At 42.8% G+C, this 144,179-nt stretch overlaps 4 protein-coding genes across 5 annotated transcripts; 1 reads left to right on the top strand and 3 right to left on the bottom strand.

Annotated features, from left to right (window-relative positions):
• Positions 1-2,992: 2,992 nt before the first annotated feature.
• On the bottom strand, positions 2,993-42,303 carry LOC308111692 (uncharacterized protein). The gene is made up of 2 exons (XM_080466685.1): positions 41,643-42,303; positions 2,993-3,659 (listed from the first exon to the last, which is right to left on the bottom strand). Exons 1-2 carry the CDS (start codon positions 41,929-41,931, stop codon positions 3,139-3,141), a joined length of 810 nt encoding a protein of 269 aa, XP_080322811.1. The 5' UTR covers positions 41,932-42,303; the 3' UTR covers positions 2,993-3,138.
• Positions 42,304-54,771: 12,468 nt separating this feature from the next.
• On the top strand, positions 54,772-58,554 carry LOC308107282 (E3 ubiquitin-protein ligase TRIM39-like). Its single transcript, XM_080459552.1, has 2 exons — positions 54,772-54,876; positions 55,106-58,554. The coding sequence occupies exon 2, from the start codon at positions 55,115-55,117 to the stop codon at positions 56,756-56,758; it is 1,644 nt and encodes a 547-aa protein (XP_080315678.1). The 5' UTR covers positions 54,772-54,876; positions 55,106-55,114; the 3' UTR covers positions 56,759-58,554.
• Positions 58,555-71,474: 12,920 nt separating this feature from the next.
• Positions 71,475-77,761, bottom strand: tmem70 (transmembrane protein 70). Of its 2 annotated transcripts, XM_080487970.1 has the most exons (4): positions 77,501-77,761; positions 76,015-76,111; positions 75,773-75,855; positions 71,711-72,909 (listed from the first exon to the last, which is right to left on the bottom strand). In XM_080487970.1, exons 3-4 carry the CDS (start codon positions 75,795-75,797, stop codon positions 72,455-72,457), a joined length of 480 nt encoding a protein of 159 aa, XP_080344096.1. In that variant the 5' UTR covers positions 75,798-75,855; positions 76,015-76,111; positions 77,501-77,761; the 3' UTR covers positions 71,711-72,454. The 2 variants fall into 2 exon arrangements, with proteins under 2 accessions (XP_080344095.1, XP_080344096.1); XM_080487969.1 differs by lacking the exon at positions 75,773-75,855 and having other exon boundaries at positions 71,475-72,909.
• Positions 77,762-86,980: 9,219 nt separating this feature from the next.
• LOC308109851 (voltage-gated inwardly rectifying potassium channel KCNH2-like) lies at positions 86,981-110,819 on the bottom strand (the record flags this gene model as incomplete). Its single annotated transcript, XM_080463662.1, has 16 exons — positions 86,981-87,150; positions 88,029-88,150; positions 88,825-88,989; positions 89,072-89,159; positions 89,272-89,471; positions 90,347-90,588; positions 91,544-91,698; positions 91,781-91,918; positions 92,725-92,863; positions 93,076-93,248; positions 94,064-94,183; positions 95,018-95,097; positions 97,214-97,576; positions 98,302-98,466; positions 107,859-108,089; positions 110,744-110,819. The coding sequence occupies 16 exons, from the start codon at positions 110,817-110,819 to the stop codon at positions 87,004-87,006; spliced, it is 2,604 nt and encodes an 867-aa protein (XP_080319788.1). The 3' UTR covers positions 86,981-87,003.
• Positions 110,820-144,179: the final 33,360 nt, after the last annotated feature.

The following is a 144,179-nucleotide window of genomic DNA, read 5'->3' on the forward strand; positions in this document are numbered from 1 at the left end:
AATCTGAAATATTGTGTTTTTATCTGTTCCGTAACACTGAACATTTAAAATTGATTAAATCTGTCAGACTGCCAGGTGATTTTATCTCCTCTCATCATTATCAGAGGAATGTTTAGAGCAATCTAAACAAAAGAAAACATTAAAACCGGTTCAAATTGTGCCACAGTTTGTTGCTCAGCTTTTAAAAGTAGATCTAACAGGTTTCAGATTGAATTTTAAGATCTGAATGATTACTTTTATTTTTTAAGATTAGGTCCTGTTTGAAAGTATTAAATCTTTCGAGTTTTTCGAATCGCTTTCCCCCACTCAGCGACACGCCCGCTGAGTAAAACACTCCATAGACCGAAACCTGAACTTACCAGGATCCATAGATCAGTGTGTCCCAGAGGCCCTGCTGGTGGTCCATGGTGGCGGTCATGACAACCAATTACGCCAATCAGAGGTCACAAACATTTCAGTTGCATCAGTGTGTGGCTTTGCAGCAGCTTTGTTGGACCCCATCATTGTTCACTGGCCCCTGACCTGAATTGATCAGTGAGACCAGGAAAGAGGAACGCTGCTTACTGAGAGCAGTCCGCAGAATCCCCGACCAACGCTGCTTCACGTTAATGTCGTGTTTTATTCATTTGCGTGAAAAGAAAAGTCTTGTGTGCGTCACGCTTAATGTCGGTCCACTGCTCCGTCCACATTCTGCACTGCAGATGGTTTAATTGTATGAAACATTTTAACAAGATGAGATGATGGATTCAGGTCGATTTAGAAAACCCTAATAATAATATCAAAAACATGATGAATGTGAACGAAATGATCTGTATAACTTGAAACTGGTTGTTAAAATTAGTTAATGAAGTTTAATCTGATGACTGGGTATACTTGATGATTGATTGATTAATAGTTTAAGATTAACATTTTCATTGTAATGTTATGTCACATTATCTAAAGTGGTGTACATGAGGAATTTTGGTGAACTGATTCAGACTGATTTAATTAACATTTTAACTTAAAGGTTGTCATCCTTTCATTTAGTTGTTTTTTTTCTCTGAAGTGGAACTGCTTCACTAAAGGGAAACCAGTGGAAAGAAACAGAGCTGTTGGGGTCGAGTTGGAGAAGCTGAAAACTGCAGAAATATAAGAAAAGGAGAAGGTTTCCTGTGAGGATGATGAGGACTGAGAATATGTGAAAGCCAAATGTCCGCACAGTTTCATCATCTCATCCCAGAAGTCTGAGGGAACGTTTTAAGTTTATGTAAAGCAGCTGAACATGAAATGTGACCGGAGGCCTGGACAGTCACATCCGACCTCTGTGCATCTCCACCGTGAGAGCGAGGGACGTTTTACTGACGGATCCGTCTATTATGTCATGAAACATTCTGAGAAAAGAACAAACCTGCTGAGTCACAAACTGAACTGTGTTGATTTAAGGGCCAATGAGGGCTTATTGACAGAATAGCTTTAACGATTGAGTTACAAACCGTCACATTTCAACCGTATGAATTCTTTCTAAACATTGTTATGCTGAAATTATTTTTAGACTGTACATACGGTTTGTCCTTTAAGTTCAGTAATGGAACAACCAAGTAATCAATGAACTACTAAACAAACAAACACAGCAAATCGCTTCAGGCCAACTCCAGTCTCTGTCCAGACCGAAGGCTCTGACTGACGTCTCTTGGAGGGTAGTGTCCGTCACCGCGGTGACACATCAGTCCCTAGGTTCGTGTTCCGTGTTGGTATGGCGTCCCGTATGAAATCAGTCTTTTACAGCCCCCCTGCAGCGACTGCGAAGGAACCGTTGAGTCACATCAGGTGAAGAAGCAGGTGTCCTCTGGAGGACGGAGGGAGCTTGACGTCTGCAGATGAGGGGAGAGAACCAGCTGGTTGCTGTGCATCTCCCGGGGATCCACAGGCGATCAAAAGAAGCACTCCAGGCAGGCGTGTCCAACAAGCGTGAAGCTGCAGCCGCGGTCGCCATGGATTCAAACGTTTGAATCTTGCCTCCTTTCGGTGTCTGCTGCTCAGAGCCGAGTCTCTCAACAGCTGGTCGCCTCCGAACGGTGTGGAGGAGCCGGCGTTCGCTTGTTTTAACTGTCAGGTTCTGGTCACTCACTGACCTATGGTTGGCGTGAGATTGAATCTAAGGCCCCGTTTACACCACAACGAATTCGAGTGTATCCGCAAAACTCCCAAGGTGAAAAGATTCTTTCACGGCCGCTAATCCCTCCTGCAGAGACTGATGGAGGCTACAGAGCCTGTTACTGCGCATGCACATCTCTCCCCCTCCCTCCTGCTCATCCAGTTGTAAACAAACATGGCGGCCACGTAGTGGTACGACTCGCGGTCTATATTCTAGTTTTATCGTCCAGATCAGTAGTTTAATAGTTGAGACTCACCCCTGATAGCATCCGATGTGTCATCAGTCCATGCGGATGTCGGGTGCTCTCCATTTTCCTCACGTTTATAGTGTATTGCTCTCTGCACACGTCTGTGTAGTTTCATTACAAAATCAAGCAACAGCGCCCACCAGTGGCCCGGCATACTAACTACATCGTTGTCTCTGTGTCCGCTGCTGCAGTGTAAACGCCCCCACTTTTTTTTGGTGGATTAGTTGTTGTCACGTGAAACGTTGTTGTGTAAACAGGGCTTAAGGTAGGTTTCGCACCCAGGTGCGAATAACGGACTTGCTTAGCAACATGAGGTCTGCAGGCCCTTCCAGGGTCCCAATCTTACAGCCTACGGCCTCAAGACTGTAGGCCGTACAGTTCAAGACTCTGCTGAGCTGCAGATTTGAAGATGTCTACTACTATTTCTTCACTTTGAAAGTCTCTATGTTTGAACTTGTTCCAGACTGTGTTCAAAAACAATGTGGAGTTTTTGCTGATTGTTAGATGTAACACATCCAAGCAGATCCCAAGAGGCTCCGCTCCTGTAAGTGGCTTTTATGTTGTGGCTGATAGTAGAAATAGCATTTTACTCCTTTTTTTTTTTTTTTATTAAATTTGAAGAGCAGAAGTTTGTTTGACACGTTCTAAAATATTAAATGCTGATGTAATCCAGGAACAATCGATATATAACTTTTCTTGGCTCATGTAAGAGTTTTGATTCATCCTCATTACACGTTCAATCTTAAATAAAGTTGTGTTAAAAACTTTTGTATGATTTATAGAATCTGAGCAATTTATGAAAACAATGTTCCAAAAAAAAAACCACTGACATGTCTGCACTGACATGTGAAACAGCAACCAGAGCAACTTCCAGCCTCACCTGCTCCTTCCTGTGGTCCTGGTGTCCCATGAGAAAAGCAGCATGTTGAGGGTATTTCTGCCTCAGGTGGTCAAGGAGCACCTCCTTCCTCCTCTCGACGTCACAGTGCTGCATCATCAGGCTGTCCAGCTGGCTGTCTCTGTCTCTGTCTCTGTCTCTGTCTCTGTCTCTGTCTCTGTCTCTGTCTCTGTCTCTGTCTCTGTCTCGGTCCCGGCCGCCGGCAGACGAGGCGCTGCTCCGAGGCAAGGTGCTGGCAGCGCGCGGTGACGGGAACTCAGGATTGCAGGCTGGGCTGCCGGTGGAGTGCTGCTGCTTCTGCAGGAGATGCTCTGTGCCGTTGTCCCCCGCAGTGGAAGAAGATGAAGAGGAAGAGACTCTGGATGGGGAGTTTCCAGGATCTGAGTGGGATGAAAGAGGCAGGAAAGGAATCAGGACACATGGCCAGAGAAATAAGCAGATACAGGACAGGACAGAAAACACTTCTGTTTGTAACTTTTCCCAAAGCTTGCTTTACCTACTTTTAAATGACTAATAATGACACCTCATCCAAAAAATTACTGTCTCTTAAAGAAGTCATCACCTTAAATTGTCTTTAAATCAATTTTTATAATTTATGAGAAGAAAAATAAATCAAACATAGAGCTGGTGAAACTACATGTGTGATTTTGGCAACCATGGATAGCGATAGCATAGCAATAGTCCTTTGCTCACATGAAAAATCAAAGTTAAAAACAATCGTGGAGCTTACAAACATTCACACTGCAGAGCAACGCACCCCGGAGATTTAAAATGAAACACTGGGTCATTTGTGAATCACAAGTGGTTCAAAATGTATACTAGTTCCGTTAGAGGCTAGTAGTTAGCCGTTAGCCGCGAACTGCCTAAACAGAGGTGGTCTATTATATTAGCCTCCTGTGTTGACAACAACACAGGAGCACAATCAAAATTTCCTATTTTCAGGTGCGCCCCTTGTGGGTAACTCTGGTTTGAACAAAGATCCCAAAAGAAAAAAATATTTTAATACTCAAACTCCAGATTTTCAGGCAAGTTTCAATGGAGGTCCAACACCAATGTACATGTGATTTTCTGGTGAAGGCTCCTTTAAGGGCAACTTCTTTTATGCTCATTAGAACCAAAAACACAAAAAAACCCTAATCTGCCTTCATATCACTCAACTCTGCCTTGCATGTTGCAGCATTGAAACACTCAGCCAGGGTGTTTTTAATAATCCTCACACTGGTTCAGGTATGTGGATGACACCGGTCCACAAAGACCAAGGCCCAGGAAATAAGAAGATATTAATGCGATGGGCAGTTACATCTAATGCTGAATGCTGGATATCGTTCAGATCGGGACATGCGATGGAGGCTTTCTCCACTAACAGCAGATCAAGCCTAGTCTGAGCATGAAGAGGAATGTGTGCAGGACAGCGAGGACTGGACCCCACAGGACGACTTAGAACAGTTTAGTGATAAAGACTTGATGACAGTAATCACAGATTGCTCTAACGCTTCCTCACTGGCAAGAACCCATTCAACACATCAAGCCGGTGCTCAATCGTCTCTCTCAAACTCTGCATCCTAATACAAATGTTCACCCTGTTTGGTTTTTCCCCTCCACCCGAGGCGTGGAGCTCAATGTGAAGAAGCAGACGTATGTAACGAGTACAGTTATGAAGAATCGGGTCAGTGCAGCCGTGCAGAAGCTACCAACGGACCAAACAAGAGAAACCTCAGCACAAGTCACTACTGAGGATGGAAATATTAGTGTGGTGAAGTGGTTGGAAAAACTGGAGTGCAGTGTGTCACGTGCAAGGTGTTCCTCAGCCTTTCACACATGCTGTCGGTGTAGACGTGTTCCCACGGGGAAAAAAACTTTGAGGTAGCAGTTCTGGAGTGTAAGTGAAATGTTCAGAAATAGAAATGAACACATCAGAAGAGGAGCAAAGTAAAATGTTTAGTGTTTTTGATTTTGTCAAATGAGCCATATTGCTCAAAGGGGCACAATTGTTGTTTCTCATTTTGTTTTTTCACACAGGAAATATGTTCAGGCACAAACTCAGTTGTGACTTTATTGTGTTCTATCGAAATTGAAAATGAATGTCCTCATATGTGGACATCATTTTCTCCGGTAACCACATCATGTAAAAAGATCGGTTCTTTGCTTTTACACTAACCAGGCCCCAATCAGCCCAAATGAGAAAGAGAAATTAAAAATGCCTGCCATGCAAGCGTCCGGGTCTTAGTAACGCTCCACCAGGCTGTAGTTCAGAGGTGGAATATTCCCGGGGCATCACATTAAACATCTCCTGACAAACTGGCTTCTACTCCCTCATTTCTTGCAGCGTGCAAACACAGAGACACACTGAGAGTCTTGACATTTCCAGCTGTCCTGAAGCTTTGCTGTCTGGAATGAGGACAATCTGTGAGCAGCTGGATGGAAACATACTTTAAACTGAGCTGGATTTCATTTTGACTTGTTTCTGCGAAAAAGCAAGAACAACAAAAGGTGAAGTGACTGACACCGACTGTATTTAATCATTGCACCACCAGTACTTTTACAGTATGCGACTTATTTATTTTAGTATTAACTTTTTCTTTTTTTTTTTACAAGAAATCACAATTAGAAAAAGAAAACAATGTGAATTTAATGGAAAAACTTGTGGAATTTGATGTAAATGTACAGAAAACACATAAAAATTTAAATAAACATCATTAGGAACACCTACATTAGGAAAGATTTGTGATGTATTTGTACCATACATGTGTTTCTGAGAGTTACACAGCATCTCTCCTTTTTTTTCGTGAAAATAATTCACCAAAAGGAGCTTGTGTTGATGTATTTATGACCAAAAATAGTCCAAATTGTACTTTAAAATCTGTAAATGGTGCTTTGTTGAATGTTACTGTGATAAAACATGAAGAAAAGCAGATATTTTCAATGTTCATGGACCAAAATTACAACTCATGAACTTAAGATATGAGGCAGAGGCTCTACAAACACCTCCATGCACTTTTTGCACCATTTTACCATGTATGATAGTTCTTTATCATGTATCTGCTTGCCAAAGGTGACAGCTTGATGCTTCATTGGATGTACTTCAGTCAATTTTTCATTTATAAATACTTTTACTCCCTAAACTTGTAGAAATTCTGTGTTTTCCACTTTTTAAAAAATTCTTCAAACTGCCTCATTCCTCGTTTTATATGAGGATGATAAAAAAAAACCTCATCAGAACCTGAAGTCAATCAGAAGCTGGGATGTCTCCCACAGCGTGTGGAATGTAAAGCGAAGGTGGATCTGGATTAAGGAGGACCAGCTCCGTCCTGAGTGGCGGATGGAGGCTGGAGCTGCATTCATCCTGCTGCACGGTGAAAGTCTGTAACCCAGTTCTGAATCTCGCTCCAATATTCTGTATCCGACTATTCCTGCTTAAGTTCGCTTCACTTTAAATTGCCTGGGATTCATTACTTTGCTCACAGTTACCCCCCACCCCCACCCCCATCCCCACCCTCCATCACCACCGCCACTGACATGCAGCCTCCAACTTAAGCTGGCAGACTGTGAACTTAATCCATTCAGAAGAGAGTCAACACTCGTCCTCCAACACTCCTCTCACCACTTCACGCGAGCTCAGGTTAGAGTCACATTACTGCCGCAGTTTCAACCCATTTATTGTGAATATTTTACATTTTAAATACAAATACCTTCAGTTCCTTCATTTAGAATGAACCCTCAGATGTTTGATTCATCAGCCTCTATAACTCATTACAGATTTCTTTTAAATGCTAGAATACCATTCTTTTCTCTTTATGCTGCATAAATCTATAACAAGCACATTTTGGGGATTTAAACATTTTTCCTTACTTGATTTTACTGTTAATTTTGCCAAAGAAATACAAAAATAATTCATGTTGTGAGATTTTGTTTTTTAAAGAAAAAATAAAAGAAATCTGTCAAATATTTACCAAAATATTGAATTTGATGTATTTTTTTTTGTGTGTGAAACATTACATTTCTAAAATACCTTATTATAAAATTGTGGAAGAATTAATTTTTGTTGTTTTTTTTCCTCCATGAACAAGAATAGCTGAGTCATTTTTGTGGTTTTGAAAAGGTTGTAATCCTGAAAATTGACAACATTTTTAGATTAGATTAGAGGAGATTAGATTAGATGAACCTTAATTAGTCCCACAAGTGAAAAATTGCAGTATAACGGCAGCATTGTGGACAGTCACAAACTAAGCATCATTAAAAAAAACAAAAAAAAACATATGAAGTTTAAAAGACATTTGTGCAGATAAACAGAAACGTGTTAAGTGGTTTTCTGTGTGTTATTGTCGTTTTGAGGTTTGAGCAGGGATTTTTCTACTTCATGACTGAAGAAAGTGTTAAATGTTGTAATATTTTCCTGGTATTTTCCTGATTTATTTGACAAACCAGAATTAAAATGATAAAAGTTAGTAGTTACAGGCTTCATGCACTAATGCAGCCAAAAGCATTGCAAGCTTCTATTCACATTTCTATGTAAATGCCTGTTTTATTTAAAGCCCAAAGTCCACGTTCTACTTGTGTTCCTGGTGTCGTATGACATGATATTCATGGAGAGAAAAATCACACGTGTCCTTTTCCCTTATTGGGTAACTTTCTATCATCGGCTGTGGTCAGTGGTCATCTCATCAGAAGGTATTCTGAGGTCACAGTCTTGGGGGTTTACGTTTCCCGTCTCAGTTTTTTAACTCATGTTTGAGTCGAAGACTAGAAGGAGTGTTTGGACGATCTTGCAGTGGTTGGGTGAAGGTTTCACGTTTGTTGCAGTGAAACAGGACGAGCTGCAAACCTCCGGCTCTCCTGACTTGAGGACATAGTGCTCAGTTTATGAAGTGAGGATGAGCTCATTTCATCTGATCTGACATGGCGGGAACTTTTCGCTCGTCACCGGGTGGATCCTCGACCCTCAATCGCTCTACTCCTTTTAAGAAACGCTGCCACTGGCCGCAGCAATTCAGATTCCAGGGGCCGAGACTACATCTCTGGATTTTCTCTTATCGAGATAACTTCAAGGATTAACTCTGGGTTTTCCGTATCATGATGCTCGTTCCCTTCTCACCAGGATTAATCACCTGGTCCCTTGCTCTGGGGGTCTAAGGTGCTCCGGAGCAGGTTACGTTCTCCATAAGATCACAGCGAGTGTAATAGCTCCGCCTCCTGACCAATCAGATCTCTTGGAAAATGCCTTGCCTGTTATTGGAAGAACGTCATTGGTGCACGGCTTCAGAGCAAAGAGGAGTTTTTAGAGCAATCCTTTTCACATAATAAAATAAATCCTGGTCTCTGAGGCTTTGAAGGATATTTTTGTTCTTGACTTGTTCCAAGTCTGTTTATCTCCACGAGGGTTGATCTGGAATAATGAGGTTAATAATCACACCCTTACACAACTACAGAGACATGAATTTATGGAACGCAGAACTACTCGAGCCGTCACGGTGATGAATTAATATTCCAACACGAAACACACTCGCACGGAGGAAACTCAGCCTCAAAACCACTGAATGGGAAATCTAAACTAAAAGAAGAAGAGTGAGGAAGTTCAGCCCGAAACGTTTCTGCTGGAATAAAGTGAAACAGTGATCACAGTGCCGTTCGTTTATATTGTCCCATGAATTCATATCGTATAATCTCACAGAGTCACACATCAACAAGTCAGGAATGTTCTGGATTTTGCTGCAGCAGCAGTCTTTTACTCTGGTGGATGTGTTTTTATTCTTCATTATCTCAGAGAATAACTGCTCCTTCAGTAATCTGTAAACTGCTCGGCAGAGTTTCTCCGCGTATGATTGGTCAGACGCTGCAACCTCCGCCCTTTTCACGTGAAGGTGCTCTGATCCTGAAGGGAAAACTCTGAGTTGAACTAGTTGTTAACCTGCTTCGTGTTAAAGCTTATCATTATCATGAATGTCTGGGTAAGTCAAGCCAGGAAACAGAGAGACATCCTGGGTATGTTTATCCAGAGTCGTAGTACAGGCCCCTGGAGTAGTTTGTGTCATCCGGGTTTGGTTCTGTTTTTGCGAAGGAACTCTGGTTTTCAGTTATAATAAAGAGCCTCTAGTGGTCAAAACTGGTTCCTGCATCCTCACTCTGAACAGTGGGTTAATGAACCTAACAAGGCTTTTTATACTGCCTGAAACTATCTCCTGAAAATATTAACAGAAAATGTCACCAAGAAACGGCTGGATGACCTGGTTCATAATGTCTCAGCTCCTACAAATATACGCTGTATCTAGGAATATGATAATGATTTAATAAATTTTAGACTTTGACAATAACTTGTCAAGAAGAGAAGGAAAACAGGTTAGCAGTCCTCTGATAAATCCTACAATCCAACCTCTGTTGCTTGTGTACGTGTGAGGGTTTAACTCTCCCTCAATGTACCGCCCACTCTGGAGGAGCATCTTCATTTCCTCACTGGGGGGATTAAAGTGAAGGTTCAGCACGGCACGCCATAATCACCCATCAGCCCCTGCTGCTGCCACGATGTGGGCTGTGTAAATAAAAGCCACAAGCACAGCGGTGATGTGTGCGCATGTTTGTTTTGCTTCCTGCACAGCAGCAGCAGCAGTTTGCATGGCGAGATCCGGTTAGTGTCACACAGCACCGAGGGAAGAAGCACAGGCCAGAGCACATCTTCATGGACAGGTCTGTTTCTGACAAGGCAGACAAACATGTTGGGCTTCTCAACATGGGGGTAAAGAGGCAAAATCCACATATTTGTAGACTAAAGTGCAGGACTCCGCCTGAGAGACGCTGCAGGATGAGTTCAGATGCCCGTTGGCCAAGACACTGGACCTCATGCTGGTGTGCAGCAGTGAGATGAAGCAGTTCAATATGATAAATCAGGGCGTGTTCACATCCCCCTGTTTGATCCGGACCAGACAGAGGCTCTCCGGGGAGAAACCATTTGGTTTGGGCGACGTAAAAACGCCCATGAACTCTGAAGCGCAGCTAAGAAGAGAACTCTGGTCCTCTTGAAATATCTGTTGGACAGACGTGGAGTAGTGAAGAAGAAGTAGTGAGGAAGACTCTCATTGATATCTGGTCTGAAGACTAAATATCGAGGTTGTTTGTTGCTATCCCTTAGCCACGAGCTAAGTAGCCGAGCCACCACTGGCTAACGCGACTGGACTTCTGGTTTCGTCCGGACCAATCAATGAGCCATGTTTCTTCTGTACTTCTTCTGTACTTATATATATATGCAGATGTTTGCAGATTAAAAAGCTAGTCCCATTTTCTAACACCACTTTGAACGTGTTCTCCGGGTTCTGTGTGGCTGTTCATTAGATTGGACACCTCGTTGGGTCACATTTAGCTGAAGCACGTCATTGGCAACAGCCTCATCAGTCTGAAGCGTTTTCTCAGAATATCAAAACCGAACTCTGGACCCTTGAGGGCGGCGGTGAACTTTGAGGAGGATCCACCTCCCCCTCCTGGCGCTCGGAGCAGATGAAACTCACTGGAGCTCTTGTGGACGTTACACTTTACATCCACGACTCCTCCGCTGAAAAGGTCAAACGCTGATCTGCACGTTCAGGAAAACGTTCCAGCTATAAAGTAACACAACACTGGTATGCAAACGGTTTAACTACTAAACATCAATATTCACATGTCACTTTATGATTCATCATTTGTTCAGAGATTTTTGTCACCATGACGTTTTGACCTATTAAGGGCTAAAAATAAATCAAATTAAAGGCCATTAAAGTATCAGTGGTTTTAAAGTGTTTACTTAACAAAAATCTAACTTATTTTAAAATCTATGGCTGAAATCAGTTCTGATCTCATAATTTCCAAGAGTATTTGATATTTTTCAATATTCTCCAAATAAGAGGTGAAGAAAACAACAGTGTCAAATACTTAAACCTCAAGAGATCTTATCTCAAAGCATAGAGAGACTATTTAATGGTGCATTTAGTGGCTGTTTTTTCACTTTCTGTTGGTTGTTTGGAAAAACTAGTTTTAAAATGAAAAGTTAGCTAAGATGGTGTCACATAGAAGTGATGTTAGATGTGAAGAGGACAATTATTAAGCTTTGAAATACATTATAAAAGCAAAGTGGAACAGAGGGGACAACTTTAGCTGAAAAAAACACAGCATTGCCAAGCCTTTCAAAGTAAAAGCCTCCTGTAAATGCTATTAGAGCGATTTCTTCAATAAATCAAACTTTTTACTTTGAAACACAGGAAGTTCAAGTGATTGTTTTTTGTGGTTAAATGATGTAATGAGCCAGTTTAGAGACTGTGCAGAGTAAAAAGTACAAAAATGTAAACTCAAATGAGGGGAGGAAAGAAAAGAATACAGTAAAAATTAAAGTTAATAAATTCACACCTCCATTCATCAGTTTTTTTCAAAGAACCTGTTGTTTTCCTGCTTTATTCCAGAACTACACAAGTAAAGACAGATCATTTCATCAGAAGTCTGTTTCTTCTCCTCCGGTCCTGATCCCAGCGGCTCATACAGTTTATCACCTGGCCCACATCCCTGGGACTGACTATTAATGTCCCGCATAACCAGGTCAGACTTGTTGGAAGTAATATTTACATTATACATTATACATACAGTATGAAAAGGAAACAGAATTCCTTTATACTCATTATTTAACATCTTTCACCTTAATCCTCCGCCCTTTTTTTCCTCCCTCTTTCTCTCCCGTTGACGAAGCCGATCTGATAGATCTGGTTCAGTGGAGGCCTGGAGGTGAATCCAGCTCTTTACTGTGTCGGGCAGCGCTGTGTTGGTATTTGGCTCCTGACGTGGACATTCATACATCCAGCCACTCAATTAGCCAGCTAGTTAACTATGAAACATTTGTTTACCCAGTCAACTAGTCCTAATTTGTACTGAGTACAGAGCGAACTGAAGAAGTTGGGTGAATCAAACTAGAGGAATCTTGGACCTCCAGCATGTCGTGGGGACAAGTACAGTATACCTATAAGTTCTTACTTCTCTAGAAATAAACAGGTTGACATGAATGACAAGTTATGACAAGGAAACTCATTAAATAACTTTTTTAGAAGTCTTTACGCCAATAATATCAATATCGGCTCCAATACTGCACGGAGTACTCGTATTTCCAAAAGATCCCTCATAAGATTCATTCATTCATTTTCTTCCGCTTATCCGTTTCCGGGTCTGGTCCGGTGACAGTCTGAGCACCGTCACCCAGATCACAATGCACCTATTAAGAACCTTCCTGCAGGTGGTGAGCCCACGGGAAGGTGACGCCCGGCGTGGGACACGAACCCACTACCCCTGAGATTGTGAGTCTCATGCTCTACCAACTGAGCTAGCCTCATAAGACCTTATGAATATTACGTGACGTCATCCATCAGCAACGTCAGCAGCAGGCAGACAAGGCAGGACAAGTGGCGGTTTGAAGATTCTTAAATATTAATGACAAAGAAAAAATTAAGATGGTAAATTGTGTTCTGACAAAATGTGAAGAGCAGGTGAAAGATAGTTGGTACAACACCAGCAACTTAATCACCGGAGGCATGTGGCCCAGCAGAGTTAGCCTGATAGCGTTCATTCGTTTAACTACTCAGCACATAACTCTGAGCTGTGTTACATGCTACATTCTACATGCTACATGCTTCATGCAAAATAATTTCAGGGCTCACACCTCAGAGCTAGTACATGCTAAACATGATTGTAAGAATGGTGATGGTGATGGTGGTGGTGGTAGTGGTGGTGTTGGTGATGGTGATGGTGATGGTGATGGTGGTGCTGGTGATGGTGTTGATGGTGGTGGTGATGGTGATGGTGATGGTGATGGTGGTGCTGGTGATGGTGTTGATGGTGGTGGTGATGGTGATGATGATGGTGGTGGTGGTGGTGATGGTGGTGGTGATGGTGGGGGTGGTGGTGATGGTGTTGATGGTGTTGATGGTGGGGGTGATGGTGATGGTGGTGCTGGTGATGGTGTTGATGGTGGTGGTGATGGTGATGATGATGGTGGTGGTGGTGGTGATGGTGGGGGTGGTGGTGGTGGTGGTGATGGTGATGATGATGGTGGTGGTGGTGGTGATGGTGATGATGATGGTGGTGGTGGTGGTGATGGTGGTGGTGATGGTGGGGGTGGTGGTGATGGTGTTGATGGTGTTGATGGTGGGGGTGATGGTGGTGGTGGTGATGGTGTTGATGGTGGGGGTGGGGGTGATGGTGGTGATGGTGATGGTGTTGATGGTGGTGGTGGTGTTGATTGTGATGATGATGTTGATGGTGGGGGTGGGGGTGATGATGGTGGTGGTGATGGTGTTGATGGTGTTGATGGTGTTGATGGTGGTGGTGGTGGTGATGGTGTGCACAACAGAGCCACAGAAGATCCTTCATTCCTGTGGCAATAAGACTCTATATCTCCTCTTTTTGTGTTGTATTTTTCTGTTTAGCGTTAACATTTAGTATTGGCCTACTTAAATTTACTCTGCTGCATTGATATTTTAACTTCTATTGTATTTATTTTGTGTTCTTAACTGTTTGGAGCTATTACAACACCCACAATGTTTAAACAATGGCATTACGGCTGTCACAAACCAAGATTTAAAAGGGAAAAATACTGCATCACCATTAAGATGACCCTCAGCTCTCCAAGTATCGCTTGACCCCCTCTTTGTAGCATTCACATGGTGATCAGCACTGTAACCTAAACTCAGTCAATACAGATTTTAATTGTCTTAAAACCAACAATGTGACTGACGCTCATTTGTAGGGATGAAACTATAGAAAATCAATGTGAGTAAAACTTGATCGAATGTGAGTGGCTGAGACGTCCTGTGGTCCGAGAGCAGAGGAGGATTTGGACTCTGAATTAAAGCCGACATGTTTGCATGTTGTCTAGAAAACTGTGTTCTCTCTTTGGCTTGTTGATCGTGACATAACTGTGCCATAAAGAACGTCTCTGGGACAAAGACGACTGTTGAAAGTGGAAAGTAGGACAACAAACACTGGTGAATGTTTCTTTCCACTGTTCACAATGATGTGTGATGGACGCTGCCCCAGGAGGAGGGAACTGGTACTGCGTGGTGGGAAATAAATTAATCACTAAGGTGTGTGCACATGTTGTTTCTTCCAGATGTTAAGGACCAGCCTCTAGTCACGCTGTTATATTCATGTCTGTTATTATGCTGTGTTACTTCCACACCAGAGGTGTCGCTGTGTGTGTGGGAGTTAAGAGAATGAGAGAAGAAGAGTGTGAGGCCTTAAAGAACAAGCGCTGTAAATAACGTGGTGGAAAGAAACTACGTCTCCTCCTTGACAGGAATAAAACACAAAACAAGCATCACCTTTGCTTTCTTGGAGCAAACGATTCTGGAATATAAAATCAGTTTGAGCTCAAATTAGAAAAGAAAAAAAAAACCCATCTTGTTGTTTGTTTAATTGAGTTGGAATTGTTGTTATTTATAGATTATCATGCCACGTTTTCACTCGTCCAACCGTTGGCCGCTCAACTCGAGGGAACGTGTTAAGACTGCTGTGATCGTTCGGTTTTCGTCCGGATTTGCAGGAGGGATGAAAACAGATTTCTCTCCGTGGTCATCAGCTCCAGATGCAGCGGGGAATGAGGCTGATGCTGATCGACAAGCGGCGCTGCTCATTGGTTGGCCGACACAGGCTGAAAGTGGATCCTTCGAGAAGAGACACGGCGTCTGAGCCACGACAGCGGAGCTGCACAAAGCTTCAGAAATATGAGGTTTTTGTAGGTACACAGTTAATCTTTAGAAGAAGTGTTTAGGGGATTTTGATAAGAATAATAACATCTGGAGCATCACGAACATTTTACATCTGCAGCTCTTTAATAGGTCCAGGAGAAGAACTGGGTCAGTACAGGGTTAATGAATGTGACAGCAGTGATAGAATGAGAGGTGAAAACCCTCCCACTTACATCACAATATCTGCACATTAGCTCTGATCACTAATTAGTTTCTATTAAAATCAGTGTCTTGCTTATCTGGGTGGAAATTAAACGAGCAACGGTGTAATCCACTTTATAGAACAAAGAATAAATGTTGACTGAAGTCAAATCCCTCACGAGAATTTCTTTGGTCATTCTTTTTGTTTATATTCATTTAATTAGAGCGTTTTCACACGTATTACTTCTGATTATTGAAGTTTTTCTCTGCAGACGTGCCAGAGGGCATTGTTTTTGGTGTTATATAAATAAAACTAAAATAGATTAAAACCTTGTAATTCAAGTGTTTATTCTCACAATCACTTCATTTGAACTGAACTCATTTATAGGGTCATAGTATCCAGCGTTTCAACACTTTCACATGGTCTCCTTGGTCCAAAATCCTTGTATTCAAAGTTTAGAGCCCCAAATCCAGCTTCTCATTGATTTTCCTCCATTTGAATGTTGGATCATAGGAGCTACATTTAGAATCTGCTGTGTCTGTGTGAGCTGGACTGGCTCCGCCCACACATGCCCACCTTGGAAAGAGGAGGAAGTACTTCCTCTGGTGGTGCCATGTGCCAGAGCAGAGCTGACTAATTGTGGGAGGAGTCAAAGGGAGGGCCTACCTTGACTGGGATTGGCTGAACCCCCGATGACACTATATAGGGTTTGATTTCTGATTGGTTGGTTGGAGCAACGCACTTTTTAAAAACTGAAACAAGCCAGAGAGAGAGAGGACAGACTGTCTTCACTTATGGTTCCAGGTAGGGGGACGATTATTTCTGTTGGAAAACCTTTAGAAAGTGACTTCTGCATAATATGACCCCTTCAAAAAGGAACCTGCATACAAAGTGACCAGTGTTGCCAAAGTGACCTTGAAAAAGTAATCCGATTACTGATTACTAGTTACTCCTTTAAAAAGCAACTTAGTCACTTTACTGACTACTTGTTTTTAAAAGTAACTAAATTACAATACAAGTAACGTTTAGTTACTTCTAGCAGCTGTCAACAACACCCCCACCGTCTCAACATAAAAAAGGAAACCGGTTTTGCTAAAATCTCTGAAAAAAGGGGCGGGGCTTCCTGCCAATATATCTTTTTACTCAGCAAAATTACAAAACTAGTGTAACGTCTCTGCTGTTGTGTTCTTGATGCAATGATATGGTTTTGTTATTATGTTTGTTAGTTCCTATTCTTTTGTGTGACCTGAACGCACCATTAGAGCGAGCTTGTCTGTGATTGGCTGAGAGTGGAGAGGGGGGCGGGTCAGCCCAGACTGCATGTGCTACTAATTAACACGTTACCGGCATCACTGAAAGGGACATGTTAATAAAATGTGATTGTTGTATAAAATGACAGACTGGCGCCCCGTCCTGGTGTATCCTGCCCTCGCTCGCAGTGCGCTGGGATTGGCTCCAGCGTCCCGCGACCCTGAACAGGATAAGCAGGATCAAAGATGGATGGATTGTTCAATAGTCATTCGATGTACACCCAATAAATGGCATTAAAAAGGCTGAGCACTGAGGAGAGCCTGCTGATTCTGGCTGAACTGTAACAGATTCTCCATAATTCAGGTATTGAAACTTAAGATGCAGTAAGAAAGGACATCAGTTGTCAGGATTTGTTGAAATATACAGCGGTGTATCATCTGCATAACTGTGAAGGTTGATCCTGGGTCTCCTGATAACATTAAAGTTAAAAAGCAGTGGGCCCAGGATCAAGTCTTGGGGGAAGAAACATTTCATTTCATGGACTTCAGACAAACATGTAATTATCAATAATTACAATGAGTATTCTGTCTATGAGCTGAGCGATTTGAAAGCAGCGGCAGTCGGACCCCCAGTTGTTGGGTCTATGTAAAAGAACAACGTGATGGACTGAATGGAGGTCTGTAGTGAAGTCTTCAAACTGCACCTGAGGTCATTTCCTGCCATTCTCACCTGAAGCTCTCAACATTTTAAAATCCCCTGGTCACAAGATCCTGTCAGAGCAGAGAAGCTTTGCCGTACAGGACAATTCAGTGGCACACTGGAGCTGTGATCACATGATCGGGAGTGGAAACAAAGATGTGAGTCTTATTTGTGGGGACGCGGAGCCAAAATGAGTAAAAATGCACTTTGGAGATGTTTTGCAGCTGCTTGCCGAGGTTTCCTGCAGCGCTCTGTGCAACGCGCCACGACAGAATGTGACTGTAAGACAAAAGGATGAGAAGAGGCAGTGGAAGCATGATGAAAGCTGGGTGCGGTGGAGACGACGCCGCGGGGGTTAGAAACCCCTGCATGGGAGTGAAGGATGGAGAGACGGTGAAATCACACTGGTGCTGTCAGAAAAACAGAAAGCGTCACCTCGCCCAGATTCCTGCCCAGACTGACCTGTACAACAGCTGCAGTGCATGACCAGAACCGGGTAACATGAATATGGCATGTCTTCATGTTCGCTCCCCGCCAAGCAAAATGTTATTATCAATGACTTGATTTTAAATATGAAAAGTGACTGTTTTTAACTGAAACGTGTCTGAGCCCTGCAGCTCGCCGCTTCACAGTAAAGGAGGGAAAGTTGAGGCGGAATAAAGGAGAGAAAGCTCCGGTGTGTGTGTGTGTGTGTGTGTGTGTGTGTGTGTGTGTGTGTGTGTGTGTGTGTGTGTGTGTGTGTGTGTGTGTGTGTGTGTGTGTGTGTGTGTGTGTGTGTGTGTGTGTGTGATGCTGGCAGCCGCTGTGAAAACACTGTTGAAGCCTGGTGGCTGTAACTCTGCAGAGTGTGTGACTTCTCTTTGTGACAAGGACACACTGACAGACACAAGACTGCCATGGGAAATATCATTTCTGCATGTTAGACACACACACACACACACACACACACACACACACACACACACACACACACACACACACACACACACACACACACACACACACCACAGGAGATCACTCTCTTTCACTCACACTATTCTCCGCTGTCAGAATTGTCTTACGATAAAGAAAACTTGTAAGATACCATGAATACTTGTGGACCTGCAGCTCGTCCATGGACCTTCACAGCATGAAATATGGGAACACATGATAGAATATAGGCACTGAAGTACTTGAGAATTAATATCTAAAGACCTTGCTTTATACGCTATTCCAATACCAGTATCGAGTGAATATTATGTGATGTCATTGGTCAGCCACATCAGCAGCAGGTAGACAATGAAAGACAAATGATGTCGACGGTTTGGAGATTCTTTACTCTTATTGAGAAAGACAAACATAAGACCGACTGTAGATTATGTTCTCACAAAATATTGAGAGGCGCAGAAAGATAGCTCAGTACAACACCAGCAACTCAATCAGCAGAGACAGTTAGCAGAGTGTCGCACTTCAGTGTATGGATCAGGAGGATTTTATCTTGTGCTACATGCTACATGCTAGAGACTTTCAGGGCTCACACACCAGCGATGCTACATGCTAAAGAGTTTCAAGGCTCACACACCAGTGATGCTACATGCTACATGCTAAAGAGTTTCAGGGCTCACACACCAGCGATGCTACATGCTACATGCTAAAGAGTTTCAAGAGTCACACACCAGCGATGCTACATGCTACATGCTAAAGAGTTTCAAGGCACACACACCAGCGATGCTACATGCTAAAAATGAATAAATTATGATTGATGTGGGACTGAGCGTGCGGTGTGCCACCACATGCTCTCGCCCTTGTGGTTCTGTGCTGCACTGATCGAGGCCGTTGGAGGAGATTTTGGGGGAAAAAGACCCTGCAAGACAAAAATATGTGGCAGAGCCACATTTATTTAACCATTGGTAAATAATTTATTTATTTATTTTTTTTTTTCTTTTCTTGCCCTTGTCCTGTTCGGCAGCTTGGGCCAACAATATGATGTGATTGAGAGCCTTCGGAGTCAGAACAGTTTTTGGTCTTGCAACAGGGAGAGACCTGGAGTCTCCTCCTGTTGCCTTCTCCGTCAGAAGTTGGCATGGCTGCCGTACACGACCGGGGGGGAACGCACAAAGAGAGAGAGAAGAGAAGAGAGAGAAGAAAGTCGAGGGGGGAGGGGTGAGGGGTGAGGGGGGAGGGGGGAAGGGGATAACATACAATGTCCTTGTTGTGCTACATATATTATTTGCAATAATCACACTCATCCAAATACTTTCCAACTGTTATTAGATTGAACCAGCCTGAGCAGCTCTATCTAGACAGTAAGATGATTTTCTAGATTAACCAGCCTGAGCAGCTCTATCTAAACAGTAAGATGATTTCCTAGATTAAACCAGCCTGAGCAGCTCTATCTAGACAGTAACGTGAAGCAGGAACATGAAATAACAAAGAGGCAACAACAAAAGAGGAACATGATTTTTAAAGTTTGAGCAAATGATGACAGACAACAAGCAACTTCAGAAGCACCTTTCGTGAGGAGTGAAAGTGTGTGTGTGTGTGTGTGCGTGTATGTGTGTGTGAGTGCGTGTGGCTTGTCCACTGGGTGTGGCCGGAACTGTTGTGGGGGGACCCGTGGTGACACCCCGGGGTCCGAGGCCACCGCGCCCGGACACCGCCACCCCGGCAGACAGAAGCCCCCCAGGCCCGGGGAGACCCCAGCGAACCACCCCAGAGAGCCCCGCCCCCGCCCAAAAAGCACCCGACGGAGAATGCAGAGAGGAATCCCCCCCAGGCAAGAGGGGCCCACAAGAGAAGGACAAAGGGCACAGGGCCCCAGGCCCCGACCCAAGCCGCCAAACCGAGAAAAGGCCGGAGCAGGGCCCCCGGGCCGAGCGGGCCGAGAGCCCCCCCAACCCCGGCGGCGAGTCCCACCGCACCCCCGGGAACAGGCCCACCCACCGCCCCCCCCAACCCGGCAAGGCAGAGACGGCCCCAGCCGCCGCGCCCCGGACCAGCCCCGCCCCCAGACCCAGGAAAGCGAAGTCCGGCGCAGGCCCCGGTCGGAGAACAGTCAACTCTACACCCCCAGGAGCCTCATATTCCACCCGCCCCATAACCCCTCCCCCCGGGTCTTGATTGGGAAACCCAACCCATGACCCACCCCGCACACACACACACACACACACACACACACGGAACGGGGGGGGGAGTGATGACTCTCGCACCCTCAGGCCGCCGGCCGGGCCCCCTCCCGGCCACCGCGGTATCCCAACCTCCACCAATCCAACAGCAAGTGGAGAAGGAGCACCGCACCCCAGCCCCCCCACAAGCGCCACGCCCGAGGGAGCGCGCCCCCCGCACTCCAGCCGCACCCACCCCGGGCCGGGGCGGGACCCCAGCGGGAGGTGCTGGGGGGAGCCACGTCTCCCGCCCTTCCCCTGCCCTATATGTGTGTTGGATGTATGTAAGGGTGTGTTTTTGTGTCTTGAAAAGGTGGATGCGATGTGTGTGTCTATGGTGCGGTAGTAATAATTTATAAATAATCAAATAATTTATTTTTAATTAATAATTTTGTTTTTCGGATGTGTTTAAACTCCAAGGCCAAGAAAACTATAATGTGAATGTTTAAGTTGGAAATATGCAGGCATCAGATGAAAACAGTTGTAACTGTAATGGAATCTAATAGGTATCCGTATCGGTACTTGGTATTGACAAGTAGCTAAAGTTCAGTACTCGTACTTGTTCCCACCCTTTAAAAAGGCCATAAAAAATCTCTTCAATAGCATAAAATTAACTTAAACTATACAAAAACTTCACAGGTCATAGTTAAAAAGTAAAAAAAAAAAATCTCTAAACTGTGGATATCTTCAAAAAGCTTTAACAATCCAATTCGCTCATTCTAATCACAAAATAGTATTATCACAAAAGTTATATTTTCTGTAATTAGAATGATTTTATACTTCCGTTTTGTCTGATTCAGTAAAGTGACGGATACTAGGTGTTGTAATCTTTACTGACGCACACGCTTCACTACACCACTGGCTGGCAGCAACATTATAGTCAGTCTGGAGCTGAAGTTGCTGCTGGTAATCGGGACATGACTTTCCTACGTCCAGTGCAGCCACAGAACAATAACGATCGCTAACGGAAATTACGTTTAGTTTTGCTCGACGCTGTCTGACGTTCCGTATTCCCACATTAAATGGCTGCGGCCAGATGACCACACCCTGCTTCACAAGGAAGCGGAAGTTGAGTGACGTCATGTGAAAAGGGTCTATATCACCCACTCAAAGCCTTCAAATCTTTTATTTACCTTCTGATGATTAGTATTAATATTATTATTGATGAAGGTGGTTTGTCTCCAGTAAACACTGACAAACATCCACTGAACATTTGATAAATCTGTCAGAACAATATGACGTTGATGCTGTGGGATTTCTGACCAAAAGCACAGATCCTTCCTTCCTGAGCTCAAGTTTTTGTCGCGTCTCTTCATACCTGCCAAGCTGCTTTGATGTAAAAGTACTAACAACATGAGGTCAGGACGCGTTAGTTGAATCTAAAAGTACCAGTCAGAGTGTATCGGAGGATTTGGAGTCACTGCAGGGCAAAATATCCACATCCAGGGTAAAACATTTTGCAGTGTTTTCTGGAGTTTCTGCTCCCACACAGATTACCATTATCTCCATTGAGTGTCAACAGTCTGACTGTGAGGTGATTATTTCCTTTCACTGTCACTGATGTTATTATAACTGTTGAAAACCTTCCGGTCACTTCAGTGCACAGTGCCAGAAAAAATGGAGAAACAGAATGTCATAAAAATCTTCCTAAATGTGTGATAACTACAATGTTGTTCAGCCACAGAGTAATGTATTCACTCTGTACTGTGCTCCAGCTGCTTTTATCTCGATGACAAAAGAAATTTTACAAGAAAGTGAACGGCGGTGGAAGCTCGCTGGGTGTTACAGATCAGTGTGTCATTTCAGGACGCCAAGTTACAACTAGTTGAGTTTGTCTCTCGACCACCACAGCATGGTGGAGGCACCATCAAGCAGTTGGGCTGCTTTGCTTCCTCCGGTACTGGAGAGATAAGAAGCATCAAATTAATGATGAAATCTGAAGATGCTGAGATGTTTTGGGAAAGGTTGTAAAGTGGTTGTATAGGGAAAATGGATCGTTTTCACGTGTCTTTGGACAATTGAGACCGAATTCCAATGCAAACCTTTGGGGTGAGCTGCTATTGCAGGGAAAAATCTTTTTCAAACTTTCAAAATCATGTTCCTCTTTTGTTGTTGCTTCTTTGTTAATTCATGTTCCTGCTTCATGTCACTGTCTAGATAGAGCTGCTCAGGCTGGTTTAATTTTGAAAATCATGTTGCCGTCTAGATAGAGCTGCTCAGGCTGGTTTAATTTTGAAAATCATGTTACTGTCTAGATAGAGCTGCTCAGGCTGGTTTAATTTTGAAAATCATGGTCCTGTCTAGAGCTGCTCAGGCTGGTTTAATCTAATAACAGTTGTAAAGTATTTGGATCAGTGTGATAACTGCAAATATTATATGTAGCACTAACAAGGGTATTATATGTTGTCCCCCACCATAAAGACCAAAAAAGAAAAAAAAGAAACAAATTTCAGATGTTAGCGGGTCATGAGTGCAGGTTTTGGGCGGGGCCATGACTGCAGGAAGGGGTGGAGCCATGAGTGCCGGTAGGGGTGGGGCCATGAGCTCAGGAAAGGGTGGGACCATGAGTGTAGGTAGGGGCGGGGCCAATACCACAGGTAGGGGCGGGGCCATGAGTGCGGGGTGGGGCGGGGCCAAGACCACAGGTAGGGGCGGGGGCCATGAGTGCAGGTAGGGGCGGGGCCAAGACCACAGGTAGGGGCCGGGCCATGAGCATAAGTCGGGGCAGGGCCTCTCTAAAAACTAAGCAGCTCTTAAAACTAATATTTTAAGGCAAAAAGTGATTTCAGTACACATTATACTGTGTTTTACAACATCAAATTTAAGGACAATCTCAAAATATCATAAATATTGTTTTATGCTCCACTCAGGGGAGACCTCACCTCTGTGGGGAGTTTCATATTCGTCCATTGAAGGTTTAAGCTCTGGTTTCCTCCCTCAGTCCAAGAACATATGAGAAAGTCATATAAGTGTATTTTGTTTACTTTTCACAGATCTGCTGCCATTCTGTGGCAGTTTGATGTATAAAGTCGTGTTTTCTAAATGTTTTCTAAGTCTGTCCTCTTTTGGTCATTCCTCACCTTTTAATCCACGTTGTCAGTCTCACCTTTCCTGTTTCATGTCTCCTTTGGCTATTTTCCATCTCTTCCTCACGACATTTTACTCAGGTTGTTCGGGATTTCTTCACATTTTGGTTTCTCTGCGTTGCTATGTGATTTTTTTTTTTATAATTTTTTTTTTGAGAATTTGATCCAAGTTCATTGGCTGCAAGTTGATAAAAGCACATGTTACAGTTAAATAGCTCTCACTTGGCTTGCCTTTCTCTTGCTCCGGCTCCCTCGCTCCCACCCTTCCTCTTCCCTCTGGCTTTTGAAGTGGCGAGCATGAAGAGATTAGCTTCACTTTATAGTCAAAGGGGGGAATGTGATGATACGAGAGGGAATGTAACTAATCAGCAGCGGGCTGTAATCCACAGGGACTAGAAGGACAATACTGCTGGACTCCAACTCCCTGCTGAGGAATGTATGACAGGACAGAAAAAAGCTGCAGCCACTGACCGGGGGAGACGTGAGCGAACAGTGAACACGCAACGGCTCAGCCTCCGTCACTCGACTCCCTGTAGAGCGTAAACAGGTCATAGTGGGACTTTATATGGACTGTGCTTGTGTGAAAGTTAAGTTTGGGATTAGAGTTTAACACATGCTTAAATTCTATCTAATTACAAGATATTAAAGAACAATCCAGTAAATAAGGCTCAGACCGGCTGTATGACTTTAACAATCTACCTTCTCATCCTGCCACACCGTATGACACAAATCTAATGAAGTTCAGGCCACAACATTAAGTTTGCAGTGGGCAGATTGTACGACGAAAACACAAGCTGAATCGAAGCCTCCGACCACGTGAGTCGATATTACTGCATTAGAATGTTGAACAGTATGAACCGAGTCCTCCCCGTTGTGGTGTTCATGTGTTTGGACGTGGACATGGCTCAGATGGAGAGTTCCCAGTTGGGATGCTGATTTTGCAACGGGAGCTTGAAGTAAATACTTGTTTGCGTCTACTACCATTATATGCTAGAATTTGTTGTGCTGCGCCGGACCACCGATCTAGAACCAAGACCAAAGATTTTGCCACGACATCTCCCACGATTGGTCTTTGGTCTGGGACGGCTGGAAATCACAGTGTGTAGCAACCTTAAGAGTAAGTATGAGTCACATGTTGACCACATTGCATGGTCATTAGCAGGCACGTTTCTCAAGATTATAGGCTGTCAGTCATTATTTCCCTTTCATTGCGTGTTTTGTTGATATTCCACAGTGTCCCAGTGTTTCTGAGTTTGGAGGTGTAAATCTACTGCATGTTGGGTCCCACTCAGACCAGCAGTAACAGTCTGGTGGATATTCTCTGCTGATTCATGTTGATCCACATATTGGAGGAGCAACACTGTACATACAATTGTCTGCCCACATATGACTCATAACCCATCTGCTTTCGTGAATGTGTGAACGTTGCAATTCAGATTTTTTCACACCAGACCCAGGCCTCCATCATCCGTGGTACGAATTCAGTATTTGTGTCTGAAGTCTTCCAACATGACGCCGTCTGAACGATCCAGTCACAAATATATGACTGTGTCATCACTGATATGTGAGTGACATCACGAATAAGTGCTGGAGGAAACAGAGCAATCAAAATGTTAAAAAGCTTTTCTTTATTTCTTTTGTCAGTCTCCTTTTTCTTTCCCTCGTCATTTGGTCTAGAGTTTATCGGCTCCTATTGTACAACCTCTTGAAAATGAAATCTACATGCACTAAACAGTGTTGCCAGATCGGGCGGGTCTCTCCCAATTGGGGAGACAAATTCTCTTACCATTATAATCACCTTATTTAGTGCATTAGCGTGCTTATGACGTCCTCTTTATCACACATATGTGGCACTGGGATTAAGCTTAATATGTGAAAATAGTTTCCCCCCCTCCATTTAATTTTTATGCTTTAGATCACTTTCTGTTGGTAAATATACCTTTAAGGTGTAATCTGTTCTAATAGAGGGCAATATAGGCTTCCCCAGCAGAGGGCGCTCTGTGAGCATCAGTAACTGACAACCGCAGAAGAAGTCAGTACGCAACGAGTAGAGATCACGCCTAGCGGGCTCCTGTCCACCACTGTTTTTATGTTTTTACAGGTAAGCTGGGTTGTAAACTATATCGAAGTAATAGCCAACAGTAGAGAGCGATTATAAGAGCCTTAGAGTGTCACCGATGTGGAGTTAATGATTGATTTGATAAGTTTGAGTGTCCAAAAGTAACTTGCCACATTGTGAATCCAAGATGGCGGACCTGTATTCCGTAACGGTCACAGTAATAAACCAGAGGACTGTTTTAAGTCTGTTTAAGTTCATGTGAATGTAATCTAAGTACTGAGCGATGCACATAACCTCTGTTAAAGCAATGACTTTGTTCTATATCAGTGCTGATCCTGTGATTAGGCCGTGATGAAAGTCTGTATTTTGCACGTGTACTTTAGGTTAAAGCTGCACTAGGTTTTCCATTGGAAATCAGTGAAAGGGTTCAAATGCTTTAGGTCAATTTCATTGAATGCAACTATTACAGTAAAAAGGCATTGGTTTGAAAGAGATTTAATTTGATTTGAGTTCATAAAAGTAATTGTCAAAAGTAGAACACAGTAATTAAGAACAATGGTTAAAAGCTTTCTGAGAGTGTATTTTTAGTTCATTAAGGTATTTGTTTATAGAGTACAATGCGTATTGCGATTTTGTTAAGAATTGTGATACATGTGGATAAATGTAAATATGGTAATGTCATTGGTTATGATTATAGAACCTGTTTCAGTACTATTGGTTTGAGTTTTACAGTACAGGTATATTGTGTTGTGTTTAATGTAATACTGTGCAGAAGAATTTAATGATGCAGCAGAGTAGAGCTCACACCGAGTGAGCTCCGGTTGACCACTGTTTTTCTGTTTTTATTGTAAAAATAAATATGTTTCACGGGAGATGAGTTGGCCCGTCATTTTCATCAGTGTAACACATATAACAGTTTTACGGTTTAGACATGATTACTACAGAGGCTGAGATTTATTCTGGTTTTTATTGCGATTTTTACGTTTCATGTTGCATTTGGGCTGGAAACATTGAGCGAGATCTGGCAACCCTGGCATGGCATCCATATTTAATTCCGTAAACAGCATGCTCGGATGTCACGCCGTCTTCTGTGCATGCGCTCTGGGGTCTGATAACGTCTGAGGTCCGATGAGGTTCACAATGCAGTCTGATAGAGGTCGTGTTTAAAATGTAGTGTGAACGCTCACGCACAAAAATCATCAGATCCCAGCCAAAAAAATTTTTAATTGAGCTCCAAGACCTGCAGTGTGAACAGAGCTTTAGAGTGACCAAATACATGTTGGACCTGGAGAAAAACCCACTCAGATACAAGAGAAAACATGCAAACGCTACAGAGAAAGGCCCAGCCTGGAATCGAACCTACAAACTTCCTGCCATCAGGCAACAGCACCAACCACCACAATAAAAAATAACACAACACAACACAACACAACACAACACAACACAACACTGTTCGATCCACCAGTGCACCGACCCAATCACAAGCTGCAACCACTGCTGAATTCATCATGAAACTCTCGCCTTGATACAGAAATATAATGGACTGAGACCAGGAGACGCTATGAGACAAAAACATGCTCATGAGTACAATAAGCTATCAGAGTGACTATGCAGACAAGGTCAAATTACACTAAAGGGTGAATTTTTTTAAATACGAGAACAAAGGAAAAAGACTAGAATCCTAGGACAAATTATTTGTCCTGAGAAAAAGAGTTTGTTGACAAATGCCTATTCCAAAAGATACACAAATCGAATAGACAAAGACTTTGCATATTTACTTTGTTACGGTGGGGACTTCCTCAAAACATATAGAACGACTGAGTGCTCCATCGATGTTTACAATGATGGTCTTGTTCCATTAGAAACCAGCAAACTCAGTTTCCCTAAATTACAGCAAGAAAAAAAACTAAATTTGACAGGTGACGATCAAACTGTGACAAGAAATAGAGGCGAATTCTGTAAATCATTCCAGTCAGAGGTCATTTTCTTTACAGAAAGCTGCAGAGAGGAAATACAAAGCAACAGAAAACTCCACTAAAGTTGAACTTTAAGTACCAACCTATGAAATAAACAACCCAGGGGGGATAAGAGATGCAAGGACAAAGGACAACGAGGAACATTGATGAGCGTTAACAGACTGGATGAAGACAATCAGGCAGAAGATCACAGGAAAAAAAATCACAGACGGACCGACAACTGACGAGCCTGTGGCGGAAACTAGGGAGACAACAAGGCACAGCCGGCAACAATCAGGGGTAATCAGTGAGAGGGACAACCAAACATAGAGGATTAGATTAGACAGGGTACACATTGAACACAAACCAGTCAGGAACTATAACTACAAAATAAAACCAGAACAACAAGGACCCCAGGAAGTACCAGGGAATGAATGGGAAACTAAAACCTACTGCTGGTCCTGTTGTATGGATTTTCACATTATTGTTTATCACTTTTATCAATCTTGGACAAATTATCAGCACAAGCTCAAAAAGACAAGACAAAAGTTCACGTCTCTCGGATGAAGACTTAAATCAGTTTGATTTAAAAAGCTGCTGTTGGTGACGACATTAGGTATAAAATGAAGTCGTATTATTCCAGTAAACAGGGATTGAGTGACAGTGCTCAGTGATGAGTTCAATCTACAGTCAAAGATAACCTGGAGGCTTTTGATGAGTCATGGGTTAAAAAAAGCCTGGATCATTCTGTACGTTCCTCGCTTCTTTTAGGGATTAGCCTATTTCTGAAAATGGAAAGTAACAAAGCACATTGTTACCTACAGGGCACACCTTAAAATACCTTTTGAAAGGTGTTTCAGTGTTCCAATCCAACTCATCACATTTTAAAGTCACAAAAGAAACTATTGTGTTTAATTAAAACAGTCCTCTGGTTTGATTTCCAGGATTCCGTCTGAGACTCAAACAGATGATACGTATAAATTCTGTCACGGCTTTGTACAATCTTACAGATCAGCCTGTCCTGTTCCCATGAACACTGAATAATCCCATTGATGTGCAGATTTAAGGTGCGTTCACACCAGACCTGTTTGATCCGGAACAGAGTGCGATTCAGGGACTTTCAGGGAAAGTCCGCTTCGTTTGGTCAGGTGTGAACGCTCCCCTGAACTCTGATCCGGATCAAACAAGGGAACTGAGGTCTGGTTCACGGCCAATGTGAAGATGTCAGGGACTTTCCACCAGATGGAGCTGGAGTATGTGATGTAGAGCGCAGTGCATTTTTGGAAGTAAACAAACCAAGCTAATGTTACACCACTCAGACGGCATCGACGTGGCGTGAAGATCAGTTGACTTTATTTACTACTGGCAGGACAGGTACAGAATCAAGTCACCATCAAACCAAACGGGATCACACACAGCTTCGCCTTCAACACCGGAAACCAAAACCAAAGCCACTCTTCTTCTCTCACTTGACTGGCTCTGTTTATCTTATACAGTCTTCACTCGGCCCCCTGCTGGCCAATATGATTAACTACATGAACACAAGAACAGAAAATAACCAATTAAAGTTGAATACAATATTAACTGTAAACACAGAAATACATTATATACAAGCATTCGCTTTCAGGTGCTACAATCCTCCCCTGCTAAATAAATGTTGTCCTCAACATTAGCAGCAATTAAAAAGTATCTTTCACACCCAATGTTATTAATCATAACTCAAACATGAAAAATAACTAGTTTCCACATTCCTACAATGGCAACAGCTTCCTTTTGGAACCTAAAAGACATTACTACGGGTTTTACCCAGTAAGTACATTACTATGTGACCTCATCACATTTTACTTTCCAATGACACTACAGTGTTTAAACCTAGGAAAAATCTAGTTCTTAGTAGTTTTCTTTTTTTTTTTTATTATTATTAGTGCAGTACTCATTTAAATGCTCTAAAATCCAAATTTCTGTCATTTCTCTATACATTCCATGGAAGCTTCAACTTAACTGACATACCTTTACCAATTTGCCATTTACATAATTTCAATGTCATAACTCATTCCAAATTTTCTAGATGACCACGGGAACCTTTGTTACATAACCCATAGCAGATATCATCCTTTAAAAGAAAAATCTTTTTTTTTCTTTAAACCAGACAAGTGTAAGAATCACAGTAGGTAATTTGACATCACATTCAAATCACGTTTTGTTATTTTCTTTCTTCATATTTTCACATTATACAGTAACCACTCAGTTAAACAGTCCATGTTACTGTCTCGATCCCACACAGAGTAATCACAACAGTCCACAGTGACATAAAAATTTCCTTTTTTTTAGTAATATCCTGTGGGAACGAGGGTGGGATATACCAGATGTTGACCAAACATCTGTACAGGTATCCAAGGCACACTGTATTGTCCATGTACTGATGCCAACGTGTTCACATACAGTGGGTTAATGTAAGGCCCTATCACACGGTGAGTAGGTTGGCCCAATGAGTCATACGTCAGCGTCTCTTTGGGTCGTCTTTCTCTCTGTGACTTACGTGGCTGTGTGTCAGTGAACTCGGGTCCTAGACAACTTGGCAGGTCTGCTGCCTGACCAGTTTGAGAGTCCTCTGGAGCATCATGTTCGGTTGTATCATTCCTGGAGAAGTCATCATTCAACAGCATTTGAACCGGAGTCTCAACCCTGAACTCCTCTGCTTCCACATTAAGTTCGGGCTGCGGTGCCATTTCAGGAATGATAGGGGGTGCAACATTTTGATCTGTGGGCTGGTGGTGATGGTTCCTCAATCTATGAGCCCAGTAATGTTGTTCCTCATCTGAACTTTCTGATGTTTCATTTTGTGTATTGCTCCTGAGTGTCTTTTTGTGTTGGCCATCAGGTTTTTGTCCTCTTACAGTGCTTTGGGCGGGTTCTTGAAGTGGTAAAGCATTACATGGCATTAACATGTTACGATGGAGGATTCTGCCTCTCCCTGTGCCACATTCAGGTTTTATTTCATAAACCGGGCTGTCCTTCCCTTTTTGTGAGATGACAATGTGTATTTGATTCTCCCAGTATGAACGTAGTTTTCCCGGTCCCCCACGCTCTGACATATTTCTCACAAGGACCCTGTCACCGGGGGACAGCACTGAACTTTGTCTCTTTTGATCATAATACACTTTTCCCCTTATTGTAGTCTTTTTGATGGTTTTAGATGCGATGTCATACGCTTCCTTCATTTGTTGCTGCCATTTCTGAGCATACTCCTGGTGTGAATTACATCCTTTTTCCTCATTAATTCCAAAGATCAGATCGATTGGTAGGCGGGGATTTCTACCAAAAAGTAAGTAGAAAGGAGAATATCCTGTTGCCTCACTGATGGTGCAGTTATACGCATGTACAACTTTACTCACGTATTCACTCCACTTTTCCTTCTTCTCTTCATCCAAGGTCCGCAGCATTGATAGTAAGGTACGATTAAACCTTTCAGCTGGGTTTCCTTGCGGGTGGTAAGGAGTTGTTTTTGAGTTGGTCATACCAGTGTATTTTTGCAGCCGTCTGAATAACTGATTCTCAAACTCCTTGCATTGATCGTGATGTATTTTAGCAGGGAAACCGAATTTAAGAGAGAAATCATTAAAGATTTTGTCAGCCGCTGTTTTGCCTGATTTGTTGCGGGTTGGGTAGGCTTGTGCAAACTTAGTGAAGTTGTCAATGATCACTAAAATATACTCATACCCTCCCCTGCTTTTTTCAAGATGAAGATAGTCTATTGAGACCATTTCGAATGGTGCTGTTGCAGGCACATGGCACATTGGGGCTCTGCTCTGCACTGGGGGTTTTTTCTGGATGTTGCATTTACATATTTCTGATATGAAAAAGTTAATATCTTTTTGCATCCCAGGCCAATAAAACCTCTGCCTCGCAAGGTGTAAAACTCGTTCTACCCCTAAATGTCCCATCTCACAATGCAGGTACTTGTACACTAGTTCTTTGTACTGTTCCGGAAGCACAATTTGAGTACATGTTGCCGTTTTACGTTTTAACAGACCATCTTGCGAAACATGTAGTCTTTTCCATTCATGTAACAGCTGTTTAGTTTTTGGCGTGTCCATCTTTATAGCTCTCCTGTCTGGTTTTTCCCCTGATGTTTTCAACTGGAGTATGTGGGATATGTGTGGGTCTTGCAACTGAGCTTGTAGTAACTCCTGTAGTGTTACCTTTATGTCAAGCTGATCATGTGCAGCTAAGTCCTGTACCTTTGGGTTGCAGGTAATGGCTGAGACCCAATCCACTTCTTGACGGTTTTGCATTTCAACAGCACAGAATATTGCGTTTAACATGTCAGGGGTGTACTGCTCTGTACACTCGCTCATATAAGAGTCCATACTCACAGGAGTACGAGACAGAAAATCTGCGTCTGCGTTTGTTTTTCCTGGACGATACTTCAGTGTTATGTTGAAGTCTGCGAGCTCAGACACCCAGCGATGTCCGGTTGCGTTCAGTTTAGCTGTGCTCAAGACATAAGTAACAGGGTTGTTATCACTGTAGACTGTTACAGAGGGAGCATAAAACAAATAATCTCTGAACCTGTCTGTAACAGCCCATTTGAGCGCTAAAAACTCGAGCTTCCCTGAATGCAATCGGTAGTTTTTTTCTGCTGGTGTCAAAGTCCGTGAGCCGTACCCAATAACTCTGAGTTTTCCTTCCTGCCTCTGGTATAAGACTGCTCCCAGTCCTTGTTCTGATGCATCCACGTGAAGAATGAATGGATCCTCAAACCTTGGATAGGCCATCACAGGTGGATTAGTCAGGACATCAACTAAATAGTTCAGAGCTTGCTGGTGGGTGTCATTCCAGACTATTTTCTGATGTGGGGGGAGTTGTCCAGCCCCAATTGACCGGGAGGTAGGCTTAGACTCAGTGTTTGGGGTTACGTCTGTCGAGAGCAAGTCATAGAGACATTTTGCATGGCGAGAAAAATCTTGCACGAAGCTTCTATAGTACCCTAGAAAACCTAGAAGTTTACGCAGTTCTTTTATGTTCATTGGGGGTTTGGTTTTCAGCGCTTGAACAACTGCTATTTCTTTGTTGTCCATCCTGTAGCCTTCAGCTGAGATCACTTTGCCAAGATAGCGGACTTCATTTTTGAACAGGTCACACTTATCTGGCCTCAGTTTAATTCCCCAGTCTTCTTGTCGTTTTAGGACAGCTCGCACATCCTCAACATGCTGTGTGAATGTTTTACTGTACACCAAAATATCATCTAAATATGGAATGCATATTTTGTCTCTCAGGCCTTCTAGACTCTCTTCCATACTACGCTGGAAAGTTGCTGGTGCATTTGTGAGCCCAAATGGAATTCTGTTCCATTCGTACAGCCCCCATGGGGTAGTAAAGGCAGTGAATTTCTTTGAATCCTCACTAACGCTCCCTTGATGATACGCTTTGCCTTGGTCCAGGACACTGAACCAAACGTTTCCACCAAGACCATCAAGTATCTCCTGTATGCGTGGTATAGGATGCCTATCTGGGATTGTCTTTTTATTGAGCCCCCTGTAGTCAATGCAGAGTCTCAGGCTCCCGTCTCTTTTTCTCACGCAAACGACTGCAGCTGCATATGGAGAAGTGGATTTGCGGATAAAATCTTTGTTCAACAAGTCCTGAATGTGATTCTTGACCTCATCATACAATGGACGTGGTATTGCATTGTATGTTTTGGCTACAGGGACACCGTCAGTTAACTTAATGTCCATTTTTAAGTTTTTGATGTAACCTACATCATCTGAATTTCTGGCAAATGCGCCGGATTCCTCCCTGAGCATTTGTTTCACCACGACTTCTTGTTCACTGGTCAAATGGTCCAGGTTGACGGGTGGATCATATGGTTTCTCTTGAGAGCCGCCTTGAGGAGATCCGTTGGTGGAGCACGATAGGCTCTGTGAACTTTCTGTAACAACGGGAGTAACAACGTTTTCCTCTGGTTGCACCAAGTTATAATCACTTATTCTCTGTATGCTCCCTATCACCGTTTTACTTGGTATTGTGATGTCATGTTGAAGGGTATTCCTCACATAAATGTTAACTTTACGAGAGGAACAGGAAACACTTATTAGTTGACAGGTGATTTTAAGTCCTTCCTCCAATGATAAGTTCCCCTCTGGTTCAAAAAGCATTTCCGTCCTTACTTTGCCATCTGTTTTAACAGGACAAGTAATACATTTCATTTGTCCCCCTGGGACCACAATGGATGTGCGTCCTGTTCGAACAAGGTAAGTGACATTCTCATTTGTAGCGTTCTGAATGGCATTTAGCAATGCTTCTGCCTTTCCTGATCCTAGTTTTAATGCACTTCTAAGCAAGGAAATACTTTCACTGGGCTGAATCTGGTCTTCCTTGTTTGTTAGAATTTCCTCAATGGCATTAAATCCTATTATAGGCCTCTGCAATATGTCTCTACTCACGAGAACTGGAACTAATATCTCCTCAGCCTTTGCCTGTTTTGCATTTGGATCACACAGACTGAAACTAACTGGAACCCAGCCCTCAAAGGGAATTGCTGAGCCATTCGCAGCTCTTAAGTCCAGTAGTTCATCACTATTTAACAGGTCGCTGATTGGACGGGTTATCGTATCAGGTAAGTTTTGAGATTTCCAAGCCTCACTCATAATGGACACTTGGGCTCCTGTGTCCCACAAGGCTTGTGTCTTAACATTGTTCATTTTGCACCAGACAAGACACTTTTTGCCAACTAGTTGTGCCACTTGTTTGCATTTTGTACTAGGCTTGTTTGAGTGAGAGGGTTGGTAATCTTTGAGGTTCACATTTACTTTTGAAGATGTTGAGGGATGATAAGCTGGAAGTTTTTTTCTTTCCACCTTAACTTTGCACAAGTCTACACACCCTGTTTGAGGTTTCAGCTTTGAGTTATTCTGGGACTTTACTTCAGAGGCTATGGGTCGTCCCCCAGTCACAGCCTCTACACGTTTCCCGAATATTTCTGTCTGCCCCCCACTTTGCAACCCCTTGCCCAATGTGTGTCACTGCCACACTTGAAACAATGGGTGCAATCCTTTTTCTCTTGCTGACATGCCACACATTGTCTCTTCGGTCTTTTAAAAGTATCTACTTGAGCCTGGGTTGTTTTGTAGTCGACAATTTTGCCCCTGTGCTGGACAGTTTGTACAAGGGACGCTACTTGACCTGTGAGCTCCCTAATTGCTGTGTTGTTCTCCTCCATTTTTGTAAATAGAGAGTTATCTTTAATTGGCTTTTTGGGCTTAGTACAAACCGGGGTTGGTGAAGGGCCATCCTCATCCTCACTTCTCTCAACTGCACTCAAACCTGCCCTGTAAGCTGCTTTAGTTGTGGCTTTACTCTTTTGAGCTCTTTCATTTTCATTGTATTCGGCAGTTTGCATTTTCTGTAAAAGCGACTCATCACTACTTGTCTCATCCTGGAGATAGATTCTCATTTCTGTTCTGATGTTATCATTTGACAAGCCTGTCATGATGGATTGAGAACACTGGCTATATACTAGTTCTTTGTTATACTTCAGGCCAGACTGAGCACGTTCAGATGCAAACAGGACCTTTTGCCGCAAATCCAGAACTCGCACTAGAAAGTCAAGTGCACTTTCCCCAGCCCCCTGTACAGCTTTGGTCAGTTGTTGGTACAGTACAGTTGCATCTTTTTCTGCATAGTGGGCTCCTAAGATTTGCCTGAGAGTAGCTAGGGTGAGGTCTATTTTACCCTCTAAATAACTTCTCAGTTTCAAGCGCGGATTTACAGCACGAATTACAGCCTCCACGACTTCCACTTCTGGGTAACCTTTCCTTAATCCACTTTCAATCTGGTGTTCAAGGCTGCTGAAGCTCAGACTGTCCTTCGAGATTGACTCACCGATTTGTCCATTTATCTTGAAGTCCTTTCTGACAGCACTGGAAGGCCAGCCGTTGTTGCTCATGGACTCTCTACCTCTGCTTTGAGTTTCCTCCTCCCGCGATGTCTCGTGCATGACTTGTGTCTTAGAAGATGGCGGTGTAAAGTAGCCATGTTGTCGTCCCAACGCCCCTTGAGCTTGGCCCACCGTCTCCTCCTCCTTGTCGCCAGCTGCAGGCGATGAGTAAGATGGCGCCGCTCCCGCATCGTCGGTCTCCGCTGGGACCTCCCGCATAGCATCGAGTGCATCGTTCAACTCCAAAAGCACCGTCATGCCTTCATCTTCTCTCTCCAACAGCTCCTCACGTTCGCAAAAGTTAACAATGAGCTTAACGAGCGCACGGCGCGTCTTGTTCTGAATGTCCTCGGAGTCTTTTTCAGTAATTTTACAAAACTCACAGACTTGCCGTAGTTGTTTCAAGCTCAGTCCAGTTAATTTCGCTTCTATCTCCAACATAAACTCTTCTCGCTGCTCCGACATCTTTGCATCAAACTATAACTCGTAGCAACTTGCGTAAAAAAACACAGAAACGAGACTGCGTAGCTCCCACTACACGTCAACTGTTCTCTAGAGCTAGCGTTAGCTCACTTAGTTGACTCTGACAGCGCACATGTCCGATTTTTACCGCTTTTCTGGAGTTGAAACCAGTCCTCTGCCTATCGCGTGGGTAGACATCGAGTAGTGAGGACGAAGTAGTGAGGAAGGTGCTCATTGACATATGGACCGAAGACTATACATCAGACTATACATCACAGTTGCTTGTGGCTACTTATTAGCAAAAAGCTAGCTCGCCTCTTTAGCCACTTGCCAGCTCATTGGCTGGATTCTGCTTTGGCTCTGGACCAATCAATGATCTGTGTTCCTACTGTGTCATGCTACATTTCCTCTCTGGTCAGTGTTTGTTTCAGGCGATAACGCCCCCAAACGAGCAGCTGTTGCATGACGTTATCCAGGCAGTGTGATCGGCTCTCTAAATGCAGCCTGAATGCAAACCAAACCAAAGGAAGGGGTGAAAAATCTCCTCGACCCCCTCCAGTGGAACTGAGTACCAGACTACCCTGCTGGGAAAGTACCATAAATATACACCACTAATACACCATCCAATACAGTCAGTAGATCGATCCCATGGTGCTTTGCACTGTGACGTTGGCCGTTTGTGACACATGATCCCTCGTCCAGCTTCACCAGGAACCTGAGACCGATAAGTTGTAGAATTTGAGCTTCCTGAGCAACTGAAACACCAAAGAAACGTTCTCAGTGTTCAGAGTCTCGTCAGCAAGCTGCGGCTCGCAGTGTTTTGTGTGAATTTGGCAGCGATGCCTCTCCATCTGCTCAAACTCAAACACTTTGACAAAAACTTTGCTCCTTTGATCTGTGCTGAGGCTGCTAACACGAATGAGCATGTTGTTGTAATTTGACACCAGCCTCCTTTCTTTTTGCCTCTGGGCGTCTCCCGATCATGTAAATGAAACCATCACACACTCGTGTCAGTGTATGCAAACATGCTTAACTGGGTTATTTAGGCCCCGTTTACACGACAACGAATTCGAGTGTATCGCTAAAACTTTCTTCACTTTTGGGGGGTCCGTTTACACGACACCAGTTTGCGGATGCACTGTATCTACAAAGTTTTAAATCCGGCTCCCAAGGTGGAAAGATTCTTTCCCGGCACCAATCCCTCCTGCAGAGACTGATGGAGGCTACAGAGCCTGTTACTGCGCATGCACATCTCTCCCCCTCCCTCCTGCTCATCCAGTTGTAAACAAACATGGCGGCCGCGTAGTGATACGACTCTCGGTCTATATTCTAGTTTTATCGTCCAGATCAGTAGTTTAATAGTTGAGACTCACCCCTGATAGCATCTGATGTGTCATCAGTCCATGCGGATGTCAGGTGCTCTCTATTTCCTTCATGTTTATAGTGTATTGTTCTCTGCACACGTCTGTGTAGTTTCATTACAAAATCAAGCAACAGCGCCCACCAGTGGCCCGGCATACTAACTACACCGTTGTCTCTGTTTCCGCTGCTGAAGTGTAAACACACTCCTTTTATTTAGTGGATTAGGTGTTGTCAAGTGAAACGTTGTCGTGTAAACGGGGCCTTAGAGTGGCGGATAACTCCCGTTGATCATTTCCCACCGCAGTTAATCTCCTTATACCCCACCACACACACACACACACACACAAACACACACACACATTATCCGTCACGCTGTGGCGAGCCGTCCGAACAGGAACGCTGTCGCCACGGCCGGACACCAAGTCACACAAACAAGTTTTGAAGTTGATATTTTACACTTCCTTGGTTTTGTTTGGGACATTAGATAAACTTTGTCCTCTATCAATCTTCAGACCCCCACCACCCCCCGTCCCCCCACCCCCACCCCGCCCTCCGCTCACACACTCACTCAATGAAAATAATGAGGCCTCCTTCCACCAGAACAGAGCAAGCTGACTTGAGCGCGGATCCTTTTTGACTTTTTATCCTACATCTCAGAAATGGGCTGTGATGCTGATGGCTCGCTCTCGCTGATCCTCAGCCCGCGGCGACTCAAATGGAGGACATGGCGAGGAGAGCGGGGGGTAGGGGGGTGGGGGTGGGGTTCTATTACCTAAATCAAAAATCTAAAGATGTGGGACAAGAACAGACCTCTTCCATTCATTCACAGAGTGACTGTTTAGCTGTATTTGACCTGCATTTATTGAGACTGATGTAACTGTGTTTTCTCATTTCACACAGAGAGCGATTGAATCATTCATTACAGTAGAAACCAGTGCAGCTCTCCATTTATTCATCTATTCAGCCACTGCTTTCCAAAATAAAAGGCTGTTGTTGTGAAAAGTATTTAAACTATGAGAGGGATGGGGTGAGCCCTACATTGCATACCCTAATAAAGTGCAGCGCTTCCTTTGACTGAGAAAAGAAAGCTCAGTTCTCTCCTGCATTATTCGTGGATGGATTCCTCCGAAGCTGCACATGTAGCGCTGAATTAGCATATGACTTAGTCATGTAGCCTCATTAGAAAGTGTTACACAAATGTCCTCAGACAGAGAAGAATAGTGGATCACACACACACACACACACACACACACACACACACACACACACACACACACACACACACACACACACACACACACACACACACACACACACACACACGCCGCCCCAGGCTGTTTGACTCATGTGAAGCCCGTGCCTGTAAAAAAAGCGACATTATCTAACTGTGAATAACAACGAGCTGGAGCACAGCGCACGTCGGACGGTGTTCCACAACGCGTGTTCATCATGTTTCTAATGCCGTGCTGATGTACCGACGGAGAGGAGGTCTGCGTTTCACAAAGAACCACACAGCCAGTTTGCTGTTCGGAGGCATTAGGACCAGAATTCAATCAATATCCACATCGTTTTTGATGTACTCGTAAATGAAGGTGTACAAAGGTCACAATTCACTGATTTCACATCTCATTTACTCAGATTTGATTCACTAAAGAACATGGCAACAGTAACAGATGTTAATAAATTGGAATATAGCAATCTATATGATTGTGCCTTGTTTTCTTGTTGGTCCTCTAGTCCTGTGTTTTCTTTGGGGAGAGGGAGCACAGGTGGGGAACAACTTCCCAGAAAATATAAATAAATAAATAAATAAATAAATAAATAAATAAATAAATAAATAAATAAATAAATAAATAAATAAATAAATTTAGGTAAAATAAAATTTATTAATAAGAAGTTGTGGTGTAAAGTGGTTAAAAGTAGTTTGCCTAATAATCAGTGTCACAGAGAACCAAACAAATTTGATTTGCTTGGTCCCCAGTCCGTGGGCATCTGGTCAAGATTCTGGGCTGTTTGCAGGGTTGCCAGATCTGACTGAAGGCTTTCAGAAGACAGAAGACAAAAACCTGCACAGCTCAATAAACAGCCGCCTAGATCGCTGCATCTCCAGAAACACATGTTGAAATGATTGCAGGAACACACAGAGCTTCACAAGCACCTTAAATAACCCCCCAAAAATGGATTCACACAAACGGTGCCATCATGCAACCAAACAGCCAACACAGATTGTTTCCACTGAAAAGTAATCTGACTACAATATTAAATGTGGGACTGCACGTTCAGTCTTCTGAAAAGATTTGAAGGAGCAGTTTTACAGCCGTCTTGTTCCTTAAATATAATTCTATTACAGAGGCATAAACATTGAGTTCTTAAAGCAAACTCTATGACCAAAGTTTTCTTCCTGAATCTAAAATGATGCTCAAATCTCTCTACAAGTCTTCCACCATCCAAATTAAATTGAATTGAAATTGGTTCTTTTTTAACAGTTTGTCTTGTTTCTGCTTGCAGGTTTTTCCTTCAATGAAGGTTAGAAGATTCAGAGGGACTCTTGATTAACTAGAGGATGATGATGTCCAGGAGAGCAGATTCTTCCTCATTTCCATGTAACTGAACTGATATGAGGGCAAGGACATTTTTTATTTTCTTCATGTTTTCTGTGGAATCTTTTCTAAAAAGCCACCAAATACTGTGAAAAGCAGCCTGGTTTTCTATCAACCTCTCTAATCCCGGCGATGAGGAAGAACTCGTATCGTATCAAACCACCAAGCTGCACAGTTTCATATGAACACTGAACCCGATAACAGTGAGCATAACAACAGTGACTGTTTGCTTTGGCCTACATTGTTTTACATCCTGATGTTTGTTCCTACAAAATGTTTGAAATGCAGTGCAGAATCCAGTCAAGTAAAAAACAACAACACAAATGCAAATCGCTGAGTCTTCATAAACAAACAATATGTTGCTGCTCCAGTGGTCTGAATAGAGGGAACATGTATATTTATAATCATTAAGGCTACAGCGTATTAGTCTGCAAACATCCAGGATGTATTTAATAATCATTTGCCTTCGTCAAGGCCACTTTTAAAGCCCATTTGTATCTTACAGTGAATTTATTTTACTGCTTAAGTGCATTTTTCAAGCTGATACAGGTGTAACACTTAACGTGATCAGTCGACTTCACCCATTCATGCCCACATCCCCACAGTGTCTCATTCAGTGTCATTCCCAACGCCTCATGTAAGCAGTCGACCTCTGAATGTTCTGAAAAATTCTTCCTCTGAAATGAGAAAACAGCCCCGGACGCTTGATGCACATGCTGTCAAACCTGTGGTGGCTTTCACATCGTATCAAGAGTAGGAGGCTGGAGCCTCATCAGGCTGGTCTGAGTTGTTTCTGGGCAGCAGAGTGTGAATGTCGTGTTCAAACCAACACAAACACAAGCAGGGTCAAGCTGAGAATGGAACCCTAATACCAATTTGACATCGACTGTTGACCAGAACCAGGCTGTGGTTCTGTTACAGCTGCCGTGTATCGTCTCCATTGTTACTGCTCGTTTGCCTCAGTGTTTCAATCTAAACCACAATGTAGTCATCCCGAGCAACGTCGTGCAGCTTTACTGAACTCTAGTGTTGTCACCATACCAAACTTTCGGTATCGATACCGATACCAGCATATATGTCGATACTTTTCGATACTTTTCGATACTTTTCCAAATAAAATGAAAGAAGAAGAAGAAACCGGAGCACTGGTTTCCACACTTTCGATTGTCCAAAACATCCCAAAACCCTAACCCTATCCCTAACCCTAACCCTAACCCTAACCCTCACAACACTCTTTTACCACAATCAAACTTTGTGGATAAAAAATGGCCAAAACAGCATTCATTCAACCTTTAGCTCAGGCAGAAACCCAGAACGTGTTATAGTGTTAGGACACTTTTTCTCATTACTGCCAATGTGACAACAACACGACCGAAGCTTGGAGGTTCTCAATGTACTTTATGACTCCCGACTAAATGGTTAAATAAACTAAGGAGAAGGAAAAACCTACAAAACGCATAAAAACTTGTCAAAAAGTGTCGGTTTTCGTGATCATTTCCATTCACTGCCGCCCCCGTCTGCCTCCACTTTGGGTTAAGGATCCTCTCTTTCTCAAAAATATCAGTGGTATTCCCCCCGGTTCTCAAAAACAACATTCAGCCTTAAGGGTGTTGTTCATTCTGGGAATTAATCGGGACTGTTTAAATTTTCAGATCTCTACTGCTTCCCATCGACACAGTTACACATCGCCGAGGAAGACGTCTCCTCTGGGAGGGAAGAGCCTAAAATAGTGTGAGAAACACCAAGTAAACAGAAGCAGACATCATCAAACAGTCAAGTGCAAAGTCACAGAGAAGAAGAAGAAAGTGGTGGAAGAGTCTGACCTGCATCATCTGTCCTCATCCTCACGGATTATTTCAAACCCACTTCTGATATTTTCACCGTGTCTCTTTGAAGAGTTACCAAGAGATTCACGTCCTACCTTTGCTGCAGCTGTTTCCAATCCGTTCGCTGGGATTGTCTTCCAGCGCCGCGAGCTGCGTCTGCCCGTTGGACCGTTGGCCTAAATCGTTGGAGGGCGTCAGGTTCTGGCTCTGAGCTGGACTGGGTCTCTGGACCAGGTTCCCCTCGCTGCCTGCCCTCATCAGCCGCTCTCCAATCCGCAGCATGCATGAGCGGTTGCCGTGCAGCTCCTTCCTCAAGCCGGGACTCTTCGATCCCGCCGATCCCGCCGATCCCGGTCGACCCAGACGAGGGGAGTATTTGGACATGTTAGTTCTGCTCCTCTGCTCCACCACCACTTCTCTTTGATTTGAGTTATTCCTCCGTGGTTTGTTCTGACGGGTTGAAGCGGAACTCTTCCTGCCGCCTTCTTGATCCCTGCTGAGTGTCAGTCCTCTCTTTCTATCTGCACGTTCTTCAGAAGATGTGTTGGTTCTGTCAGCCCTCAGTCTTTATCTCCCTCGGGTGCCGCGTTCTCTGCTCTTTAATCAGTGTTTCTGGTCTCGTGTCCGTCTTTGCGTTACAGACTTTGCTGTCTGTGAACAGCAGTGATGTGAACCAGGAGCGTTTCTCCTTTTCATTCAGGAATATTCCCTCCCTCTTACTGCGCTCCCTCTCAGCGCTGAGCTCTCTCTGAGCCTGGACTCCACTGGGAGAGCGCTCTGTGTCTACTCTCTCTCTCTCTCTCTCTCTCCCTTTCTCTCTATCTCTACACACCCTCTCTCTCTGTCTCCCCACTCTCTCTCTCTCTCTCTCTCTCTCCCTTTCTCTCTATCTCTACACACCCTCTCTCTCTGTCTCCCCACTCTCTCTCTCTCTCTTTCTCTCTCTCTCTCTCTCTCTCTGTCTCCCTACACTCTCTCAGCTCCCTGCTCCCTGCTCCCTGCTCCCTGCTCTCTCTCTCTCTCTCTCACTCTTCCAGTTCAGATGTTTGGTTGCTGCACTTCTCTAATCCACAGCAGCGTCTTCCCACTTTTCTCATTAGTCCTTTTCATGGCTTTTCCTCCTTCTTTCTGTTTGAGTTCGGAAACAAACATGAACATCCAACCCGATTCATGTTGCTGACTTTCTTCAATATTCATTGAGGAGTCTTGTTTTTTATGATTTTGTCAAAAGAAACAATTATTGTATAAGAGCAGCAAACACATTTCTTCAACATGTGTTTCTGTTAAATGTTTCCTAAGTGTTGAATTGTTATGGCAAATCTGTGTGTGTGTGTGTGTGCCGGTGTGTGTGTGGCCTGCCGTCAGTTGGGTTTCCACTGACAAATGTTGTGGATGGTACCGAAACTATCGTACCTAACCGTTACCATTTTGTGTCACCTGTCCGTTGGGGTACCAGCACCACAGAACGGGTCCGACAAGGAAGAGCAAAATGCTGCTGTCGGCTGATTGGCCAGTATGAATCCTCTGTTTACATCCTCTGCTTTGTGTTCACTGGTTGTTTTGTTAACCTGTTAACCTTTATATTGCAAGATGCTCACTGGACCCTGTCAATGCAAGGTTGGTACCTGCTGTCAGCCCGGATGAGGCGTTCCAGCCCAAAATACCTTCTTACTGAAATAAACCTTCTTCAAGTAGAAAGTCAATCTTAAAGCCTACAGTCTCACATCACACTGAACATGAGTCCAATATTGAAGTGACAAATTATTTGATGTCACATATTCATCCCATGAGCAAACTGGAGTTTTCAATGAAGAGAGAAATACTGTACTACAGTACTACTGTACTACTGTACCCCCTTTCAGCAGACAAATCGGAAAAAGCGTTCAAGAGCAACGATTATTCTGCACAGTGAAGCTCACACATTCAACTGCAGGAAAGAAAAGAAAAATACATTTTTGACTGGATGGGGTTTTTCAAATGTAAAAAATAATGAATATGTATATACCGGTATGTAATATATGTCTTTATGATTCGTGCTGATGTTGGGTTAAAAGGAATAATATTTGAAAAAGAAAATCGAATAAATTTCTTATATTTATTTAAATAGCCTAATTTTGAAAGTGATTTTTTGCAGTTCACTGCAAAATTCCCAGGGAGACAAGATAAAAATAACCCACATCTATTTAGCATTTGAAATATTAAATATCATTTTCCCCCCATCTAAAAGCAGATGGTCATCATAACGAATACAAGACATGCAAAGGGTTGAAAACTGGAAAAGTAATGAATATTTGCCATTTATGATTAGGCACTGATGTTTTCTGGTTTTGTTTTGTTCAAATTAAAAATACATCAATCATTAAAAGTAGAAAGCCATAGTATTTCATAATTATTTTAATAGCCCAAAATAAAAATAAAAATTCCACAAAAAATGTGCATTAAATGAATGGTTGTACCTGGGGATTAAACCCTTCTGATTTAGTCAACTTTCGCAAATCAACTGGCCCAGGACATTTGTTTAAAATACTTTTAAATACAGGTGTGTGTGTGTGTGTGTGTGTGTGTGTGTGTGTGTGTGTGTGTGTGTGTGTGTGTGTGTGTGTGTGTGTGTGTGTGTGTGTGTGTGTGTGTGTGTTGATGTCAAACAAACTGCTGCTGCAGCTGCAGTATTGTGATATTATGTGTTGACAATTATTCCTTCCAGTGCAGGTATTGGTTAAATTGTTTATACTGAAAATGTCCACCTGAGGTGCATTTTTCTTCTCCATTTCCAGGTAAAACGAATCAACGATGGTTCTGCAGCTGATGGTGTCAGAACATGAAGTGTGTTCTGTCAATTATCCAGTTATCTTCTCCTCCGTGTGCCCGTTACCCTCATGTGAGGCGCCTGTGTCTTCCCCTACTTATACCCTCCTCTCCTGCTGCCAGGTCGTCTTGGTTGCTCAGACTCCAGACGTCCAGCAGTTCCTTGTGGCTTTCAGCGTGTTCCTCTTGTTGATTTTGTTTTTGACCTGAATTATCTTCACTCCGACAGCAAAGTCTGTGATCTGATGTCCGGAGGGACGCAGAGATAAATTATAACTACACATAGCATTGATCTATGCCATAAACTACATATTTCACGTATTCACGTTGGCAAAATAACATTTTGTTTCTAACATTTCATGCAAATCTATACCCTTTTGAAGTGAAAAAGCAATGAGAAATTGGTCAGAACTGCATTACAGGCTATCGCAGGGGCGTTAACCTGCGACTCTGGAGCCACGTGAGGCTCTTCAGCTCCTCTGTACCGGCTCCATGAAGCTTTCAGAAGATGTAATGGAAATAATCATTTGTTTTCATTTTTATTTTATTTGAATGCCGCACTGATTTTCAAAAATGGTCCAACCTCCAGGCTGAAAACAGATAAATGAGGTCAAACAGCTTAGTCAGCCCGAGCTTTGAGGAAATTAAAGGAAAGGAAAGAAAAAGACAGACAGGGAAAAAGAAAAAATAGACAAAAGGAAAAGAAATTGAAAAAAAGATTTAAAAGAAAAAGTAAAAAAAAAGAAAAGAAAAACATAAACAAGTAAACAGAATTTTTGGTCGTCCGCCAAAGGTTCAAGTAATTTTGACATTATCCTTCAAAGCCTATAAAATGAAATTCTGATCCAGAGTCCAGATCCGGATCCGGATCATCTCCAAAACCTGATGGAACCTTCGAGGATACAGACAGATAAATATACACTAATGATTTTATTACATCCTTGGCGGACAATAAAAGGGGAAAAGAAAAAGAAAAGTGGAAAACATAAGAAATGGAAAGTGAAGCTGGATGCAGCGTTGAGCACGTTGGAACGTGGTGCATGTTGAGGTTTGGTGCATGTCAGAGTGCGATGGAAATGTGGGCTCACTATTGCATCTCAGTTTTAAAAACGTGAAATTCTGTGGGTCGCACAGCACTCGATGGAGATGGAGAAAATGGCTCTTTTGGTCATAAAGGTTTCAGACCCCTGGGCTGTATGAACGCAGCCCAACACAGTTAAAGGTATGTCTCATCTGTGGAACTAAAAATGGCTGCGTGTATTCATCATCACCAAACCCAGACTCCTGCATTGTTTCACAGTGAGTCAAAGAGCATCTCCCTCTGCGGCCGTCGTGTGATCGCGTTTAAAAGTTCCAAAATTATAAAAGTTACAAGGACAGGGAAGAACTGGAGTCCTTTGTTTTGGAATAAACATGAATTGAACATATAACCACAACATCTACGTTCTCGTATCTAGAACAGTCATTTCATTACACGGAGAATTAAGTGGTCGGGCCATTTTGAATCGGTCCGTGTTGGAAAGACTTTAATGTCAGCATCGTCCTCCACAAACAGAATTTATCATTTTATATGGACTCACTGGAAAGTTGGCAACAATATTGCTCTTTGTTCTCTTCCATGTAGGAATGACAAACATATCAACTATGTAAATGTCTTGACCCTATGGAAATAGATTTTAAAAAGAAAAAAAAAGAAAATGACAACTAAATGGTCCAACAGCTTTTCAGTTGAATTTATGCTTTCAGTGGCATTAATGCTTCGCTTTACACAACCGCTGCTTTGTAAACCCATTGCATGCAGCCATTTCCAATCTGCAAGAAACTAGTTTAGACTCATCAGTTGAAAAGCATAAACACAAAAACAAAGACTTTTTCCTTTGATTGTTTATACCAACTTGTCTATACTCACATTGGAATCCATTTTTCTTTGTAACTTTGGGGTCCAGAATTGCTCTGGTTCTTCTTTCGGTTCTGGTCCGGCACAGAGTTAAGCTGCAAAAAACCTGTATTGGGCTCCGTTTACACAACAACAAATATGAGTGTATCCACAAAACTTTCTTCACTTTTGGGGGGTCCGTCTTCACGACACCGTTGTGCGGATCCACTGTATCTGCAACGTTTTTCTACCGGCTCCTAAGGTGGAAAGATTCTTTCACGGCCGTGATTCCCCCCCTGCAGAGACTGCCGGGAGGCTGAGGAGCCTGTTGCTGCACATGCTCACCCCCGCAGCAGTAAGCAGTACAGTGTATGTGTGAGTAGACGACAATAACAAACATGGCTGCCCCCGGTGTCTCCTTCATCAAACTGTCCATGTAGTTCACCGTCTTCTGTATCAGCAGAGACGCAGTTCACACATACTTGATGTACTGAGTGGACCGATCCCACGAAGGACAGATGAACGGCGCTGCAGGACTCGACCCGGCAGGACAAGCAAGTGGTAGGATAACTTCCTGCACGGCGTGGTTACATTGAAGGGAAACAGATGAACACGGGATCGCCAGTTGCTGTGCTGACGAAGGTGGCCTGCACGCTGTGATATTTAATTGATGAGGGGAGACTACGTAAAACTGCCAATGCTCGGTTTGTCGCGGGCCACGGTCTCCATCATTATGGAGTAAACTTGCCGAGCCACATCAATCCACCTCGGCCCAAGATACATCAGGTTGCCTTTTACCCAGCCCAGGTGTCGGCAGCCCGAGGCTCTATTGTCCCTCTGCAGCAGCTCCTTGAGCCTCGGTCCCACTGCATTTCATCCCAGAGCGCAGTGGGCCGGACGGTACGGTACGGTAAGGTAATGTGCACCCAGACCCAACTGTGTTGTGCAGTCCCACTACAGAGAGTGTGGTCAAATGTAGGTGGGGTTGTGAACAAAATGCAGGGATGTAATGTCATTACTAGTGTTGTGCTGATACTGATACCAGTATTGGGAGGGGGGGCCGATACCACACTAAAAGCTGGAATCGGTATAGGCAGGTACGAACAATAACCTCGCCGATACGCAGCGCTGTGTGTTTTTCTCTCTCCCGACTCTCACTCACTGCTGCCCCGACTCCTGATCCATGTAAGGTGACGTATTCAGTGCATGCCAAGGAAAGCCTCATATCTATATTATTTTCTATTTTAATTTAAATTCAACTGGGGTTGGACTACTGTTTTATATGTATTTATCAATACATGGATATTGCACTATTTTTTGGCATTTGTGAGCTAAAACTCAGGTTTAAGAAAAGTTTATTCTTTTTTCAGTTTCACCCATACCAGGTAGGAAATAAAAAAGTTGTCCTACATTTACTGTGTTGGTGTTTTCTTCCTGTTTCACAAAGGGTTAAGCAGCCAGATGAAGCCATGATAGCAATGATTTATACAACTAAGTGAGTACGCAGTTCTTAAGAATTCGAAGAAAAACAGGCCATATCTTTTTTAAACACTGCGGTATTGGCAAGTATCGGTATCGGCGGTATCGGGACACAAAATTGGTATCGGAACAACACTAGTCATTACGCAACAATAGTGGCGCGAAGAATGTGAAATTGCGGCCGCAGCTCACTGCAGCTGGAGCCACAGCTCCACGGTCATCCAAAGTCGTGAGCTTCCTTTATCTGTGATGCAGTGGAAAACTTTCTCAATCCGAACTGACCGTGGTGCTGTGGAGCGACACATTTCAATAAACCCAGTCAACAAAACAACCAGTGTGTGCAGAGCCAATCAGCAGACGTGTGGAGGAACCGTGCTTCATGCTCACAGCCACGGAGAGCGGCAATTATTCTGTTAACGCTAAATAACAGTGAATTACACAACTAGAGAGATGCGAGATCCCAGTGTGTTGTGTTCAGTGGGAAATGGGTCTAAATGGCTCTTTGAGTGTTGAAGGCAGCTGACCTTTGACCCGGCCCGAGGCCTGAGGCTGTGACTGATTTGAAGAAGCCCTTGGTATGCCGCAGTGTTTGGGAGCCATAGACGGGACACACACCGAAACAAAACAACCGTCCAACAAATCCACAAACTACATAAACAGGAAGGAGAAATATTCCCTGAATGTCCAAGATGTTTGTGATTATAAATCCAGGTTGATGGATGTTGTCATCAGGTGGCCTGGGAGTGTTCATGATGCCAATTCCAACATAAACAAGTATTTCAAGACAGGAGAAATACCTGCACTGGAAGGAATTGGAATTGGAATTGTCAACACATAATATCACAATACTGCAGCTGCAGCAGCAGTTTGTTTGGCTTTAACACAAGGACACACACACACACACACACACACAATAGGGAAACTGATTCTCATAGGGTGGAGTGGGGGGGTCATTCCAAAGGTCAGTGAAAACTGTAACAGGAGACGACTCCTACTCAGGACGAAGTCAGAAGAAAAGCAAACAGAGAGAATTGATAGCAGCTTCCAGCGAGCAGACGCAGGACAAGACCAGCGCTGAAAAACTTTGTGAACTCAGCTTTTACAACTTTTTAAATTTTTCCAATCGAACATAGTAGAACAGTCACGTTAGCGTTCAATTGACAACCACAGTCCAGTGTCTTTATTTTCACCGTATTGGGAGAAAAGGACCCGACATCAAAAGATCCGCGGGGGGTGGTGAGGCTGCAGCGGTGACTTCAGGACACAGCCGAGGACGAGAGACGAGAGCCAAAAAGGAAGAGCCCCTACAATTTGGTGCCGAAACCCGGGAATGTTGGTATTTGGTCCTGAAAAAGTCTAATTTAGAGTGAATCGGGAACAGCAAAGAACGAAGAGACCCCAGAAAAGACGATCAACAGATTCGAGTGGTTTTCAATTTAAAGGTAAGCACAGAAGCCTTTTTCCACAATTTCTGCTGCATCAAAAGATCTGCGGGGGTCGTGAGGCTGCAGCGGTGACTTCAGGACACAGCCTCGGAGGAGAGACGAGAGCCACAAAGGACAAGCCCCTACACACTGGAAAGGTTGTGGATGACGAAGAACTTGTCCCAATTTGTTCTTTTGAGGGCAGCTGCTTATCCATTACTGCCATACCCGATGAAGGAATATGAAAAATGGTGGTTCGACTCCTCGAGAACAATACTTTGGACGGTGTTTGTGTTGAGCTCGCATGGTGATGGAATGTGCAGTTGGCCGGCTCAAGGCCAGATTTGCAGGCCTAAGGTGCCCTACGGATATAAAACTTGAAATTTATACATGTTTTACCCTCCACAATTACTGTGAGGCGAGCAAAGAGACTGTTGATGAACCGTGTGTGATGAATGGCCGACAGTGTGACCAGGAATGTCAGCCTTCCACACAGAGCAACCAATATGCCACAGACTGCAATGAAGGATTCAAAGGTGTGTTGAATCCAAAAGTGAATGTTTAACATAAATGTCACATTAATTACAAATTCAAAGAAGATTACAAATTGAAGAAGTGACGGTGCTTTTGGCTGTTGCTTGGCCCGGGGGTATCATGCGTTCCAGCATGAGCATGAGGGTCAAACTGCTGTGGGGTGTGTTGGTAGGCTTTGCTACGAACATCGCCTCCCATGTGGCCAAGTCCAACTGGAGGTGGGTGTTGGTGTTGGTGTTGGTGTTGGTGTTGGTATTGGAGCATCATAAAGGAGAAGCCCTCCTTAATGGTCTCTGTGATTGTCACCATGTCGTCGGTGAGCTGGTTGAGTCTGACGTGGTTTTCTTTCTCCGACTCCTTGAAAATGGCTACGATGCGCCTTCTCAGTCAAAGATCTTCCTCCACCGCCGTGTCGGGGTGGGCTCTCTCTCTCTCTCTCTCTCTCTCTCTCTCTCTTTTACATTCTACCTGCCTACACATATTAGACACAACTGAAACCATAAAAAACAAAGAAACAATGAATATGTACTTGCAAAAGGTCCCGTCGTTCTTTTACGACCTCGGGTGGAATTGTCGAATGTGTGGGTTCTACCTGAGCTGGCGCCATCACACTCAGACAGTAGGGGGTGGAGCTCCTAGGACTGCTCGCTGTGGAGTCGCTGACACCTGCCCGCAGATCACTGGATTTGAGACTGACTTCTAAGGTACTGGTAGCTGGCGACTCACCCCATAGTTGGTGGCAGAGGGCATAAAGAAAAAGAATAAGGACGCGTCCATGGCCACTCTGACGTCCACAGTCATTTCAGTTTTGAGGTTACCTTTGTTATTACAGCTTCGTCGTGTGGGAAGTCTCTCCTGTTTGTCGGATACTGATCCTGATAGTCCATGAAAATATTCGGATATATCTGGAGTGACGGGACTCCCAATCGATGTTCTCCCAAGAATTTGAGGTTTTATAAGTGAGAGGTATCTGTAAAAGTAACTCAACTTTGTCGTCTGTCCACACAAGCGTTTGTATACTCACCAGAAGGAAGTTATAAAGTCTCTACATAACAAATACATTAACGTTAGCTTGCGTACTAAGCCAGGACAAAACAGATGTCTTTCAATATGTCTGCAGTCTGAACGGCCGGGTCACATGTACGCGACTTTCACTGACGTGGGACTGAGATTAGTGTCTTGTCTTGAGAGTCGCGAGAAGAGACACTGACAGAAGTACTGAAACGTCTTCCTTGACATCCTGAAGTCGTGGATGAAAGTCTGAGTCATTGAATGTCCTCACGTCACAGTCCCACCACCCCTGCTCTGCCTCGGCCTCCTCTCACGCCTCCGTAAGGCAGCCGCCGCGCCACAAAAAGCCATTTGTTAAAAGCTCTGCTCTCTTTTCTCCCAGCAAGAAGAGGGACTTGATCATTAAGACCTGCAGTGTGTTGCGCCCTCTTGTGGGTGCAGAAGAACCCTCTCTCTCTCTCTCTCTCTCTCTCTCTCTCTCTCTCTCTCTCTCTCTCTCTCTCTCTCGCCCTCTCTCTCTCTCTCGCCCTCTCTCAAAACTCGTCCCGGCTAATCAAAGTGTTAAAGTTTGGTGGCGATGATTGGAGATGTTTGATATTTGCCGGTTTACTGCATGCAAAGTGTTTCCTGTCACTTTTCTTCACCATTCTTCCTCATTCAGCGTCCCTCCTCTTACTCCAGCCATCTCGGGGCTCCTGTCTGAAGTCTCACTTCTCCCCTGCCCTTTCACATTACTTTGAAAGTGGCTCAGGCTTATCATTTTTGTTTCCCTGTGATGGTCTCTTTTCTGCATTTTCAGGCTGGAAACTCAACAAGAATTTCTATGAATGTAATGAAATGACTGCTGATCTAAATTTTAACTGAGAAACCTATTAAATCCCACATAAGATAGTTTTTGTATGTATAGCGCAACTTCATACACAACTTCAAAACAGTTTTTTCGATTTTTTGGGGTGGAAAGTATAACTGTAAAAATAACTGAAAGAGCTCAAATTTATAAAATTGGTAAAATGGCTTAAAAGTGACTAAAAAGGGGAAAAACCTGTGAAAAAGCACAGCAAACACTATTGAAGCAGCTACAAGTGATTATACATATGAACTTGCTAAGAAATAGCTATGAACTTTGTTTACATAACTGATAACATTTGTAAAAATAAAATTTTTGCAATTTAAAACTACTGTTCTAAATTTTAAATAAATAATAAGAAATGTCAACTGGATCGATTTCATGTCAACTTGAGACTAAACTTGCACATTAGGGACAAAATGACCTCTTAAGATCCCCTTGTTATATGCTCTTATTGTTTCATTTTACTTTTTACATTTTTTTTTTTTTTTTTTTTTCAGTTCTGTTCTGGTTTCGTTTTTGTCATTTGTTCGTTTTTGACACAGTCCACATAGTAAATGTTGTTGTCACTCTTCAACAGAAAAAAAGGAGGACTCAAGAAGTGACAGGAGTGTTATTATTTTTGGCTCATTCTAAATTAAAATGTATTTATGATTATAAGGTTTTCACTCATCTGCATAAAGTATGACTTGATATGTGTATCTGGAGAACGTGTACACAACATGTAAACTGTTGATGGGATATTTTGTGGAATCAATAATAAAAAAAGAAATAAAAACGTTCATAAATGCAACAAAAGATACAACTTCTAAAAAAAAAACTATATATAAAATTTTATCAGTGACTTGTTTTTAAAGTGCAACAAGTTCTGAAGAAACATTTTAATTGGTGAAAAATCCACATTAACAGCTTGATTTGGTTAGAAAGTTTGCAGACAAGCAATGTAGATAAAAATACAAATATGAATTTAAGATGACTGTGAAGCAGGATTTCATTCTGTTTCTGTCGCCTGCAGTAAACAGAAGGTCAGGACTCTCAGCCTGTGAACCAGCAGGCTAATTCCACCAGCATTAAGCGCTTAATCCAAAACAAATTATGAAGCGGCGTTACATCCTGTCCATCAGAGCATGTCATCACAGTCTGAATCACTTCCTCTCTCATACAGATTTACATTAAGAGACGTCTTTAAGTGTCGGGCTGCAAGCTGGATTCTCTCTGCATGTTCGCCTCATTAGGAGCAGGACAACTGGACACTGAAGCAGGATTATTGAGGTCTCTTTCCACCATGTTTTATTCCCTATTGCAGTCACAAAAATGTTGTTTAATAAGTATTTAAAGACACATGCACTGTAAAGAACGCAACAAACAGAAAGGACCGGGGCAGATTTTATGTCTCGGACGAGAAATCTGTCCCAATGGACTCTGTTTGTGATGACAGGAGACTGAATTTGTTGGCCGAGGAAAAGATCCAAGTGATCCTGACCGTATCAAAACAAATTTGACGTTTCAAGACTTGTCCGGGGCGGCCCCAAACTCAGATGTATTGATCCTGTGTGTTTGTGGTGGTCCAGGACTGCGCGGGACGGATTAGTAGCTCAATGACCAATAGGAGCAACATACAAAATAAGATGACATCTATTTCCTGAGCAGATGAACCGGCACCTCCTCTCGGGTTTCCTGTAATTCATCCAACATTAGTAGTGATAAAATACGTTTTCTTATTTTGCTTTTTCTGAAGACTCGCACCATTTTGGAAAACTGCCTGTAGAAGTCATGTGGGATACCAGCTGAAAGAAATCCATTATGGTCCTCTCCTTTGTTTGGTCCGAACCGAGGGAGAGCGCAGGACGAGGATTTATGTTCCATCGGGTCCTACAGAATCCGCAGTTTTCTTTCCAGTAATGTAGTTTAATGGAATGGAATGTCGTCAACAACCATAAGTGGCCTGACCTCCACCTTTCAGAGTAAAAGCTTCCAAACTGATAAAGCGATGGATCACCACCACAACTATCCACAAAGTCTTTTAATGTGAAATTCCTTCTGAAGCTTCCTGGCGTAGCATAAAGTCATGCAGCAGGTGAACGTGTTAGGATGGCTTTCGCTCTCGATGCATTCGAGTTAGCATCACCGTTTTGTTTGAATTAAAAAAAAATATATAAAAATTCTGAGGTTAACATTGATTTTCTTCTCTGGTTCCCCTCTGGGCCTGCTGTCACACGTCTGAGGATGAGGAGCAAAATGGATGTAATAGGTGTGTGTGTGTGTGTGTGTGTGTGTGTGTGTGTGTGTGTGTGTGTGTGTGTGTGTGTGTGTGTGTGTGTGTGTGTGTGTGTGTGTGTGTGTGTGTGTGTGTGTGTGTGTGTGTGTGTGTGAGTGTTGCAGACATGTAACACCACACGGCGTACGCAAGACTAAATCAGGGCGGTGCTGTGACAAAAAGGAAAGGATGAGAATGGAACGCATGACCAGAGAGAGAGAGAGAGAGGGAGAGAGAGAGGGGGATGAGGCTGTGGGGAGGAAGAGCTATCAATATAGAAAAAATAAATGTAACATAGAGCTGGTTCTGACCCTTTCTCATGCCTCAACTTTCTCTCCTGACAGTACATGGGAGATATCAATCAGTGATAGCAATAGCATAGCGATAGCATGGCAGTCCTTTGCTCACACGAAAAATACAAATAAAAAACAATTGTGGAGTGGTCTACAAAACATCCACGTCGCAGAGCAACGCCCTGCGGACATTTAAGAGGAAATGCAGGGTCGTATGTGAATCACAAGGAGTTCAAAGTTTGTACAAGTCATGTTAGTATCGGCTAGCAATTAGCAGCTAACCGCTAAATTTAACAGAGGTGTGTTCATGATGACGACAATCAAAACCTGCCGTTTTGGGGTGAAACGTCTTTGAACAAAAAGCCCAAATGAAATAAAACGCTGCTACTTTCAAACACCAGATTTTCAGTAAAGTTTCCTCTGAAGTCCAACACCAATATCCATGTTTTAACAAGGAGAAATGTTATTTCCGGGTGTTGACTCCTTTAAAATGCAAAGGGAAATTTTGAATTAATGTAGGGAGTTTTTTTTATCGCTGGATTACTTTCCATTAAATGTCACTACATGCAATGAACATCTGTTTTTAAAGGTACAGTAAACATTGGAGTGACACACAGCTGCAGAGACTGAAAGGAGGTGGAGCAGCAGCCGAGGAGGAAGAGGAGGAGGAGGAGGAGTTATATTTCTCATTTCCTCCTGCACCTACATGAACTCAGAACTACGCAGCAGCAGCCAGCATGAGTTTGTGTGAGGATTAAAACTTTATCTGGATTATCAACCTTTCCTCCAGCCTCTCTCCCACGGTACTGTCACTTTTATTACTACTCTTACTACTCCACAGCCACTCTTTACCCACTCAGCAGGTTTGGTGACAGGACTCCACTATAAGGAATAAAGTGTAAACATTCACAGGACGTTTTCTAATAAGGTTGGATTAGTTGTTGAAAGGGTGTTTAATACAGCATACGTGTTTCTGACTGATCTTTTCATTGTCGAAAACTCGTTTGCTTTTACTTTCACTTTTGTTCTCAGAGCCGCATCATGTCAGTGACCAGCTGCCTGCTGGCTGAGGATCAGCTGCTGTGCTGCATCTGTCTGGAAGTGTTTATCGAACCCGTCACCATACCGTGCGGACACAACTTCTGCAAACTCTGCATTACACAACACTGGAATATCAACGCCTCTCCATGCCGGTGTCCTTTGTGTAAAAAACAGTTTCCAACTCGACCTGAGGTGCCTGTTAACACTTTCATCTCCGAGATCATCGCTGAGTTCAAGCAGTCAGCTGGAAAGAGGAGTGGCGGCTTGCAGACACAGGTGTCCCGACCAGGTGAGATCCCCTGTGACATCTGCTCAGGAAAGAAACTGAAGGCGGTCAAGTCGTGCCTGACTTGTTTGGCGTCGTACTGCCCCGTTCACCTGGATCCACATCACACATCTGATCGTCTCAAATCACACTGTCTCATCGATCCCGTGGACGACATGGATTCCCGGCTGTGTGCCGAGCACAAAAGGCCGCTGGAGCTCTTCTGCAAGTACGACTGCGTGTGCGTGTGCTCGCACTGCAGCGTGTTGGGCCACAGCGGCCACAGCATTGTTTCCCTGAAGGACGAGTACGAGGCAAAGAGGTCGGATCTGGAGCGCACGGACGACGAGATCCAGCAGATGATCCAGGAGAGGCACCAGAAGAACCAGGAGATCAAGCTGCTGAAGAGATACAGTCAGGAAGACACAGAGAGAGAGATCGCAACTGGCGTTCGGACCTTCACCGTCCTGATGCAGACGGCGGAGAGAGGTCTGAACGAGCTCATCGAGAAGATCGAGGGAAGGCAAAAGACGATGGACGAAGAGGCTGACGGCTACATCGAAGAACTGGAAGGAGAAATCAATGTGCTGAAGAAGAGATCCACTGAGCTGCGGCAGGTCTCAAAGACTCAGGACTATCTCCACATCCTGCAGAACTTTTCCTTCATGAACGCCGTGCTACCATCCAAGACGTGGAGAGCGGTACAGGTCCACGCCCCGTCGCACGGCGGGAGCGTCTTGAAGGCGGTGGCCGAGCTGGAGAAGACGCTCGGCGGGGAGAAGAAGCTGCTGCTGTACAGAGACCGTCTGAGGGGGGTGCAGCACTACGCCGTGGACGTGGTGCTCCATCCCGACACCGCCCACCCCTGGCTCGTCCTGTCGGAGGACGGGAAGCAGGTCCAGAGCGGCGAGGTGAGGCGGGACCTGCCGGACAACCCGGAGAGGTTCTCGCTGTACGCCAACGTTCTGGCACGGCAGGGTTTCTCCTGCGGACGGTTTTACTACGAGGTACAGGTCATGGGAAAGTCTGACTGGACTCTTGGCGTGGCCGCCAGCTCCGTCAACAGGAAGTCCATCGTCCCCATCAGCCCGGTTTATGGCTACTGGGCCGTGTCTCTGAGGAACGGGAACGAGTTCATGGCTCTTGCCAGCCCCGTGTTGGGGCTGCCGCTGTCCTCGGTGCCGCGGAGGGTCGGAGTGTATGTGAGTTACGAGGAAGGACTGGTGTCCTTCCACAATGTGGACGAAGCGGCTCACATCTACTCCTTCACCAACTGCTGCTTCAGCGAGGAGATCTACCCGCTCCTCAGCCCCGGGCTCAACCACGGCGGCGCCAACGCCTCGCCGCTCATAATATCACCCGTCAACTGCGACGAGTAGATTCATCACCGGAGAAACTCTTTAAAACCGCAGGCAACATTCGCTGAAACGTCTTCATCAGTCACTGGTTTGTTTTGTTGTAATAACGTTTTTTACCTCCTTGAATTCTCTTTCTCGTAGCTCGTTTCATGAAGGTTTCAGTTCAGATGTTCCACAAGAGGATCAATGCAGCGATAACAAGACAAAACAAAGAAACAACATGCAAGGATGGAAAAAAGACAAACAATAAGAAGCTTTCACACATTACAGCTTTTTCAAATATGAAAAGAGACGAGGAAACAAGATATGATGTTAAAATGATTAAATAAAATGTACAAAGTGGCAAAAATACATCAAATAATACAACTGAAGATATAGATACTAAAACAAATCTGACAAATCAGTAGTAGATAAATTAAAGTTTCATTCTGTAAAAGACAAGCAGGTATGTTTTAAGCCATTAGGATGAAAAACTAAATGTCTTTTAACTCCATTTTGGTACGATGAGCAATTATTTATATTTGAGGATCTGAGACCAGCAACAGTCAAATAGTCATGTAAAACAACACAAAGTGGATTAAAAACCAATTAAAGTCCTTGAAAATGAATTTTAAAACTAAATGTTAACCAGTCAGGACGTTTCATCCTCATCGTGGCTCGATGAATTAAATAAACTAAATGTTTTAAATTCAGAAATATAACATACTATTGACTCTGCCTGAAGAACAAAGGTTGGAAAAATCTCTGACTGCTCATAAACCATTACTTCTGCTTGTATCTTGTCTTTTATAGTCTCACATTCATCTGAGGTTTTGCTGTTATTTTAATTTCCTTCGATCTCTCTGCGAGCGTACGTTGCCTTTACGTTTCTCTGTTTTTCATTCAGTCTATTTAATATTTGGACTGTTTCCTGTTTTTAAAGGTGCTACATCAGTAAAGTTCACTGTTCTGGTTATTTCTTCATGTTGGTACTGTACTTCTGACCCATTTTGAGTTTTTGGGGTTGATTTTCTGTGATTTCACCCAAATGTCAAGGATTACTAGAGTGTATCACCGGCATCCTTGTGCTCTACAGGAAACTGAAGCTTAGATCTTCCCGTTTCTGGTGACAAATGTAGGAAGTGTGCGAGTAAAACCTAACGAGGTACAATATGCATATCGTGACAAATATGAAACCCTCTGGAATACTGGGCCAGTAAAAATAAATTGTCCTCAAGGGGTTAAACGACGTTTATTCCAGCCGTTGATGTTCAGTGTGATCTGTCATGTTTGAATGAGTCGTCGTTGTGTCGTTGTTTCTTTTTATAATTGAGTTTTGAGTGAATGTAACTGAGACATTAAAATGATAAAACGATGAAGAACCACTAGACGCTTCTGTCTACTTGACTCCATAGCATCTCTACCAGATTGTATTTTTATTTGATAAAGAGCCTAATAACCAACAATATTCAGCCTTTTCACGTCTTTTTTGGAAACATTTTATGTGAAAAGTTCGACCAAAATGTGCGACCTGGTGTGAGATTGTAAGTTAATTATGTGAGTTTTAATGATCGTTTGCTTCAGTCTGCTGGTGAGATATCATCTCTACTCTTATATTGTACCTGGAGTTAATATAATTATTTAATTGTAGGGGAGGAAATTACAAAGAGAAGGGGAAAAAAAAAAAAAAAGAGTAATTCCCAATAATTTTTCTCTGTAATCTTCATGATCATATCAGAGAAGTGAGGAGATCAGTGAGTTCAGAAACACTCAGCCAACATGTGATGTTTGTAAAAACCCCCTGAAGGAGTAAACCCCCGAATAAAAAGGTGAGTCACTGAAGAGCTGAAACTTGTCCTGAATGAACATGTTGAACAAATGTAGAACAAATGCGTCACAAAAGCACGAGTTACCTTTTGTGTTCCCACACTGACAATAGTGAGTCAGAGTGCGATCCTCCAGTGACGCCAACGCAAACAGGAGAGTTTGTACGAACCGAAACCAGAATATCTGAAGCAGGTAACGAGTGAAACGCCAGAAGGATCAGACTGGAACATGAAGTTTGGAATGTTTGGAATCCAGCTGTCATTTAGGCCCCGTTTATACGACAACGAATTCGAGTGTATCCGCAAAACTTTCTTCACTTTTGGGGGGTCCGTTTACACGACACCAGTTTGCGGATGCACTGTATCTACAAAGTTTTTAATCCGGCTCCCAAGGTGGAAAGATTCTTTCACGGCCGCTAATCTCTCCTGCAGAGACTGATGGAGGCTACAGAGCCTGTTACTGTGCATGTATATCTCTCCCCCTCCCTCCTGCTCATCCAGTTGTAAACAAACATGGCCGCCGCGTAGTGGTACGACTCGCGGTTCATATTCTCCAGATCAGTAGTTTAATAGTTGAGACTCACCCCTGATAGCATCCGATGTGTCATCAGTCCATGCGGATGTCGGGTGCTCTCCATTTCCTTCACGTTTATAGTGTATTGCTCTCTGCACACACTTCTGTGTAGTTGCATTACAAAATCAAGATACAGCGCCCTCCAGTGGCCTGGCAGACTAACGACATCGTTGTCTCTGGCCGTTTTCCAATACCCATACTTGTCTATACTTGTGCTCTCGTGTACTCGTGAAACGTCATCAGTGGGAGACCAAGTACTGTTCCAATTCTTAGGCCATTTCTCACCGAGTACACATGGAATACCCGGATGTATCCTCGCTCCGCCCACTTTTTCAAGGATGCATCGAAACGGACCTGTGCAGTCTTGGGAAGCCAATTTACCCATAATGCATTTGGCAAGAGAAGCCGGAGGAGATCCTGGAGGAGGAAACACACAACGGTGCGTAAAAAATCTGAAATATGAGCGTCATTGTTTAACAGTGTAGTTTTAAGAGTGTTTTAGGCGAGAATATATTTTTTTTTAAATGTTGTTATGAGGTTGATAGCTTAAACATTTGTTCTGAGGTTTTCGGAGATTGTGGATCCAGACTGAGATGAGGCTGGCTGTGATTCTCTACTGTGGTTAAACATGAGATCTAAATGTTTTAGTGTAAATCTAACAGTGTTCATGTACATTTATATTTACTGCCGAGGGGAAAGATAATGTTTAAAACTATTTAACTTGACTGAGAGGTGAAGGTACTACTGGCCATAGTGTTTTGTCTCAATTGCGCTAAAGTGTTCTACCCATTATACTGGAGGTTCTACTGGTTCTACTGGAGGTTCTACTGGAGGTTCTACTGGTTCTACTGGAGGATGCTGTGGAGTCAAACTAACACCATGCACTATTTGAATCCAGGACTACTGAGGAACCTGAAGCCTGGTCCAGTGGAGAAGAGGAACTCCTCCAGATGAGGGGTGAGGATTGTTTTTGATGCTTGAATTATTACATGTATATATTTTATTCATACATGAGTTAATAACTTACTGAATTGGTAGTGTGTCATTTCTTGTTGTTTTATGTCCTCCTCATAGACCTCATAATTGTTGAAATTCCCCCGAGACAATTTCCTCTTTAAAGCAACATTACATTGTTTATCAAATAACACAGACAAATGTACAGTTCTATATTTTACAGTCATATACAATCATTTACAGTCTGTTGATCTCTCTGTCTTTATCCATCTATCTCCATATATTTACACGAGTAGAGAACATGACTAGAGAATATGACTAGAGAACATGACTAGAGAAAACGACCATATGAGGAGAGCTTCCTGTCTAGATGTGGTTCTGCTCTCTGAGACCTGCAGGTCGTTCTTAAGGAGCAGGTAGCTGGACAGTGAGTCTCGCTCACACATCACTTCCTGCCAGGTCCCTCTGGGTGTCCTCACTGTCACCTGGTCGTCTCCATCGTCATCCCGGAACCTTCCTCCTCCTCCATCCCTGGACCTTCCTCCACCTCCCTGGGCCTTCCTCCTCCACCTCTATGATGTCTCCCGCTGCCACACAGACAGGCAGCAACCAGAGGACGTCTCTCCAGGCTCTCAGAAAGATGGAGCACCAGCAGGTTTGGCCTGGTGTCTGTTGGGTTTCAACCTGCCTGTCAGTTAAAATTCACATGAAAACATTTGATATATTTTGATGTAATCATGAATCAGAATTTCTTGTTTCCTTAGTGTTCATGATTGTTATTATTGAGATAAAGCAGGTTGCCAGTACAGTGATGTAATAACAACTGTGTGCTGCAGGCATGGATATAGTACTTCCTCCATCACCTAGCAGAAAGTACCTGGTAGATACAGTACTTCCTGTCACCCAGCAGAAAGTACCTGATAGATACAGTACTTCCTGTCACCCAACAGAAAGTACCTGATAGATATAGTACTTCCTGTCACCCAACAGAATGTACATATATCATGTTTTTCATTGAAGAATAAAATATTATTTGTTGTGAAAGAACGTGTTGACAATCATGCTTGCCCCCTCACCAATTTTATTATGTGTGACTGTGACATACTGAGGCCTTAGGACTGAGCTATAGGAGGCCTGCAGATAATAAATAAAAACTAGTAAGAGGATAGTTGAAATATTTCAGAGTCTACAGGCGCTCAGTTTAGGGGTGCAGATAGAAGCAATGTGAAACTACAGTGGGAATAAACAAACACATGAAGTGACGTTTGGAGTGAGGCGAGTCAGGTTACAGGTGGAAATGATCACCAATGAAAAGAAGACATTATCTTAAAAGTAGAAAAGGCTCCATTTAAACAAAGCAAGAGAGAATATAGGACGTCGGGGAGAAAAGGAAATATATTACTGTTAAGAAACAAATTCCCAAAAATGAATTACCACTAGCATTCAGTGATGGCCTTCATTGACAACCCAGATAATGTATTTGTATGTATGTAAATAGATTATATGTACAATATAGTGATTTGTGATCTATACATTTAACTGACAGATTAATTAATACCTTAATTTCTGAGGTTTTTTTGGTTCCAGATTTCCGTCATTTCGAAGCTGTCAACAACAGCAACCCTGTCGGCGTTGTTGACATGAAATGTATGTAACCCGTCTATCACCTTGTGACTAGATAGGGCCCCGAGCTCTTTAATAACAATAATTATTTTAGAAAACCCAGTAAATCATGATGATATTAGTTTTGCTAATTGAAAACAATGAAACAAGAGTAGCGGTGGTTTACAAGCATAAGAAAAACAATATCACTCAGAAATCAGAATAAAAAGTGAACAAATAATATCTTAATTTAGTAAAACAACAATAGTTATTTTCACCAATCAAGAACACAAAAACCCAGGCGAAGTCGGCTTATGGCTGGTGGTGCCAGAGGAACTCTGAGCATCCCGGGGGCTCAGAGCGCTATCAGAGTCCTGGACTACGAAGCTGGATTTTCTCTTATGGAGATAATTTCAAGGATTAAAGGCCCCTTCATCCTCCATAAGAACAAGACGAAAGTTCGGCAGTGCGAGGTCCTGCCGAACAAAATGACGTCATTTCCGTCGGCCAGCTCCCTCTGGCCGAAGAAATTAGTTTCAGCTGTGCCAACCGCCCTGGCCGAACTATGCGGGTGCCGCACTGCCGAAACTTCTGCACTGCCGTGTGCTGCGCATGCGGGTTCTAGTTCGCTCATGACTATCAGTCATATTTTAATCATATTTAGCTTGTAACAGCACTACTGTACGAGCGTCGCAGCTCGTTAAAATGTCGGAGTGCAGGGTTTTACATGATGCACCTGAACGCATCACGAACAGCTGTCAGCTCCTGCAGTTAAAACAGGACCAACATGACGCTCGGACTAAAACTCTCTTTATTACTGAAAAAATTCAGAGAAATGTATTTCTGGAGGCACTGGAGGCCAGAAATAAACTGTGCAGTTGAAAAGTTTAAACGCCGCTTCTTTCCTTACTACAACGCTCGCTCACTTCTCACCAGGATATATCACCATGGTAACTGACTCTGAAAGTCTAACCTGCTCTCCGGAGCAGGTTATGTTGTCGATAAGAGGTCAAAGCTCCGCCTCCTGACCAATCAGATCTCTTGGAAAATGACCCGCCCATTCTTAAATGATGGTGATTGGTGCGCAGGTTGAGTGCTGAGCTGCAGCGGTGAGATGAGAAAGTAATTCAGAACAATCTTTTTGACATAATAAAATAAATCCTGGTCTCTAAGGGTTTGAGGGATGTTTTTGTTCTTGACTCGTTCCAAGTCTGTTTATCTGTAATAATGAAGTTAATGATCACACCCGACAGAACTGCAGAAACATGAATTTATGGACCGCAGAACTACTCGTGCCTTCGCGGTGATGAATTAATATTCCAACTCAAAACAAACAAGAGAAATTCAGCCTCAAAACAACTGGATGGCAAATCAAAACTAAAATAAGATCGGTGAGAAGTTTCCCGACACGTTTCTGCTGTAATAAAGTGAAATTGATGGATCAGCAAAGGTGCTGTCCGTTTATATCGCTGATAAATAATCTGGTATAATCTCACCAAGTCACGCATTAACAAGTCAGGAATGTTCTGGCTTTGGCTGCAGCAGCAGTGTTGCTTTAAACCTAGTGGGTGTGTTTTAATTCTTCATATTCTCTGAGAATAATCGATCCTTCAGTAATCTGTAAACTGCGCTGCAGGATTTCTCTGTGTGTGATAGGTCAGACACTGCAAACTCCGCCCCTTTCACGTGAACGCGCGCACACGTAGTTCTGGGTTGAACCAGAGAGTTGATAACCTGCTTGGTAGTAACGGTGATCAGGATCCAGTGTGTCTGGATCAGTTAACCCAGGAAACAGAGAGAGATCCTGAATATGTTGATCAGGTTAGTAGTTCAGGCCTCTGGTGGCGTTTCGCTGTTCTTGGGTGGAAAACAATCCTTTTACTGGAGAAGTTCATGTGCGGTGGCACTTTGGGCTAAACCTCCAGTTCAGAAGTCCAAACGTTCCTCTCACACTCCACCTCCTCCTTGGCGCTCTCTCCCAGCCTTATGAAAAACACCCACACCTGCTCACCTGCACCTCAGGGGTCCTATTAACCAATCAGCCAATCCGCAGCCAGCAAGCGGCAGGCAGCGTCCCTCCACACAGACAACTCACACTGGGTTTTACACAATAAATAAAAAGGAATATGAAATGTTTTATTTTGATTGTTCACATTTAACAATTGTATATTCCCTTCAAGAACACAACCAAAAAAAGGTTTGGGCAGAAGCAATGCTTTTTCTTTCTTTTTTCCAGCCCACCCTGTAAATCACATCACATCAACTCAACAACAATAAACAAACAAACCTTTGCCACTATGCTGACCTTCATCTATAACCTTCTGTTTATTTTTCAATTAAGGAAATGTACTGCACTGACTACTCACATAACTGATGTGTATTAATCATCACCTTTTAGAGATTTGATGAATTTTAACAGCGAACTGATTAACTTAAATTGATCACTAAGATCGTTCCATAATTTCACCCCAACAACTGAAACACATCTTTGTTTGACGTTGGTTCTTATTTTGCGTATTTCAAACCGAAGCAAATCTCTTAAATTATAATGTCCTCTTCTTAATTTGAAGGATTGGATGCTCCTGGGAAGGTTCCCGTTTACAGCATGAAACATAATTTCCAGCAATTTTAACTGAACCAAATCCATAAATTTTAATTGTTTGGATTTTATAAAGAGTCGATTTGTCAATTCCTGGAATCCTGCGTTATTTATTATTCTAATTGCTCTTTTTTGTAGTTTAACGACGAGTTCTAGGTATGTTTTACAAGAATTCCCCCAAATTTCAGCGCAATATAATAAGTAGGCAGCACAAGAGAGGAGTACAATATATACAGACATTTTATGTTCAGTAAAGTTTTAGTATTATATATTATACCAACGTTTTTTGATAGCTCAGACTTAACGTACTGTACAGGTGGTTTCCGACAATGCTGATGATCTATTATTATCCCCAAAAACTTACTTTCATTTCCATTCAAACACAGTTTGATGTTACAGTTTTTCTCATGGGATCCAAAACTCCTACATTTGATTTAGAGAGAACTTATTCAGATCAAATCATCTTTTTTAAAGAAATTCAGCTCAATTCATTCATTCATTCATTCACTCATTCATTTTCTTCCGCTTATCTGTTTCCGGGTCGCGGGGGTGACAGTCTGAGCACTCTCCCCCAGATCACAATGCACCGATTAAGAACCTTCCTGCAGGTGGTGAGCCCACGGGAAGGTGACGCCTGGCGTGGGACACGAACCCACTACCCCTGAGATTGTGAGTCTCATGCTCTACCAACTGTTCAGCTCAATTCCCACTTTCAACTGCTTGAGTTCCTGTCCTGAGCAGAATAAGTTTGTATCATCTGCAAAAATGACCATTTTCAATGTTTTTGGTATACTACAAATATCATTCACGTAAAGAATAAATAATTTAGGTCCTAAAACAGAACCTTGAGGGATGCCACAATATAAAGGTTTTTTTAAATGATACAGTTCCGTTAGTTTGTATATATCAGAGTCTGTTATGTAAGGAGCTTTGTAGCCAATGATTGACCACACCCCTCACCCCATAGTACTGACATTTCTGTAAAAGAAAAGAATGATTGATGGTGTCAAACGCTTTTCTCAGATCAATAAATATCCCAATTACACTTTCTCTGTTGTCGACATATTGCTATGAAACCCATACTGTTGATCATTTAGTATTTTATATTTGTCTAGGAAGTTATGTATTTGTTGAACAAACATTTTTTCTAATAGAAAATTGATCTAATAATGAGGCCGGCCAGCAGTTTGTTTCCTATCTGTAGAACTCTTATTCTTACCTTTTCTGACCACTTCTAACACATCACTCTCACACACAGCTCGAAGAAACTTTGACTTTTGATTAATATTTATATCTTGATTGGTCACTGCCACGTGGGTTCGCTGTATTTCTTTTGCTAGATTAGAACCTACATTGGCAAAAAGAAATTTTAATTCATTGCATCCTGCATTGTCCGTTTTAACAATATATGTTGATAATGTTTGAAATGTTCTGATCAATCACCTCTTTAATTACATTCCAAGTAGCTTTAATATTAGTTTTGTGTTTTTCCAGCAGTGTACTATAATAATTTTGCTTTTGTTCTCTAATAATAGTTGTCAATCTATTTTTATATTGTTTGTACTTTGTTTCTGTGTTTTATAAAATCTTTGTATTGCTGCTCCTTCTTTTAACAAGCTTTTTCCAGACCTTTCGTTATCCACATATTCTGCTTATTTTTAGGCTTTACCTTCATTTTCCTCACTGGACAGTGATAATCATACAGTGACATAAATATATCCAGGAATGCATTATAGGAATCATTTGTATCTTCAACATAAACATCTTTCCAATCCTAATTACTAAGTGCAGCATTAAAGGCCTCGATAACTTCTGGTGTTCTCACTCTGCAACTTAGAATTATCGTCTTTATCCTCAGCTTAAGTTCAAACACCGCGGAAACGAGCAAATGATCACTTATATCTGTCAGTAGCACTCCACTTTTTACAGTCTTCTCAATCGTATCAACAAAAATGGTTTCAATTAAAGTTGCACTATCCTTAGTTATTCTGCTAGGTTTTGATAGTAAAGGATATAGTCCCAAACTAAACATATTGTTGATCAAATCTGTTGTTTTCATGTGCTCACATGAGTCCAACAAATCCCTGCGTACAAAAAGACCCTTACTATTTTGTTTTGAATATAACTCTGATTTGATCCTGTTAAACTCATCAATGCATGAACCAGGAGTTCAGCTAACTAATATATTCTTTGCTTGTTCATTTATGATTCCAACAGTAACACAACAGTCAAGTCATCAACAGTCAAGGTCATTTCTACAGTTTAAATTCTTTTTCACCAACAGGGCAACCGCCCTTCTGTTGACCCTGTTTTCATGAAATAAATCAGTCTTCTAATTCAATGTCCCTTTTATCAATACCTAGCCAAGTCCCTGAACTTGCTACCACACTAAATATAAACTTAAATTGTGGTGAGTAATCCTTAATTTGATCAAAGTTGTTGTCGAGGCTCCCGCTGTTGAAATGGATCCTAGATAAATGTTCATCTGTTCCTGTGATGACGTCTTCCCAGTAACATCCACAGTCCAAATGGAGCTTCTCAGAAAGAAATTCATCAGGGTCAATGTCCTGCTGTAACTCAGAGGGTTTATAATCATAAGACCGAAAAGCCTTAAAGTCTGTAAGAGCTTCTACATCTATATTTCTAGTATTTTCGTTTCATGACTAATTCTCACCAGATCAAGTAGTCATGTTATCTAAATTGTTCCAAGTCTTTCATTTCTCTTATTGACATTACCTTTGCTTGCTCTGGAGTTCCGTTAAGTTGAATCATTACCTTACAGTTCCTTGTCCATGTGTCTTGAATCTTCTTCTGTTTCTCCAGCAGCCTTGCCTGTCTTGTTATTTCTTGTTCATTCACATAGACGTTGTTCCCCTGAGTTTCTTTGTTACCTTTAACTGAATACATCAAACAATCCAATAAACTTTTACACAGTTCATACAAAACAAAAATAATATGTATTGTCATCACTTTTAATATGCTTTTAACTATTTATCATGGGCAAAAATGTAATAATATTTTTCACTGGGCTCCACCCTCCCCCTTCCCAATGTCAGATGTCCTCAGCAGACAGCTTCACAGTTTACCCTGTGGACAGGAAGTGGGAAGTGTTTACTAGCCTTTTCCAATCTGTATGACCATGCCTCTATGTATATTAGTGATAGGCTGATCTTTGGATTCCCCTGACTCATCATAAGTTAACCTGACAACTGGTTTCACTGTTCTTTTAGGACGTGTCCAGCATCTGTCCTCTGAAACACTAGCTGCATCCGGCTCTTTTGAATGATCTTGAGCCTCGTTAGTTTGGACTTCCTCTTGATCCGATTCTTCTTGTTGAGGTTCACTGTCCAATTCCAGTGAAGATTCCGGTTCCGGTTCACTCTGGGAGTCTGATGAAGATTCCTGATCTCCTTCCTGTAGGTGTCCCTCCTCAGAATCCCCCCCTCCAGAACCTTCAGATGACTGCTGTGAAACAGGATCTTCTTCCATCCCAACAGCTGAAGGCTCTATAGCGCCTCGGCCCACAAGATCTTTTTCCAAGGTGAAATTAGACCTTTCAGGTCTGTAGAACTCAGGATCAGAGGATGAATCAGAATCGTGTGACTCCTTTTGTGTAGACATTTGAATCTGTCACTTTGATTTCTCTGTCTTTTTGGATGGGACACTTCTTCTCTTTGGTCTTGTTGGTGTGTCCCCCTCCATCTCAGCTTTTGGTAATCGCACAAATTCCCCAATGGGCAAGATGTGATCTCTGTGGAGAGTTTTCAAGCCACCTCTTCCATCTTCCTGTCTAACCTTGAGCACAGGTAGATGAGGCCTTCTACCAACAACCACAAAGGGAACTGGACTCCATTTAGTTTGTAGCTTGTGTTCACCTTTCAGTCCCCAATTCTTGAGTAACAGTCTGTCACCAAGTTCAAGTGATTGGAAACTTACTCTCTTGTTGTCCTGATGGGACTGCTGAGCTGCTTCAGAGGCCAGATGGTAAACCTTCTGAAGATTTTTTTTTAACTTTTGCACATATTTTGCATGATTTTCCATCTCCACACCTGTTGCCGATCCAAAACACAGATTAACAGGGAGGTGGGCTTCCCTTCAAAACATGAGGAAGTCAGGGGAGTATCCCGTGGAATCACACTAAGTGCTGTTGTATGCATGAACTAGATATTCTACATGTTGACTCCGCTGACGTTTCCTTTCCGGACTCAGGGTTCCAAGCATAGAGAGCAAAGTCCGATTAAACCGTTCTGGTTGACGATCTCCTTGGATATGACACGGCATCGTCCTCGAATTTTTGACTCCCATCATTTTAAACAGATCTCGGATCAATTTGCTCTAAAAGTCCCTTCCCTGATCAGAATGGATTCTGGTGGGCAATCCGTAGTGCACAAAGAACTTGTTGACAAGAACCTTTGCAACAGTCTGAGCCTTCTGATTCTTTGTCGGAAAAGCTTGGGCCTAGCAAGTGAAGTGATCTGTCACCACCAACACATTGCTGATGCCTTTGGAATCTGATTCCATGGACAGACAATCTATGCACACAAGATCCATTGGTCCGCTGCTCATAATCTGATGCAGTGGAGCTGCTCTTTGACCTGGGGTGTTGGGGTGTTACTCTCTACAGTTCTTGACATACTGCTCAGCATCTCTAACAATTTTGGGCCAGAAGAATCTACTCCTCAGCAGATCAGTAGTCCTTTCAATACCAAGGTGTCCTAAATCATTGTGCAAGGATTTAAGCAGGTAAAGAGCTGTGTGAACTTTTCACCTGAGGGTCACTTGCTACCACGATGAAGCAAACCCTCCTTCATGAACAGTTTGTCTCTTTCTCGTTTCATGTGAGAGAGCTCCGAGTTCTTGTGACTGTACTCAGGTCATGTCTGCTGTCGAACTGCCTGCATCGCTGGTCCCATACTCTGATCCTTCTTTTGTGCAGCGATCGGCTCCGAGTGGGACATAAGCTCTAAAGACCTCAGCTCCATCTGAGTGGAAAAGGTGTAGAGCTCAGGAACAGCCTCAGGAAAAGCTCCCAACTGCTCCACATACCTCATTGGACTGCCTGAGGATTGGATGAAGACATGCTGACAGACTGACTTAACACCATTTCGGTGATGGTGATGTATTGCAATTTTAGTTGTTTGGGCAAAATGTACACAACTATGAGCTGATTACCATCAATCAACCCAAAAATGACCGTGCAGTATTTCAAGACTTATTAGACAGATTGTAAAGAAACCCCTGATGTGGGGGGAAAGGAGACTGGAGACCTTTGACCTAGACCTGTCAAATTAGTTTGACAAAAGGGATCTTCATATTCTCATATTCTCTCTGAGACCAACTAGGAGTCATGTATAAATACTTTTCTGGAATAGAATAAAATGCTGAAACACAATAAATACACACCAGTTTTTTCACATAACATTCTTCTTTTTATATAACATTATTTGTGGTGTTGTAGGTGATTAAGAAGTGCAAATTTTGGGCGATTAGGTAAGTAAAATTAATTGAGACGGTCTTTAAAAGGCAGAGGAACTCATTTTGATGCTAAATAAAGTTTCAAACACAATGTGGTTGACAGAATGACTTTTTGGCAGACAAACAGCAGGTTGTAATAGACCTCTATGATTATTCCTCCAGGAAAAGAGGTGTTAGGGGCCTTGAATCTATTAAACAAGACTCCCATGAATGATGGGAAGTCATTTAGGTGCTAAAAAAAAAAAGAAAAGGCCCCTGCATACTCCCATAAAGGCCGATTTATCCTCCATAAGAACAAGTGGAAATGACGTCATTTTCTTGTGCCCACCATCCAGGCTGAAGTTGGTGCCGCACTGCCGTGCAGTCCGGCTCGCCAAGTGTGAAGTTAATATTGACCCTAAATGTCCCCGACCTGTCAGTGTGTGTGTGTGTGTGTGTGTGTGTGTGTGTGTGTGTGTGTGTGTGTGTGTGTGTGTGTGTGTGTGTGTGTGTGTGTGTGTGTGTGTGTGTGTGTGTGTGTGTGTGTGTGTGTGTGTGTGTGGTTTGTTTGTCTTGTGATGGATCGGCTGCAGTCAATAAAAAGTACAATTCTTCTCATATCCGAGGCTTAAAATGTAAAATATGTGGTAAATCTTTAATCTGCAACCATCTTAACCGTGATACTCCAGCTTATTTCAATTCCTATGTGTTAAACTTTTAAACAAAAAGTTCTAAAATGTGCATTTCAATCAGCTAATTGACAGTTTTATCCTTGACTTATTGGTTCATGTAGGATTTCTGATTAAAACATTAAAGTAGAGAATTATGGAATGAAAAGTCATCTGCAAACATTTCTGTTCCACGTTGTCCTGAGCGCGCGACTCTGGAGAAACACTAAAAATGAAGTTGTGCTTCCACCTGGTGGAGGAAGAGCTGCAGTGCTTTTCACCGAGGATTCCTTCTTTTAATTTGTTGGGTTATTGGCTCTTTAATCTGGAGTACGACCGTCTCTGCTTGTTACTCTTTTAATTTGCAGTCAGAATTTTAGCTAATTTACTGCCCGTTTCATAACATGAAGATGAATTTCTCTTATCTGACATTTAAATTCCCCTTTATCGTTCTCCGACAGACACGACTGAAGCTCAATTCATCTCACCTCTTAGTAAACTAAAACACTGAGTCTCCAGGAAAAAACTGTTTTCTCTTTTTTTTTTACCTGCAAGTCGAGGTAAAGTATCTATGTTTTACATAAATACTTCTTTTTTTTTTTAAATCCTTCAAAGTTTCGTGTAGAGATGAATAAAAGTTACACACACACACACACACAAACACACACACACACACACACACACACACACACACACACACACACACACACACACACACACACACACACACACACACACACACACACACACACACACACACACACACACACACACACACACGTCTCTCCCATCATCCTGGTTAATCTGAGTCAGTTGGTCGTCTCAGATTAAATCCCTCCCTGAGCTTTGGGAATCATTAGAAACGCCTCTTTGCTCCTGGAGGTGCTTCTAATCCAGCGACAGACATTTTGAATCCTTCCTTGTCTGTACTTTCCGTTCTCTCTTCAGAAGATACTCTTGCTGATACCAATGTTATCGATTTATAGGTTAATGTACTTGGTACATTTCATTAAAGTCTTGAGGGGTAAGAGTAAAATGTTTCTTTCATGCAAATGTAGATCGATTGTCTTCTTTTGTTTTTCATCTAAATGTTTTATTTGAATGTTTGAAATAAAGATTCATCCATCCTCAGAAGAACTTCAGGGTTTGAGGAGGAGTTCGTCTCCCTGAAGGAGTAAATATGTTTTTCTGACTGGATGTGCAGAGCCTTTCTTTAACCTTTCAAAACATGTGCACGCTTCACCACCCGAGTTTCCTCGACGGTCACACCTTCATCCGAGGGGAAGAAACAAGAGAAATCTGGAGTCCGGGTCTTTTCCCAACATGAACGTTTTAGATTCGACTTTAATCGAGAAGAAATCCTCAATAAAGACGTATTTAGGTTAAAGGCTCATATTATCCAGCGTTTCAACACTTTCACTTGGTCTCGTTGGTCAAAAAACATTTTATTCAAAGTTTATTACCCCAAATCCAGCTTCTCATTGATTTTCCTCCATTTGAATGTTGGATCATAGGAGCTACATTCAGAATCTGCTGCGTCTGTGTGAGCTGGACTGGCTCCGCCCACACATGGCCATCTTGGGAAGAGGAGGAAGTACTTCCTCTGGTGGTGCCATGTGCCACAGCAGAGCTGCCTAATTGTGGGAGGAGTCAAAGGGAGGGCCTACCTTGACTGGGATTGGCTAAACCCCCGATGACACTATGTAGGGTTTGAGTTCTGATTGGCTGGATGGAGCAACACACTTTTTAAAAACTGAAACAAGCCAAGGAGAGAGAGGACAGACTGTCCTCACTTCTGGGGCGTCGTTCCAGGTATGGGGACGATTAATGCTGTTGGAAAACCATTAGAAAGTGAATTTTGCCTAATATGAGCTTTAAAGTTTTTTATTTCATGGAAACACCCAACATGCCGTTATGGGTCTTGATCTGTGAGGAAGAGGCTGAAGTAAAAACGCCCGAGGTCACACTGACAGTTATAATTTATTCTACCTTATTAACAATCTGGAAAGACAAAAAGCTTCGCCGTGTCTCAGCTGGACCTCAGCTGGACCGGTCAGTCCTTCAGCTCCGGTCCGGCTGGTCCGGCTGGTCCAGGTCCTCGTCTCTGAAGCTGAAGGGCTTGTCGTAGCCCATCAGGTGGTTGTAGTCGTGCGGGAGGGAGAACTGGTCGGGGTTGACCAGGAAGCTCCGCCTGTTGCCGTAGAAGGTGGTGAACATCTTGCTGACGGCCGGGATGCGGACCTGGCTCTGGTGGAAGACGCTCCTGGTCTCCCTGAGCAGGACGCTGTAGGTGACCGCCGTGTACGTGTCCGAGTCCGGGTGGTGGTACAGGCGCAGCACGTAGCCTTTGGTGCAGAGGTGGAGGAGGAGCGGCGTGAGGAAGGTGAAGATGCCGATAATGGTGCAGAACGCCACCTGCAGGGCCAGAGCGTCCACCCCGACACCCGTCTTCAGGAGGATCTGAGGCATGAGGACCAGGCTGGTGCCGCTGGTGCAGTAGGAGAACAGCTTCACCCCTGGAAGAGAGGAACCACGTCGTCACACATCCTCCATCTGCAGACATGGTCACTGTCCAGGATCAGATTCAATAACTCCAATACTTCAACAAGTGATTCTTAGGGCGTGTTCACGTCCCTGTTTGTTCTGGACCAGAGTCTCTTCAGGGACAAACTGTTTTATTTGGGCGACGTGAAAACGCCCAGGAACTCTGAACCGGAGCAAACAAGAGATCTCTGGTTCTCTTCACAACCTCGGTCTGGGTTCCTTTACAAGTGAGAGGACGTGACGTAGTGCGCAATGCATCCTGGGTAGTAGACAAACAAGGCTAACTACACGAATTAGAAGAATAACACGCAGAAAGAAAAAGTTGGAAAATATCTGCTGGACAGATGTGGAGTAGTGAGGAAGAAGTAGTGAGGAAGACTCTCACTGATATCTGGTCTGAAGACTAAATATTGTGGTTGTTTGTGGTGACCCATTAGCCACGAGCTAACTAGCCCAGCCACCATAGGCTAAAGCGGCCAATCACAGCCTCTGCTGATGCCTCACTCTCAGCAAGGTGTCATTTCCTTTGGGATTTTTTTCCGATTCATTCGTTTATTTTTGAACAAGAATTAAAAAACATTAAAAAAAAACAAAAAAAAAAACCTAAAGCACCCATTGGATATGAATCTACAAACTGGGGCTGCATCAGCGAATCGATAAAATTCCATTATTAAAAGCGTTGGCAACGAATTTCATTATGGATTTGTTGTGTCATGTGATTTACGCGTCACTCGCCATGTTGCGGAGCCGCTTACTTCACCGTCGGAGCTTCATCAACGCTGGCTGACTGAAACAAAGTTTAAAAGCAGAACCTCCACCTGCAGGGCGCGTTGAACGGAGCGAGGCGGAGGCGGTACAGAAGAACCTGTGAGGACCTGGTAACAGAGACAACCCTGTACTGGACACGCCCCTGTGCATGGACACATATTTAACTGTTAACACACCTTAATGAGGACAAACCTGCCTGACGAGGACAACGGACAGGTTGTCCTGGTGAATTTCAAGCTGAGCGACACTGAAACGGCCTAAATACTTGAGCTGAACCCGATTGTTAGAATATTCAGGCTGCGTAACGGAACGATCCCAAAAATCCCCACGCCGTGTCCCCGGCGCACAGGGTGGATGACGAGTTTGACGTCAGACGTACTTAAGTTTGACTTTTACTTAACAGCAGAGAAGATAAGGCCCGGAGAACAAAACCCACCAGGAGGCTCCAGTCTGGTCCCACCAAGCAAGGAGGTTATATAAACTTTATACAAGTTTTATCTTGACATTTCATTGGATTTTGCACCAAAATGTTTCATTAAAATTGACTTTATGTTGAGACTGTAATCAATTTCAGTACTAACTGTTTGATCCTACAAAAATACAGATGATTTCATCAGGTACACTGTGATTACAACAAAGAAAAACTTTCAAGTGTAAATTTAAAGGTTATTATAGTAATATTTTACCAGTCTGGTCCCCTCAGGGTGAAACTGGACTAGATGTGCTCCCTGAAGTTAATTAAACCTTATTTAATGATTATTTTAGATACATCTTATATACATGTGCGTATGCATATATATATATATATATATATATATATATATATATATATATATATATCTCTTTGTATTGGTTCAGTTATGTGCTTTTAAATAACTAACATATTTGGTGTTTGGTTCCTTCAGTATCAACTGGTCCTCCAATTTATGATTTTTTTTTTTTATCCGATTCGATTACTCGAAAAAATAATCCACCGATTAATCGACTATCAAAATAATCGTTGGTTGCAGCCCTACTATAAAGTAAAGACATAAAAATCCCTTTTCAAAAGAAGACTTTGTTTTGATTCCTTGCGACTAATTCTATCCTATATTAATTCTGCATATATGATCAGGATCACTTTACAATCCATTACAATGATACACAAACACAAATGTGTATAAACAGATCAGAACGTTAGCTTATCAGAATATTTTAGCAAAAACTTGTGGAAATAAATCTTATTTCATCGGGTTTTTACTCTCGACTCCAACATCTCAGTGTTGAACAAGCCTTGTGAAGGTTTTAAAGCTTTTTTGTGAAGGGAACACTTTGTTTGTAAGGGTGTGTGAGAAAGATGGAAGAAAGAAAAAAGTTCAAGTACTGCTAGAACTGCTCTATAATGAGAAAACAACTACAATAGATAAGAGGCAAGATGCATAAAAAAGATACCAAAGCAGGAAAATTCATGAAAGAAAAATCTTTAAAAAAAACTGCTGCAAAAAATATGAAAATATGTCTAACTTGAGCCGTGAAACTCTGAATGCTGAAACACTTCATGAATGCTGAAACACTTTGAATGCCAACTCTGTTTCTGTATTCACACCAGTTTTTCTTCAATCCTGATAAATAAAATGTTTTGCAGCTTCAGACAAATTCTATCTGATAGAAAATTGTGAAAACGGTTCTTTTGGTCATGAAGGCTGCAGACCGCTGGTCTAGAAGAACAAACCTACGTCTATTGAAATGCTTTTATTTATCACACATCACGTCTTTATCAAAACATCATTGCAGATTGTAACTTCACCTACTGTGCAGTATCATAAATACTGCACTGTTTACATTTAGAAATGAGGCTCTAAAGCTAAAACATAACAGAATTCGTTATTCTTTTTTTTAAAAGCCGTAATCAGGTATTTATTTATATTTATTTTTGCAAATGACACAATAGATTTTTATACTAGAGAACTGGGCTGCGTTTTATTATTAAGCTCTAAATTCTAATACAAATAATTTTGATCTGTTTTTTCTTAAAGTCCTACAATGTGATGTTTGCTTACTTAAAAAAAAAAGTGTTTTAAAAAGTACCTGAATGGTTTTTTTTGCCTTTCATCTGAAAAGTTTTGAAACATCCTGTCCAACCGGGGCTGTGTTCGTTTAACTCTAATAATCTGTAGTTCAGGTAAAAACAAAACAAAAAGCATTATAAAGCTAAACTGGAATGGATGAATTTCACAATAAAATGACATGATTCCAGTAACTCTCAGTGTCGAGGATAAACAAAGCAGCATGATTCCAAAGTAAAAGCACCACAGGGTGAAGACACTGACCGCGGACAGCCGTGCCCAGAGTTCCGGTGTATATCAGGTTTCCGTTTTCAGGGGGCGCCGCAGAGAAGAGCCAGCGGGCGGGCGGCGCGAAGGACGACTAAATCAAACACAAAGAGGAGAAAACACAAGTCAGAGGAAGGCGTTCAAACTACAAACCAAACGATTATGCAAGCTTCTTTTCTCTGAAACGGTTCAACAATTTTTAATTCGCCACAAATTGTTAAAATATCTCAATTGAATACTTAATGTGTTGTTGTAGTTGTCCTGAAGTATTAAGCATCATTAGTTTGTTTTTATTTTACATTTTTGTCCCAATATATTTCAAATTGGTTTGTTTTTGTAAACTATCAGGTGAAAAGCATCCTACAAGATTATAAAGAGACACATTGACAGTACGCAGGTACTTCTGAGCTCCACAACACCCGGTGAACCTGCAGTAACGCGCACAATCTGACGTAAATAGAAAAACTTCCATTATACTGTGACTTAGGCCCCGTTTACACGACAACCAATTCGAGTGTATCAGCAAAACTTTCCTCACTTTTGGGGGGTCCGTTTTCACGACACCAGTTTGCGGATGCACTGTATCTACAAAGTTTTTAATCCGGCTCCCAAGGTGGAAAGATTCTTTCACGGAGCAAATCCCTCCTGCAGAGACTGATGGAGGCTACAGAGCCTGTTACTGCGCATGCACATCTCTCCCCCTCCCTCCTGCTCAGCCAGTTGTAAACAAACATGGCGGCCGCGTAGTGGTACGACTCGCGGTCCATAGTCTAGTTTTATCGTCCAGATCAGTAGTTTAATAGTTGAGACTCACCCCTGATAGCATCCGATGTGTCATCAGTCCATGCGGATGTCAGGTGCTCTCCATTTCCTTCATGTTTATAGTGTATTGTTCTCTGCACACATCTGTGTAGTTTCATTACAAAATCAAGCAACAGCGCCCTCCATGGGCCCAGCGTACTAACTACACCGTTGTCTCTGTGTCCGCTGCTGCACTGTAAACGCCCCCACTTTTTTTTGCAGTGTTGTCACATGAAACGTTGTCGTGTAAACAGGGCCTTAAACGTATTTTTGTGCTTTGAGATTCCAGATAACAGTGCTCTTTCTCTTGCCCCAAATTTGCACCAGCCGTGGCTCAAACTCTGCTTTGTTTCTTGAGCAACTGCAGTGACAGACGCTGAGCAGCTCTTTAACACCATTTATTGGTCTTATTGTCTTGAGTTTTAGTTTGGAATTAAACAGGCTGTAAAATCAACTACACTTTTATTAGTTACTTAGTCTGTGTGTCTCCGTGTCTACAGTGTGTCTGTCTCTTATTGTGTGTCTGTCTATGGCTACGGTGTCTTTGTGTTTCCAGTGTGTGTGTGTGTGTGTGTGTGTGTGTGTGTGTGTGTGTGTGTGTGTGTGTGTGTGTGTGTGTGTGTGTGTGTGTGTGTGTGTGTGTGTGTGTGTGTGTGTGTGTGTGTGTGTGTGTGTGTGTTACCTGCTGGAGCGCACGTGATGACCTTCTCCCCGCGCGGAGCGGCTGCAGTCCGGTCGCACTGCACACAGAATACGACGCAGCGTGACGCAGCACCGCAACCTGGATGTTCGCACACGACTGAGAGACATGCAGGTGTTTTAATCTATGAAGGACGCGCGTACAAAACATTGTTATTGAGCTAGTTTGACTCATTCAACCCATGAAAACATAGAGCTGCACACGTAGGAGTCACTTCCGCTTCTCTTCTTCTTCTTTTTCTCTGTTATTCGAAAGGGTTTGACTGTATCATTGCCCCCTGTTGGCGAGGTGGTGTAACGACTGCTATGTGGTGAATTGGTGTTATGGCGAGTTCCGCCTCGCCGAGATTTCGATGTAGGGTCAAAGATAAAACACACAAAGGTACCGGAGATAAAATAACTTAAAGATCCCTGACATAAAATAAGGTGCCTAAAATGCAGTGCAAGAATAAATAAGTGGAAATAAATTAAAACAGAAGAATAAATAAATATTTACAGTCCACTGTTCTTATCACTAGTAAAATTATTCTCCAAGGAAGATTACGTTTCATTTCAATTCAACTTTATTTATAAAACACCACATACAACACAGTCATTTCTCGATGCTTTTACCAGAGAAACCAAACAAAAAGAAGATGAAGTTTTCATGGAGAGTTTGGTTTGGATATTGGTTAAAAGTCTCCTGAACACCACACTGACTGCCTTGCAGACTGGATTCAAAACCTTCACGGGGGAAATTACTCCTCAAACATACAAGAGGACAGTAATTCCATCCTACTTATACAAAGAATGGACAGAGTTAGTGAAAGTGTTGAGACTGGTGTCGGGACTTGAATTAGTCCCAGCGCCTGAAGTCTTGTCTTGATTTTGGGTTTGTTGGTCTTGACGACACCAACTGATCAGTGTCAGTCTTCTAGGCAGACTGGTTTCAGCAGTCGGGACTGAGCAGCAGTTTGCTCCTCCATCACTCATTCAAGGAAACATGTACTCCCATGTTCTGTGTACAATCCTAATATAACTGCTCAACTTATTCAATGTTGTTTTGGTAGAGAAGCGAGCAGAGTGTGGAGGTGTCAGGTTGAAAATCTGTAATATCTTTTTAGTGAATTTTTTTAATTTATTTTATTGTAATGCATTATACGTTGTTATTTGAGAAAACTGTACAATTCCAAACATTTTTATATTTAATAAATGAAAGCACTTAAGTCAACCATACGCAGAGCTTTTATAACTTCATGAAGATGGAAAACTTCATGAAAACAAGAAACATGTTGGAGACTTGATTTATTTCGACTCTTTAAGAACAAAAACTACATCAGCCATTACAACTAGACAACTAGACAGTTTTAGACCCAGTTTACACATTTCAAGCGAAAATCCACCGTCTGCAATTTTCTTTCAGAGAAGTCGTGTTTACACTGTAAAGCTCTGAGCACAATGTAGTTTTCCTCTACAGCCACTAGTGGGTGCTGTTGGTTGTTTTTGTAATAACACCACAAACACATGAAACGTTTCAGTGGCTCCGAGCACCGTTGTCGTATAAACGGACTCCCAAGACACAACAAGAGTTTTGCGTTTTCACTTGAAATTGTTGCTGCATACAAGAGGCCTGAATCATTTCATCACGGTAGAATCTCCTGTGTGAACGCAGCAGTCGTACAAAAACCATTCAAATCCTGGTCATTTTGATTCAGTTTGGATTCATACAATTTATGTGTTTGTGGAAGAAAATACTGTAAATGACAACATACAATATTACAGCATCATACTTTAAGCAATTGAGTACAAAATAAGTTTTTATGACATTAAAACTCATGGGTACCGAATTCGGTACTTCTATAGGTACAGACTGAACTCCGTCAGTATTACCTAGTACTGATTCACGTAAAATGAAACGGTTCCATGTTTTGGTATCTAAACGCATCCTTGTGCCTGAGGGAATGGAAGAGGTAGGAGTGATGTCAGCTGCAGAGCATGGTGGGGAGAGAATAGTTGAGAAGTTCTACTTTTAAAAATGCGATGCAGATAACGCTCGCTGCAGTATTTGTGACACAAAGTGCGTGGCCAGGAGCGAGAATATTTTTAATCTGAGGAAGCTCCTGGTTTAGCACTAGATTCTTCTCACAATTTGACGACAACCTCAGATCTACCATTACGGCTCTACAGATCTACCATCATGATGTTTCCAGAGGGGAAAGGAATAGGAAAGAACACTGAGTAGTTGTAGTTAAGGGTATTTATGTTGAAGAAATTTGTGAAACAACTGTGACGTTACAATACAAGCATTTGGGCGATGTTTTGATATGTTTGTCAAAGATTACAAACTAAGATTATTAAATAAAGATGTTAAATTGAAAATTTTTTAGATCTAATAAACTAAATGACATTTATTACCAAATAAATGCACAAAAGTACAAAAAGTTGGTACTATTGAGGTATCGGGTATCGGTACCGTATCGGTTCATATGTGAAAGGGTCCCATTCCTAGTTACATGTTATTGCAGAACATTTATGAATGAATGAAAACAATATATTTATGTACACATGATTGAGTGGAAGCGGCAGGGAGCCACAGAGGTTCCGTGGATCAGCGGGTCACAGACCCCTGAGTGGGACTATGGCGCTTGGTGCGCTCCAGCGACGTTGCCAGATCTCCAGAGTCAGGATTCACAGACTCGGCTCCTTCTCTGGCAGGTTGCCTCCACTCTACGAACAAAGAGAATTACAATAAATGACCGATCCTTATTATACTGAAACGTTCGGCTGAAAAATACATCAAGTTTTTTCTTTTTTTTTCAATTATCCATTTACTTCATGCTTGAAATAGTATGGATTCAAAATATTTCTGCAAAGGAATGATCACGGTAACTTATCAAGACTTGATAGGTTCGCATCATAGCCACCACCTCTACAAATAGTTACAGCAGTTTATTGTATTTTTCTGTCATATTATGTAATATACTGATATGCTGATATTGATACTAGTATTGGCTATTGGGACCGATACTGCACAGCGTACTCATACTTGTACTCATACAAGATCCCGGTGAAGATTCTTTATTTAATTTATTACCTTCGCCAACGGAAATTGGGTGACCAACGAAGTTGGTAGAGAAGGTTAGGTTTTTGTCTGCATGTATGTATTTTACCAACTTTTCGCAAAAACTACTCACCCGAATTGCATGACACCTTCAGGGATGATTTGTCATCATCCAAGGACTAATTGTTTTGGGACGTTAACATTTGACCATTTCTGAATTAATCCCAAAAAACTCCAAAAATTGTCCCGTACAAAGTGGATGAGGCCCCTCATGGAGGAGATCAAAGGAGATCAGGGTCTGTTGCCATGGAGACGCTCCTTGCTTAGTGATATAGCTACCTGACCAACCTAGTTAACATTGATATGGGCTAACGGCTATCATGCTAGCGATGCTAACTCGGTTCCACAAACAAATGTGGCGTTGGCGAAAGTCTGCGCTCTACCGAGTGTAGCTCTAGTTTTTATTTATTTAATTTGATTATTATTTATTAGTCCCTTGTGAGTTAATAGATGTACTTGTTCTGTATATTTAAAGACATTTTCACTAAAATATAATTAGTTCATGTGGCTTCGAACCACAAAGACCCAGTGCATGTGCGTCTCTAGTAGTTATACCAAGAAGTACTAACTTACCTTCACATACGTCAATAATACAGATGAAATTTCACACTTTTCCCCTCCGAATTTTAAAAATTTTAAATTCCCGTTTAAAAATTCTCGCCAAGCGTCTTCCCATCATTGCCCTGCTGTATTTAAATCCGAGATATGCCTGCTGCATTAATGGTCAGTGGTTCGTATTTATTTCTTATCATTATATTTCAAGGCCATAATTATCGTTAAGTTAATCTTTTGCCCAGTATAAGCTATTTACTAAAAAATCTAGTCTCCTATTTTGAACTTTTATGGTTAATTGTGATGCACATACTTTTCTCAGTTATATTAACAAATTATTATACAAATGTGACGTAATATCACGTCATAGGGCACAATAATTAATGCATTTGCATCTGGAGTGTTAGGATATAAGCCATGTTTCAATTTGTGTTCAATTGTAAGAGATAAAAACTTTCATACTTTGCTCCCCTTTGGCTGCAATATTAAGTTTGCAAAGAATTTTTGAAGACACATAGAGGATCAAACTTAAACAACAATAAAATCAAATAAATAAAAATAACAATAAAATGTATCAAATAAATCCAATTTGATTTACAGTGACTTTTGTTGTGTTTCCTATTAAATTTGGAGTAAAATAAGATATGTTTTGTTTTTGTGCCAATTTTTTTGAGATTTGATGTTAAAATACCACAGATTGACGAGACTATACCCCAACGGGAGGGTGACGAAAAATGATAACGGTTGGTTACGATACTTTTGGTACCATCCAATGTTTCGTCAGTGGAAACGCATGAAAACCCGTCCTGTACCATAACGTAACGTATCGTCACGCACTGCGCAGTGGAAACGAGGATCAAGATTCACTTTTCACTCTTCACGGTGCCACTCATCAGTAAAAATATCATAAAACTGCACCTTTTTTTCACTCTAAATATTTTGTCTTGTTTAGGTTTTGTAGAAATACATCTTATTTATTTATTTAAAAGGTTTTTGATGTGGAATCATGTGGACAGTTTACAACTCCAATTTCGCTCTTCCTGCAGGCACCTGCCACTCGTCGGACGTCGAACCCTCAGGCTGTTTGGAGTACCAATATGGCTGCCGACGGTCCAACGCATGCCAAAACCAAACTTACCAGAATAAAAGCTTCTAACCAGCAAGAGAGGAGCTTGTTTTTTTTTTTGTTAAAGGAATTTATCCTGAAGTCAATGGTTTCATCAAAAGTTTTGAAACTTCCAGAAACAAACCAGATGAGGACGTCCCCCAAACACGAGAACAAGAAGTTCAGCAGGGAGGCAGGTTGTTCTAATGTGGACTTTGGTTTGTGTGAACGCTCATTGATTTGGACTGATTGTGAACGGTGAGAGAACCTGAGAGACCGAGGCCGGGGTCGGGGTCGGGGTCTGGGTCTGGGTCCGAACCGAAGTGGCTGACAGTCGGAGGCGGTCTGGGAGGGGGTGGGGTCTCCGTGCTGAGGGGGGGCGTGTTGAAGAACGGCTCGGGTGGAGTTTGTTGAGAAGCGGGGGTGTCGGGTGAACTGGAGGCGGGAGCGAGCGAGGCAATCAGAGACTCAGATTCAGGAAGTAAAAAGGTTCGATCGTCTCCGAGCGGCAGGACGTTGGGGTCTGCTGATGTGTCGGTGGGAGAGGGCGGAGCCAAGCGGTCTACGGGGGGCGCAGAGGAGGGGAGGGCGGTGGTTAATGTCATGGTGCTGTAGGAGGGCGGGACCGTCGACATGTGACCCTGAAGAAGCTGCATGATGGCGCCGATGTTTGCAGACATGCGAGACTCCAACCTGCAATTCAAAAATGTTACATATTTTATTACCACATAAACACACAAAAGTACCGAAAATTGGTACAGTTGAGTACCGGTATCGATTCCCAGGTACCGGGTATCGGTACCTTATCGGTCCGAATGTGAAAGGTACCCGACCCTAACGACGTGCAGCTGTGGTCAAACGCGTCCCCTCTCTCCGTCCCCTCGACAGTCCCAGACGTGTTCACGGGGGAGGGAGAGGACGTGACGTAGTGCGCAAGGCATTCTGGGTAGTAAACAAACAAAGCTAACCGCGCGAATCAGAAGAATTAAGACGCAGAAAGAAAAAATTGGAAAATATCTGACGTGCAGACGTGGAGTAGTGAGGAAGAGGTAGAGAGGAAGACTCATTGATATCTGGTCTGAAGACGATGGGTGCATCCTAATAGTCCCTCCTATCTCCTTTCCTATCCACTTTTCCTTAATCCCCAGAAGTGTTTTAGTGGCGGCCATGATAAGGAGCGTTCGAATTCTCAATAAGCTGAGGAAAGGAGGCTCAATGCTTCATTTAGAACCTCCCTTAGTCTAGGCAACACTCCTTTACCAAAGGAGATGAGCTCATGCTGCCCGCAATTCCTTGCGGCGACAACATTTAAAGGGACCTGTTCATCCGAGCGTTCAAGGAAACTAACGATGACTCAAAAGAGATCATGTTAAGTTACCACTGCAATAATCTGCCTTGAACAACTTTAAATAAGCTAAAACCCAGATCCTGACTATGAATGTTCTGCAGATGTTGTAAAACGGACAGGGTTAAGTCTTTGTGCCGCCTGTTCTCAGTTTGATTGGTTATTTATTCACCCGGCAGCCTCTTTTCCTTTGATTTACATTCAAACCTTGTGTTATTTGAGATGATATCAGTGGGTAGAGGCTCAGTGGAAAGTGGTGGAAATGCACTTTTTGTAGTCCATTTTCAGAAATGTGTAGTTTTTTCACACGGCAGACGTCAGTAACCTTCGCTGCCGGCGGTTTATTATTACCTCACCTGGTGAAAGTGCGGTCACAACAACATGATCGAACTTTCTCTAACTCCTTTAGGAAGCCTCCTAACACCTTTCCTTAACCCCGTGACGTCAGCCATGGGGTTAAGGAAAAGTAGATAGGAAAGGAGGAAGGAGAGACTATGAGGAAGCATTCTTTATACCGCGGTTATTTGTGGCTAACCATTAGCCACGAGCTAACTAGCCTAGCCATAGGAGGCTAAAGCGGCAGGACTTCTGGTTTCGGTCCGGACCAATCAATGAGCCGTGTTTCTTCTTTACTTCCTCTCTGGTCAGTGTTTGTTTCAGGTGACAGCGCCCCCTAACCAGCAGCTGTTGTAATTGCGTGACCTTTCCCAGGTGGTTTGGTCCGCTCTCTAAAGTGAACGTGAACGCCTCCTGAACCAAATGAAGGGGTGAAAATCCTCAGCTCCCCTCCCCCCCTAGTGAACCGGGTCCCGGACTATCCCGATGCTAAAGACCCTGAAGAGGTTAACATGAGTAAAGAACCAGTTTGAACAAAGTGAAGAGTAGAAAGTGAAGAATCTCGCCTGCTGATTTGCTGCTGCAGCGCCTCCAGTCTGCCGTCTAAATCCACCTTCTGCCTCCAGGAGATGACGGGAGGAGGCGAACAGAGGGGGCCGGTGGTCCAGCGGGAGGACCGGGGGGGAGGAGCAGGAGGAGCAGGAGGAGCAGGAGGAGCAGGAGGAGGTGAGAGAGGGGAACAGGTGCTGGGGGATTCTTCAAATCCATCCTCGTGGTTTTCTGAGCTCCACAATGCAAAGAAGCTGGAGTTTCCTGCAGGTAAAGCACATCATTGAGCAACGCCTGGTTTTCCGTGTTGTAGTTTTATTTTCTCAAATGATTTATGACTCTTTACCGCCTGTTTTACGTGAAAAGTCCCTCCAGTGGGAGTCGTGGCTCCTCAGGGTGCAGGTCTGAGCAGGAGTGGTCTCCTCTGAATCCCCCCGCTCCTCCTCACTGGAGAACACTGGGCCGTACCTACACAAACACCACATAATCTCAAATACAGTGAATTCTACACAAAAACTAACCTGATGAAGAAAGAAGAAACAAACCTTGGAATAAACCAGAATACGTGTCATAAACAAAAAGACATAGGAACAAAGTTCCTCAGAAAAATAGAACAGTGCTCCTTTTAAGATGAAAATTTGCAGGATGTGAATAAAAAAAAAACGTACAATATGTGTTTACGCTCGTCTCTTTTGCAGCTGTCCTGGTTCTCCCACTGTTTCCTTCTCCATCGATACGCAGCTCTGTGACCCCCCATGGAAACGCTGTCACCTGGAAATACACACTGCAATGAACCTACGTGACAGTCCAGCACACACCGATTTATTTATGTTGATCAAGCAAGAATCCTCCTTGATTGATCTATTTACTTTTTATTTCTTTCCAGGAGAAATGAAATCCAAATAAATTTTGCCCTTGTATATCTTCATTCTGTCCATCTGTAGTGTTTTGGAACCCTAATGGCTTTTGGGTATTGTAGTATTTAATGTTTTGAATGAAACAGTAAAATTGATTATCTTTTGAATGAATATAAAAAATATTGGCTCACATTAATTAAATTATTCATGTTCCACGAAAAAAGAAAAATCTGTGTCTTGTATTTTTTTAAACAAATATTTTTGACTTCAATACTAGATATCTTTATATAAAGATACTAACTTGATTTTTTTTTTATTGTTGATTTCACAGAGTCATTTAAGTCAAATTTACTTGTCAGATTTATTTTTCTCAGCGCAGATGATAATGACCTGGTCAATTTTGTCATTCAGCTCACAGTGTGATCCTATAAGCCGTGGATATTAAAAGCGTTCCCACGCCGGCCGTGTCCGGCAGCCATGCCAGCTCTGTATAAAGAGATTCCACATCTCCTCCTGTTCTGACACTGGAAGTCTCTCAATTCCATAATATCTTTTGCCTCAGCTGCCGAACAGGACAAGGGAAAATTAAAAGAAAAGAAAACTGTATGTTGGAATTGCCAGGCCGGAGTTCCAACCTGTGTGAGTGGAGGAGAGTTTGTGTTTTTGTGGTCCGCTTCCTCCATCGCAGTCTTCGCCACTGAGCAGACTCTCAGCGTCGTTATTCAGCTGCACAATAAAGACGAAGAACGAGGTTGTTTGCCAGTAATAACACATCTCAGTCGACACTATTCACAAGGGTCGTTCAGTTAATACAAGGAAGTCATGATTCCAGAGTGGAAATAGTAACAACCAGGGTGCAATATGTGGACAAACCAGAGGGGGTGCTATTGTCCAGACTATGACTTATGTCGTCTTGTTTTCCAACAAATGATGTAATATAAAAAATTTAAAAAAAGAGTTTAGAACTCACAGTAACATGAATATAAAGAAGCCAAATTGAAATGATGAAATAAGCTCTTATGAACCAGCCCCAGTGTAACAGTCATAATTATTGGCTACCGACAGTATATATAGTTGAAACCAGACGTTCACACATAAAAGACATATAAAGCTTTATTTTCTCACAGTCTGAAGTTAAATCAGACTAAACTCCAGTTTTAGGTCCTTCTCTTTCTCGTTATTGTGACATTTAGCAAATACAAATCATTTTCAGAATCCTGAGTTTAGTCCAGGGGTTCTCAATTCCGGGCCTCGAGGGCCGGTGTCCTGCATGTTTTAGCTTTCTCCCAGCTTCAGCACGCCTCCATCTGATGTTGATGTCATTATCTGGCTTGTAAAAAAAGCCAAGTAACGAGGCCCTTATTGCATTCAGGTGTGTTGCAACTGGGGGAAACCTAAAACATGCAGGACACCGGCCCTCGAGGCCCGGAATTGAGAACCCCTGGTTTAGTCTGATTTAACTTTAAAAAATTGTTTATGTGTCTTTTTATACAGCGTTTGTAAAATTATGATCTCAACTGTTTGTACATTTCATCACAGCAATAAAAATTAATTTGTCCCTGCAGCAGAAAATGTTTTCTGAAGAGCGGACGCCTCCTCGCTCCTCAGCAAAGAGCTGACAGGTAATAACATCACATCTCCATCAGTTTGTCCTAGAGACGGAGTCTGACGTGTCCTGCATGGAGCGTCGGTGAAGAGAGGACATGTAGAAACATACGTCTCTCAGATTGAAGGTTATTTCCAAGTTGGACCAGAAGTTTTCACAGAACTCAGGATACATATCCAGAACCTGCAACACAAACAGCAGCCAGTGAACAACACATTTAAATCCATAAAAACACTCAAACTTTGCTTTTCCTTTCAAAACGATGTAACAAAGATATTTAAATAGTAAATGGATAATTGATCATGATTGTTGTTTAGATATGAGATATAAATGATCAGAACTGTTTGTGCCAAAGGTTCTGATCTCAGCCAAACAAAAGACATTGGAAGAGGAATGAACAGGAAAGGTTCCGTATGAGTTTCAAAAAACTTTTCTTTTTGTTTCTTTGTTTTACACTTGCTTGTAATCTATTACACATACAATCATGGAATCAATAGACTTGTTAGTCAAACTAATATAGTTTCATTTTATGTTTTTCTTTTTCTTAATAGCCCTGTGTTCCATATTGAGCGTATTATACTATATAAATAGTATTTAGATTTTACTTTAACAGCTGTTTATTCACTGTTTCAGCAGTCTAAGTCACCCATTTGCACGCACGCACACACACACACACAAATGATGGCAGCAGGTCAGGAACGCTTCAGTGTATTGCTCAAGGGCATCGAGTCACAGCCTCACATAACATATGAGATTTTGAGATTTCATACCAAGTCTCCAAAACATCAGGTAATTAAAAAAAAAGGTCAATAAGAGGATTTGGAAAATCAAATAATTCAAAATCACCAAGTTGGCAACACTTATTTGGACCTTTAATTGATCACTTTAATTGTAATTGAAAATGCAAGATTTTAATGTTGCTTGTCTTTCTAAGTAATCTGGAGAAGAAGGGTACCGTTGTCTGAAGTGTGCGGTGGAGTTGGACTCCAGGAATGTTCACATCAGTTCACACAGGACTACAGGCTACGGGTGACTAACGGCTGGACAGCAGGAACAGATACCTCCAGCACATCTTCTCTTTGTATCTTGTGCAGATCGCAGTAAGTCAGCGCTCGGACATCAGCACTCGACTTCCCAGACAGTGAGTACAGATTAACGGGTTCCCCAAATATATCGTTCTTACCTGGAGAAACAGGAAATAACAACAACAATGTGGACGTGTTACATTTGACAGTCATGAGTCTTAAACCTTTAACATCCTCTTAACCTGGTAGGACCTGGACTAATGTTATGGTGGTCTAGACAACCTAAAATCATGTCCACATATGTGGACACCAGGTCGTAGGTGAAAGCAATGGGATGATTATTTAGTTTAAAACAGGCCCAGAGTCTTAACGATAACCTGGATACTGCTCAGACCTGGATATAATAAGAGAGACACCAAAAACATTGTGGTTGGACTCACAATCACAAGTTCCTTGAAAAAAACTACAAATAAATGAATTAATTAAAAGACACAAAGGACAACAGACATTATCTAAACTCTTAAAACCAGCCTGTAAAAGAACTGGATGTGTCTGGACTCGTTTACGACTTTACTTGATGCTGGAGCTCAATAATACTCGCACTCAACCCTCAACAATTAATCTGGATTATTTACAGCAGACATGACGCTTTAATCCAGACTATTTGAGATACACAGGGACTCTTCCAAATGAACCTAGACTCTTAATATAATCGTAGATTATTTTAACAAGACTCTTGAGACAAGTGCTTCCCACAGCATCACGTCCTTCGCTGAACCAAATGGTTCCACACCAAGTTGAAGGGTTATTGGGTTTATTTGCGTCCTCATACCCAGGATAGCAAGGACCACGTCTCCTTTGACAATCTCGATGGATCCTCTGGAGATGAAGTACAGAGCTGATATCAGGTCTCCGGCGTGGACCAGAGTGTCTCCTGGAGGAGCGTGGGTGGTCTTGAACCTCATCGCCAGCGCCCGAAGACATCCCTTAGTAGACCCTGCACACAATGACAGGCTTCTTTTAGGGTTTCCACTCACAGGAATGGATAAATTCCCAGACATTCCCATTCTATTGATCACCTTTGAAAGCTTTACAGTTCTGCAGCAGAGTCCTGTTGAGGTGGAGACAAATATCTGCCTGGAGACACTCCGGAAAGCCTTTCAAAACCTACAGACGTCGCCGTACAAGCAGAAAGTAGCGGTTAGATTGGTAGACGGTGGTAGACGGTGGTAGACGGTGGTATCCTGCGTCGCCAAAGAGCAGAGAAAATCCTCCTCACTGCATTCATGTCGATCCCGTTGGTGTACGACCAGGCGTGCTGGAAGTATTCCTCCAGCCGCTGTCGCAGAGGATTGGGAATCTGGTGGAAGCGGATGAACTCTCGGACTCTCATCATCTGAGTGTGGTAGCGAGCCGTGCCAGAGTAAAGTCTCTGTATGATGGCTGACACGTTTCCAAATATGCTGGCGTACATCAGAGCTGCAGGAGAAACACAACCAGGCCGCATCAGTGGCCTGCTGGGAGCAAAGGAGGTCAAAGGTCGTCTGCTGCTCAGAAGACGGAAGCTTCTCTGACCTTTTAAGAAACAAACAAAAACTATGATAATAACATAAAAAAAAAAGAGTTCTGAAACCAAACTTTATCTCTTTTGTTTTGCTTTTGGATGTTTAAACTGGTGACTTTTATAAAAGAAATGCCACAAAATATAATATAATATTAATACATTACATGGCAAACAGTATTAAAGGGTCATATTAGGCAAAATTCACTTTCTAATGGTTTTCCAACAGTAATAATCGTCCCCATAGCTGAAATGACGACCGAGAAGTGAAGACCGTCTGTCCTCTCTCTCTGGCTTGTTTCAGTTTTAAGAAGTGTGGTGCTCCAACCAGCCAATCAGAAATCAAACCCTATATAGTGTCATCGGGGGTTTAGCCAATTCCAATCAAGATAGACCCTCCCTTTGACTCCTCCCACAATTAGGCGGCTCTGCTCTGGCACATGGCACCACGAGAGGAAGTACTTCCTCCTCTTCCCAAAATGGGCATGTGTGGGCGGAGCCAGTGCAGCTCACACAGACACAGCAGATTCTGAATGTAGCTCCTATGATCCAACATTCAAATGGAGAAAAATCAAGGAAAAGCTGGATTTGGGGCAAGAAACTTTGAATACAACATTTTTGGACCAACGTGACCATGTGAAAGTGTTGAGAAGCTGGATAATATGAGCCTTTTTATTGTATCTTGTATTGTAGAGCATCCAGGCCCCATCGTGTCTGCAGAGAACAATTCTAGCTATTGCGTCGTTGTATTCAAACCACTGTGACAGTCTTGAGGACATCCTGCAGAAGTCACCTCCAATGAGCATGATGCAGATGGAGAAGATCTTCTCAGAGTTTGTGTTCGGTGAGACGTTTCCGAAGCCCACGCTGGTGAGACTGCTGAAGGTGAAATACAAAGCGGTGACATATTTGTCTCTGGTGGAAGGACCCGAACCAGCAGCCGAGTCATTGTAGGGTCTCCCGAGCTGCTCGCCCAGGTTGTCCAACCAGCCGATCCCAGCTGAAGTCGCCCGCTCCACGTTACCGATGGCATACCTGAGATAAAGGAAACAAACATTTTACATTCTCCTTCTCATTCGCTGCAGCTGCACGTCTTTGAACCGGAAAACTGTGTCTGTGCCTTTGTGCCCGTCTGTAGCAGAGAACCCCAGAGGACCGGGGTCTCCTGCCACAATCTGGTTCCTGGGTTTCTTATTTAGTCTTTTCATTCCTGCCTTAGTTACATTTCATAGTTTTAATTTCTTTTGTTTTAGGTCCTATATTTTAAATCGCACTCCTGATGTACAGCACTTTGTTCAACCATGATTGTCTGAAAGCGCTTCATGAATAAATATGGTATGGTATTCAGTTACAACACAACAAATATAACTAAAGCCCCGTTTCCACTGCACAGAATGTGCCAGGACGGAACACAATGGTTCGGTTCGGGTTTGTGTGCGTTTCCACTGCTAAAATTGTGGAAGGTACCGAAATAATCGCACCAAAGGTTGACGCTTTTCCGTCGCGCTTCCATTGGGGTACCCAGCACAACTGAACAGGACCGATTTTGAAGGGCCGTCTTCTGATTGGTCAGTGATTTATGACACGCCCGCAATATTTTCTTGCTTGTATGAATCCTCTGCTGTTAACATATTCCGCTTTGCACTGTTTTTTTTTTTTTTTTTTTTTTCAGCTACGGAGCTGCAATGAGACACATCAGAATTAGTCAGAGAATTATGAACCAATCAGAGGCCACCTTTCAAAACGTAATCTACCACATGGTATCAATTGACCAATCACGTTGCTCGTTACTGGGCGTAATACAAACCGGAAGTCAGTTGTGAGTTGACTCGAGCCAATAATTCGCTGGGGAGTGGTAACAACGACACTCCTGGTCATAAAGGTTTCAGACCTCTGCTTTACACTTACAGCTTGGAAGCATCAATATTTACGACCAAATAATAGAATGTGGTTGGTTTGTGACTGATGCAGGTGAGAAAGAATAATGTACCAGATGCAGGCCAGCCAGTGGGCGATGAGGGCAAATGTGCACATGAGGAGGAAGAGGACGGCGGCCCCGTACTCTGAATAACGATCCAACTTCCTCGCCACGCGCACCAGCCGCAGCAGCCGAGCCGTCTTCAGTAAGCCAATCAGAGTGGTGGTCTTTGAGGAAAAAGCAGAGGGATGATGAGCCAGATGAGAGAAAACAGAGCAGCTGTCAGTCAGTTTTTCACCCTGCTCCTACCTCTCCCTCGCCCCCGGCCCGAGCCACCGCCTCTCCAGAGCGAGAGATGAGAAGGTCGAAGGGAATCGCCGCCACCATGTCGATGAGAAACCAGCCTTTGAAGTAGTGGACGGCAATCCGAGAAGACTGACTCACCACCTTTCAAAATCAATCACAAATAAACGGTCAGTCTCACTTTCACTGCAGTTCAAATTAATATTTTTTATTTAACTTCACTTAAACTAATCGTTTCATTCTGTGTGGAGCCGCCATCAAAGAATTTCCCCCAGGGATTGATGATGTGATTCTGATTCTACTGAAGTGACGTGATTTTTCAAGGCAAACACAAGTTCAAACACAAGGCAATTCAAAGTACTTCACAAAGGCAAAAGAAACACATAAAATTTAATTCAAATAATAGAAATAAAACATGATATTAAGGAAATAAAAGTGCATTTAAAGACCAAAGGCAATTAAAACAGGAGAATAAAAACTTTCTGGCACATCCACTCATTGAGTCGATGAATACACTTACCGTAATTTCTGGACTATTGAGCGCACCTGAATAAAAACCACACCCACCAAATTTAAAAAGTAAAAAAAGGTTGGGGTTTCGTGATGCACCTGAATGCAACACCCATGTATTGCAGGCATGAAGCTCAATTACCTATAAAGATCCATAATTTAGCCGAGTCATTGTTTAAACTGCAGGGTTCAAAGCGTGTGAAAAAAGTAGGGGGTTACAGTCTGGAAATTACGGTAGTCAATGAAAGTGATGGGATGATATTGAAATGTAAAGTTGCAAGTCATCTGCATAAGTATGACAGGAGATGATGGGGTAATCTATAATCTGAGCAAGGGGCAGCATATCGGTATTGAGTAAAAGTGGTCGGACAACAGACCCTTGAGGAACCCCGCATGAGACTCACAATTACCATAATTACAAGTCAATGGAATCAGCTCACCTCGTCGTTGGAGTTGACGTATGTGGTCCTGAAGTTGATGAGGATGTCAACAATGAACATGATGTCCACGATAAAATCCACCACGTTCAGCGGAGAGCAGGAGTAACCGCAGCTCTGCATGGCTGCTTCCTCCTGCTCACTGGAGCAAACGGGCGAGAGGAAATAAACACATTTACTCCACGTCGACTCAAAGTGCAGGGCGGGCAGCAGAGAGCGTCCAGGAAAATGTCTGGAGGTCTGGGGAAGGCCAGACGAACGGTGAAGTGGAGAATAATGCTGATCACAAACACAGTTTGATCTTCATCGTGAGCTTATGTCAGGTGGTCTGGGCTGATGATAATCTGCACCCACCTCAGTAGAAAGGTCGCAGAGTACGGCGTGAATATGGCGGTGTAAATGACCAACAGCAGGATGACCCAGTCCCACACAGCCTTGAAGGGACTGTAGTGAAGGATGGTCCACTTCTGGATCCTCGGGCTCTGGAGTTTATACTCCGGCAACACGTCAGCACCCAGAGAGAGAACCTGGACGACACACACACACACACACACACACACACACACACACACACACACACACACACACACACACACACACACACACACACACACACACACACACACACACACACACACTGCTGCTGGAAACACACATCACGTAGAATATTTACTGCTTGTTTTGGTGAAAAGACCCAATTTCTCATCTTATTTGAAGTTAATTCAGACTTTGTGAAGGTCTGACGACTTGTCCAGTCCACTTGTTGAATATTAAATATACATTAGGTCAAATCCTTTTTTTGTGCACCTTCCCCATGTTATACAAAACTTTATATTATATGTTTAGGAATAAGGTGGAATGAGTCAACCATTTTAGTTCATTATTGCTCTATTTTAGCCTTAGTTGGCTTCAGTGGGCATATTGTAATTATATCTGTGAACAAGTGTTTGTATGATATAGTTTGGGGTTGTTGTGTTTCTTCTTTTTTCATTTTGTTGTACGTGGAATGTTCACACAAACTGTTTAATGAATATTTGGGCAAAAAAGTTTGTTAAATAAAGATTATTATTATTATTATTTTTTATTTTCTAATTTATTAAATTAAGTTATAGGGTTTTTTTGTCCTTCATCCATTCTTTGGTTTTATTTGTATAGTTTAATTAGTTTTGCTGCGATTAGAAGTATCAGTCCTGGTGTTGGTGGCAGGGTCCGGTCTGCCCCGTCTGGAGGTGGGGGGTCCTGGACTTTAATCTGCACTGATGTGACCTGTGTCTAAGACAATGGATTCAGAGTGGATGGCTCACGATTTGAGTGGAGAGTGTAGCACACCAGCTGGACCAACCTGGGTGACTTTCTCTGTGACGTGGTGCGTTCTGTCGATCAGTTTGCTCGGTCTGATTTCACCGTCGGGCAGAGTCACGTAGGCTTCAGTCTTTGCGTCCAGTAAGCTCTGACTCATTTGCTGCAAACACATTGAAACAAAATACAACATTTCAAAGAAAATTCAACATTTTTACTCTGCAATGAACTTACATCGCTTGGTATTCAGCAACAAGACGAGCATTGGGCGATTCCCAAGCAGCCTGACAGTTCTACCCTACAGCCCCAATAAAAACCGCTAAATAAAGTAAAACAGCTAGAACAGCCAGGATAAACAGATTCGGAAAACAAACAACCTAAAATATACATAAAACTAAAAAAATTCAATCATACAGGAAAAATGATCAGATTAAAATCATTTAACTTGTTAGTGTATCTTTTTTTTTTTATTCAGGACAGCAACAATAAAAGGAAAAATATAAAAATGTGGAAAAAAGAAGGAAAAATTTTAAATAAACAAAACCAGAATTGGAAAGAAGGAAAGGGGGAAAGACACAATGAAAGAGAAAAGGGAAAATTGGAGAAAGGAAAACAACACAAAGACAAATGATGAAATTACCAGTGGAGCTAAAACTGCTCTAATCAACATCAACATCAACATGCTTTGCAGCTCCAAATTCTTCATTGGTGGAAAATCTTGAAAATGGCTCAAGACCAAACAGATGTGCTGATTGGTTCATTTCTAAAATGTGTCTTCTAATAAAGCAGTTAATAGTTTTAGCTGTCATTTGTTCTTAAATAACAGTTTTTAAAGGAGTCATTCTCAATATACAAAAGGAAAGACTTTGGAAAGGAAGGGTCCTGACTCTTCCTCTCCAAAGTCTCCTGGAGAGAATCCCGCTCCACAATCCAACACGTTAAATCTAAAACAAGACTTCGACCAATCATGTACATCTGGACTGTTGTGTGTACCGACCTGGCTGCTTGTCCGGCAGCGCAGGTCAGAATCCGATGCCCCAGCTGGACCACTGCTCTTTCTAATGGTTACCATGCCAACTGTGGGAGAAAGGAGGCTTAAGTTATTTAGAAGTAAAAATGTTGGGGTCAAACTCTGTTGACGGTCCCATATTATGCAAAATTAACTTTCTAATGGTTTTCTAACAGTAACATGTGTCCTCATAGTCTGTGTACGAAGCCCCAGAAGTGAAGAAAGTCTGTCCTCTCCCTCACTTGCTCTACTTTTTAGTGAAGGTGTGCTCATACAGGAGAATCTGAGATTTTCCCTTCATGACATCATGCAGGGAAGTAACCACTTCCTCTGGTAGTGGATACTCACTTTGAGTATCACACAAGGAGACGAAAACTTACTAAGATTACCAACACACTGAATGAATTCAGCATAATATGAAAAACTACAACAGTTAGCAGGAGCTAGCATTAGCTACGTGGTAGTAACTGAAACAACATATATAACCAAATTAATTAACTTATTAAGACACAATATTTTTAACTCATTATCTTCAGGAGCCTTCTTCTCCTTCTGAGTCACATTCTGGTTCAAACTGGTTGAACGACGGCGTTTATATGAGTCATAGCGATAAATCCACCGTAAACATGAGCACATTGTACCGGTGTTTCAATTTAACTGGTTTCCCTGTTAAATGGTGACCAACTTCCTTTGGCATCCATCGCTGCTGCTAGTAACAGTATATAGAAAAATAAGACTCACAAAAACTACGATATTTGGAAACTTTATTGTAAATGTTGTTAACCGGTGACAGATTTCAAGTTTTAACGTCTGTTATTAGCAGGAACAAGGGACACTAAAGATTCACCAGTTAATAGAGAAACCACTTAATCTGAAACACCAGAAAGTTCTTCTCCTGAAACGGGCCTGGAGTGGGCCTGGACAGACACAGACACAGCCTGTTCTCAGTGGAGCCACTCGAGGGACTTTTAGACCGGATTCGGGGAAATTCACTTTGTTGTTGGACCTCTGACTCCGCTGTGCCATTGTTGTTATGCTGCATAATATGGGACCTTTAAAAGACATGTGATATTCTGACCGGTGCAGCTGCGCCTCTGCAGCATCTTCTTCTCCTGGCAGTTGTGCTCCGTCTTCATATCGTCCATCGATGATGAATGTTTAATGTTTGCACAGCTGCCATCTAGCCTGCTGGATGGAGGGTCTCCGTCACCTTCACCTCGACCTCTCCCGCCCTCTCGTCTCCTGGACACAATGTGCACTAGTAAACTGGCTTGTTTCTTTTACCTCAGTTAAGTACTGTAAAGTTCTGCTTGGAAATAAAGCTGTTTTAAACTGAATGCAATGTAAATGTCATGAAACCAGTTCAGGCCTGGTCCACACAACAACAACGCCGTTTCATGTAACCACATTGATTTCGTCGGATCATCGATACGGCGCTGCGTTTTAGGAGCCTGAAAACGACGGCATTTTGAGAATGACTTCCAGAGGGAGGAAATATGAAAACGTTGATGAGTGAACTGGCAAGATGCACATTTGGTAAAAACGATGTCATCGCCCCACCTTTCGACCTCCCATCCCCTCGACCATCTATGTGACGTCACTAAACAACAATGGCCGACTACCTGCTCCAGATCGAGCTGCAGAAGCTACTCATGCTATTTGGTTTGATGAGGCCAGATGTTGGATTCGTCAACTTCTACGTTCTTGCATGTCCAGTGTCTTCTCCTCCGTTTTTGGTATATTTCTGTAGCAGTGTTACAGCACCACCTATAGGCCCGGCATATGTACTACTCCGTTTTGAGTGGTTTTCATGGTGTCATTCCCCTGCAGACAGGAAACTTTTTAAGAACGACGGGGAGAGACATTATTATTTTGGCTGGTGTTGACAGGGACTTAGAATGAGAAATTAAGATATTGGGAACAAGTGTAACAGATTTAACAAACTCTAGTCATCGCAAAAAAATTCCAATATTCTCTCAGATCAGTATCTAATGCCTCATAGCAACTACTTAAGATAACAAGAAAGGCCAATTTGTTTTCCTAAAACTCCCTCAAATAAACGTGTTTACCCCGACTAGTTTCTACTGGAACGCTGCACCTAGAATCACCTTTGAGGAGCGTGTGTGGAGGCTGGTGGCAGTGCCACTGTCGGGGGTGCTGAAGCTGGAGTCGCACCAACTCTACCCATTGCTCTGGCGTCCACCAGCCCCCCGCCCCCTTCACCCTTATCTCTTCTCTTCCCATCACCCTCGCTCCGTCGTCTGGGGGGGCGAGAGTCGTTGGGTTTCCCGCCTTTTCTGCCCCCCTTCAGCTGGTCCTTCCTCTCCTCTGCCTCGCCCTCGTCTTCGTCGTCCCACAGCAGGAGCTCGGCTGCAGCCTCCCCCAGCTGCTGCCTCTCGGGGAGGGACAGCAGCTTGTCCAGGGCCACGGACTCGTGTCCCAGGGGGAGGAGGTCGCTGTGGGGGGCTCCCAGCTCTGTGTCCTGGGACAGGACCCCCACGCTGGGGTTGAGGGAGCGGAGGAGGTGACGGAGATGTCGACGTCGAGCTGGACAGCAGACACCAAAGAAAACATGGAGAAGTCGGTTACTCTTCAAGACTAAAAAAGTAGAAACCAAATGCACAATTCAGGAGTTTTTTATGAATTACAGCGTCTCAAGGTCCTCCAAGGTTAAAAACTGGACAACAATGTGAAGGTAGCATTAGCATGCTGCACCTCTTTAACGTTAGTCACTGGTTGAACTGCTGACGACAAGAAAGTCACAGTGGATCTGGCTGAAGAAGCCTCACAGAGGCTCCGCAGAGAGAAAATCACACCGAGCAGGTCAAACGACAAACTTCCTGACTGATTTCAAAATAAAAAAGAAATTTGTGAACATCAGCTTGGATCTACTGAAGAGCAACCGTCTTTGCTAACATATGATAATTCTAAGCTTTGCACCATAGTTTGGGCTATTTTTATCATTTTACTGTAGTGAACTCTTCAAAATGTTTTCATTCTCCTCAGAGCCGGCCGGCAATACTGGAGAGGCAAATATTAAAGACACCATGGCCTACAGGGAGGAAGTCAACCTCGATATCATAGCGCACAGTATTTTTGGATCACTTGTATAGAACACAGAAGTGAGATTTTTTTACTTGAATGCATCATATTCCATAGCGGAGAGCGATTGGCCACAACATCATTCCAACTACAACACAACCCACACTGAGCAGGGCAGGTTGTATGGATATTGTCACTCTGCATGAATTGATAGTGTGTTTGGAACGTACCTGAGGTCAGCCAGGGAATGTGCAGCCCTCTCCTGAGTTCATGAACTGGAGAGCCGCTGGGCACTCTGGGATCAGTAGGAAGCTCAAAGTTCAGAATGAACATGATCACCACACCGTCTTCATTCTTCACCGGAACAACGTCTATCGCACACTGGAAACACACTCCTAGTGGCAAGAGAAACAAAGGAAAAACATCAGGGTTTTTTTTTTATACATTTTTATATTAGATTAAGAGATTTTGTTTGGGATCGAAGGGGCCTGGTTGTTTAGAGCTTTATAGATTAAAAGACAGATTTAAAATAATTTTCTAGATTTAACAGGAAGCCAATGAAGAGTTTAATTGTTTACATGTTTTCCCCAGGTGCTGTAAAGCTAGTTACTGTAAAGTCAAATGATATCAGGAAGTGATCTGATAACAGAGGGTTGTGGAGAAAAACTGTTAATTGATCAATGTCCATACTAAAAGTGAGAACAAGATCAATGGTGTGACTGAGATCCTGAGTGGGTTTATTGATCTTCGACAAAAAGGTTGTCAAATAATGAACTAAATACCAAGGTGAGGCTACATTGGTACTTATGGGGGACCACTAGAGCCAGATGATATTGTTCATAATTTACCTTTGTCTTATCGAAAGTGAGCCTAGTGGTCAGGCCTGACATCATGGCTATGGCAGAGACAAATACTCAGTGCAAGAGGGAATAAATATGGCGGAGGGGTCAGCACTCCCAGTGTGTCTAAAGCCTCGTTTCCACAGTGCCCCTTGGTGCCGGTGCCGGTCGGGTGGGGTCGGCTATCCGTAACCAGACCCATATCAGTGCAGCATTTCCATTACACGGGGTTCGGTTTGAAATGTAGGCGGGGTTATGAACGGTTGCGTAATCACGCAGGATGTGACGCCATAACGGGAGGACATTTTCAAAAAAGTTTCCTGATTGCTGCAGAAGAACTGATAGGAAATGGCTGCTTGCTGGGAGAACAGCGGTTGTCACGGACCAATGAGCAGACGGCAGTGTTGAAACTCCTCCCCCTCATATCCGGCACATTGTGCCTGGTACCCCAAGTGGAGGGGTAGCGAGAAATGGTTACCAATGGTACCGGTTTGTAACGGTTCTGAGTCAGTGGAAACGCACAACAACCGGTTCCGAACCTGACCCGTACCGGCACCAAGGGGCACTGTGGAAACGAGGCTTTAGGCCACGTTTACACGTACCCGGGTATTTGAAAAAACGGGTGATATTTCTCTGCGTTTGGGCCGCGCATTTACACATAAACGCAGCTACGACTCCGGCCACAGTGGACATCTGAATAAAATCCGTAGGTACGTCCGAATTGTCCCTCCTAACTCCTTAACTATCGACTTTAACTTAACCCCGTGGAGGACGTCACGGGGTTAAGGAAAGGTGTTAGAGGGCTTCCTAAAGTAGTTAGTGAAAGGCGATCACGTTAATGTGGCAGTCGGACTGCACTTTCACTAGGTGACGTCAAAATAATGCGACGGCGGCGCAAGTTAGTGACGTCCGCCATGATGGGTAAAGAACTACAAGTTTCTGAAAATGGACTAAAAAAGCACATTTGGGTTTTAGATGATTTAAAGTTGTTCAAGGCAGATTATTGCTTTGGTAACTTACATGATCTGCTCCCTTTTTCCGACATCGTGAGTTTCCCTGAAAGCGGGTCCCTTTAAATGTTGTCGCCGCAAGGAATGGTGGGCAGCATGAACTCGCCTCCTTTGACAAAGGATGCATCAGTGGTTCCTAAGCTAAAGGAGGCTCTAAAGGAAGCAACGAGCCTCCTTTCCTTTGCTTATTGAGAATTCAGCCATCCTTATCATGGCCGCCATACAAAACACTTCCGGGGTGAAGGAAGAGTCGATAGTTGAGGAGTGAGGATGGGCAATTCGGACATACCATATATATAGTTAAGGAGTTAGGAGGGACATTTTGGACAAACCTTGTGTCACTGGTTGCATCGAAAGGCAGATAGACGGATATCTACGTCACAATTCGTGACGTCCTGTTTTTTTTCCAGGATTCTGATTGGCTATCATGGCTTCATGCTTGACGTTCGTGTGCGTCTCCCCTCACATTTCTAATTAACTCTCCTCCTCACGTCATCACCTCAATGTGTTCCACCTGTGTCTCATCTCCCCATGTATATTAACCCTCTCTCCCAGTGTGTCTGTGCCAGATCGTCTTCGTACTTCATGTCGGACATCCAGCGTCTCTGTATCCTCCTCGTGTTCCTGTTTTCTGGTTTTTGGACTTCTGCTCTTCCCCTTGGAAACCTTTTATTTGTTGCCTCGCTGAGACTTCTTAATAAACTCTTTGAGCTCATCTCTGGCGTTCGAGTCTGCATTTGGGTCCCGTCCTGGTCTGTGACGGGGGGTGAACATGCAGAAGGGAAGTCTACCGGCTCATGAACAGAAAGATGAGACCCTAAGTCAACTTCTTGGCAAAGCAAAGAGCGTTATGGAAGCAGGTCTAAAAAGCGGCTCCACATCAGGTGCAGTTGTCAATGCAGAGACAATCTGTGGCATATTGAGATACTATAAAATCAAGTCCTCTGGGTCCAGTTTACCTGTAGACTGAGAGTGACTATAGCTGCAGAGACAGCTGACCGACATCTGAAGCTTCAGGGAGGCACAATGGATAACACTGATACCAAAATAACATTTTCAGCAATTTGCCTGGATGCCAAAACACATTGAGTTGCTGCCATGCCGTTGGCTTATTAACAACTGGCATTAGAAAGCGAGTATTTAATAAAATGACCAGTGAGGGTATAGTTTTCCTGTTAAATATTAAAACAGAACGGTACTCTTTAATGCTGCGCAGCAGGCAGCGTGAGTGAGACGCTTTAACAGGTGAAGGACACAGACGGAGGTTAGCATCGAAGCTATTGTGGATTAACGCTGCTACATGCTAACTTTTCCAACCTTAATGATATCATAATCACAGACCATCTGCTAGAGAGCGCACACACATTGGCGTTTCTGGCACTGTGACGACCACAGACACGATTCATTCCGTGCATCTGAACCTCCACTTCATTCAAACTTAGTACATCAATACTAAATCAGACCAACATATCTAGTGGCAGGTTATGTACAAGTCTTTGAGGTTGTTATTAAACCTCTTCTTGAAAAGCCCGCCCAGGTGTTTTATCAAGTTATAGGCCAATTATATATAAAAATAAATATTTAACCTTCTCTTTTTTTCTAAAATCCTAGAAAACATTGTTTGAAGTCAGTTATGTGACTATTTATGTACAAACGACCTATTTGAGTCTTTCCAGTCAGGTTTTAGATTCATCATAGCACAGAGATGCTCTGGCCAAAGTTACTAATGATCTTCTCGTGGCCTCAGACAAAGGACTGGTCTCTGTTCTGGTCCTGTTAGATCTCAGTGCCGCATTTGATAGTATTGATCATAACATCCTATTACAGAGACTAGAACACATCATCAGGCTTAAAGGTACAGCACCAAACTGGTTTCAATCATATTTATCAGACAGGTTTCACTTCCTTCATGTTCATGACTCTTCAACTCAGAACAAAGTTACACATGGAGTTCCTCAGGGTTCTGTCTTAGGACCTATACTTTTCACTCTCTATTAAATGCCATTGCTATGCAGATGATACACAACTCTATTTATCTATGAAACCAGATGATACTGCTTAACTTGTCAAACTAAAAGCCTGTCTGAAAGACATAAAAGCCTGGATGAGTAGCAGAACCCTGAGGAACTTCATCTGAGAGAGAAATGTTCTCAACATAAAGACTGGGTGGTCCTGCTTTGACCTCCAGTACCACATAGGTTCTGTCCACCGAGGGTTTGATTCCCTCCCAATAATTGTTTGTTTGTCCTATTCTTTTCTCTGTTTTTATCCCCTCACCACAACAGTAGAGAGCGCCGCCTCTCAGTCCGGTTCTGCAGGTTTCTTCCTGTTAAAAGGGAGCTTTTCTTTTCCCCCCGTCACCTTTACTTGTGGAATTGTTGGGTTTTTCTCCGTAAAAGTGCCTTGGAGTGACTGTGTTGAACTTGGCGCTATACAAGTAAAATTTAATTGAATCGAATTTACTTTCTCGGAACTGTTTCCCCATCCAGAACTGATCTGGTTCTTATGAGGTTTTTCTCCATAAATATGCCTTGTGTTGTATAACATATACTATAGTATATATGTAGTATAACATACTATAACATTCAAATTGAATTCAATTGAAATGAGCTCGAAAACCAATTTTTTATTTCCAAAGCAGCTATTTGAAAATATACAGTCACTACTGAAGTGTACAGTTTAAAACGACTAGTCTTTCCAGAAAAGACGTTCAATTGAACACAATACTGGAGCAATATTGACACAAAGAGTTTATTGGTGCTGGATTGACTGTCCGGGTTGTGCGTCAGTGTGCATACCACACAGCATCGGGAGATTTGTACTTTGGTTAGGACACATTATCAATCTCCAATAATACCAAGGGACACACACTTGAGTGTGGCTCCCTTCAGACATTTAAAGCTTTGGAGTCAGTGTCAACTCCTCAGTCAGTTGCTGGGAGTTGCTCGTTACATTTGACAGAAAACGTTGCTAAGAGGATTTGATTAGTCATCAGATTTGGCAGCAAAGTCATCGTGTTGGCATTTCTATTCTATACAGCTTTGACATAATGCTCAGTGATATGTATACAGGTATGTACGGAGCCTTCCAGCTGGACACTGCATTCAGGTCATCTGTTCTTCTGTCTGGAAACCTTCTATAGCCTGGAAAGTTACAGAAACCAACCACAGGAGCCATCAACCATCAAGGGTGGGTGGCACATTCCCAGACTTCCTAGATTCCCATTGCAATTTGCCTCAGTCCTTTAGAATAAAGCAGAATGTCGGTTTAAATGTGTGTAATTTTGGTTGGTGTCAATCTGCTGGATATAAACGTCCCCTGAAGTGATGAAAACACCACAGTGTGTGTGAGAAGGGGATAATCTTTTGGCTCCTTCCATTCATCTCTAATCCACGACTTTATAATATCTTTAAGCCGACGTGGAACTTGTGCTGTAATGAAACCAATGATCCTATTTGCCTCATTGTCCCTACTTACTGCACTGACCTTGAGCACGAGTCCTGCATACAAACACCACACTCTCTTTCTATAGCAATACCCTTTCCCCCCACCCCGCTTGTTGTTTCAGCCACGCGGTGATTCACTCTTCATGGTCATAAATGGATGTTGACTGAATTTCCTTACGCAGGATGAAAAAGACGTAACAGCTATACGTGGGTCAGTAACTACTCTGCTGCCATTTCCCATCCTCTCTCACAGGTTGACTTCATGCTGCGCCACCTGAGCATTCACCCTTCCATCTAGTCCTAGTCACAAACCTCAGTACTGGGGCACCCCAGGGATATGTCCCGAGCCCTCTGCTGTACTACACTAAACACTCCATCCACCCGACCAACACTAACACTAACTGTGAGAGGATGAAGAGACGATACTGAGAGAATGACTTCCTACTATGAAGATTATAATCAGCACAAGAGCAGATTTAATCCTGAACTTCAGAAGGCAGCAGCATGTCTATAAACCATTTCTGCTGATTAATTGTAAATGAATTTCACTTATATTGTGCTTTTCCACTGCTTTCCCAAAGTGCTTTACACTGTTGATCACACACATACACACACTCCATTCACTGGGAGCAGTTTGGGATTCAGTGTCTTGCTCAGGGACACTTAGACAAGTGGACAGGTGGGGGATCAACCCTGCAACCTTCCGATTGAGAGACGAGCAACTCTACCAACCGATCCACAGCCGCCATAATCATTTGTTTTAATTTTGGTCTCAGTCTCAGTCCTGCTTCAATTGGCCTCATTAGTTTCTTCTCACACTTCGTCAGTCTCATCGCTTTTCATTTAGTCTCAGTCAACTAAAAATAATTTCAGTTGTGGTCCGAGTTCACGAATGTGGGAACTATTTTTAGTAGTTTTAGTCAACAAAACAAAAACTATCATTATGGTTTCAAGCACCAATGATTTTACTTGAAAACACACTCATCTCAGTACACACATCAGGCCAACGAAAGGATTTAATATTTAGGGAGGAATACTCAAAATGGCTCAACAGCGCCACCTGAAAAACTTCAACAAATCCAAATGTGGCCAGTTTGGTGAACAATAGTTATTAAAATCCTTCTTAAAAGTCGAAAGACCAATTCATCCTCCATAAGAACAAAAACAAAGTTTGGCCCTCGAGGGCCTTGCAGAACAAAATGATGATTTGCTCCGGCCACCTCCGTCTGGCAGAAGGAATTTTGTTCGGCAACCATTCGCCAGCCGTTCGGGCCAAAGTCTCTCGATGCAAATACTTGTGTGATTGGTCAGATTTGGCTTGTTTACGTTCACATTCCACCTCAGGTTCCTGACAGGGAATGTGCATGCAGCTCGTGGCACGGATCGAAGTTTACGTGATGCCCCTGAACGCATCACTCAGGGCTGTCAGTTCCTGCAGTTTAAACCTGCGGTTAAGTCCAACAATGTGGCCTGGACACAAACTCTCTTTTATTACTGAAACGGTTCAGCTAAATGTATTTCTGAAAACATTTGAAGAGCGAAATGAGCGACACAGTTAACAAATTAAAAAGCTGCTTCACAGCGGCTGCTGTGAGGGGGCGTGGCCTGCAGCTGGCTAACGTCACTGTCAAACTTTTCTTGTTGTTCTTATAGGAAAACGTAGGCCAAGGCCACGCCACAGAACTTTGACATTAACAAATAGGAAGTGCAGTGAAAATAGCCCAAACATGGTCCGAACCAGCTCAAACTTTACACAGTCTTGTGCCGATTGAAGCATAAGAAGGCAATATACACCCCATTTGCTGTTTCCTGCAGGTGGCGCTATGGCCAAAGTTTGTTATCGTCACACGAATGTGAGACTGTGGTTCTGATGACATACATATGATGACTGACAGTCTCAGGCCCCCCAGACTACACCAGTCCATTCTGGAAACACGCCTCAGGTCTCATGATTCTGACCTTTCTCAGTCCGACCAAGATTCCTGTCCAGCCCTCAGTTGAGATTCAAGGTTTTGAACCTTCGCTTGCACGACTACGTCTCTGCTACAACGCTCTCCACCTTCCCTTCTCCTTTATTTACTAAAATAAAATTTAAACTAAAGCTTGCTGATGATGATGCTCTTCTCCTACTCGTAGTCTCTCATGTTTCCATGTGTGCAAACGGGCTGAAGGTCAAAATGATTGTAACCCAAGGAACCATCACGGAGCAGATCCATTAATGCCCCAGGGTGCGGGGGTCGCACTGTGTGCATGAACACGTGTGTTAAACGGCGAAATCCCACAGATCCCATCGGGCTCAACACCCAGTAAAGTCAAGACAGCTCTGATGATGGAGCTTAAGAAGCCCAGCGTGAGACCTTCAACACATTTAGCAGGTTCCACAAAGTAGAAAATACTGCAGCTGATTTGTAATATTTGGGCAATATTTTAAAATCATATTAAGAAGTAGGGTCAACGTGGCAAGCTGCTGTTTTTACACAAAGTAGTTCTGGGTGATAAAATCCTATATTCCAATATAATTTGAAGCATGTGCAGTAACAATATATATTGCAATATATTCTTTTCTTCTGTGTGTGTGTGTGTGTGTGTGTGTGTGTGTGTGTGTGTGTGTGTGTGTGTGTGTGTGTGTGTGTGTGTGTGTGTGTGTGTGTGTGTGTGTGTGTGTGTGTGTGTTAAAATGACTGATTCTGAATATACTGACATACTAAATACATTAGTTATTCATTTATAAAGATATTTTGTTAAAATATCTAAAGTTAGCAGTGAAGACGAATAAGTTTGTCGACGTGGGTTTTTCACACGGAAAGTTCCAGGAAGCAGCAGCAGGGGGAGTCATGAGCCTTCGTGAGGCTCCAGAGCTGCTGGTGCTTTAGCAGCAGCTCATAAATAAACCGTCTCTGAACGTTCGACTCACCGCTTTACTGTTCAAAGCTCAGACGAAGAAACCTCCGTCCTCATGACCTTTTCGTTTCGTGTGAGTTTTGTCTCTGTGCCGGTTTTACTCTATTCAGCTGAGCGAACGCATACACTTCAAATGTCCACTTCCTCCAGACTCGTCCTTCACGGTCACATCCCGAACACTTTACTTCTCGCAGGCTGATGATCCCGGGCAGCTGAGTTTCTCTTTCAGGTTCGCCCATCAGGTTTTCTTTTTTTGTTTTTTTTTACTATGTTAACTGTTAATTTCCCTTCTTCACACTCGGTTGCTCTGCCGACTGCTTTGCTTTTACAATCTGAAGGAGCTGAAAGTGTTTCAGGTTTTTCCTGACTGAGCAGTTTTCAATCATTTTCAATCACACACACACACACACACACACACACACACACACACACACACACACACACACACACACACACACACACACACACACACACTACACTTCGTCTCCATGACAACACACACACCTGGAGTGTAAGCGGTACTTTATTAGTAATTTTCCACCATTAAGCAGTAGTACGGAGGGGATTCTAGACGGCACACACAAAAAGCAGCAAACTGTGGTTTTAATATATGTTTACTTTAAGCAGGTGATAATGGGGTTTTGTTTGTTTGTTTTTTATGAGGAAAATAATTTTGGGGCTGTTACCTATAGTAAACTATTTCTGTAAGAAATTACTATGGAAAGCTGCAGTTAAATTGTTCGGGAAATCTTGTTTTTGTCTCATAAAGCATGATGTGTAATTCTGCAGTCTGAGTTTCAAGGATGACCTGCGTCGGCCATTTTGGAACCTCCGTGCCACTTTTTGTAACCTTCAGAGTGCACAGTGCAGGAAGCAGGTGGATCGTTCTCAAAACAACTTCAGCCTTTAGGAAGACGCTGTCTGACGTCATAGTTAGACAAACTGCTGGACAATCATGGAAATGTTGTACTGGGACTTTGTCTCTTCCTGCAATAATGTTGTAATAAAATTGTCTTGAACTTTTTAATCACTCTCAGTCTGATTCCTGTGTATTCTGTCTCCCTGGGGTTTATCATTAGAAAATTCTGCTGACATAAATCTATAAGAAATGAATGCAACTGATTTTTTTTATATATTTGATGATCAGTGCTGGTCTATAAGCAAAAGTGTGCCAGTTAATGGTTCAATAGGGTCAGTCCAGTGTTTCCAATAAAGATTGAATCTGTCTGCTCATCAACTTGTACCAAATGTTTGACTTTGTCCTCCAGTGTATTCGTTGTATTCCACGTTGACGCCACTGCTCTAGTCAGGTCTGGGCCGGGCTTAGCCAAACTTACTGAAACTGATTGCCAGGAGTTGAAATCAGGCGAGGTTCTGTTCCTGAGCAATACTCTAAAACATTTTGATATCACAACACTGGTACATTTGTAAAGAAAGTCTAACGTCCTCTGAAACACTCCGCCACTCCGTTGCTCTTCCCTCTCCTCTGCGTTCAGACGTCCCTTTTCCTTCGTTGTCGTCCTGTTAGGAGATCACACCTCTGGGAGTCTAAACTGTAGCATCGCTGACGGAGAAGGGTTGCGTTTCCTACCTGCTTTGGTGTAAAGGGAAATCCCCACCTTCCTCTCCTCGGCCCCCAGCAGAGCTTTGGCCATCTGAGCGATGGCCGGCCTCCTGGTGTGAGGGCCGTACATGAAGCTGCAGGTGCACGGCTTCTGCATCACCTCCGCCCGGGTGTAGCCGCACATCTCGCAGAACGCGTCGTTACAGAAGATGATGGCGCAGCTCTCCACCTGGGCGTTAGCGATGATGAACTTTCGATCTGCGGAGGAACAGAAGTGACCACTGTGGGTCATGAGGGACGGACTGGACACGAGAAGAACAACTGAACTGAGAATCTTTCACATTGATGACGAAACTGAACCCAGTGTTTTCAGAAGCATTGAGATAAGGATGTAGCTGGGTATTAAAGTATATTTATTGTAAAAACCACTTCAAACAATTAGACAGTGGTACAGATGAAGCCAATATTGTACCGAATTCCAGAGGAATGGATTTGATTTCGACCTTTTTAAGCCAGGAATAGTAAAAAGAAATAGATATAAATTCTTTTCATCAATATAATGATGTCCAGCATAATGTAACTACTAGGGATGTCCCGATCCGATCGGTAGATATCGGATCGGGGCCGATATTAGTGATTTGTGAGTGATCGGGAATCGGCAAATCCAGCCGATCACCCCGCCGATCTAAAATTTTTTTTAAAAAACGCGGTCCGCAACGTCACCTGATAACCACAACAACCACGGACTACAAGCTCTGGTCGAGCTGCAGAAGCTAGAAGCAGGCGGAGCGGGGCCATAGACCTATAACAATAGAGTTATATTCAGTGGGTTATGTGTTTATGTGCAGGAGTCTACTTCTAAATTTCTATGTGGTCTGTCTTCTTCTGTTTTTTTATTGTGTTTGGTGAGTCACAGCGCCCCTAAAGGCCCGGCATGTGTGCTACATGCCCTGAAGCCTCGTGTTGAGCCGTGTTCATAGTCAGGTGTGGACAGAAGTTTTTTGGGAGAAGGCCAGGGAGGACAAAGATTGGTTTTTCGTCGTGTTGATGTACCCCCAGTTTACAACAACAACTAAAGAGAAAGAGAAGAATTTTGATTCAATAAGTGAGTTTTACAATAATTTCCAGCTAAACAAAGCTTCTGCCAATAGTGCTTTTAGCTTCAGACATCTTAGCAGCTCCAAAAATAGACTATTGAGTATCTTTGCAATAGCAATGTGAGTATCGGATCGGGAAAGTATCGGTATCGGCCGATACTCAATTCTGAAAAATCGGATCGGTATCGGGGGCAAAAAAGTGTGATTGGTACATCCCTAGTAACTCCCACATCAGAGTGTTTTACGTTGGCCTGGAAGTATCGCAAACTCTTTCTATCAGTCTCCAGGGTGCGGTGTGTTATTGAGTGGCCTATAAAGGGTTAATATTGAGTGATTATTGGGGAACAAAAGCAGCAGCTGTTGCTGCGATAATAATGCTGGTTATGATTTAGGTAAAGGTCACTCTGCATGACGACACTCATTCCGCAGCTGCATGCGGCTTGTCGCCAGTGTTAAAGCACTAAAGCAGCGAGTTGAAACATGCTGAGAGCTGCAATAATTAGAAATTCATTCAGAGGAGAAACAGTAAGATCACACTTCATTTTCTTTGAAAAATGTTGTTTACAACAGATTTTGTAACGAGATCACACATTAATATATAGTGTAAATATAATACCAACTCAGTACTCTAGCGTCAGTATCAAGAAAGATGATTACATTAAAATAAAACTGTAGCTTCAAAATAAACACTTTAGTTTGTAACAAGGATTTTCAGACTCAACAAATCAAAGATTTCTGGACTGTGGGAGGAAACCACCCAGAAATTAAGGCAAAAGTTCTACCACCATTGAATGAAAATGTAAAAAAAATATATATATACACTGAATGGGTTCTTCTGAGATAAGAAAACTCATTTGTATCAGAATTGTCATATATTTTCTCTATATTTAAAGTACCAGAATCACACTTCCTAGTACATTTAAGAAGAGATGAGGACAATACAACTGCAAAACAACTCATGGAATTCACAAAACATTACAGGCAGTAGAAACTTCCAAGGATGTATTTTACTTCCTTATTTCAACATTGTGACTACAGGACAGGCGTCAGAAGCATAAGAGAATAAATGTGAATAAAAACTGCCCAAAAAACTCCAAACTGAGTCCACAGAGAGAAAGAGCACTGAGATTTGTACAACCACAGACAATAATGTCACATTAAGTTTGTATTTAACATGTAGAAGGTCATCATAATCATATATATATATATATATATATATATATATATATATATATATATATATATATATATATATATATATATATATATATATATATATATATATACACACACAATACAATACTTGAAAATATCACATTTGATAAGGACAGATGCTTCTATTTATTGTATTTTTTCAATCATCACAATAATAATTTTAGAGACTTAGAGAAGAAGCGAACATTTCTCTCTCACTTTGTATGACACATCTAAAAGGATTAAAATCAGTATAAACAAAATAAATAAATGAGTGTTTTCAGTCGTTCTGTTGAAATGAGATGATTTTTGAACGACATTATGTCAGTGAGCTGATATCTTAAGGTGCACAGCAGGTTCCTTTCAGGATCATCCACTCAGATAGTTAAGATGACACGTTACATAATGTTTTAATTGTGTTTTAGACTGACATGAAATCTGTAATTGCTATTTAATTTATAACATATATTAAATGTAATGGAAGCAAACAAACGTTAGATATCTTTACTTTCTGGATTACAGACACATTCCATTCAGGAAAACAGGAAAGTCCCACAGAGTGGACAAAAAAAAGAAGTCCTCTAATAGAAGTGAAATGAGGAGAATAAATCCAGTACTTACTCTGCACCTCGAACTTGCGGATGATGGTGTCCAGGAAGGTGTTCTGCGGGGCCACGTGGCCCCTCCTCACCGGCATGGTGGCAGGAGGAACCGGGGCTGAAGCCCTCTCTGACCTGGGGGGGATCAGCTGACTGGACTGGGGCCGCTGGCTTTGTCACGGCTGAGTCCTCCTGCTTTGCTCCGCCCACCTCGAAATGCTACTCTCTGATTGGTCCAGACTGCAGGTGTCAAGCAGATCTGCACGAGGTGCTGCAGCTCCCCCGAGGATCGCTAAAGTACCCCAAGAAATGTAATTTTTTTAAAAAGTGGTTTATTTAGATTTTTTTTTTAAGAGAAGATTATAATTTGTTGTCTGGTTAATTAATAAATAAACCAATAAAACATGTATTTATGTATTTTTTTTAACTAAAAAGCAGTGTAATGTGATTCAGGCAATTCAATTCAATTCAATTCAATTTTATTTGTAAAGCGCTAAATCACATCAACAAACATCTCAAAGCCTCTTACAATGATAGAGTACAACAGAACCCAACTAAACCTTCCAAAGCAAGCAGATGTAACAAGCAACAGTGGAAACCAGGAAAAACTCCCTCGCATGGAGAGATGTTCATAAAAACTCCCTCTTCAGGAAGAAAGCGTGGGGCGGACCCTAGACTCTGGAAGGACGGCCATCCGTCTTGACCGGTTGGGAGGAGAAGTACATGTGATAGGACAGGGAGAGAGAGGAATAGAAGAGGGAGAGAGAGAGTGGCAGACAGGCCAGATAAATACAAATACTAAGAAAAGTCTATGATGAGCGTTGGTCTGATGATGAACCAATCTCAGTCTGGAATTTAAGGGCCGTGCCGTTGCGGTGGGGTCACGGTGCTGTGGTGGGGTCGGGTAGTAGGACCGTGGTAACTCCACTCTGGGAGTCTTGGGTCTGAGCCCCTGGATCCTGCTCCCCTCCTGTCAGGGAGAAAAACAGACGGCGGCAGTATCTGGTGGCTCCAGTAATGTTGTTACACAGAGAGAAAGAAAGAAAGACAAGAAACAGAAGCTCCAAATGTAGAGTTACTCCCTTTTACAGGAGAGAGAAAATCCCCTCAGCAATCTAGGCCTAGAGCAGCTCAACTTAGTCCTTCTATTTTATTCCTAATGATAAGCTTTATCAAAGAGGAAGGTTTTTAGTCTACTCTTAAATAAACTAATGGTGTCGGCCCTTCGGACCGAGGCTGCTAGTTGATTCCAGAGTAAAGGAGCCATATGGCTGAAACTCCTGCCTCCTGTTTTACTTATATGGACTTTAGGGATTACCAACAGTCCTGCATCCTCAGAGCGAAGGGCTCGTGGAGGGTGATACACTTCTAGAAGTTTCTCGATATAGGACGGAGCCTGGTGATGAAGAGTTTTATATGTGATCAGAAGGATCTTGAATTCTATTCTAGATTCTATTGGAAGCCAGTGTAAGGATGCTAAGACTGGGGAGATGTGCTCTCTTCTTCCAGTTCTGGTTAGTAAACGTGCAGCAGCGTTCTGCACTAGCTGGAAGATCCTAACAGAGGAGTTTGGACATCCTGACATTAGGGAGTTACAATAATCTAATCTAACCATTCGCTGCAGCGCATGTATTAACCTTTGAACTTACAACTTCCTGTTATTATGAGCATATTTTCCCTGGTGACTGCGTAACTTACTAATAGTAATGAAACATGGAGCGCTTTTTACAAAAAAGAAAAGAATTAAAAGAAAAGACAAAAAGTTTAGCTTTTCAATTCATTTCTTTCAGTCATTGTAAACAAAGCCAACAATTAAAGCCTGGTCCACATGACAACGCCGTTTCCTGTAACCACATTGTTTCATCCACACAGCGCAGCGTTTTACCAGCCCAAGAATGGAGTCGTATTGAAAATGGGTTCCAGAGGCGACAAAACTGAAAACACCGCCTTGACTTTGAAATGTCGACGAGCTGAAAATGATGATGTCACCGCCCCACCCCTCGACCCGATAACCCCTCAACCCGGTAACCCCTCAACCCGGTAACCCTTCAACCTCGTAACTCCTCGACCCGATAACCCCTCGACCCGGTAACTCCTCGACCCGATAACCCCTCAACCCGGTAACCCCTTGACCAAATAACCCCTCAACCCAATAACTCCTCGACCCGATAACCCCTCAACCCGGTAACCCCTCGACTCGGTAACCCCTCAACCTGGTAACTCCTCGACCCGGTAACTCCTCAACCCAATAACCCCTCAACCCGGTAACCCCTCGACCCGGTAACCCCTCAACCCAATAACTCCTCGACCCGGTAACCCCTCAACCCAATAACTCCTCGACCCGGTAACACCTCGACCCGATAACCCCTCAACCCAATAACTCCTCGACCCAGGAACCCCTCGACCCGGTTACCACTCAACCCTCACTGTGAGGTCACTTATTAACAACTACATCTGCCAGATCGAGCTGCAGAAGCTCCTGATTCTATTTGGTTTATTGAGACGATTTGTTGGATTTATCAATTACCAGCATTTTTTCATGCTCTGGGTCTTGTTCTGTGGCAGAGTTACAGCGCCACCTATAAGCCTGGCATATATATTACATCCTTCTGAGTCATTGTCATGGTGCCCTGTTGACTGGAAACTTTTCATGAATGACATATATATAATTTGTTTGTATATATTATATGTATAATTTATATACTCTGCCCTTTTATCTCCAATAATCATTTCCCTTTGAAAATTAAAAGCAAACAGCAAATATCAAAAAGAATATAAAGTCGAGCTGCCTGCATAGCCACTCTCACCTATATCAGTTATAGTTCTCCAAAATAGAAAGAATAACTTTAATTCTCCTACGTCATTTCTTTGTATTTCAATAGAAACCTTGTTTTAAGCATTAATTAAATCCAGCATGTGTTTTAGAATCTTTTGCCTCCTAGTCTAGTTTATTCTATACCTGGAACCCTTTTACTGAAATACAACGTTCCCTTACTGTGGTTCTAAATTTATTTATTTATTTTTACATTTCTGTTTCTTTTAAGTTACATTTACTTTCTCTTTTTGCAAATCTATTTCGAGCATTGACGGTAAAATTTCTTCATGAGCTTTATACATACTGAGGATACTCTGCAGAATACTCTGCAGAATACTCTAATACGCTAGTCCATGAAGTTTTAATCGTTGTAACTGGTTGAATAATTGGTTTGTTAGATTTCTGTATTCCTTTTCGACTGAGTATATTTATGGCTCTTTTCTGTACAAGAAAAGTGGCTGGATGTTTGTTTTACTGGTATTTCCTCAAACTTCAACACAGGATTCTGACTGGATGTACAAAAAAAGAAGGAAAAAAAACATGGGAATTGCATTTATGATCACTTCCTAAAGGATTAAAGTGGGTGTGGCACATTAAAGTCGAAGTTGTTAATTGATATGCAGCATGATGATGATGATGATGATGATGATGATGATGATGATGATGATGATGATGATGATGATGATGATGGAATATTTATCCCTTTGTTTACAGTGAATCCACAGTAATATGAGCTCTCAGGACTGCGGTTGTAAGGTTTGGTACTAATCAGTGCGATGCAGGGAGAGCAGTATGAAGTGCATTTTATTAATCTAGATTACAATAACTTGTCAGCATTGTGCGAATAAAGAAACAGATTAATTTTGTGAGCACAGTGGCTCGTGTTTCAAAAACCAAGAAGGTATATCACACTGACGTTTCAGAGGCTCTATTAAAGCTGTGGGAGTTTCTTCCTGCTGCAGTCTGACCTCTAGTGGATCAAAACTGTAATTACAGCTTTCTGTTGCTTCTATCGCACAGATTGTAGGATTAGTTCAAAAGAACTGAAGCATATATTCATACTTCATAGCTTACTAATATAATGTCTATAGTTAACTGTAATAAAATCATTAACTGTTTGTGTGTTGTTGTTCCTTCTGGCCTCTAGGGGGCGTAGGTTCATATATCAAAGGTTCAGCTACAAGTTGTCCAAAGGAAGTGATGGAAACGGAGGTTTTTGATATCGGTGACAAAGTAGACCAGTCCAATCCAGGTTCACGTGTTACAACTGTGAAAAAGACTTTAAGGCATTTCATGTTATAGCAGGTGTCTGTTGGACACAAAGACATTCCTCTCCAGTCCTTGGAGGACGTGATGTAGGACACAGTCTCAGTGGGGACAGGAGTCACACTGGCTGCAGCAGGACAAGTTGGATTAAAAACTCAGGATGATGTTAAATATTGGGCCAATTCCTCAGCTTCTACTGTAGATTTATTTTCTTAGAATAAAGTTGTACAACTATTAAACAAATGGTTTATCAGCTGTAAACACCGTCGTCGTCCCGGGCCCCCTCTGAGACGGCGCCACCGCTATAACGCTCCCCGCCGCCGCTGCCGTCGCCATTACCCGCGGACGTTTTAGCGGCAGAAAGAACTGCTGTTGATCCTGGCGTCAGGCCAGGTCCGCCACTGATGGTGACATCATCGTTATTAAAAGAATCAAAGAATTCCCCAGAGGAAATAAAAAAACTGATTCCGATTATGATAAAACTAAAATACTTTATTCTGATTCTGAATCCCTGTGTTTTATGTAAGTTGACAGCCAGCTCAAGTCTTTCAAGACCTTGGGGACACAGCTACTTCCACCAGGGTCTCCACTTTGTCCTCCCGCGCTCCTTTAGGCCTTCACAGTTCTGTCTCAGATTCTTCCAGCTTCTTTCTAACCCACTCTAGAATCACGGTTTACCTCCACGGGAAGAGTCATACTAATGCTTCTATTTTTACTCTTCTGCTGCAACAACCTCCTGGTCGTCTGCCATTGGTGTCCGCACGTCTCCGTCTGTGCGGTCAGAAAAGTTTGCAGGTCCACCGAGTGTGACGTTCTGCTTGTGACGGGCCGGACGGAGTGGCGTGGTGGCTGACACGACCTAATGGCAGAGCTCGCGGACGCGTCAAGCATAAAACAGCCTTAAGGTCAGTGGCCTCTGAAGATGGCCGAAGGACATCACGGAGCTCCTCCGGCGGCACCGCGTTGGCTTGGTGGAGAGTTGAATTCCCAGTGGCGGGGATCCCTCGCTGCCCAAACTGATGTTCAGATGGAAAGAATCGTCAGGTTCTTAATTCTATCCGCTTTAGATTTTATGCAACAAAGTAATTTTGATCTTGTGACCAGTTAATATTCACCAAATACCATCTGATACTAGTTTCAAAAAGCTTTTTTTATATATATTTGTTTCGGTCTAATTTTAATTATCACAGTTATTTTTTTATATTTTATATTTTTCCCTGAACAATGAAGAAAAAAGGAAAATTAAAAAAAAGGTGCATTTGATTGATTGATTGTTTTTTTTTAACAAATTATTTTATTGCCAAAAAAATCTTTTATTTGGTGCCTTGTTTGTGAAGCCAATGCATTTGTGGGATGAGCAGTGGACGTGTAAGGTGTCCTCCGACTCAAGACAAACAAACGATTCGGCTTGTTTTGTGTCATTTAGCGGCTGGGATGATTGAAATCTGAAAAAGTAAATATTATAATGAGCATTTTGATTTGGTTAACGCACCAGAAGGGAAACGAGAAAGAGAAATAGGTGAAACTTGTCCTCTAGTTCATCGTCCTCCGTCCTTCTCTGCTGCCTCTCCGTCTCTCCGTCGCTCCTCCTGGCAGCCTCTTCTCAGCTTTCTTCACCTTGGACTTGCAGGATGGAGCTTCTCTCTGCGTGAAGCTCTGCTCCTTCAACACCACCTCCTCCACCAGACGGGCCTCCACAGCTTCATGCTCGCTCCATCATTCAGCTTCCATCTCACCGAGCTGGAATGGCGAGGGGGAGAGACTGGAGGACAGACTGGAGGACAGGCTGGAGGACAGGCTGGAGGACAGGCTGGAGGACAGGCTGGAGGACAGGCTGGAGGACCGTCTCCCAGGCTGAATCAGCGCTTCACCTCCAATACCTCACCCATAATGCCATATATATTGTGTTGAGGTTTGGAGAAATACACACAGAACACGTACAGACCCCGTCATTAAACCCCAGACAAGAATTATTATAATAATTTAAAAAAAGTTTTGTTTTGTGAAACCATTAATAAGCTATTTGTAGAATCTTGCATGTTTAAATTAATAGATATTGTACTTAAAAACATTAGGAATAGTGCGTGTAAAAGGTATTACAAACTGTGTAAATGTCTGATGTGCTTCAAAACAACATTGCAAGGTAAAATAATGAAGTCTCTAGAAGATTTAGAAGAACAACTTAGAGTGACTTTTAGTTTTTTGCTCTTCTTTTGTTTTACTGGTGTTCAGGGTAACTTTATGGACTTTTTAAGGGAAAAGCAAAAATACAAAAAAACAAATGCTTGGCTTCAGCCTTTATCCATTTTGGCCACAGCGATTGAAAAAAACCAAAATATACAAAAATGAGTGCTGTCAAAAATAACACGTTAATATAATGAATTGATTTGAAACGTTTAACTCGTTAAAAAAAGGAAAAGAAAAAGAAAAAGTACAGTAATTAACGCAGTTTTGTTTACTTCCTTTTCTTTTTTTCTTTTTTACACCCCCTTACCAGAGCAGCCAAACCTGCAGCGTCTCTGGGCGAAGCACCGTGACTGCAGAGCAGCATAATACCGAGTGGAATAATATTAAAGCAGAAGTTTTCACTTTAAAAAGTTTCCTGAAGGCTGATTGAGAAAGTGAAAGTCTTTAGTTTTACTTTGAAAAGCCGAATTTAACAACCAGAGAAGTAATTCTTCAGCAAACAGCAGGTTGCCATGTTGGCTGACCAGGAGCCACCAAACTGCTAAAACTGGAGGAAATACTGGTAAAATATTCATTTCTCCTCTTTCTCTCTTTCCCTGGCTCTCCTGTGTACTGTGTGTGTGTGTGTGTGTGTGTGTGTGTGTGTGTGTGTGTGTGTGTGTGTGTGTGTGTGTGTGTGTGTGTGTGTGTGTGTGTGTGTGTGTGTGTGTGTGTGTGTGTGTGTAAATATTACAGTATATTATTGCCACTGTGTTCATGTACTAAGTTTAAAACTTTGTTTCTAGAAATACTAAAATTCTTAGTGTTGGACCTGCACTCTAAGAAAACCCAGAATTATGTTAGATTAATTTATGTTTTTATTATTTTGCTGACCTTGGAGAGAAACAGTTTCACACAAACCTTAAAGGATTATAAAGGAAGTCTTTAAATCTAAATATAGTCTCTGTGTGTTGAGTCGACATTAATACCGTGGTTTTCCCTGAATAAATATCCAGTACAAGCTTCAGTCTTCAGTAGAAAAATAATGCTATTAATTGCAATTAATCACAGAAAATTGTGTGATTAATTAGTTCTTTTTTTTTTTAATCGATTGACAGCACCAACCAAAATATATGTGTGAAAACATTCCAGTACGATTAATCTGAATGCACAAAATTTCAAGTTCTATTCATTCATTCATTCATTCATTCATTCATTCATTCATTCATTCATTCATTCATTCATTCATTCATTCATCCATTCATTCATTCCCTCCAACTGGTGACATAAGAGCAGAGCTGCATCCTTTAGAGAGGAAACATCATGTCTTTGGTTTGTGACTTAACTGAGTGTCTGTAGTTGAACCCATGTTACATTTCTCGAGCTTTTTAAGTGTAATTTTTTGAAAATGACCACATTTTTCAGGATGAAAGTAGTTGTTCTCCAGTGTGGAGTGAGGCTGGGTTTCCTCCTCACCCACTGCTATCAACTCTGGGGCGACTGAGGACACAGAACATTAGTCCACTGTGCTTTGTCACAAGTTCCTGTTGAAATACTTCATTAATACACTTAAAAAGCAAATAAAATTGTCCTTTATCGGTCAGTCCTCCACCAGCTCTTCTTCTTCTTCTTCTTCTCCTGTTGGTGTAAATGTTCTGAATCAAAGCCACGCTGCTGCGATATCTCACATTTGTACGTCAGTTTCTTACGTAATGTGATTTCCTCTGCGTTCTCTCTGAAAGACACAAGCTGCAAATAGACATCACACACAGAAACACTGAGCAGATATTCTGAGATTATCGAACTGAGTTCCAATGGCAAATAAAGAAGAAACACTAATCCCCTGAAATGTTGGGTAACATGGTGGCAAATGGCATGGCAGATGTGCTCCCTTCTCTTTGTGTGTGTGTGTGTGTGTGTGTGTGTGTGTGTGTGTGTGTGTGTGTGTGTGTGTGTGTGTGCGTGCGTGCGTGCGTGCGTGCGTGCGTGCGTGCGTGCGTATGTGTGCGTGCGTGCGTGCGTGCGTGTGTGTGTGTGTGTGTGTGTGTGTGTCTCACAGTGAGGGTGTGAAGCTGAACATGTGTGTGGTGCCATATATGTCACAGAAGCTGCTGCTGATTGGCTGCGGCTCCAAATGCCCCCTGCTGGCACTGAGAGAGAGAGAGAGAGAGAGAGAGAGAGAGAGAGAGAGAGAGCGAGGGAGCAGGGTGGGGGTGGGTGGGGGTATAAAAGGGGAATTACAGGAATAATATGAGGCAGAGCAGAGCAGCAGTGGTAGAAACACAGAAATCTGAGTTTTGCGGGCGGCTGGAGCGAAAGGTAAGAAACAAGCTCTTTTTCTTCTCTATCATCTGCTCCTGTTTTCACCAAACCAACTGGACAGATGACAAACAGAAGACCCCATGAAATACTTCTGCACACCTGGACAAAACAAACCTCTCTCACAAACTCACCTGATGGATGCTTTCATGCTGAAATGTTGATTGAATATGAAGACATGTAACACCACAGACCATAACATTTTATATATTTCAGTATAATAACAAACTGTGGATGCAAAAAAGCAAATTATCCAGGGAATAAATTCAATTTAGACATGTTTTAAAATGGTAAACCATCAATTATTAATATTGTCTACTATAGATACATGGCAAATTACTGCTTGAAACAGATTTTTGGGGGATTTTGCGACTTTAAATATGAATTTTCAGGGCACTTTAAATAAATTCATACAATCTCCAGGCTCCATTTTCCACTTTTACTTCCTAAATAAAAGATTCATGACAGGGGCGCTCTTAAGGGTTTTAATGGTGAGAAGTTTAAACCTATGGGTGAAACTGAAGTTTGAAAAGTTTCGGAGCAGGAGAGTTTTAACCCATTTTAACCCATTTTAACCCACTTCTCACTAAATAGAATTTACTCAGAGCTGCAAAACATTTTCAAACTTCAAGACTTAATTCTGCTTTACGCTATAAAACTGAATTTTTTGCTGAAATGATACAATTGGAGTCGTTTTTTTTTAGCTTTAAGCTGCTTTAGCCTGTTTAGCCGCTTCGAAATTTTAGCCCTTTTCAAAAACATTTTTAACACTTTTTTTTGTTGTTGTTGGTTTTCAGTTTCAGCTCGTCCATCTTAGGCTATATTTTTTGTGCTTTTATTTTAATAAAGTTTAACCTTTTTAGCTACCTAAGCTGTTTCAGCCTTTTTATCCGCTTTAGCATGATTAGCCATTAGCATCATCTTCCATAGTGTTTTTAGCACTTTTAACAGTTTTTTCAGTTTTAGGGTGTCCATGCCAGCTTAATTCTTTCTTTCGATTTTTTTTTAAATGAAGTTTTATCTCTTTTAGCTGCCGAAACCGTTTGAGCCTTTTCGTCTGCTTTAGCCCGTTTAGCTAAATGAGCCGTTTTTTTATTTTGACGGAGGTTTCGCTGTCTCCGCCATCTTTATTTTTTCTGGACATCTTTTTTTTTGGGGGGGGGGGGTAATAATTTTAACATAATTTTTACCCATTTTAGTCACTTTTCTAACCTTTTCAAAGTTGTTTTAGACGTGCACTTTTAACACTTTTAGCCGTTTATTTCTTTTCATGTTTTATCAATTTAGCCATCTTGGCATACAATTTTTTAAATATTTAAAAAATTGTATGACACTTTTTTTTTTTTTTATCATATCACCCGTTTCATTTAGCCATCTGATTTTTTAAAATATTGTTTTTATTGTGTTTTACAAACTTTAGTTTTAGCCATTTTGCACTTATAACATTTTATTGATTGCGGATTAATCTGCATATATAAAAGGTGCGTATGAACTAGTGAAAGCAAGTGATTCTTTCCACATTAAATGAAGTTCAGTATTTCCCTCATTACTTTGGATTTGTTTTCATGGGTCACTCACTGAGAGATGTTTGTCGAACACGATGTATCTTTTAGATGACAAACTCCTGAATCATTATTTTATCTAAGAATCACATTTATTATTTTTGTTATGATCAATTTGAGTCTGAAATGTTTTTACACCCTTCTCTGGAATCTGAGAGGCCAATCATGATAGGTTAAAGAGCCTCATGTGGTTTTAGCACAATGGGTTGAAAAAAACCTGGTTAAGACTGAAAACCGTGGCGCTGAACTGCTGTTTGTAGATATTCCTTTATTAGTAGTCGCTCTGTTTGCCTTTTCACTGGACTGGTACCCGTCGTGGATGACGTTGGATAATGAGGCAGACGAGGCCAGGAAAGAAAAAGTCGATCGGTCGATAGAAACTAAAAACTACTGAAGCTCAACAGAGGCTCGCTGGCAATTTGGAGTCTCCAGCTCCAACCTGCATGTGTTTTGTAGAGAAGTTGTACTATTAACCCGTTCTGAGTGTTTGTGGGAACAAACATGGATAAAAGTGACATAAATCTTTAGATTCCATGACTCTTGTATTTCAGTGATCAACAACCAGACCGGTCTGGAGTTTTAGTTGGAGGAGGACCAAGAGTTGGAACTGGAGCGTAAACCAGAAATGTTAAAACTGCCCATGTGTCTGTGTGTGTGTGTGTGTGTGAGTGTGAGTGTGCGTGTGTGTGTGTGTGTGTGTGTGTGTGTGTGTGTGTGTGTGTGTGTGTGTGTGTGTGTGTGTGTGTGTGTGTGTGTGTGTGTGTGTGTGTGTGTGTGTGTGTAGCCTGGGGTGCTACAGAAAGCCGCCCCCCAGGAGGCGGGGTTTAGTATCAATCTCACCAATGACTGATCAGCACCAGAGTGACTGACATGAAATTCAACCAATCAGCTTCATTTCATGTTGAGACTTAGAGCTTTTAAATCTCCAGAGCTGCTCAGTGATTGGCTTAAAGTCAGTTCTGGTTTGTTCTTGCTTGTTTCTATGAGATGTAGATGAAGACAACAAGCAGTGAGTCTCTGATTATTAACTCTGTCACGTCTCTTCTAATTTACTGTTTAAAAGAAGAAATTTGGCTGAAAAGCTGCAGGTCAGGTTCAACTTTCTCCACTATATTTATTTTTAAATGCACACAAACAGAAATGTGTTCAGAATTTATCAAAAGTGTCCAGGTTTGTTAATGTTTATAAATATTTAGATATGATCATATTTATTAATGACTGAAAATCTAAGAGTTTAAGAAAACACAGTTGATTTTGTACTTCTTTGTTTAAGTTTTTTTCAAATCATTCTAAAATGTTTTGAAAGATGAATTGATGTATTGTTTGAAAATATACCTGATATATCTTTTGTTTTTCCTAAATTCAGACCAACTGTCATTTCAAGTAAATCAGCCCCAAAACACATTAATTTTCTAAAAGAGACAAATGAAGCATCTGCTTGTATTTGTTTACAAGTATGTTAATAAAAGAGTCTTAATAAGTGTCTCTATTCACGAGCTGTTTAAAAGAACTAGAATGTTTTATCACTGACGGCCTCTCTCAATCTAAAAAAGACAAGACTGTTGTAATGTGGTTTATTAACACGCTGTATTTAAATTAAGTTAACGTAGACTGAAATCAATAATTATGAAGAGCTCCACTTAAGATATTTCCCTCCAGCCGCCGCTGGTTAAAACCAAAGACAGCCAATGAAGCCTCCATCCAATATTCAGCCGAGAAGAAACTAATCTTCATCGTACTTTCGTTGGATCTGTAATATCATCAGAATGTAAATCCTGTCAGAAGATCCTCATCAGATAAAGAAAGAGAACAGTGTTTTATGTTCTGATCAGTTACGTCACTGCGAGACGCGTCAGGCTGTAAAAACTGGAGGATTCAGAATAAAACCCTCAAACGTCTAATCGTCTTTTTCTGATCAGACTCTGAACAACCGGAGCGTTTCTTCCTGCTTCATCTCCTAAAGACACAAGGTTGATCAGCCCAGGTAAAATATCTTAATGTGCTCCATAATCCAACTTTTATAGAACAATCCTTGTTGGTTTACATTTTAAAAAGTGTATTTATTTTCATTATCAGACTCAATGTGTGACGGCTACGATATTATCAGAGTTTCAAAGTGAAGGCGTCCATCTGGGATTATGAGGAGGAATATTAGCATATTGACAATTCATAATTGACATCTTGTGGTTTGAGCTGTGGAGGAGGCTCGTCCTCCCACACAGGAAACATCAGAGCGCCGCCGCCGCCGCCGCCGCCGCTTCACTGAACGCTGAAAAAAAGCTTTTTATCTCGTCTCCTCAGGGGCAGATCAACTTTTATTTTACTCCCGCTGACACCATCGATCAGTGTGTGTGTGTGTGTGTGTCCTGTGACCTTGTCTGTCACACTGTTGGAAAAATCAATTTGATAAAAAAACAGTCGATACCGGAAGAGACGCCGTTTTTAAAATATAATCCAGATGTAAGGACGTCACAGTGGAGCAGTGGTCAGCGCTCTCGCCTCACTGCCAGAAGGTCCCGGTTCAAGTCTTTCTGTGTGGAGATTGCATGGGTTTACACACACACACACACACACACACACACACACACACACACTTTATTTGTCCAATTCAAAGATTTGACATGAACAATGAGAGCAGAGTGAATGATCACACCTTTAGATATGAAATCACTAAATAAATATCAAATAACAGCAACAACTGGATGGAAATTTATCATTTTAGTTTCAAGAATAAATATCTTTGTTGTATCTGGATCACGGTCAGGAAGAAAAACTGCTGGTAAAGTGAAAGAGAAGTGCTCTTTGACCTATCCATCCACCCCTCCTCCTCTTCCTCCTTTTCAGTCTCCTCCGCTTCCTCCCCATCTTCATCTTCCTCCTCTTCCCCCCCATCCTCCTCCTCCTCTGGTGTGAAATTACATACCAAACTATTAATTTAAACTGCATCCCAGCATTATATCTGTAATCCATCTGAGAGGAAGAATTCATTTAGAAAACCTGAAAAATAAGGGGGAGAAATATATAAGAAGATAAATATTAAGCACGGAGCATTAATGTAAAACTGGATTAAAACAGAAAAAAATGTATTATTGTACTATTAGATATGATAAAGAGGAAAATAATGCTTCTAGGAAATGAACTGAGCGGAGACTCTGACAGTCTGGGACGGCGAGTCGTCCTCCAATCCCTCAGTTTGTGGTTCAGTCCTCGGACCAAACTCACTCCTGGTGGAGAGCAACGACCAATAACCGACTAATAACTGTAACCATGAGCTGTATAAGTAAAGTGCGTGTACAATGTACCAAAAATAAAAACAAGACAGAAGCCAAAATTAACATACATCCACAAAACTCGGATGTCAAAACAACTGAAACTATTCACAGAAAGAGAAGAACGACGGCGAAAACAAACACAGGGAGTCAGAAATGAGGAATCTGACAGACAAAATGGCCACGAAAACAAGAATCATCCATAAAGAGTTCATATGAAAGTATTTAAAACAGTCACACAGACCCAAAATAACCATAGAAAACAATGTGTACAAGCTTTAAACTCATTTTTTATGTGTGTTACAATGTTTTTCTGCTGCTGAGAGTTTGGAAAGATTCCAGTTGGGAAGGTCCTATTTCCCAGTCGTGAGTCGTCACGCAGAAACAAAAACATTAACCATAAAAACGTATTAATAAAACCATATTTTATCAAATATAAATCACATCTAATGAAGAAGAGGAAAAAATAGTTGTGTTTAAGAACGTCTAACTATGAATAATCCTGGTCCAGCGGCTGTTGTTCCAGAACCTTGTGTGGATTTGTTCCTCAGCTCTGGACCTCCTGCTTTTAGCTCACGATCAGTCTTTTCTGTTCCCTTCATCGGTGGAACAGCTTCACTGCTTCTATCTCACAGGTTTCTCTCACTCTGAACTCGTTCTGATGCTCTCTGCTGTGGACATCCTTCTTCCTGTAGCAGCTTTCTGTTGTCATACAGTGACACCTAGTGCTCACAGATGGTATGTACCAGTATAGGTTGACGCTTATTAATAAAACACACATGACCAGCCAAACAACGATAAAAATATTGTAATTTATATTCTAGATCATACTCTAGTTATATATTCTAGTTGTGACGGTAAAAGGAAAACAGGCAAAACCAACGGAGCCCCTAAAGTTCCAAAAGTAATTTTTTTTGTTAAAATTAACATTTTGTGGGAACAAGCCGCCAGATCATAGAGAACTGAGCTTATCGACTAATCGTATTTTTATGTACGTTGAGCCTCTGTGGGATTATTAAATCCAGAGAAATGCAGGTTTTGATCTGGACCTGGTCTAATGTGGTCTTGGGTTAGGGTTAGCGTCCCCTTTAGCATTCTCACAAACATAATAAACGTTATACAAATTCAATATTGGTTTTTAGACAAAGTTTCCTTAAAATGTATGAAATGTTTTTACATCAATACAAAGTACATAAAATGGACGATCGATAGACAGTCGCTCCGCATGTCCAGTTATTTTTCCGTTACTTTTCTGAATCTCTCTCTGAATCGGAACCTAACTTCATCGCCGTGTTCCTGGACAAAGTCAATGACGCGGCCTACATCTGTGTCGTCCTTCCGTGGGCTGAGCCTGTCGTCCTTCAGTAAGCAGCAAATGTTTCCTGATGATAATAATAATCCCACCTCCACCTGCGAGAGCAGCAAGAATGTCACTGGATGACTTTGTAAAATGAAAATAAAACCTGATCATCTGGTGGTCGTGTGCGTCGGAAGTCATCAGAGATGCACACGAGTTCATAGACAATAATGATGTGCACACAACATAAATTCCACAATATATTAATTTGAAAGATTTATTATCTTATGTAATAAAGGGAAATAGGAGTTTTTTTTTAGAAAAGATTTACCGTATTGTCTGAAATACAAGTCTCTTCTTATATAAATCACATGAACAATGACAATTATACTCTCATAAGTGTCTAATTAAAATATCCATTTTAAATGAAATGCCTCCTGATCTCAGGTTGAGGTTCTCAGGCTGTTGGGTGAAGCATGTCGCTGGGTTTCAGCGCTACATCAGAGAGGAGACTGATGGTGCTGCACGCGTCTCCCGCCCACCGCTGAGGATGGCGATCTGTGTTTTTGAGCCTGCAGGGCGGGAACGGCCGGATGCAGCTCAGTGGGGGGGTGGGAGGCGGGCGGTGGAGGGGGTGTGGGAGGCAGAGCCGGGGGTCCGGCAGAGAGAGATGTACAATACACCTGCCTGCCAATACACATTTATCTCTTCTGCTCCAGTTCACCAGCACCATAAAAGCACACATCGATATATCGTTCTCCTTCCTCCCTCTCTCTCTCTCTCTGCTCCTGTCATTCTCTTCCTCTCTCCACCACACACACACACACACACACACACACACACACACAGACACACACAAACACGTACGCACACACACACGCGCGCGCCGCGGCTTGCATGCGGTCCTCCTCACGCCGGCGAGCGGCCGCCTGGCTGCTGGCGCTGCCGTTAGGAAGAGGAGGGGAGGAATGCGCACGCCGCGGCCGCCTGGAGATGATCTCGTTCTGGCTGCTGTGCTGGAAGCTGCTGGTAGGTAACCCATCATCATCATCATCATCGTCGTTGTCGTCGCCGTTGTTGTCATAATGAACTACAGCAGCTCTCTCATGTACGGGTCGCTCGCCCTTCGTGAGGCAGATCTGTTTTCTGGACGCGGCTTGGGATTAACTGGCGCTACCGTCAAAGCCCGCTTCCTCTTGGCTTCGGTTCCGGCTCTTATCCGTCACCATTTTAGGTGCTTTGCCCGATTTCATGGTGCCATGTTATGTAACAGTGATGGCTGTGCAGAACGAAGTCCAGCAGAGGAAGGATCATGACTGTTGGATGTCTGTGGACAGTCAGAGAGAGACGGTCTGGAAACAAAGGCAACAGTTCTTTAAACTTGACCAGTGTTCAGTGTTCAGTGGAACCTGCTGCTTGCTCCCTGTCTGCCAGTGCTTCCCTGGAGAATTGCTTCCTACCCTGGGGTCCAGCACTGCCACAGGGGGCTCGGGGAGGGTTCGAGGGATTGCCTGCTCTGAGTTTTCGATTGAACCAGGAAACTTGATTTGTGAAATTTTGGAGGGTCTCTAAAATATTGGTAGAATGCTGTTTTTTCTTGCGCATTTCCATCTTGTTTTTCATTTGTTTTCAGTTTTGTCATGATCATGTGTAAAATTAGGCTATTTTCTATTTAGTTCTATTTGTGCATGAGGGTGAATCTTCACTCTTTCACTTTAATATAGTTTCCGGCCTGCATGCAGTTCTTGTCCCCACCATTGAAGTGTGGGGGCGCTAGCCTTAAACGTCACTTTGAATCATACAGATGCTCAATTCCAAACTAGTTGATTGTTGGATTTCTCCAATACGAGGATAAGCAGGAGAATTCTCTGTGTCTTCTTCTACATTTTTGTGTTCTCCGTGTCTTCTTCTCTGTTCTTGGTATTTATGTGGCAGAGTCACAGCGCCACCTGCGGGCCTAGCATATACATTGTTTTGAGCTTTGTTCAAAGTGACTCGTGGACGGAAATTCTTCTAAGAACGAGGAGGAGAAAATAGATTGCAGTGGCTTGTGTGGACAGGTTCTAAGAGCCATGTACTGTAAGGTCTTTAAAGAAAACGCTAGTGGATTTAAGATGCTTTGCTCCAGGCAGTGCTCTGGAGGTTAGCATTTAGCATCTCATCGTCATGTATACAGACTTCTTAAAACTTCCCGAAACCTTCACTAAGTGAATATAAAGCAGATTGTGTGATAATTGTCATAAAACCAGAAACTAGCCTGAGCGTGGCTAGCTGTGGTGGCTAACAGTAGGTGTTGCTCCCGAGCAGTGATTCTCGTGTACCAGTAGTTTTCCGACAGAGCCCAGATGTGATCATTTGGCAAGATAAAATCTTTTTTCAACAAAAGATTGGTTCTGAAGTTGCTCTCTGTTTGGTTGCTGCTTCGTCGTGTCGACTAAGGAAAACACTCGTGGACCTTTTCCAGACCTGTTTCAGGTGATCAGATCACATGTGGCGAGCTCCGACGCAGACCGTTTACACTTGTCATGCGTTTCGGGGCTAACAACTTGATATTGGATTATGTTACTTCCTCTACGTCACTCCCACTAAATGGTCCGGAGTGCGGTTCTGAGTCGTCCAGCTTATGCTGGACGGTATCCTCTGTCCAGGCTGCTATCAGGCCTCCAGACGCAGACGTCCTCCTTCTTTTCCAGAGTTTCTTTGGAAAGTTGGAGAGACTATTGCTCAGACCGGCGCACTCTCTTAAACGAAAACACAGCGCTCGTTGATGATGTTTACTTATTACGTATGACGTATTCTGTTGCCGCCGTCCCGGGACGGAGTTGCATTGCATGCTGTTCACACTATAAAGTCTATGTGAATGGTGCCTGTTCACATTGGTTTTTACGACTCGCTGCTTGTGATCAAATCCCCCGAGACGCATATTAGCGCCAGGTCAGGTTCTTGTGTCGACTAGTGAGCCTGCTGCTTTAACTTTGACTTTCTGTTTTTGAATATTGGTGGTGTATGTGCCTGTGTTTCACTCATATATTTTAGAAAACCAAGACTAGAGAGGGAAGAAAAAAGCTTAGAAGAAAGTTCTATTCATCGATGACTCACCATGCGGTCCTGAGACACCGAAGGTTAGAGGTCGTCATGGCAAAGAAAACTGGAACCTGTGTGTTAGTGGGAGCGTTCTGCCAGCGTTTGGCTTCACTGCTGTGCAGGGAAGTACAGATCAGTCCGAGGGGTGGAGGCTAGGGGGTGGGGGTGGGGTTGGGGGTGGGGGTGGGGGGGGGGGGGGGGTGATGTCTGGGGGAGCTGATCTGGATGAAGCAGGAGTACGATGGACAGATGTCTGATGAGGCTCCATGATTCCAGCCATTACTCATCTGTGATGGTTAAAGCTGCTGTGTAATCCTCTCAACACACACACACACACACGAACACACACACACACACACACACACACACACACACACACACACACACACACACACACACACACACACACACACACACACGCAGATTAAATAATGCTGATAATTCGGCCTCCAGCTGTTGTGGGCGGGCCAGACAGGAATCTGGGGCTCACTTCATTCATCTTGTGAACGAGGACTAGTCAGTGGACAAAGGTCAGCGAGTCCCAGCAGTGATCCTAAAGGTCGGAGTTTGAGATCAGACGCATGGATTAGAGCCGAGAGCCGCATGAATTCAAATCTGGAAACAAACGGAGCACCTGCATTGTTTCCGTGTCTTATTTCAGCTGAGAATGAAACCTGTCTGGACCGGTGCCGTTTGACGGAACATGTTGGATCGTCACTTTATACACTGGACCGGTGAAACACCTCTCAACCTGCTGTTCATCTGATTGAGAGGCAAACAGATGTGAACACCACTTACACAACGTGATTAAATGAAGTGAGAGATCACGACGCATTGGGACGTTTCCTCATTAACTCGTGTGATGGACACCGATGGACACATGAACGTGTGAATTGAGTGGATTCATCAGCTCAATTTGTCGGCCTGTTGTTTCACAGCTTCTCCTCTGAGCCTTTTTATTTAACATGTAACCTTACTCCCAAAAATATTAGAGTCATGCTGACAGCATTCACATTATGTCGTGGTTAGCATTCTCTCTTTAAGGTGCAGACAGCAAGCTTTCCAGCTCTCAAACAATGATGTCCCGTCTATCAGTGTAACACTATCTGTGCTCATATGGTCACTTTTTCTCACTGATTAAATTCGTTCTCTCGCCAGAATCAGATTATTTAGATGAAGACTGAATGCGGTCATGGGAATGTTGTGCCGGTTTATATCCACCAAGATGTGACTGGATTCATATAATCCTTTGCACTGTGGCGTTTGAGGGTCGTGACATGTCCACAGAATCTTTTTACGTCTCTCAAGCCTTTCAATTATTTTGAAGTCTTTTAAAATGTTTAAAATAATTGTTGTTTGCTGCACCGACCACAGACACGCACACAAAGAAGCTGTAGGAGGAAACTCCATGGAGCTGTGATCGGATCAAAAACCGGACTGTACCACCCGCTATGGTCGTCCTTTCAATCAGATGGTGCAAATAGAATCAGATTGAAGTGTTTATATGGTGCAAAAGGAATCGGGTCGGATTACTTTTGCACCATTAAAACACATATAAACCATATAAACACAAACACACCTGTATATTTGTATATGTTGACATGTACAGGATGTGTATTAGACTGTGTGATAGGAAGATATTTCACACGGTCATGGGATTACTTCTTTCTTATTTTCTTGCGACGCCATCATTTGGTTGCATAATTGCGCCGCGTGGAAAACCTGTTTGCTTCCGTTCTCTTTGGTTCTGCAGTGCAGCTGTGAAGCTTTATTCTGACATGACTTTCGGAGAGCTTGTGATTCGGGCTGGTCTTTATTGAGCTGGGTTGGTTTTTAATCTTATGTTCGAACCTGCCGCTCATATCTGCCGGCATTACTGTCAGTTTGTCCTTTAACAATCACTCGGGTCACGAATACTCAGAATGAACGCGAGTCACCGGAAACTGTTGGGGCATAAAGAACGCTGTCAGCATGTTCGAGCTGCTCCACCACTCGGTTGGTGTTGACATACTTTAAGAGGAGTACGCGTGTCGCTGGGGCAGCTGCAGGAAGCCGGAATGCGTTTAGTCATGGTTTTGTTTGAGGCTCCGTCACGTCCAACACGTTTCCACGTCGGCAGCAGGACTGTGTGTTCTGCTAACCGCATGAGACTAATTTGATTTGTCTCCTCACATTGTGACTTACACCACAGCTCGCCTGCCTCTGCATCTATACTTAGCGTTGCCATAGCAACGCCTCCTGTCTGTCACTGGCACATGCCCACAGAAACAGACCATAATAATACAACCAACCCACTCACAGCTGAGGCAGCGCCGCCATGGCAACGATATTAAGGCATGTGCATTTCTTTAATCTGCCGTGTGTGTGTGTGTGTGTGTGTGTGTGTGTGTGTGTGTGTGTGTGTGTGTGTGTGTGTCCGCGTGCATGCTTATTTACACATTTGTCATCACATCGTACAGTCAGGACTCATTTTAAGCGTTTATTTATCTAGTGAAGCAGATTTATTTCCCATCAGCTGCTTTAGGTTCTCTGGTGCGTTTTGAGCTTCATGTGGTTGTTTGGTGATGAGTCGTTTACACACAAACATAACGTAAGAGGCTTAATCACAGCAGAAGAGTTGTGGCTGTAAAAGGAAAACAGTGAGTTAAAAGCCAAAACATGAGTAGGAGAGTTACTGTCTTATCTAGACTATAAGTTATACTTTATTCGCTGTTCATGGAATTCATGTTAAGAAGTGACTCATAGTTCAGATAATGTGGTAAATCACTGTTTTGTTGTCTTTGAGCTCACTGTTTAAAGCAGAGGAACAGTTACCATGATGAAGAAAACAAAGAAGGCTAAAAGCACGACGGCCAGATTCTGAGGAACAGATTTCATTCAGGTGTGACCGATCATATCCAACTTTACCTTTTATCTCGCGCTTTAGAAAACAAGGAGAGAATTGATCGCTGCACACATACCTTCTATTTCATTTCTGCCATCTGCCCACACACACACACACACACACACACACACACACACACACACACACACACACACACACACACACACACACACACACACACACACACACACACACACACACACACACACACACACACACACACACACACACACACTGTGATGAAACAACAGCTAAATATAGCCCCTTGTTTCTGGGCACAGTCGTGTGTTTTTAGACGTTGTAATAAAAGTATGACACTCAGGCGGATTTATCCAATGTTTGTCACAGCACGCGTGTTAACTCAGGACATATACATTTAAATATTATAATAAGCCACTAAAGTAAGTTCTTATTTTTAGGGTCAGAGCATTGAGTCCCTATTGGAAAGGAAGGAATGAACCACTCGCAAATGCACAGTCAACACAAAGTGGTTTACTTCCTGTTGGTCTGACGGTCTGGCTGTTACTGACTTGTTGGTGTGGCCCGACGTGTTGCATATGGCTACCAGATTTCCTGGACTATTGTGTATGAAAATTGTGATTTCTCGTCCAAGGGCGTGTCCATGGCAGGCCGTTGAACTTGATGCGTCGGAGTCAGACTTGACGTTAACGTGAATGTCCGATGATCCGATCACTGATGGCGAGCTCTGACGCAGACTGTCGTTTATTTCAGATTAGCCACTTGAGATCAGATTGTCTTATTACCTCTACGTCACTTCTGCTTAACCGGCCCGGTTGTGAAGTGAGTCATCCAGCCTGTGCTGGACGGTATCCTCGGTCCAGGACGCTTTAGGACACTGCGCCTTTGCCGACGTCCATGTTGTTTTCCAGAGTTTCTTTGGAAAGTTTGAATGTTTTAAAGACTGTATAACCCAGACCAGCGCATTTCTTTTTATGAAAACACGGTGCGCACTGATGACTTTTCCAAGTGACATATTTTGCTTCATGTCCTGGGACGCATCGGCGACGTCTGCTGTTCACACTATAAAGCCTAAGTGGTCGGCTGCGGTCAGAAGCGGTTTGAGTGAAAGTGCTTTGGTGCCTGTTCACACTTGTCTTTACCTGTGATCTGATCACCTGAAACTCATGGTAACGCTGGTCTGAACTTGTCTGTAGACACAGGTCCTCCAGTCAGGCTCGCTGGCGACCTGCTGAAAAACCTCACACCAGGGGCCTCATGTACAAAGGATGCGTATGCACAAAACGTGCCGTACATTCTTTTTCATGGCAAAGTTCAGATGTGTCAAGAGGAAAATGAGGGTGCAAATGTGTGCAATTCCTCACGCGAACTTCATGGGCGGCTGTTGATGCTTTGGCGACACTTAGAGGTGATGCTGGGGATAAACTAATGTGATGCGTGGTGATGAACTGGTCAACTTAAAAGTGCAATTTGCAGCGAGAGCCGTTTGTTTTATGTAACCGTTGCTATGGACTGGACACACACGGCTATAAAAGTGCCGTCATGTGACGAATTTGTAAATGTCAACATCAGGAAACTCAATGTGATGCACAAGCTCAGTTAACAATTATTGTAGTGAGGGGTGGCTTCATTTTGGTGATGAGTCCATTTTTTCCTTCATGGTTCAGAAGAACTTCAGGGTTTGAGGTCGAGTTCGTCTCCCTGAAGGAGTAAATATGTTTTTCTGACTGGATGTGCAGAGCCTTTCTTTAAACTTTCAAAACATGTGCACGCTTCACCACCCGAGTTTCCTCGACGGTCACACCTTCATCCGAGGGGAAGAAACTGGAGAAATCTGGAGTCCGGGTCTTTTCCCAACATGAACGTTTTAGATTCGACTTTAATCGAGAAGAAATCCTCAATAAAGACGTATTTAGGTTAAAGGAGTCGTATTATCCAGCATTTCAACACTTTCACTTGGTCTCGTTGGTCCAAAAACATTTTATTCAAAGTTTATTGCCCCAAATCCAGCTTCTCATTGATTTTCCTCCATTTGAATGTTGGATCATAGGAGCTACATTCAGAATCTGCTGTGTCTGTGTGAGCTGGACTGGCTCCGCCCACACATGCGCATCTTGGGAAGAGGAGGAAGTACTTCCTCCCGTGGTGCCATGTGCCAGAGCAGAGCTGCCTAATTGTGGGAGGAGTCAAAGGGAGGGCCTACCTTGACTGGGATTGGCTAAACCCCCGATGACACTCTGTAGGGTTTGATTTCTGATTGGCTGTTTGGAGCAACACACTTTTTAAAAACTGAAACAAGCCAGGTGGAGAGAGGACAGACTGTCTTCACTTTTGGGGTGATTATTACTGTTGGAAAACTATTAGAAAGTGAATTTTGCACAATTTAACCCCTTTAATTGTCCTAATATTAATGCCCGTGATACTCACTGAGCATCCATGTCTCAAATACTATCCCATCTTCACAGCATCATTACTAGTCAGTGGTTAAAATCAGTGACTTGCTATTTTTTTTGCTGGTTGAACTACAGCGTCAGATCTTTCTATCAAGCCCCTGATTGGCTCTGTGAGCAGATTTTATTAACCCTGTGGCTAAAGACTGCAAAGTCTCAATCAGCCTCACTTTGTCTGTGACGCATTTCTATATTAATTGACGTATCCGCATGAAACAGGAAGTGATGTGGAACTCTGCTCTACATGCTGCAGTCAGCCTGAAACGTCACAAAGCGCCACTTTGTAGTATCAGGAATGTGCTATACTTTGACTATTGTTATCCCACATTTCCTTCATACTCTGACATCCACAAAACCTCAACATGCAACACGTTCCGCCTTGTGTGGATGCGTGAGGACCCGTTCAATCCTATTTGCAGCTTTGATTTATAAAAAGTCTTTGGTCTATAAGCCGCTACTTTTTTTCACACACTTTGAACCCGGCGGCTCAAACAATGACGCGGCTAATTTATGTATTTTTACGGGTTAACGAGCTTCATGCCAACGATCCATGGGTGATGCGTTCAGGTGCATCACGTAACTCCAACCTGCTAGCCGACCAATCGTCTTCCTCCGAGGAAAATCTTCCTCCTCAGAATCACAATCAGGAAATAACTGATAAAATACTTTATCAACAGAGATAAAACCTCAGTGTTTGTGTATCTTTGCTGCAATTCACTTGCCTTCTCTCTCTCTCTCTCTCTCTCTCTCTCGCTCTCTCTCTCTCGCTCTCTCTCTTGCTCCGTCCCTGTCACTGTTTTTTTAAAAACCCCAAAAACAAGCAATCCCCTCAATCACAGTGAAAGCCATGACCTGTTACAACGTGGAAACCTGCAGCTTAAATGCGGCTTATGTATGTACAGTTTAGTTTTTCTTTTTAAATGTGGTGGGCGTGGCTTATATTCAGGTGAATAGTCCCAAAATGACGGTCCTATGTTACTGTATTGAGACACTGCCGTGGTGGGGAATGAATAGTAGAATAATCTTGACTTCACATTTACAGGGTCTGAGTTTGTTCCAGATCATTTCTTACGTTCAGCAGCTGCAGGGGAAAACATTTCTCTGTGCGGCTTTATGTCTGCTTGACATTCCTCTGTTGTGTTCAAAACAAAAAGCCAGATTGAAAAAGAAAACACGCTCATGTGCCACGTTGTCACTATTATTTCAAAACAATAGACGTATGATGATCCTTGGCCTGTTTCCACCAGGTATGATCTTGGTGCAGACCTGCAGGTCTGAATGTTATTTAAAAGGACAGTAACTAAAATAACTGGCAGTAACACACAATCCTGTGTTCCCACAGAGAGCGACAGCCGGTCTGAGGAGAACTACACTCGAACTAGCCGACGGTAACCACGACGACGACGACGACGCCTCCAACAACCCCGTGAACGACCCTCGCACACCGCCAGCAGAGCCGGTAACCATGGAGATCAGCTCATCGCCGCCACTCACAGACCTGGAGAGAGACAACTTCTTCAGCTACCAGATCCAGGATCAGCCGGACGTCCAGGGAGCGGGGAAGGAGGCCGCAGGCGGGGAGTATGGGAAAGGAGACGAGTGCGACTACCTGGTGTTTGAGATTGGAGGGGAGAAGGGAGCAGAGAGGGGAGGCGAGAGCGAGGGAAGAGAAGCAGCAGCAGCAGCAGACGAAGGGAGAGGGGAAATCGAGGGGCAGGACGAGGGCAGAGGGGAAATAGATGGAGAAGAAGAATGGAGGGGAGAAACCGAAGGGGAGGACGAGGGCCGGAGAGAAGTCCAGATGAAAGATGAGGATAGAGGGAGAGTGGAAGGAGGGGACGGAAAAAGAGGAGCAACGAAGACTGAGGATTTGGGGAAAAGAGAAATCGAGGGAGAAGACGGAGGACGAGGAAGCACAAGTGAGGGGTGGATAGAAGGAAGAGTCACAGAGGAGAGAGACGACACGCCACTCGACCTGCTGTTTGACAGCGACTCTCTGATGTGTGGTCACTCTATGGAGGCCGCCGCCGCCGCCTCCTCCTCCCTCCCTCCAGGCGCCGCGCTGCCGGAGCCCTGGGGCCACGACCTGCTGGGTTTAGACGACCTGGGCAGTTGCCTGCAGGCCGAGCTGGCCATGGTGTACTCGGACAGCGAGGCCGGGGAGGAACCGTGGCTGGAAAACCTCAACGGCATGGTGGGGAGAGACGAGGAAGAGCCAGAGACAGAGGAGAGAAGAGAGAGAGAGGATGGGGTCGACGTGGAGATGACCACGACGGAGCAGAAGGAGCAGGAGGAGGAGGAGGTGGAGGAGGAGCGGAGGGGAGGCAGGGAGGAGGATGAAGAGCAGAGGAGGGGGAGAGATGCTTTCCCCAGGTCTCCTTCTGTTAGTTCCACTGCCAGCTCCACCGACCCGGACAGGAAGGTACGTCAGGAAGTCTGCTGGCTCATTCATGGTTTTCACCCGTTAAACTCGGTTTACACCAGAACGATCTGGATGCTGGAATCTTCTACTTGTTCCCTCCAGCCCACATAAGAACAGCAATGTGAATCCATGAAGTTACGACGTGTCGGTGGAGGAAGTTAGCAAACGCATCAAAATGTTAATGCAAATAAATCTGAATTTGGCCCAAAAAATTATGAATAACTAAAGAAAAGAACACAATATGGGAGTTGATCTTTCTTAAAGTGAAAACAGATCAAGCTGAAGAAGGAGTAGAACACAGAAAGGGTCCAAACTGAAATCTGAACCTGATGAAAATGTTTTAAATCACCAGACGAGCAAAAACTAATTCTAATCTCAGTATTTTATGTAACCTGGAAAACACAATATTTAAAAGTTTATGTGTCTCTTCTCCTCTCTCTCCACACACACACACACACACACACACACACACACACACACACACACACACACACACACACACACACACACACACACACACACACACACACACACACACACACACACACACCGGTAGTTGTGTTGTGTAAGTGCTGATGGTTTAGAGGTGTTTGGATCTATGTGGTAACTGTAACTGGAATATATCTGAAGATTTTTCTTCTTCTTCTTCTTCTTCTTCTTCTTCTTCTTCTTCTTCTTCTTCTTCTTCTTCTTCTTCTTCTTCTTCTTCTTCTTCTTCTTCTTCTTCTTATTATTATTATTATTATTATCATGATTGTTGTTGTTGTTATTATTATTTACATTCAAAATGGCAGAAATTATTTCATTATTGGCGGCATTATGTTTCAGGATACAAATATCAGTAGTGAGCAAACAAGTGAGCAACATGCTAACAGACTTCCAGTGAGAACATCCAGACCAGTTCCAGTCTGATTGGCTGTATACATGACGGAGTGGCTCCACTTCAAAAGCCATTATTTTTGCCATATATACTGAGGAGTCAGGTAAACACACTGAACCGCCCTTGTTTATATGCGACACTAAGATGCTGCCCGTATTCATTCTGGACTTCAGACTTGATGGATTTGATCCCCCTTCTATTGTGAGGAAACAACACATGCACGTTACTGTGGACAGTAGTCATAAGTAAATCTGGTTTATAAGGAAAAATAATCAAGCAAAATAATGTAAAGGACCAAATGATGGTGTTAAAGGGGACATATCATGCAAAATCCACTTTTTTAGCCCTTAAATGCATTTTGTTGTATATTTAGAGTGTTTAGAAGTGCAGAAAAGTTCAAAGTAGTCTCTTCAGGTGCTCCGTTGATATCTTTATATTCTGTTTTGGTCATATTTTGCGATCGGTTTCGATTTTTCTATTCTCTATTACGTTTTTTGAACAATGACGTCACAGTATTCTCAGCGGAACTGCCAAATTAGGACATCGACATTTCGAGCAATCCGCCATTTTTGTTTCTCGCTGCGATTTTGTAGTCCAACCGAAGTTACGAGAGGATAAGTCGAAATGTTCGGTTGTTGGATGTAGTAACCCACAAGCTTCGTTACACCGTCTCCCAGCATCAGAACCTTTTCGAAGTGCCTGGTTGAGTTTTATTTTTCACAGAAATGTACCCACATCTGTGGGTAAGGTCATTTTTGTGTGCGCGAATCACTTCAAGAATGACTGCTTCAGCAACCTCCGCCAGTATAAAGAAGGATTTGCCGAAAGACTTGGTCTGATTGAGCGGTCAGTTCCTTCTATCTATGGAGACGACGAACAGAGCACTTCGGTAAGCTGTATATAACGCTAAAAAGTGTGATGATAAGACGTCCCTGTCATTGTTTTGTTAGCATTAGCAGTTGCACCGTCTTCATATGTTAGCGCTGTGTGCTCGTTTTAGATTATAATGTAACTTCTGTGTTAAATAGTCGTTGTAATACAGGCAGTATTGTAGTAGTGGGCATGGATGGAGAAGTTAGTGTAAATATAGTAACACACCATTGCGTTACATCCATATGAAGACGTTGTTCTTCAGGTGCATCATCGTCATTTTCATCTCGCTCCGCCGGGTCCGACTCTGGCTCCAACATGTATGGCTGGATGGACAAATCTTCCGTTGTTGACATTTTGTAAATAATGTGTGAATATAAAGTTTCTGCGCCGCTAGATAATTGTATCTGTTCTATCAAACTACAAAGATGGCCGAACAGGGTGGAGTTGAACCGAGTATCACCTCTGCAACCTGGAGAGGAGGCGGGGTATGAAGTGTCTCATTTGCATTTGAAGAGACCGCCCCAAAACGAGTTGCTCTCAGAAGCACATCAGAAAAGGGGTTGAAAAGGGGCCTGTGGAGCTCTAATAATGAGGAATTCAGACCCAAGCATTGCAGTTCCGCGTTGTATAGACCACAACTGTATGATTTATATGTAAAAAGGAAGGATTTAAAAGCATGATATGTCTCCTTTAAGATGATTGGATCAGAGCTTCTCCAACAGAAGCGGTTGTTTCCAGTCTGCGGTGGTCAGTGTCCATTAAGAGGATTACTTCAGGTTCATTAGTGCATCAGGGAAGTGAAGCTTGATCCACGTGGTGCAGAAGATCAAATAACATCATGCTGGTTCCCACAATATTAAACAACATTTTAATTTCCTCCAATGAGGACACTCGCCTACAGGATACTGAAATATTACTGGGAATTTACTTCAGGAAGCCTTTTAATGTGAATCCTCTGTGTGGATAGAACTAAATGTTATTTCTCCATTGACCAAACACACTTATTCACTAGACGTCTCACACATTACTTAGTATGATTTAATAAAATAATCTGCCTTCAATCAGTGGGGCAAAGAAATAACAAAAGAATGTGTTTTGGGTGCTTTAATTGTATTTTATTGTGAATGTTTTCAGTTCCCGGTAGATTTCTGCGTCCACCAGGAGATGCGCAGTGAGAACGTCTCCACCGAGCACGTGGACTTCATGCTGGCACGCAAGCAGTGGAAGAAAATGGAGGCGGAGGTCAAAGGTCACCCCATCCCCAAACCAGGCCTGAGAGCTCAGGGGAGCTTCCAGGGGACGCACTCCTCGCTGTATCCGCCCACCCGCAGCCCGCGGCTCAAACACAGGTACAGGTACTATGAATGCAAACCAAAGTGCGTTTGTGCCACAAACAGTGTTTGTAAGTATAAATACTCTCTGCTTCTGCTCGGCTTTCTTCCAGGGAGGTCCAGCCCCCCGTGGGCCGGGAGCCCCCCTTGTCCTCCACGCTGTCTCCCACTTCAGAGGACTCCGGGCTGGACGACCCATCCTACCGCAGCCCCCCAGAGGACCCGGAGACCGCCGTGGAGCGAGAGATCAGACTGACTCTGGAGAGAGAGGAGCAGCACCGCCGGGAGAGGGGGAGGATCGCTCAGGGTCTGAACATACCCAGGTGACCAAAACACACATAACACCGCTGCTGTCAGACCCACTGAGCGAGAAACACAAGACGCTTTGAGCTTGTTTTAATGTAAAGTACGTTGTAAATAAAAATTCATTATTATTAGTAGTAGTAGTTATGGTAGTAGTAGTTGTAGTATTAATCATTTTCTCTTCAGACCTCAAGAGAAGCATCCCATTCAAAAGAATGAGGCCCATTACAATCATTTAAAAAAATGGTTGTTGTATTTTTTTTTCTTTGTTGGAGTAAATCTGTCTTTTCCATGAAACTGAATGTGAGGCAGAAAGGATGTGATTGGTCCACACATTGAATGGTTTCATCCAGAGCTGCACAAGATTTTACAAATTTATCATTATCACGATATCAACATACATCACAGACTACTAACAGTAAAACACAAACACAATATAGGCCAATCTATCTTTTTACAAAGGAGAATTACAGAAACTAGTGAAACATCTCTGCAGTGGTGTTTTTGTTGTAATGTTAAGGTTCAATGGTTCAATGTTCTGCTGGTTGTTATTCTTTTGTGTTGGCTGAGGGCGGAGTGTGTGTGTGTGTGTGTGTGTGTGTGTGTCTGTGCGTGTCTGTGCGTGTGTGTGTGTGTGTGTGTGTGTGTGTTTGTGTGTGTGTGTGTGTGTGTGTGTGTGTGTGCGTGTCTGTGCGTGTGTGTGTGTGTGTGTGTGTGTGTGTGTGTGTGTGTGTGTGTGTGTGTGTGTGTGCGTGTCTGTGCGTGTGTGTGTGTGTGTGTGTGTGTGTGTGTGTGTGTGTGTGTGTGCGTGTCTGTGCGTGTGTGTGTGTGTGTGTGTGTGTGTGTGTGTGTGTGTGTGTGTGTGTGTGTGTGCGTGTCTGTGCATGTGTGTGTGTACAATAGTAACTTTAATCTAATTACTGGTTTTGAAATAATAATGTGTTAGATTAATTGTTACTGAAAAAGTAGTCATCTGAGAGTAACACGTTACTTAGTTACTTAGAAAGTTAGTTACTTCGTTACTTAGTAGCGCGTTACCAGCTTCACTGTGTGGCAGCGTCGTTGATACCAGGGAAACTCGTTAACACCGTTGACGTTGAGAAAAACCACAACATAACATGCTGCAGCTGCAGACTGCGGCGGCTTGTCCGCCTTAGCAACAGTAACTAAGGGAGGCGGGGCTTAGCCAAACATTCACCTGATATCAGGCAGAACTAATCTGGATGTAAGTACACAATAAAATGTCCAACGTGTGTTAAATTAAAGAAAAAGGAATTGTAAGATGTTACTTCGTCTGTAAAGTGATAATAAATCTGAGCTTCAGTTCTGGTTGGCCTGCCTCTCCCTTCATGAGGCGGCGGAGCGACATGCTGCAGGATGGAGGTAAATTAAGAATGAGAATGAGAAACTTTATTCAACCCTTGTTGAAGATGTTCAGGGAGCGATTCCTCACAGCAGGAAGTCTTCTGACCAAGTTCCTTCAGTCCAAAGTCAAACCTCTTTTGTTTTGTCTTTGTTTGTTCTGTGTCCAGGCCGTCCAGCCTGCAGACCGGACGATCTCCACCCAGACCTCCGGCCTGCCGGACCCCGACTCTCTCCATCTCTCCTTCCCCCTCTCACTCCTCCTCCCTCCCCCGATCCATGTACCACGAACTGACGGCCAACAACGTCATCATCCTGGAGCCCGACTCCTCCGGCGCCGCCTCCAGGAACCGCCTCCTCTCCACCGCCATCAGCGGCCTCTCCGATTGGCCGGCCAACCAGGACACGCCCCCTGCTAACGTGATCGTGGTGGAGACCTCCAACCTGATCATCCGCAGCGCCTCCGAGTTCTGCCTGAGCTCCGGGCCAGGGCTGGCGCCGGCACCGGCGTCGCAGGAGAGCACCTTCACCTCCAACCCCTTCTTCAAGCTGCGATCTCTCAGCAGCCAGTCGCTGGTGGAGCAGGAAATCCGGATGGTGCGGCAGAGGGAGGAGGAGTGGAGGAGGCAGAGGGAGGACATGTGGAGGAGGAGGAAGGAGGAGCAGGGGAGGAGAGGGAAGGAGCGCTACGACACCGTGCTGGTGTCTCCGGGCCTCAGCGACAACATCAGCTTCACCGGTACGAAGCCACAGACGCCGTGTTCTTTACCCAGAGCCTCCGCTGAACCGTCGCTGGACGGGTGTAGTCACATGTCACACTGCGGTGGAGGCCCGTCCTCGGGGTGGTGGAGCAAATCATCCAGTCTCAGAGGTTGACTTTCGTTAGATTCCATTCTCATTTATTATCAAATCAAATATCCATAAAACACAATATGATATCAAACAATCCCTCCCATCCCTTCAGCCAGTGAGCAGCTGCTGTGTGTCGCATTATGTAATAATAGTAACAATATGTAACAATGTATGACATGTTCAACTCAGTTTGTAATAACTTGTTACATTTTGCAACAGTTGTTACCAAAATGCAGATTAAAGGTTAAATCTACTCAGTGGAAACGAACAATCTGGTTTCGTTTCTTAAGGAAAAAAAGAAATGTCTGGTGGAAATACTGACTGGCGTGTAACTTTAGATATTATAACATCTACCACAGCGGGTGATATAAAAAGTCAAACCTGATTCAGAGTCCTGCGTTCTCCCGTCGCTATGCTGTGACACGAGCAAAAGCAACGAGTGACATAGAATTCTAGTGCAACTGAATCAGAATTTTTTTCTCATTATTGAACAAAGAACCACGTCTGCGGATAAAAGTCAAAATGTTACGTAATGCACCAAATTATTAAAGTTTCTTAAAAACGTTTTGTAATAACTTGCAATATGGAACCGTTTTTAACTAAATGCAGCTTTATTACACAATGACTTGAAAATGTATTATGTTATTACATTATGCACCATTATTACATAATGCAGCGCTACGCTAGGTTCACAGCAAACTGGTGTTCGCAAAATGTTTGTGCACAGAATTTAAATGCGTGTGAAAGTTTTAATGCTGTCATTTGAATCCTCTTCATGTCATTGCTGTGATTTATGGTGAACACCTTCCACTGCAGCTCCAGACAGGATTCTGGTTTTTGTGTTTTGTGTGTTTTAGTTTAAAAGAGGATCGAGAAAAAGTCGCAGTACTTGTGTATTTTGAATATTTGCCAACGTCTTTTTCCCCTTTGATATCTTCACTTTCAGGCCAAAGAAGTTTGATTTTTGACTTTTCAGTGTGAAGGAAGTTTCTATTTTGTTGTTTCAGTTCCAGAGGTTCCAGACAGATGTGTGTCCTCCCCTTCGTCCCCCTCCAGGACGCGCAAAATGGAACGATCCAGTTTGTCTTGTGACCACAAGGTTGGCTGACACACACACACACACACACACACACACACACACACACACACACACACACACACACACACACACACACACACACACACACACACACTAGGTACCTGGTTTCTCAAAGTAGCAGTAAAGTTTGAGTAAATGCCTGTTTGTACCTCCGGGGGGCAGCAGTGAGTCCCGGTAGAACCCAGTTTGGATCTGATCCAAACTGTTTGATTAACAATTCTAAATAAAACACCTCTTCAAGTTTTTAAGTGTGTTGATGACATGACCAGAGGAGAACAGAGCCTTCATTACAGCTACAGTAAATGATCAATATTGAGTATTTGACTAATAAATAAATGTTTTCTTTGGATAAAGTATTAAATAAAATACAGTAACTTGAACTGGGTTTGGATCAGGAGCTAAATCTGACGTTGTGCTTTCATTTTGAACTTTGCAGGTGATTTACTAAGAATAAGAAAAACGCCCCGAGCATCACATACACACAGAAGTATTCAAATGAGAAGTAAAGTAGTAACCCATCGAGGTGATGGGGACGTGTCTCTCAGCACCAGAACAGCAGCGTCTCCGCTGAAGGCTGCGCTGGTTCTAGACTAATGTTAGACCAGTTACTGGATTCATAAAACCTCCTGGTTGGCTGGAAAACGTCAGTACTCGTACTCACAGCTCAACACATGAAGTACCTGACTGTAATACTGTAGTTAAAGAAAACCCCAGCTCAGTCACTGCAATAGTTGCTGAAGACACGTCACTGAGTTTCAATCCCAGTGGCACCAGGAAGGACTTCAGCTGTGAAAATCCAATAATACCTTCTTATCAAATATTCTGTAATGATCAACTACTGCAGCATTAATGAAATTATTTGTAGTTTTTCCACTTATAGAACTTATTTAGACAGTAAATGTAACTGAATGTGCTTTACAGGCATTAAGAGACGTCATTTAAAGCAAATAAACATTGTTGAAAAGTTTAAATGTATATATGGACATCTCTGTTAAATGTATAGATACTACAAACTACTTCTGATCAGCCTTTTGAGACATTTTCTATTTTGTAGAAATGAAGTGATACTTAAAGTTCTGAGGAAATGTGTTCTCTTGTATGTTTGGATCTTTTTCTCTTCCTGAAAGTGATTGTTTCACTCTCGTACTGCACTCATGTGTCTCCACGTTATTCTGTTCTGTCTTTTATGATTTCCATCTTGGATAATTGGTTTTGTTTTTCCGCCCCTCCATTCGTTTGCTTCCT

This window comes from Lipophrys pholis, assembly GCF_963383615.2.
Source record: "Lipophrys pholis genome assembly, chromosome: 1".
In the NCBI taxonomy this organism is placed as follows: domain Eukaryota; kingdom Metazoa; phylum Chordata; class Actinopteri; order Blenniiformes; family Blenniidae; genus Lipophrys; species Lipophrys pholis.

What these genes read in the sequence shown, in the direction of transcription:
- LOC308111692 (XM_080466685.1), bottom strand. Translation starts at nt 41,931, where the DNA reads ATGTCCAAATACTCCCCTCGTCTGGGTCGACCGGGATCGGCGGGATCG. An exon ending in TGGAAACAGCTGCAGCAAAG is followed by an intron (nt 3,660 to 41,642) that starts GTAGGACGTGAA and finishes CATCCCACTCAG; the next exon opens with ATCCTGGAAACTCCCCATCC.
- LOC308107282 (XM_080459552.1), top strand. Translation starts at nt 55,115, where the DNA reads ATGTCAGTGACCAGCTGCCTGCTGGCTGAGGATCAGCTGCTGTGCTGC.
- tmem70 (XM_080487969.1), bottom strand. Translation starts at nt 77,692, where the DNA reads ATGAGTCAAACTAGCTCAATAACAATGTTTTGTACGCGCGTCCTTCAT. An exon ending in CATCACGTGCGCTCCAGCAG is followed by an intron (nt 76,112 to 77,500) that starts GTAACACACACA and finishes TGTTTGATTTAG; the next exon opens with TCGTCCTTCGCGCCGCCCGC. An exon ending in TCTGGGCACGGCTGTCCGCG is followed by an intron (nt 72,910 to 76,014) that starts GTCAGTGTCTTC and finishes CCTCTCTTCCAG; the next exon opens with GGGTGAAGCTGTTCTCCTAC.